This window comes from Nuphar pumila, chromosome 12 (genome assembly GCF_984573655.1).
Source record: "Nuphar pumila chromosome 12, dmNupPumi1.hap1.1, whole genome shotgun sequence".
In the NCBI taxonomy this organism is placed as follows: domain Eukaryota; kingdom Viridiplantae; phylum Streptophyta; class Magnoliopsida; order Nymphaeales; family Nymphaeaceae; genus Nuphar; species Nuphar pumila.
Window position 1 is genome coordinate 15,649,642 of NC_143260.1, and position 144,179 is coordinate 15,793,820.

General features: G+C 37.3%; 4 protein-coding genes and 2 pseudogenes across 10 annotated transcripts; 5 read left to right on the top strand and 1 right to left on the bottom strand.

Moving 5' to 3' along the window:
• The first annotated feature begins 1,004 nt into the window (after nucleotides 1-1,004).
• LOC149820110 (protein KINESIN LIGHT CHAIN-RELATED 1-like) lies at nucleotides 1,005-11,736 on the top strand. Of its 6 annotated transcripts, XR_016426414.1 has the most exons (4): nucleotides 1,022-2,758; nucleotides 5,250-5,295; nucleotides 10,591-10,648; nucleotides 11,303-11,406. XR_016426414.1 is itself a non-coding variant. In XM_089982179.1 (3 exons), the coding sequence occupies exons 1-2, from the start codon at nucleotides 1,140-1,142 to the stop codon at nucleotides 5,257-5,259; spliced, it is 1,629 nt and encodes a 542-aa protein (XP_089838305.1). In that variant the 5' UTR covers nucleotides 1,022-1,139; the 3' UTR covers nucleotides 5,260-5,295; nucleotides 11,303-11,382. The 6 variants fall into 6 exon arrangements, 4 of the variants coding, with proteins under 4 accessions (XP_089838304.1, XP_089838305.1, XP_089838306.1 ...); XR_016426413.1 differs by lacking the exons at nucleotides 5,250-5,295; nucleotides 10,591-10,648 and adding an exon at nucleotides 2,921-3,024 and having other exon boundaries at nucleotides 11,303-11,388; XM_089982179.1 differs by lacking the exon at nucleotides 10,591-10,648 and having other exon boundaries at nucleotides 11,303-11,382.
• Nucleotides 11,737-19,969: 8,233 nt separating this feature from the next.
• LOC149820111 (importin subunit beta-1-like) lies at nucleotides 19,970-24,683 on the top strand. Its single transcript, XM_089983052.1, has 3 exons — nucleotides 19,970-20,093; nucleotides 21,165-23,630; nucleotides 23,730-24,683. The coding sequence occupies exons 2-3, from the start codon at nucleotides 21,214-21,216 to the stop codon at nucleotides 23,926-23,928; spliced, it is 2,616 nt and encodes an 871-aa protein (XP_089839178.1). The 5' UTR covers nucleotides 19,970-20,093; nucleotides 21,165-21,213; the 3' UTR covers nucleotides 23,929-24,683.
• A 9,379-nt stretch (nucleotides 24,684-34,062) lies between these two features.
• Nucleotides 34,063-57,172, top strand: LOC149820112 (protein NLP3-like; annotated as a pseudogene).
• A 25,926-nt stretch (nucleotides 57,173-83,098) lies between these two features.
• On the top strand, nucleotides 83,099-87,543 carry LOC149820113 (bidirectional sugar transporter SWEET5-like). Its single transcript, XM_089983334.1, has 6 exons — nucleotides 83,099-83,141; nucleotides 83,596-83,632; nucleotides 85,876-86,092; nucleotides 86,385-86,546; nucleotides 86,659-86,778; nucleotides 87,282-87,543. Exons 1-6 carry the CDS (start codon nucleotides 83,099-83,101, stop codon nucleotides 87,480-87,482), a joined length of 780 nt encoding a protein of 259 aa, XP_089839460.1. The 3' UTR covers nucleotides 87,483-87,543.
• Nucleotides 87,544-101,376: 13,833 nt separating this feature from the next.
• On the top strand, nucleotides 101,377-102,530 carry LOC149820114 (calcineurin B-like protein 1; annotated as a pseudogene).
• A 5,186-nt stretch (nucleotides 102,531-107,716) lies between these two features.
• LOC149820115 (serine/threonine-protein kinase 52-like) lies at nucleotides 107,717-129,602 on the bottom strand. Of its 2 annotated transcripts, XM_089982533.1 has the most exons (7): nucleotides 129,107-129,602; nucleotides 127,312-127,433; nucleotides 111,217-111,413; nucleotides 109,435-109,609; nucleotides 108,689-108,823; nucleotides 108,429-108,600; nucleotides 107,717-108,018 (listed from the first exon to the last, which is right to left on the bottom strand). In XM_089982533.1, exons 1-7 carry the CDS (start codon nucleotides 129,543-129,545, stop codon nucleotides 107,936-107,938), a joined length of 1,323 nt encoding a protein of 440 aa, XP_089838659.1. In that variant the 5' UTR covers nucleotides 129,546-129,602; the 3' UTR covers nucleotides 107,717-107,935. The 2 variants fall into 2 exon arrangements, with proteins under 2 accessions (XP_089838659.1, XP_089838660.1); XM_089982534.1 differs by lacking the exon at nucleotides 107,717-108,018 and having other exon boundaries at nucleotides 108,115-108,600.
• Nucleotides 129,603-144,179: the final 14,577 nt, after the last annotated feature.

The window sequence follows — 144,179 nt, forward strand, 5'->3', positions numbered from 1 at the left end:
TTTTGGTATTGGATTGATTCTACGTTATTATTTGTTCGGCAAAAAATAGTTTTTAATTACACCAATTATGGGTTACAGGCAATTTCTCAGTTTTAAGGGCTATATTCCTATTTTGCCTTTTGAAATTGTGAATCATATTCTGTTTTTTCGTGACGGAAGGATTCAGGTGGGCATGTAGTGGTTTTTTATTGAGTGAATTTTCATCAAAGATTTATTCTTCTTATTCTTGTTTTACAAATTTTTGTTGGGTGAGTGCAGCCAGCCTATTCTCAAGAGAAACCATTTCATGTGTTTGAACATAGAATATGATTTTGAATATATAATTTTTAGACATTTTTAAACATTCTAAATATTTTTTTAGTTTTTAGATCTAATTCAAGATTTTTAGATTTTAAACATTTTTTTTATGTTATGGTATTTAGATCTAATTTGAGATCCATATTTAAGGCAAAAATTCATAATAAACTTGTTAAAACATATAAAATGGTGTGTGGATCAAATCATACGATCCAAAAAAAAGAAATTCGGCCCATTATCCATGACCATCCAAGTCAAACTACGAATGTCAAAATCCGGCCTGCATCGTTTGGCCAACCATTCAGGTGTATACGGATTAAAAAATATTATGTGTCAATAAAAAAAGTCACGTGTTAAAAATCATTAAAATAATATAGAAAATTAATTTTAAGTTATTTTTTATATTTATTAAAAATAACTTGTTCAGGTCCGTATCATATCGATTTTTTAGCGATACGATACTGACAACACTGCTCAGGACAATGGATCACTGTAGTGTACCCCCGCTGCACTTGACTGTCCTCCATGTGCTAGCTAGTGAGCAGTCAAGCGCAGTGGCACACACTGATAGGGTGCAATGTGATCGCACCTGATCCGCCCAAGGTTGCTAAGGTAGTCAATCAAACAAGTGCAATCTAAGATTTGTTGGGAGATGGAACATTGGGTCTCCTTTTGGTATATATAAGGTAAAGACCGGGGCTCAAAGTGAAAACGTCTCCTTTAAACTAAGCGTGTTTGTCCCCACCGGGCAGGTCAGTCCACGAGGCAGACACTCCCCGTAATTGCCCTGACCTTCTCGTCCTCCCGCACTCAAACTGTCAGAAAGGAGCGTCTAAAGAACAATGCCGGCCCTCGTCCTCCCGGAAGACCCACCGGCAGCAGCGCCACCATCACCGGTGCACGGTGACGGAGATCACGAACATGGGGAGGCGGATGGAGGAGGAGGAGGTGGGAAGGAGAAGCAGCAGCAGCAGGTGAGACTCTCGACTCCCAAGAGATCTCCCGTCCCCAGGAAGTCCCATTCCCCCTCGCCCGCCACCCCCCGAAAGAAGTCGTCCCCCAATGACTCCGCCGGTCGGAAGTCCTCCCCTTCGCCGGAGACGAGTTCCGCCATGGCCGACGCCGCCGTCGACAACCCCAATCTGGGCCCCTTCCTCCTCAAGCTCGCCCGCGACCTCGCCGCCGAAAACCCCCGGAAGGCGCTCGACTACGCCCTCCGGGCCGCCAGATCCTTCGAGCTCATCACCTCCGGCTCCCTCATCCCCAGCCTCGACCTCGTCATGTGCCTGCACGTCGTCGCCGCCATCAACTCCGCCCTCGGCCACTTCGACGACGCCGTCGCCGCCCTCGAGCGCTCGATCCAGATCCCGGCGCCCGACCTCGGCCCCGACCACGCCCTCGCCGCCTTCTCCGGCTATATGCAGCTCGGCGACACCCTGGCGATGCTCGGCCGGACCGATCGCTCGCTCAATTCTTACGATCGCGCTCTCAGCATCCAGAAGCAAGCCCTCGGCGAGACCGATCCTAGAGTCGCGGAGACCTGCCGTTACATCGCCGAGGCGTACGTTCAGGCGATGAGGTTCCCGGAGGCCGACGAGCTCTGCCGGCAGGCGCTCGCCGTCCACCGCGAGCGGGACGCCGGGTCGTTGGAGGAGGCGGCCGATCGCCGCCTGATGGCCCTGATCTGCGACGCTCGCGGCGACTACGAGTCCGCGCTCGAGAATCTGGTGCTCTCCGGCATGGCGTTCTCTTCGGAGGGGGGCTGCGAGGGACACATCGCGGCCATCGATCGATCCATCGGTGACACCTACTTCTCGCTCGGCCGCTACGACGAGGCGGTGTTCGCGTACCAGAAGGCTCTCACGGTCTTCAAGTCGACGGTGGGGGACAACCATCCGGAGGTGGCGGCCGTCTACGTCCGCCTCGCCCACCTCTACCACCGCACGGGCAAGCTCAGGGAATCGAAATCTTACTGCGAGAACGCTCTGAGGATCTACATGTCGAAGCAGGTGCAGTTCGAGGACTGCGAGGAGCTCGCGAGCGGCCTCGCGGAGGTCTCGGCGGTTTACGAGGCCATGAACGAGCATGGGGAAGCGTTGACGGTGTTGCAGAAGGCTGCGAAGTTGCTGGACGGAGGACCCGGACAGCGGAGCGTGGTTGCCGGGTTGGAAGCTCAGATGGGAGTGATGAATTACATCCTTGGGAGGTTCGAGGAGGCCTATGAGTGTTTCAAGGGGGCTGTGGAGAGGCTGAGGGAAGGTGGGGGCGAGCAGAGATCTTTGTTGTTCGGGATGGTTCTGAACCAGATGGGGCTGGTGTGCATTCAGCTGTTTGCAATTGAGGAGGCGGCGCATCTGTTCGAAGAAGCTAAGACCATCCTGGAGAAGGAATGCGGGCCTGCTCATCCTGATACGCTCGGGGTGTGTAGTAATCTTGCTGCCGCTTACGATGCAATTGGAAGGTAGGAGCGGCTTACGGTATTTTCTCTCATCTGTTATTTATGATCAATTAGTACCATCATCTTCTGCTCTTCGGAATCGTTATTCATTGTTGATCATCATCTGAGTGCTTGTGCTGTACTTTTTCTTGGTTTATACTGAAATGCCAGTTCACTGTTACCTAGGAATCTGTTTGGTGGAGAACTTTGTGGAGACTTGTGACTCGTTGGGGTGAGTTAAGGGCTTTAGTCGTTCGCAAAATGATGAATCCATAAAAAGCACCCGTTAGGTGAGATTGTGGGTTCTCTTTTTCACAAAATTAAGGGAATGGAAAAATCCCTTCTCCATAATAGATACACAATCAGTTTGTTGTCCCAATTCATTCTCCTCGTAGAATTTAAGTGTCACGAGGGTTTTGCATAAACGCTAAAAACTTCTACTTTATGGTATGTGTAATTTAGTTAAAAGATGCTTAGAATTTTTATGTCGAGATTTTTTAACAGCCTGTAGCCGTTATCTGCTTGAAGCTTGATTAGAGTAGATACTTGTGTCAATGTTTTGTGTTCATGAGTGTTTTCTAACGAAACCCTGCTAGTGTTTTTGTTTTTCATGTTTTATAACCAGCATCAAAATGTACAAAAGATTGGAAAAAAGTGAGTGAAATGCAATAGGTCAAGTAAATAAACATAAATTTTGGGTTGGGAATTTCTCTTTAAGCGTGTATGCTTGGCCCCAAATGATAATTGTTCTCTCACAATGGTGGGAGAATGATTTTCATTAGCCATATTTCTCACGTGCAAGCAAATGTGAGAAAATGGGGCTGTGAGATTTCAAATCAGATTTGGGGCCATTTCTCATTTTATAACAAGCATCAAAATGTACAAAAAATTGGAAAAAAGTGAGTGAAATGCAATAGGTCAAGTAAATAAACATAAATTTTGGGTTGGGAATTTCTCTTTAAGCGTGTATGCTTGGCCCCAAATGATAATCGTTCTCTCACAATGGTGGGAGAATGATTTTCATTCGCCATATTTCTCACGTGCAAGCAAATGTGAGAAAATGGGGCTGTGAGATTTCAAATCAGATTTGGGGCCATTTCTCATGTGATTCTAAATCACATTGTCCGCTGTGTGATTTGGAATCATATAATTTGAATCACATGAGATAGAATCACATGTGATTTCTAATCACATGAGTTGCAAGAAAATGCGGCCTTCATGTGTTTCATTCTTTGACTCAGTTGTTCATTCACTTGCAGAAAAATGTGACCTGTCATCTTCTCTCTCTCTCTCTGTGCATGTGTGCTTGTGTGTCTGCCTGTGTTCACGTCAACATTATTGGCACTACTTTTCTGTAGTACTGCAACTTTTGTTTCATCTTCAAGGATTTAAGAATTTTAGAAATTTCATGTTCTTTTATAACCGCCTTTTGTAAAAGGATTAAAATGATCTAGTCAAATGCTGCCGTGACATTTTTTTTAGCCTAATAAGTTCTAGACAGTCTAATTGGGTTCCTTTTATATTTTATAGCATAAAGGGGGTCGCTGTTCCTGTTTATCTCCTCATGAACACTAGTATGACATCCTCCAACCATCATTCCTTTATTTTCCTTCAAGGGCAGCATCTCTCTTTCTCTCTCTCAATGTATTCCACATTTTTTATAAATGATCTTTCCCTCTCATGTGCTTCACATGGTACTTGCTGAATGTTGAATCTTGATTATAATGTAATTGAGAAATCAATAGTGGTGGAGAGCAAAGCTCTAGAAGACATCAATTTAAATGAACTAAAAAGTGAGTTACAACCTTGCTTGGCCTTGCCTACACCTAGCCTGAGTGATGGATGGTACTTGTCACTTAAATTAGTTTAGAATTAGTGTGAAATATCATCAATTATAATTACTATGGTTTCAATGTCCAGTTCATCCATTAAAGTATGCACCAGAGTCATTAAAAGCATGCTTTGAGACACAAAAAGCATGCCTCGAAGCGAAGTGTTGGGACAAAAGTTTTGTAGCGCTCAGGAAAAGCACAAGTGGGGTAGAGGTGTATGTCTTATTGGCCTTGAGGCATGCTTTTGCCTTGAGGTGCACCTTGGCCATGAGGCGCATGCCTCATAAAGTTGTGGTCAATTGAAGGTCAAAGCCCTCATTTCACCAACTTTGTTAAAAAAATAAAAAAACAAAGGGAGTGGAGGGGGGGGGGGGGGGCGATCAATTAGGTCCCTTTTCCCTTTATCCTCTTCATTCTCCCTTCCATCGACAGCCATCGGCTATGATTCTTCCGACAACCATTGACGGTGGCGACCTTCGGCAACCATTGACAGAAGCGAGATCACCCCTCCCCCACGAGTACTCTCTCTCTACACCTCATCTTCTTTTTCTTCTCTTCCATTTTCTCCTTTCCGCCACATCTTCATCTTCATCTTTTCGTCTTTCCCTTTCTTCTTCTTTCTTTTTTTTTCCTTCTCTGTTATTTTTTTTCGTCTTTCTTCTTACTGTTTTTCTTTTCTGCAGTTGTTATTGACCTCTTGTCATGTGAAGGGGATTCCAACATTCGAAGGTGACACTTGGAACATGTGAATTAGCATATGGGTGTTTTGTTGTGTGTGTTTGGGGGTGAACATGTGATGGTGTGTGTGTATGTGTAAGTTTGCTCTGTGTGTGTGTGCATTGTGTATGTGTTCTATGTGAATGAGTGTGTGTAGTGTATATATGAATGTAGAGCCTGTGTGTGTTGTGTGTATGTGCAAGTGTGTGTAATTTTTGTATCTCTGTTTACTTTTTTTTTTTGTTTCCAATCAGTTTCTCATCTTTGTTTTTTATAGTACGTTGTGCCTATGTGATAGGTTTCCAATTTGTTCATGTATAATACATTAATTTGATGGAGCTTAGTTTATAGGATAGGGTCATAGACCATTCTTCTTTAGTATGGATGTTGAGTCATTGATTCCAGTAACGTAAAGCTTCTGAATTTTGTTGCACTTTCAATTTATAAATGTGCATTAACTGTTATGTTTAATAACTGTGGTTGATATTTTATTAGTTTTTACTTCACAGTTCACACTACTTATTTGTCTATGTTGTATTAGTATTAGTTGTCTCTTGTTCTTTGGTTAAATGATCACATCTTCTTTGTTGGATCAATTAAACTATTGCATTATAGTTGTTGCTTGAAATTCATTTTGTAATTTATCTTAGATTCTCTATTTAATATCCAATTATTCATTATTAGTTTATCAATGATATACTGTTTATTTTTTATTTTTATTTGATAAAGTTTTTAATATTTTTTTTTAAGCCTATGCCTTATGCCTCGAGGCTTGCGCCTTGCTTCCTGAGTGGGTCTTGCGCCTCACTATGCCTCAATGCTATTCACAACATTGGTATGCACCTAGGGTCGGAGCCATGTTATGGGGAGGGTGGGCACGTACCCTAACCCACAAAAATCTTCGTTGGGGGCATGGGTCAAGATTGGCACCCTGACCCGTAGAAGTTGTGGGTTGTGCACACCCTGATCGGGTCAGGGTGGGCACTAGTGCCCGACCCAAAGGGAGTTGACGGGTGAGTTTTTCCTCCGTCATCTTGCCCCTCCAACTCTCTAAGCGCAACTCACCGCTCTTGGAGGGGCCACCCACTGCCAACATGTTCCTTATCTCCCTGGACAATAGGTCTTCTTCTATGGAATGCCTTGAGCGACGAAAGGACCCCATGGCTCATGTCTTGCTCCACCAGCATCACAACCTTGGGCGCTAGCTAATGCACCACCCACAACGTGTTCCGGTTTGACCTCGTCACGTTGTACAATGAGTGCTTAGACCAGTGCACTGTCACGACGTCTGCGTTGCTCACCCAGATGCGGTTGAGGTCCAGGTCCTCGACCTTGTCAGCCGCTTGGATGAACTTGAATGGCTGGCCAAGCGTCTCCGCGAAGTCTGATAGCTGCTTGCATGTCGCCTCTAGGCACTCTGTGGAGGAGCCGACACTCGTCAATCAAACGAAGGGCGGGCCCCAAGGTCGACATGCCATTTAGAACAACCCCGACCACTGCAAACCTTGCATGATGTCTAGGTCGATGATGTGGACCTGGTCCTCCCTCTCGAACACCTCCTGTATCGCCTGGTTGACCATGAAGTGGGAGAACTTGAACAATAGGTTGATGGCGTTGAACACCTGAAGGCCACCATGATCTTCTGGCGTGGGTGCAGGCCCACATCTGGGCGTAGATGCCGACGCAGAGATGGCCGCGGAGAAGTAGATGACCACCAAAATATTTAATTTTGGTATTTTTATGTTTTGCAATTAACATTAAACATGATTCTACATGCTTGAATAGCATAAATGCATAACTGATGATGTAAGAATTATGGTTTCTATTAGCATTTAGGTTTATGGCTTTTGTATTTTTTTCTATTTAGTATTTAGGTTTTTAATGACATGGTTATTAATTAGTTATTTTTGTATTTTTTTAATAAATATTATACATGATCCACATGCTTGATTTTAGTTAAAAATTTTGGAGTTTTGTTATTTTTTGTTTTAATTAGCTTATGTATAAAAACTATGAATAATGTTTGCTAGGATTGAGATTTTCATTTAGTTTTTTTTTTAATAGCATGAATATTTAATTAGGTTTTAGAAAATTTTATATTCTTTTTTAATAGCATTTAGATTTTTATTTTGTTTTAAATAAGATGAATACTTAATTTAGGTATTTTTGTGTTTTTTAATTAACATTAAACATGATTCTACATGCTTGAATAACATAAATGCATAATTGATGATATAAGAATTAGGGTTTCAATTAGCATTTAGGTTTAGAGCCTTTTTGTGCTTTTTTTCTCCAAATAACATTTAGGTCTTTAATGAGATGAATATTAATTAGTTATTTTTGTATTTTTTATTCAACATTATGCATGATGCACATTCTTGATTTTAGTTAGAAATTTGAGGTTTTGTTATTTTTTGTTTCAATTAGCTTATGTATGAAAACTATGAAGGGTGCTTGCTAGGATTAAGGTTTTCATTTAGTTTTTTTTAAGCAGCATGACTATTTAATTAGGTTTTAGAGTTTTTTGTATTTTTTCAACTAGCATTTAAATTTTTATTTTATTTTTAAATAGGATGGATATTTAATTTAAGTATTTTTGTGTTTTTTTAATTAAAATTAAACATGATTCTACATGCTTGAATAACATAAATGCATAATTGATGATATAAGAATTAGGGTTTCAATTTTGTATTTGTTTAAATGACATGATTTTTGGATTATGCTTTTATGGTGTTATGTATTTATTATTTAATACTTGATGAACATAGAATTTTAGTTTTTTTTTTTCAATTAGTATAGATGAGAATTTTAAGTTTTTTTTTTTCAATTAGCATGTGAGGATCTGACTGTGCATTTGTGCCCACCCTAGCTTAAATTCCTGGCTTCACCCCTGTATGCACCAATCTGTATCTATATAGAATAACATAGGAAATTGTTCCTATTATGATTCAACCCAATAGGGCACAAAATTATCAAGAAAAAATAGGTACCGCGCTGATTAGGCTTTAGATCTAGGTGTTCTTTTGGCTCAAATGTGCAAGAGCCTGGTACCTAACCTCCACTAAGCTAGGCTAATTGAAATAATATTGCATTGCCTATCTCACCCTGACCTTTCTAGAGTAGGCAACTAGGCAATAACTTTAATAATGATGATGTAAAAAATATTTTTACAATGTTTTTATATTCTGAGAATTGGTGTAGAAAGAAAAAAGGTTTGTATGTGCGAGTCTATAGTGATGTTAGTGAAATACTAGTGGAGGTTGAGAATGAAAAGTGACCTTAGAGGTCAAAAACCCTGGGCAATTGCTGACATTGATTAGAGACCTTTTTTTTTATTACAAAAACTAAAATATATAAATGCTAAATGATAATAATAAAAAAATGCTAAAAAAGAAAGGTGAACGGGGGGGTGGACAAAGGGGATGAGGGAAGAAGGAGCGAGAGAGAGAGTATTTGGTGAATCCCATCTTCTTTTTCTTCCTCTTAAGGAAGCTGAGAGAGAGAGAGAGTTTGAACCCTTTCCCTCTTCACTACTTTTTCTTAATGGAAAATAAGAAAAACCTCAAGCTTAGTCATTGACTAGGCAAGTTCCTCTACTAAGGATTCATGTTGATTCATGTCAATTCCATTTCTATCCTTTTAGTTAAAGGACTTTTATCTAAAAGATAGCCACATATAAGGCCTTTTGTGTAATTGTGGCATATGTAATAAGGGACTCTAGGGTGTCTCTTATTTCATTGAGGAATGACCGACTGACTTCACCTCCTTCACCTTCACCTTCAACTTCTTCCTCTTCTGCATCTGTTGTGTGCATGGCACAATTCCCAAGGATAGTTTACATGGTATCGGTGCGAGCAGAGAGGAAGACCTCAATCAAATCTGTACTGCTTATGTTTCTGCTCCTTCCTCTTTCTTTCATACTCTTTCTAAGTCATCTCCCTTTCTTTTTAGTTTCCTCCTTATCATTCATGCATGTAGCTTCTTTTCTCTACTTTCTCCTTTCTTTGTTTTATTTCATTATTCTTTCTTAACCCTCTGTCGTGCATTCATTTCTTTATGTCTCATTTATCTTATGTGCCTTGTGAAAAATCAAATAGGCTCCTAATCAAATTGTGTCTTTTCTCTTGAAAAAATTCTGATCTGATTATGAGTATGATTTGATGTCACTGCTGATGTGAGTTCCAGCAATGGTCACAGTTGAGGTTTTGTAATTGTACTGCCAGGTTTTGACTGATCAAGAAAAAGAAGAAAACTCACTTATTCAGAAAAACAGCTTCTACTTTTGCGTAGTGCCTCATTGTAATCGATTTTCTTATCAATATTTTCCATGTTTTGTTTCATGATGGGGGTGCAAATTTTTGTAGGCACTCAGCCTAGTCTCGAGACTGATTTTTCATTGCATCCTAGTTGTAAATACCCCATATTATGGAAAATTGCAAATATATTGTCAGTTTTTCATAAACAATATTAAGGTATATCATTGGCTGAGGATATCATAATTCTTTTTTCTTTTTATTCAAACATGAATAAATTCTTCTTTCTTTTTTGAATAGCTTGATGCTTTCTGATATTTTCACATTATTGAATAAATAATATAAATAAATTCTTTTTATCTTTATTTTTCCGTGTTCAAAATTTCCAAGAGTTTCCCTATTTATTCTTCGGAAAAAAGTATATTCTAATGATGCTGATACCACAATTGTTGATTTGACTTTTGCATATCATATGATAAATATTTTGATGGGCTGAACATTTCCTAGAATACCAGTGGCACTTGAATCAGTTAGCCTGAAGGAAATTGGTTAAAATAATTCTGCATCTATTTTTTATTGGAAAAAAAGTACCTTCCTGATTCATAGGAGAGCTTTCTTGAATGTTTAGAGCTCTATTTAGATTTTACAAATTGCCTCTTGGTAATGCCTACTGTTATGAAGCACCACAGTTATAATTGAGAAGAATTTGATGAGCTTGATCATTCCATTGAAACTTCAAAGGAAAACATGCTGCACACAGAATAATTTTTTATTTAGAAAATATTATTCTTTGAATCTTATGCTTCCCGTTGGACCCTCTCAAAATGTCTTCAAGTATTTAGCATGGAGGGAAGTATTAAAATTTGTGATCCTGAAAGATATAAAAAAATAGTAGCTGCCTGTTTGTTAAAGAACTAGGACGGACACTCCCTCATCTGTGGTTTTGGAGATGGAGCTAGTGAAGCCTGTTTTCTATATAATTGCTAAAGCTTATTGTTAACAGGGTTTTGCATAAAAAAGCTGCCTATTTCTTAGATACTGACTTTTACCACAGATCACCAAAGTGGCTGGTTCGTGGGAGCTATACAGAAGTGAGAACCATAGTGGCCAAGGTATTCTTTGTGGGGATCTAGACCTTTTGCAAAAGCATCTCTTATTGTTAACAGGGTTTTGCATCGAAAGCTTCCTATTTCTTAGATACTGACTTTTACCACAGATCACCAAAGTGGCTGGTTCGTGGGAGCTATACAGAAATGGGAACCATAGTGGCCAAGGCATTCTTTGTGGGGATCTAAACCTTTTGCAAAATATGTGGGGAATTTCCTGGGATGACATTGGTTGGTCATTGTGCATTAGTTATAGATAGTTTGTTGGATATATATGTGGATAGTATCATTTTCCTCAAGTGATATGTATACTCGTAAATTAGTGTGCAGAAGTTCTTTCTTCTAGTATGGATAACATTGAAAGCTGCAATTGGATTTGTCTTGTGAAATAGGAGGTTATCAGTTTCATATACATTCTAGTAGACGGTAGTTACTCCACTTATGTGTTGGGCAATGAAATTGGATGCAATGCACTTCTCTGACACCTCTTGTATTGGTTCTTTTTACTTTTTCTTTGCTTGTATAATTTGTGTAATTTAAAGCAGTGATGAAAAGTAAAATAAAAAATCAGAGGATGAACTCTTGAGTATTTTCTGTTAATGGTTGCAAAACTTGGGATTAATAATGAAAATTTTGCTAAATTTTTTGTATTTATGTCAGGGTTGAAGATGCTATTGAGATTCTAGAGTTTGTTCTTCGGGTGAGGGAAGAGAAATTGGGCACTGCTAACCCTGATGTTGATGATGAGAAAAGAAGATTATCTGAGCTACTGAAAGAAGCAGGAAGGACCAGGAATAGAAAGGCAAAGTCCCTTGAGAATCTCATTGATTCTAAATCACACAGGCCGAAGAAAGAGGGAACCAGGAGATGGTCAAGCTTTGGCTTTAGAAGTTGAAGTCTGCAGTGTTGGTGTTTGTGTAACATAAAATGTGTAAAGATTGAACATGAAATTCAGTTTGATTTATCTTTTCATGAGTTTCTTGTATCCGTTTACCAATTTATTCCTCTTGTATCTCTTGATCTATTGTGTGATCTTTATGTTTATTTCTACTGTCAAAAGTTTTTTTTGTCAATAAAAATGTGTGTTATTTTGCTTACATTTGTCTTATTTCACATCATTTTGCGGATGATTTATGTAAATGGTTCATAATCATGTTCTTGGGAATCAAAATTGGAAGATGTGGCGTGTGAATTGGCTAGTGATTTCTGAGATCAGCTTGTTGATGCTGCTTTGCTGATAAAATGATGTACGTTATGCTATATCTTCCGTGATTTTTTTTTCTTTTGAATAGTTTATTTATTAAAGATGCATTAATGTCTATTCCTATGACGCCTCTCATGTAAGCAGTGCACAATGGTTCATAATCATGTTGTTGAAAAGAAGCTTGGAAGATTCGTTATGTAGATTGTACTAATGTTTTCTGAGATGAGTTATTGATGAGGTTTGGCTCCTGGAACCAATGTAACCTGTTGGTGATTCTCGTCTCCTTTTACATTTTTCTATTTCCATCGTATCTTCAAGTTCGTCGTGTGATCTTAACTCTTTGCTGTCAAAAAGTTCTAGTTTGTTAATAAAGATTTATGTAATCTCTTATCGTTTTGAGGTGCCCTTATTATGTTTATTCTCATGACAGCTCTCATAGAACCACTGCTGCTAAAATTTCTCCAAGTTATAGGGCATTGCTAGTTAAAATAGCTGTAGGATCTTTTTATATCAACATATAATTATTCATCTCACTTTTCGTTATATAGCAATGTAGAAGTTATTAGTGATAAGGTATTCTCTCCAAATACGTGATATTGTGATGTACTTTCTAGTACATAAAAAACAAAATGTCCCCTCTTCTATCTACCTTTATTTTTCTTTGTTAAAAAAACATTTTGCTGCCTGAACTGCGGTGCATGCTAGGGTTGTACATTGCAGCTCTACTTCATGAAAGTTCTGTATCTCGTCACCGTTTTCAGTAACTCAAGGGAGCTTCATGAAACTATGTTGAAAACCCATCGACAGCAGCATTCACATTGGTTGATGAATAAGATCTTACAATGATTATCAATTAGTTAATTTATTGATAAACTGCCAATCTAAAAAACTATCAATATCAACAAGTTATAAGCCCACAAGGGCTCCATACACCAGGCTAGGTGGTTTGGCTTAAGGTATTCAAGTTAGATGATGTTGAGAGTTTATGATGCTAGTCACTTGCTGCATGGCTAAAGCATCAGACTCCTTGGTGGGGTGGCTGAGGGGTTTTATGGATGTGAGCTATTCTATGTATCAATCCATACTTCCCCTACAATTGGTGGAGTGACAGCCAAATTTGGTATGTTGGGAGATATCATTATTATTGTCGAATCCAATGCTTACATTGCATTCACGGGTAAAAGAGTAATTGAACAAACATTGAAGAATAAGACCTTAGATCCAAACATTATATTGCTTTCAAACGATGGAAACGATGGCAATACAACGTGCTCATCTTCCTCATGATTGTAAATGTGGTGCACGTGCTCACAAAAGATTGTCCTAAAGAACGAAATGATGAAACCATTGTTGAAAATTGTAAGAGACGAAAGTGAAAGTTGAATGACTTTATGTGTCACAGACATATACTGAATGCACTCTCCAACACCTTGTTCGACCTTTACTCAGAAGTTATTCTGACAAAAAAGCTGTGAGAAAACTTTGAAAGCAAGTACAAAATGGAGGATGTAGAAAATCGTAAGTTTTTAGTTAATAAGTATATAGATTTCAAATTCTTTGATCATAAGCCACTGCTACTTGAAGTCCATGAGATGCAAATCTTGCCTAATCAGATCAAGTATGAGAGTATGAACCTTGACAAATCATTCCAGGTAGCTGTAATTATTGGTAGATTGCCCCCATCTTGAAAAGATTATCAAAATGAATTAAAGCATAATAACAAAAAGTTTACCTTAGAACAAGTTCTTCAACATCTTATAATTGATAATGAAGCTCGATCTCAAGATAAAAAATATAAAGTAAAAGAAGTTGGTGCTAAGGTAAACATGATTGAATACAAACCAAAGTTCAAATCCGAAGTTGGGAATAAGAATAAAAATCCAAGTTTATTGCTAAAAAAAATTTGTTTCTTGTTTCACTTGTGATAAACTACGTCACTATACGAGAGAATGCCAACACAAGAAAAAAATCTAAGGCAATAAAGTTAGTAAACCTGATGACCTGGTGATTATAGTTAGTGAGATATTCATGATCAATTCATATAAAGGGTGGTACATGAATTCTGGATCAACGATCCATTCATGCAATAATAGAAGTATGTTCAAAACATACAAAACTATGGGGGAAGACCATAAAATCTATATGGGAGACAAACATGAGGCTAAGATTTATGAAAAAGGGAGTGCGAAACTTTATTTTACTTCTAAAAAATGCTTAACCCTCCAAAATATGTATCATGTACCTACCATGACAAATAACCTTGTATTTGCCTATCTGGTTACAACTCATGATTTTAAAGTTGTTTTGGAATTTGATAGTATTGTACTGTCGAAGAACCATAAGTTTGTAGGAAAAGGCTATGCTACCAGTGTATTGTTCAAGCTCAATTTGATGAATAAAGTTGATTGTATTTTTGTTTATATGCTTTACTTGTATGATTTATAGCATGCTAGATTAGGACATGTAAATTATAAATCTTTGAGAAACGTGAGAACTTAGGACTTATTCCTAAATGCAAAACTAAATATGTTAGAAAATGTGATGTTTGTATTCAAATAAAGTTTGCAAAAAAGCTATTTCAAAGTGTTGAAAGAACTTCTAAACTATTAGATTTAATACACAGTGATGTATGTGATTTGAAAAATACTCTAACTCATTGGGGTAACAATTATTTTATAATCTTTATTGATGATTTCTCAAAATATGTTTATCTATATCATGAAAACAAAAGATAAATCATTTGAAAATTTTAAGATTTTTAAAGCTGAGGTTGAAAACTTTCATAATTATAAAATAAATCTGATAGACGTGGTGAATATTTATCAAATGATTTCATTAAATTTTGTGATAATCATGGAATACATAAACAATATATTGGTTCATATACTCCTCAACATAATAGTGTAGTTGAACGTAAGAGTTGAACGTAAGAATAAGACTTTTATAGATATGGTTAATTCAATGCTTATTAGTTATGGTATAGATTATAATCTATAGGGTGATGCATTGCTAAGTTTATATTATATTTTAAATAGAGTTTCATATTCTAAGTCAAACACTACGTCATATGAACTTTAGAAAAGTAGAAAACTAAATTTAAATTATTTAAAATGAAAGATGTACACAAATAAGCAAATCAATGTATTGGTTTGTTGAAAAGACAATTTAGGGATTACACGTCGATGGGCATGGCCACAACAACGCCTATGTGCAATGCTCATTCTGGTGCCTTCAACAAACACCCACTATCGACGTTGGATCAGATGACAGAAAGCCAGTCATTTGCAAAGTCTTCCAACTATGCCCTAGATAGCGAAGGTGGTCGTTCATCAATTGCTCCCTCCTCTTCTTGTGCTCCACTGAAGCAACTGCAGGTGGGAGGATCCAGCCACCCCTCCCAGTCTGGTAGCCAACCACCAAACAGTGTGGGTTGGATAGGTTCCCACATGTTGATCCACCCATGCCCACCAATGCTGATGAGAGAGGGTGTTCTCCTCCCTCTCTCTTCATTTATCAGTGGACATTGGTGGGACCGTCGGCAACACCTCGCCCGGTGATCTATCGTCGGACAGGAGTGTCCACCGTCCGACCAACCCACCAGCAGGGCACGATCCCTCGTTGTTGGCAGCAGGTCATAACCCCTCTTCTCCCTTTTCCTCTGGTGATTCTGGTGGATTACAGCAGACACGCGAATGACACCCGCCCCGATGATCCATCGTTGGGCAGGGGAGCAACAATAGCCTAACCAGCCAGAGCCCGCCACCGGTCGCTGACGGGTATGGGATTTTGCCCAAGCCAACCGATGGGAGAGGACTACTTGTATTTTTCTAACATGGGAAATGGTAGAACTAGGCGAACCAGTTGTTTTAATTGATTTGATCCAATAATCGAGACTCAATGTGGTCTGATCACTTAAAACCTGGTTTATGCAAGTTCGATTCCCGTCCTGAAGCCACTGATCCATCACATGGTGGGCCCAGCCTTTGACCCAAGACCCATCTAATCCTACTACGATCCATTTAAGGTAATTGATTCTAAATGGATCAAAGAGCCTTTTAAGTTGGATCATCTTAATTTTCTCCATGCCCTATATGAAGATCTGTTCATTTATTTGTATCAACCACTTGTTGATTGAATCATTATTTATCACTTGATTGGATATTCTTAGGATCTGATTTCATCAGAGTGTTCATAGATTTGCATATCTCAAAAGTTGCAATAATTTATTATTTTCTTTGTTAAAAAGGAATTAGAAGAAGTGCAAAAGAGATTAAGACTTGAGGGCATCAACTCAGAGAGAACGATGCAGGAGCAAAGTAGAAGATTTGGGTTCATAAGGATTCATTTAGATTTTAGATTTTTTGATATGTTTTTGTATTTTGATATTGGATCATTGTGCTTAATCTATATCTTTAAGATAAGTGTTATCTTTTTAGAAGTTTAACTGATTAGGTAATTTGCTTTAATTAGAATTAGGTAAAATCTCAACTATTTATAGATGGAGGATCTTTGTAGATGGACAGTTGAATGAGAAGAATTAGTTATTTTTATTTTCTTTAATACATTAGTTTATTGTTGAGTTTCCATTATTCTTGTTTTTGTAGTTAGATTCTCGTAAGAGTAGGGTAACATAGCATTCTCGGATTCGAGAGTGCATCACCAATGCATTGGCAAAGCTACCCACTTCAACAACATCAAGTTAATTTGGCTTGCAAACAGTAGGTTTGGAGTTGCTTGTAACCATGCATTTTTTTTTAACAAGTGTGTGATCTTTTTTAGATAGGTTTGGAGCAATGTTGTCAGTATCGGTATTGACCCTGTATTGTTTGGCCAAGGATTTAGGTGAATCGGCCAATACAGATACTCAAGTGAATCATTCTGAATTGGTTAAAAAAATAATTAAAAATTATTATGTGTCAATGTGACACGTGTTAAAGACATTAAAATAATATTAAAAATAATTTTAAGTATTTTTTTTGTTTTTTTTTTAAATAGCCGATTCGGGGGTATATCATATCGATTTTCTTCCAATACCCACAGATACTAACAACATTGGTCTGGAGTTCAAATAATATTACTTTCAGATTTACAATAAAAACAAGCCAAGCTTGAACACCTCAGGTTCGGTTCGTGCAGCTTGTATAGCGTTGAAAACGTACATCTCGTAGTGTAATGCAATGAAAAGTTGACCTAATAAAAGCGTGGTGATGACGGACTCTAACCATTAGTGACACATATTGGGATATTTTTAAAAGAATTTTGTGACATTTAATCAATCATTTAAAGTACTAAGAGATGCTTTCAGTCTTTTTAAATTATCATGATTTGATTGTGATATTTACGTTTTTATCAGCTATATCCTTAGAAAAAAAATTTGTAGAAAAATTAAAAAAATCCAATTTCTCATTAAATTTTAGCTGCTGTCGGTTCATCACTATTCGAATCCCACTTTTTATCGAGTCCGGATCAGGTGCAATCACATGACACAAAATTTGTGCATTAAGCACCTGATCGCCCTCCATCAGGTCTTGGGCCCCACAACTGACATGCCCTATCCCCCAAGATGGAGGGTGATCAAATGTGGTCAAATACCATATTAATCAGATGTTGGCTAAACGGATTTTAATGTAAATTTGGATTTGGATGATGAAAAGCTCACACCCGGACCACTTTTTCACATAACCTATTTGGGTTTATGTCAAATTCAGATATTTATCATATTCAGTAGCAAAAACTGAAAACCATATTTGCATCGGATTATAATCGGATATGGTTTTGGCTTACCAAATGCAACTAAACGGAATCGAATTCGGTCAGATACCGGACAAATCCCATTCATTGACATCCCTAACTAGCAGGATTATACACTTTTTCTGTCGAATAAAAGGTAGCAGACAGTTGGATCCATATGGACTGTGGATCCAAACTCAGGTTGCTATGGCAAACAGTTTTCTTAGGGTGCATTTGAGAGCTCGGATCATATATAGATCCAAGGATCTGAACATGGAATAGGTGTCTTATAATGTGGCGTGGGGCCCATGCTTACATACGAGCTACTCTATATGGGTCCAGTTATGATCCATCCTGTCTCATTTTGTCCCATAGCAAAAATCCCTTGTAGATAAAAATTTAGACCTCTGAACCTGATCCCTAACGCTTTACTGTGTCCATCCGACTTAGCCTTCTGGATCCATCACATCTGAAAATTGGATCCAGATCAGTATTTACTATGACACAGAAGTTTAGTATCCCTCTACCAAGACGGGTTCCAGTCATCCCTATCATTGTACCTCATCCGAGAGAATCTTATTGATGCAAGTTGTTTTGATTAAATCTGAGCCCTTAGATGTGATATATATGATTTTTTAGTGGAAAATCGGCATTTAATTGAATCGTCGGAATCTGACCTGTGCAGGATTTTTCAGTAATTCAAAAGTTAATAGCTGTAAAAAGTTAAACTAAACATGAATAGTGTTTTCGCATCGAAGAAAAAAAAAAAACAGGATCCAAGAGTCAACTTCTATCAAACCAACCATGTTGGATCTATCCACAAGGTCAGATTTGATCAAAACAAATTGCAACAATGAGATCATATGGCATAGATGTAAGTGTTGGAATTGAGGTTGGATACCCGACCGAATCCAAATCTATTTAATCAGATTTAGTTGCCTTTGCCAAAGTCGGATCTGATTAATAATTTGATTTGAATTAGGTATCCACTCTTGTGTCTAAATCTGAGTAAAATCTCAATCCTACTAAAATAGGAATTCAAATACATGTAAACGTTGGATTTTAAGCTAGTCAGATTCGGATTCAATCTTAACTGACCTCATTTTGATTCTGAACCCAGATTTGGATCCTATTATTGTATAATTGATTAAGTCGAATTCAGTAATGCCTAGATCCGAACAGAGTCCAACCCATTTACATCCCTAAGCATGACAATAGGGAGAATATTGGGGTTGATTGGATTCCTTTCTCCTTCTACCTCCTCCAAAGATGACCTCATGTTGTTACTCTTATGTAAATCTTCAAAAAAAAAAAAGTCATAAAAAAAATCTTGCAAGAATTATATTTTAAGTAACAGCGAAAGCTAGCGCGATTAGGTCTTTGATCTTGAGGGTAATTTGTTTGTATAAATATAAAAAAATAATATAGTTTTACATAAAATGCAAATGCATAATATAGTTCAAAAGCTCTGAAATTAATGCTTTTATCAGTTAGTATTGCGATGAAAAAAAGATATTTAAAAAGATATAGTTTATTAAAATAGATTTATAATTACCTACAATAGAGTAGTTGTTTTGACACAATCTAACCTTATAAATGTGTTCAGCATACTTGATTTGGTAGGACTTGAATCTTGGATTATGTTCTTCAAAAAAAAATAAAAAATTTTATGAGTTGAAAAAATCGATACATTCATGGCCATTGATTTTTGGATCGCCAAAAAAACAGATTCCAGGGTTCCAAAAGTCACTAAATAAAACAAGTAAATAACATTTATGGTGTTAGAAGTGAGAAAAAAAAATAAAGGAAGGGATTCTGCCACTTTGCGTGGTCGTACAAATAAATTTTCTTTGTAAATATTACATTTTTTATATGATGTTTTTTAATATATCATCATAAAATTTTGGTATTTTGAATATATTGGATATGACTTCTAATCTATGTTATGGGAGGTGACACGAGGACATTGAGATTGACACGTAAAGTGAATATTTAACTATGTTTCTAATATTTTTAATGATTTTTAGTTTTATTTTAGTAAAAATGCATTTTTAATATTAAAATATTAAAACTTAATTTTTATTGATTAGAAATTTAAAAAATACGTGTCCTCGTGTCTTATTGTTCAAAAAAACTTCAAACTTTCGAGTGGAATCTGCATCACGTGTCTCTGTGATCATGCCGAGTCTGAGAGTGGCTTCAGTGAAAGAGCTATCTTTTCACTTTTACCAACGCCGTAGTTGATAGTTATATGAGCATATGATGATCGAATTATAATAGTAAGAAGAAGAAATTTATAAAACAGAAAAAATAGAAATTAAAGAAATAATCCAGCTTTGTAACTACCGTCTTCTTCCTCAACTTTTCGCCCTCTTCACCTCCTCCATTTTGCAGGCGCTTCTTGTCCTTCCTCTCCCTTCTCAGATCGGGATTGTCGCGTGTCTCGGCTAGACGGATCGCCGGTCGGCCGCCGGGGAGATTGGTTCGGAGGCGCCGGAATCTGTCGCCTCTTTCTATGTGAGTCTCTATTTCCGATGGCTGAGTCGGCCGAGATTAAGAGTTTTTTTTTTAAGTTTTATATTTTATGTGTTGGAGTTTGATCTGTTGTGGATTGCACGTGCTTCAGTGAAATTAGGGTTTCCTGGGGAGAAGTAACAGAATTTTGTGATTGAGGCTTGTTTTTTTCTTTTCTTTTGGTTGGGTATTGGATTGCTCTGACGTGATTTAAGGTTCGCAGCGGAGATATAGGGGAAATGTGTTGAGGATTAGGGTTCCTATGAGTACTAAGCAAGGATGTGGGATCTAGGGTTTGGTGATAACTGGCGTGGCGGGGCTTTTTGTGTGCTCTCTTCTTGGTTCATCATCGTTGTTGATGGATATATTCAGATAGATCGGCCGAAGGCGTATCGGATTATTCGGTTTGCGGGGGTCTGGTTGGATTGGGGTTCGGGGTTTGGGTTTTGTTCCCTTAATTTAGCGATTGCGTATTTGGGTTTTGACGAGGGTTGGGCATGGATTGTGATTAATGCTATTGATAGAGTTTCTTCTGGTGCATTTTTTGGGTCTCCTGTGGTTAATTGTTGATATATGGGGTTTATCTGCTACTTTTGTTACCTAATTGTTCTTTGGAGTGGTTTAAAGTTAGCTGCTTATAGCGATCATGTGTATTTTGTCGCTAATCTTCTCCATCGATGTTCTTCTATTGAGTGTTGTCTGTGTTCCTTTCTGTTTTATTGTATGCATGCATTTGATTTTTTTTTTTTGTGGAAAAAAGAGTTCCGGTGATTGATAGACTTTCATGAGTGCTTTTAAATCCAGCGTTTAATTGCTGATTTGTTGTGTGTCAAATCCTAAATCAAATGCACATTTTCTAGACTTTTTTTCAGCCAGTTGCAGATCCCTGTTTTTGTTTCTTTGTTGCCAAATGACTTGTTTTTCTAATTTATGCTTGTCCTGTTAGAGTCTATGATTCCTGCTGTAACTGTTGAGTTCAGCAAAAAGGGTATAATTAGTGGCCCAGGATGAGTATCTATATTCTTTGCTTTAATCAAGATTTATGTCATTCCTTCGTGTTTGTTTTCCTTTCAGCATATGTGTTTTGAGTGGTGTAAGTGTGCCCTGCCGATAAACAGCCGCAATGGAAGCAACTCAGATCCTTTTGAATGCCCAGTCTGTGGATGGTAATGTGCGCAAACATGCTGAGGAAAGTCTCAAGCGATTTCAAGATCAAAACTTTCCTGGTTTTTTGTTGTCTCTATCTGGGGAATTATCCAATGATGAGAAGCCCATGGATAGCCGTAAGCTTGCTGGTTTGATTCTGAAGAACTCGTTAGATGCTAAAGGACTGCATCGGAAAGCTGAGTTGGTTCAAAGATGGTTGTCTCTGGATGCGTCAGTGAAGGCCCAAATCAAGGATTGCTTGTTAAGGACCCTTAGTTCACCTGCGTTTGATGCCCGATCTACTGCCTCACAGGTCATTGCCAAGATTGCTGGCATCGAATTGAGGAACAACCAGTGGCATGAGCTTGTCAGTACACTTACTTTAAGCATTTCAGGCCTACCGGATCAAGTGCCTTCTCTTGTCAAACAAGCCACCTTGGAGACCCTTGGGTACTTGTGTGAAGAAGTTTCTCCTGAGATACTTGTGCAAGATGAAGTGAATTCTATTCTTACAGCTGTTGTTCAGGGCATGAACTCTACCGAGGGTAATGGGATCAGGCTTGCTGCCACTCGTGCCCTTTATAATGCTTTGAGCTTTGCCAGAACGAATTTTGAGAATGATATGGAAAGAGACTACATTATGAGGGTTGTCTGTGAGGCAACTTTGTCTCCAGAAGTGAAGATTCGCCAGGCTGCATTTGAATGTCTAGTTTCCATCTCTTCCATTTATTACAATAAGCTTGCACCCTACATACAAGATGTGTTCAATATCACTGCAAAAGCTGTGAAGGAAGATGAAGAGCCTGTAGCTCTTCAAGCGATTGAATTTTGGAGTTCTATATGTGATGAGGAGATTGATGTATTGGACGAATATGGTGGTGAATTTAGTGGGGAATCTGATATTCCTTGTTTTTATTTTATTAAGCAGGCACTTCCTGCCCTAGTTCCTATGTTGCTGGAGACACTATTGAAGCAGGAAGAAGACCAAGATCAGGATGAAGGGGCTTGGAATCTCTCAATGGCTGGGGGTACATGCTTGGGCTTGGTCTCACGGACAGTTGGCGATGATGTTGTCTCACTTGTGATGCCTTTTGTCGAAGAGAACATCTCAAAACCAGAATGGAGGCGAAGGGAAGCAGCCACATATGCATTTGGCTCTATTTTGGAGGGTCCATCTCCAGACAAGCTCACTCCTCTTGTCAACCTTGCCCTTGAATTCATGCTTCATGCTATGAAGGATGAGAATAATCACGTGAAAGACACCACTGCCTGGACCCTGTGCAGAACCTTTGAATTCCTTCATGGCCCGACCATGGAGGCCCCAGTGATTACGCAATCCAACTTCCCTCACATCCTCTCACTTCTGATCGAGGGTATGAAAGATGTCCCTAATGTTGCTGAAAAATTATGCGGTGCCCTTTATTTTCTTGCCCAAGGTTATGAAGACATGGGTGCCTCTTCTCTGTTGACACCTTTCTTTCATAACATTGTCGAGGCTCTTCTTAGTACTGCTCACAGAGAAGATGCAGGAGAGTCCCGGTTACGCACGTCTGCTTATGAAACACTAAATGAAATTGTCAGGTGTTCAACAGAGGTGACTGCTCCTATTGTCATTCAACTTATTCCCGTCTTCTTGATGGAACTCAAGCAGACCCTTGAGATGCAAAAACTATCATCTGAGGAGAGAGAGAAACAAAATGAATTGCAGGGTCTTCTTTGTGGGTGCTTACAGGTGATCATCCAGAAGCTGGTTGCTTCAGAATCTACAAAGTATGGTCTATTGCAGTATGCAGATCAGATGATGGCTCTTTTCCTCGGAGTGTTTGCATGTAGAAATGCAACGGTTCATGAGGAGGCGATGCTTGCTATTGGTGCCCTGGCGTACGCAACAGGAACCGACTTTAACAAGTATATGCCAGAGTTCTATCCATATCTGGAAATGGGCCTTCAGAATTTCGAAGAATATCAAGTGTGCGCCATTACTGTTGGTGTGGTTGGTGACATATGTAGGGCTTTGGATGAGAAGGTGTTCCCTTATTGTGATGGAATCATGACTCAGCTTCTAAAGGACTTGTCAAGCAATCAGCTACATCGTTCTGTGAAGCCTCCAATCTTCTCATGTTTTGGTGATATAGCATTGGCCATAGGTGAAAATTTTGACAAGTATTTGGTGTATGCAATGCCGATGCTCCAGGGTGCAGCGGAGCTGTCACTCCAACCTGCAAGTGCTGATGATGAAATGATTGAGTACAACAATCAATTAAGGAATGGGATCTTGGAAGCATACTCGGGGATATTTCAAGGTTTCAAGAACTCTCCGAAAACCCAGCTGCTGATGCCCTACGCACCTCACATCCTTCAATTTTTGGATAACATATATCATGAAAAAGACATGTGAGTGTTGTTCGAGTTTTCCAATGTTGTTTTCTATCTTGTTTTTAAACAAGTGAATTGCTAAATGCATCCTGTAATTTGTTACACTTTGTCTTACAGGGATGATGCGGTGACAAAAGCTGCAGTTGGTGTTCTGGGAGACTTGGCAGACACATTGAGTGCAAATGCTGCTCCTTTGCTCCGGCAGTCACTGTTTTGCAAGGATTTTGTAGATGAATGCTTATCATCAGATGATCACTTGATCAAAGAGACTGCTGAGTGGGTGCATATGACTGTGAGCCGGGTTGTTTCGGGTTGATGGTGATCGCTATGCTTGTAATGCTAACAAGTCCTTGCATTTGTTTGTGTTGTGTGCTGTTGGGGGATTTCATACATGCATGTGTCGGTTGCCTTGCTCTCATCAAGGTTGGCAGCAGCGTCAGAGGTCCTTAGTGAAGGGCTTCTATGTCAGCATCATCAGAGTTTGGGAGTTGCAGGAGAAAGTTGGAGTCAGGTTTTGGTTGCAGGCAATTAGGTTATCATTGAATAACCTGCCACTACTAATTTGGTCATTTCAACATGAGCTTGCAGAATGGGTCAAAGGCTGGTAGACTGGTCTTCTGGGAAGTAACAGAGGTTGGTTGCTCTTTACTTAACAATGAGCACAGATGCAGTTTCTTTTTTCGTGTCCAGCCATCGTGTGGAACACCGAATCGCATCGGCATCAGATGTACTCTCCAACTCTTGGCATACCTCGAGACAGTGCTCCTTGATGTGATAAGAAAGAGGGGCGATTCAAGCGCAGCTGGTCATCATTTGGGTAAATGGGAATCCTTCTTTTACCATGGCTCCTGCACGTCTCTAAAGTTTTGTAACAGTATCACTTGCATTATTTCATGTAGTCCGTTGATGCCAGTCATGTAATTGCATGGATGGCATTCTGTTCTTTCAAGTCATACTCTTGTACATGACTCTCTGGAACCAATTTCCAGATGCATATTTATCATGGTCTTTTTACATGAATCCATGTTTTGTCTCACTTCAGGCACTAATTATTGATCCTTGATCACGTTTTGGACCTTTGGTGTGTGTGTGTGTGTGGTGCATTGTTGTTGATTTGTTTCTTAGTTCTGTCTTTGTTTACTTCATTTGCATCCATCTTTTTTTTTTCTTTTTTGTTTTCTTGAACTCCCTCATGCTATTGAAACGAAGGAAACTGGGCCCCAATTCTGAGGTTATGTTTATTTGTAACTTCAATTCTATCAAATGTCTGTTACATAAATTGAGAACCCTTTTTTCGAGGATAATAAATCGAGAAATGAGAACCTTTAAGCAGGTAGTAGTGTTTTAGTGTTTACTCTTTCGTATGATTTTCCTTTTCCTTTTTCTTTTCTTGTTTTCCTCTTCTTTTTTGAGGGGTGACTGTGAATTGTGTATGGGCCTCAAAACTGCACCAGAGGGACTACAACATGATCAAACAAATTGTTTAGCCGAGAAGATGTTGGGTTACAGGGTACTTGCCCTAACAAGTTGTGTGAACCAAATATGAGTTTATGACACGTGACAAGAAGTAACAATCCCAAAAATTGGCTCTCGGTAGACTTAGATTTTAATCCGGTTGTGAGCATAGCTATGAGCATCGCTGATATTTTGTGTTATTGTGATTTTAACGTGATATTAATGCGTTAAGAAACGATTTTGCAATTTTTGATATCTTTATATTATATCATAATTATATATTTTATTTTTTGTATATATTGATGTTTTCTCAGATTTTCTAGAGAAGAAGCAAATTTTATCGTGAGATTTTCCCTGCAGAAATCGTCACGAGAACGAGATTTTGTGAGTTGTGACCGACGGTGAGACGTTCATTTCACTCTTTCTAAAACCAAGTGGTGTATGGGGTTTCATCCGGTCGGATATGACTGGTCTCGACCTGTACCAGATCCGATAAGCTCTGGTTTTCCTAAATATTATAAAGCAGAAGCAAGGGCATCAAGTGCCAAAATTTGGATTCTTTATAACTTTTTTTAATTGACATGATTTTCCTAAAAGAAAGAAAGAGTGGATAATAATAGCTCACTGATAGTGTGCTCTTGCGCCCTTTATAGACAGAACTGAGGAGTCGTTAGAATGTGTTTATTGGAAATATGTTTATCGAAGTATGAAGAGAGATTTTTGTGGGGGATTTGAATTCTTTTTTAAATCTCATTGTATGAATGTGATCTACATGTTCCGATTCATGGGGACCGGCTCTTAATTTGGCTGATTAAGACACATAAACAAGATATTTTCAAGCTTATAAAAGCCATCGTAAATATTCGAGCATTCAAAATTTGTATTTTTCACAGGAAATACACGATCTGAAAGTTGATTACTAGCAAACAGATCGTGTCGGTTGGATTCACACAAAAAAATTGTTGAAAATACCTAGTTCATAATCTGGTAAACATATTCTAGTAACACCTGAAGAGGGTATTTAACTATATAGACGTGATTACACCCGGCTTTGGCTTCACGGCAAGGGCTGGTTGCGAACTCTTGATTTTACTGTCAACTTGGTGACGTTCACGAATTGTCCTAACAAATGCATATAGCCCCCGTGACCATTAGCTCTTTATGATTATTAAAATGTAAGTTGGTGATTTGGCTATAATTCACAATTTACTCGGTTAAATGGGATTTACCCAAGATTATCTTAATCGAGTTTGACTGACCTGTTTTGTGGCTGATTAAGCACGATTTCCCCAGGATCAGTTACTGCGTTGTAGACAATTATCAGTTTATTATTGTGTTGAAATCGTATATTTTATTTTCCTCTCAAGAAAGTGTTGGATCGTACGATTCCAATGTGGGTGACTCAATGCTCGGATCCACCTGATGTCACTTGCGATTTTCTTTTGTTCCTCTTCTCTGCGTTGTCGTTTGCTCGCAACAAGGTCGGTGCCTGAAGTTGAAGAAGCCAGCCGGAATGGAGGCAAAACGACTCTATCTCTTGCTAAAAACTCAGTCAACTCCCATAAAGAAGAGTTCAATCACTGTTGCTCAATTGTTTATTATGTGCTGATTATGCAAAAAAAGGTTCCCCATCATCATCAAAGTAAATATCTCTTCTCGGTATCAAATATTCCATGGAATCAGCTCAACAGACGAGAGAGCGCCGAAAAAAACATCAACATTACTAAGGTAGGGAATCAATAAAAAGTTGAGCCCACAAAAACAACAACAACAGACCCCAAAAAAAGGGCCGAAAGCACAAAAGCAAAACATAAAAATAGGAGAACATAGAGATCAGTCATGGTCTTGAGGAAGAGAAGGCGGCTGAAGGGGGTGGATAACATGGGAGGAGATGCATAGAATGGTGTACACATCAGCCAAGATGCAATGAGTGAGCTTATTGAAAGCAATCAAAATTTGACGGAAGATCACATTGTTGTGAGTCATCCACACAGCCCACTAAGAAGTAAGAAGCCAAGTTCTCCAGATCAGCCGCCACTGCTTGCAACTGTGAACCCGCGATGGACCCCATAGAAGATCGAACACGAAGGATTCCTGTCTCACGATTACTTTAGGCTGATTTCGCGTACTTTTAAAGTGATTCACAAAGATTTGGCAAGCCCAAAACATATGGTAGGTTGATTCTTTCGCCGCTTGGCAAAGGACACACCTACTCGGATACTGAAAACCCAACTTTTTAAGGAAGCTATCCGTTTGTACCCTATCCTATAAAATTAATCAAGCTAAGAATCGAGAGTGAGGAGTTGGCTCATTCACCGATAAAAGACACTCAGGAAGTCAATCAGTCCCAGGAGGAAGAAGAGACCGATACAAAGTTTAGTGCACAAAACACCACTAAGCGCAATTGTCCATCGCAAAAACTGCATGTCAGGACCGGGATCATCATCTTGCATGAGGATGAAAGACATGGCCTTAAGCCACATACAACACAAGTGCGAGATATGAAGCTTGCAGGGATGATGGATATAATGGACCCACTCAAGGGAACCGTACTTAGCATGAAGTAGAGGAGCACACGGATTGCCTGGACGGTGGGTCATCCAGCATTGCTTCATGACGAGAGCAATACTCTTTAGTCTGGGAGCAAAGATCCCCAGACCACCCATACGCCTTGGTAACACCAACGAGTTCCATCCAACCAGGTGGCGCTTAGTCCGAAGGTGACAACCAGACCAAAGAAAATCCGTCATCAAACTGAAGAACTTCTTCTCCACACCCTTGGGCATCAGAAACATGGACATAAAAATTTTTGGGATAGAGGACAAGACGTGCCTAATAAGGGTAAGCTGGCCGGCGATGAAAAGATAGGAAGCCTGTTAGGAAGAAATTTTGGTCTGAACTTTTTGGATAGTGGCAGTTCAAGCAGTTGAGGGGATCCGCTTTATTTGTAAAGGGAGACCCAGATAGAAAATAGGTAAATTCGAAGTTGCGTAGCTAAAAATTTGTTGTCCGACGGCTAACAAGGAAGAAGGGGCATTGAACATGGACATGCATCATTTACTGTCATTAAGGGATAAACCCGAAAGAAAGAGAAAAAACTGAAGGATGAACTTGAATCTCAACATCTGTTGCACGGAAGCGTGGCCGAAAATGATCATGTCGTCAGCATAAATGAGAATATGATGAGGGAATTCCTGGATGCCAATGTGATCGATTATGCCTTTATCCGCTGCTCTCTTGAACAACACCACGAGACCATCGACGATGGCGTTAAATAACAAAGAGGAGAGAGGGCAGTCTTGCTGAATACCGCGCCCAAGCTTGAACTGCCTACCTCTTGCTCTCTTAAGCTTAATAAAAAAGTGGGCATTTGATACCAGCTCGCACACCCATTGAAAGAAACAACGACCGATACGAAAGTTGGAAAGCATGTGGAATAAGAAAGGCCAATGGACCGAGTCAAAGGCTTTATGGAAGTCAAGCTTGAGAGAAAAGAAAGGTTGTCCGCTGATACCAAAGAGTGAAGAATTTTTTATGCTAGGAAGAATTTCTGATGCTAGGATGAATGAGTGTTGAATCTGCCTGTGGGGGATAAAAGCGTATTGAAAATCTGAGAAGATTAGATCAGCGACGACTCTTAGCCTATTGGACAAAACCTTAACAATAATGCGGTAGAGCGCACTCATAACTGAAATTGGATGAAACCTTGAGATATCAAAGGCTGCCACATCCTTCGGGATGAGAGAGACAATGGCTAAGTGCATGTGAACCGACAACCGACAATTATGATGGAACTCAGCGAAGACATTGATAACGTCATGCTGAATGCAAGACCAAAAGATACAGAAGAAATCTACGGGAAAGCCATCGTAGACAAGAGCTTTTCATCCTAAAAGACCGCTGATAGTCGAAATGATTTCAACGTCAACAAACTTAGATTGCATAGCTCTGGCTTGAGATTGATCAATAGCCCGTACGAGAAGAGTGTCAATAGTGTCGGCGGAGGTCTGACCAGCATAAGGGGTCTTAAAATAGTGAGAAATTGCTGAAAGGATATTATCAACGGAGTAGCTGACTCCCTCAATGGAGATAGAGGGAATAACGTTCCTCCTCTGACGGTGCAAAGCGTAGGAGTGGAAGAAGCTAGTATTGTCATCACCGACCACAAGCCAATGCACACTCGCATGTTGTTTCCATCAAATTTCATCTTTGATCCGCCATGTTTACAGAAGCAAAGAAAGCTCAGTGGATATGACCTTTAAGCTTTGAATAGTCGAATAAAAAAGGGAGTCTGGGAAAGACATAGAATGATGAATGGTCGACATCTCTTGCTCTCAGGCATCCATTTGCTGGAATTTACTGATATTATAATTCAGAAGCCAAGCTTTGATCTCACGATTGAGGCAGAAAAGCTTCTCATGACACCAGACGATGGCTCTGACCGCAATAGAAGGTTTGTTCCACAAACGGTAGACCACAGATTCGAAGTCTGGCTCCTTCAGCCACCACTTTTCAAAGACGAAAGTCTTTGCAGAGGTAAAACCTTCCCCTAAACGAGTAACAACCTTGCTATGGTCCAAGACAGAAGGAGGAAGTAGGTGATGTCGGGGAGGATCTCCAGCAGATCGGGGGAAACGAGCACTCGATCGAGCAACCTGTAGCAAGGGCGAAACCTTCTATTCGATAACGAGAAAGGCTCATCGATAGGAGGAACATGGTATAGCTGCTGATGACTATTTTTAAATTGTTGTAATTTTGAAAAGATTTTTAAATGAAGAACATGTGAAAACCATACATCAAATAATAAAAACCGGTTCTCACTAGTGGATGAGACCAGGTCGAACTCAGGGAACAGAAATATTTCGTATTCAAGCACACAAATCTAAACTATTTCTTTATTGCTGAATTATAAAATGTAAAATGTATGAGAAAAGTAAAAACAACTAACTATTACAATAAATGAATACCCTTCGCAGAGGGCATAAAAGGCAATATTTACAAACCCAATTAAATTCCTAATTCTAAACTGAAAAGAAACTTCTACTCTTGTGCTTTCGTGTCAATCAATCGCTTCTGCTCCACTCCTGTGCGATCCTGCACAAATCAAATGAACACGAGCAGTACCAAAGATAGAAATAACACGTATACTAAAAAAAATACTAATTAAATGCTAGAAATATGAAAGAAATCAGGAAAGAAATCTAAATCACTAATTACAATTGAAAATTAATTCTAATTAAATCTACTAATAACTAACTAATTACAAAGCAATTAACTAACATTTTACTTAACTAACAACTAATACTTACTTAACAAAAACAGGAAAATGAATGTAAAAAAACAAAAACAGGAAAAACTGAAAAACAGAAAATTAAATGTTTAAAAGAAAGGGAAATGAATTGTTTGAAAGACCGAAAAGCAAGAGACAAAATACACTAAAACGAACTGGAAATTAATTGAATGACAAAAAATCAAGGAAGAAAACAATAATTGAAAATGAAAACAATACATAAAATATTGAATGCAAAACAGAAAAAAAATGAACAGGAAACAAGAGAAATTGAAAACAAGGAATAAAATAAAAGAAAGAAACATGAATCAGGAATGAAAAGAATGGAATAAGAATTTTAAAGAAGAAAACAGGAAATGAATTAAAAACTGGAAAATGAAATAAACGAAAGCAGAAAATGAATGTATAAAAAAAAATAGGAAAATTAAATTGAAAAAAAACAGGAAAATGAAAGGAAAAACCAACTGGAAATGACTTATAAAAAAACAGGAAATAATAAAAACAGAGAAACAGGAAAATCAATTGTAAAACAGGAATTCAATGATTCGTAACACAGAAAATTACTGAATAAAGAAAAGCAAAATTAAAAATTTCAGAAAACAAGAATATGCGATGAATAAAAAAAACATGAAAAACTGAATAAAGAACAAGAAATGAATGTAAAAGAAAACTGGAAATGAATGTAAAAACAAGAAATGACTTAATTGAAAAACAGAAAATCAAGGAATCCAAACCAGGAAGATCTCATAGATTGAAAACAGGAAGTCAAAAGAAATAAAAAAAATAGAAATTTAGCATTTGATTGCCGGACTTCAGCTATTCATTCTAGAGATCAGTCAATCGATCACTTGATTTCAGTCGATCAATCTGTTGTATCGTGAATCAGAGAAATGTAGCATATCAAGCTTTGTTGTTCAGCTGAACAACAAATCAATCTCTGTTGGACCATTGCAGAGTATTTCACGGCAAAGCAAGAAATTCCGGCAAATTCATAGTGAATCGTGACAGAAGATCACGATTCTGCAACTTGTACAAATCATTCCGACAGCTAGTCGCCGGATCAAGACTTCATCAGAATTTATCAATGGTGAACTGGAACAGAAATACAGTTCGTCCGGAAAATGATAATGAACCAGAGGCCTCTGATAGCTACCGGAGATTTCAGAAAAAAAACCATTCGTCGGATAATATTTTGATCGATCCAGATGATCGATACTTCTTTAGAAACAAATTTTTTTTTTATCAATTCAGATAATCGATATATAGAAATTAATCCAGCAAATTCAGATCAATATTTTGATCATATTATCAAAAATTATTCATCAAAACAATTTCGACAGAGCTCTGTCGATCGCTGGATTTCCCTTTGCATATGTTTAGTTTTATTTTCTTTCTTTTTATGTTTTCTTTATTTTTTTATTTTTATTAAAATTTTCTATCCTAGCATATAGATGGGTTTTTTAATTGTTTTTAATATGAAATCATGCATATTTTTATCTAAAATATCCCTAAAATATATGCATGATCAGCTGCTGCCGTTGGACAAAATCCTGAAAACTCCGCATAGAGGTAGTCGGAGAAACAAGAGGATTTGAGTCATGAATAGACAACAAGCAGTTAAAGTCCCCCATAAGAAGGTGCAACTTTCCAAAAGAACCGATAATCCTACTCAAATCAGACCATAATGCTGGTCGAAGGGGATGACGGTTGGGGCCATAGACAATAGTGACCACCGCTGTATGGGTTCCCGCTTTCAAGGAAAGGACAATCGAAAGAGAGAACATGCCATCGTCAACTTGGGAGATACCCAGAGAAGGCTTTCCGAGGATAAGAATACCACCAGCGTAGTGGACCGCGGGCTTAAAGAAAAAGTTTGCCCCTCTCTAAATTTCAGAAACGACAGAGAGAGAGAGACATTTTTTATTTTTGTTTCGCATAGGGCAATGCGATCTGGCTTTTCCTAGCGAATCCAGTTTGCCAAGAACAGACATTTTTTGGGATAATTAAGCCTTCTGATATTCCAGCATAGAGCCTTCATAGCTGAAAGTCAGCAAAACTCTGAGGGATGCGGGCTCTGGCTGAACGTCGAAGAGAACCACCAACATGGGAGGCCGAAGGGTGCCGGTTGCAACGATGCCCTCAGCGGGCATAACAAGCTCCAACACCTGATTGATGAAATGAGCTGAGAGTCGGCATATGAAGAATGACCCCATATTGGGTTGCCGCAGAGGAAGGGAGAAGGTTGGAGACCGCAACAACAGATACGTGCATGGCGCCTGAGATATGAAGCAGCTGTTGAGAGGAAAGAGACACATCGAGAAGTCGGGCAACTTCATCAACTTCGATACCCAACGTAGAAAGGAGATGGCTTTGCCCTACTGTAGGATCAACACCCACAGGATATGAGTCTCTAGAGGTAAAAGTAACTGGCTCCCCAGACGAACCTTGGCCGACTGCCAGATGCGAAGGGTGATGAAACACGAAGTCTGCGGGAGGTAGAAGGAAAGGCGCCTGCAAGCAGATCACCATGCAGTTGATAGCTCGATAGGATAGGGCATTGAAACCCATAACGTGAACCGTCAGGCCATCGAAACACCTGCATGAGAAAAGGATGAAGTGCGAGTTCCCCAAAAACTGATGCTTACGAGAGCCGCACATGTCTCTAGAAGCCATCACAAAATTGTGCAAAACGAGAGCACGGGCGGAGGCGCCGACTGATAGTGGCACAACGGCCTTGATAGTAGAGATATTGAAAACGTGAGCATGTGGAAACGGGATGGTGACAGACTGCTGGACATGAGTGTCATCATCATAGGTCAGATTCTCAGAAGCCTTGATAGCGTCAAACAAAGAGGCTCTTGGCAGTTGAAGGAATCGAGAACCGAGAAACCACCTGAGAACATAAAGGATGGTGGATTCCAAAATAACGGGTTTCTGAGAGAAGCATTAACATCAGCATGTGCCGTCAAGATACCTCTGAAAGGAGTGTCAGAATAGCAGTCATCAGAGGTAGGATTTCCACTGTCTTCGAGAGCACTTACCAAAGACGATGATGACGGTAGAGAGGAGCGAGAAATGATTGGAGTATCGGGCAAGCTTGAGTGGCCACCAAAAATAAGAGATGACGAAGATGGTGCTGCCGCTGATTGCACGAAAGCTTTTTCGGTGAACAACATGAGCAATGCATGTGACTGGTTGATCGAAACTCAAAGAGATAATGAGGCGTTGCGTTGAGGCATATGCGAATCTCTTATTATCCTATTGACTTCTGCCACAAATAGCAAGATGTAACACGCTTAGTCTTTCGGGTTGGATGCCGCCTAGGGAGAAAAGAGGTGGACATGCAAACGCCCTTCCGAAAGTGCAGACCACTTCTTCAAATAGAGAGACGAAACTGTGCTGTTGGTGATTTGATTATTTGGAATCTATTGGACTCCCCATCGCCATCAATCAAATCATGCCTGCCTCGTAAACCCAATAAAGCCCAATATGATAACACCCATCTGCAGAAAACAGCACGTCTCTCTCCCCCACATGACCAACAAATTCTAGGGCCGTTCGTCTCCCCGACGGCCAGATCCCTTCTCCCTTTCGAATCCCCGAAACCGGAAAGACCAGCGTCATTAATGAGTTTCCCCACCAGGAATTGATGGATTTCGATCTGGAAACCGTCGATCTCAATTGAGTTAACGACTTCTTCAACGCCGATTTCGGTGGCGATGGCCGCGGCGATCACCGAACCGTTCCCAGCCCTCCTTCCTGGGAGCTTTTTTCCGAGAACCAGCCTTCGGAATCCGGCGAGCAATCACCACCACCACCACAATCCAATTGGCTGATCCCCCGACCCCCCGAATCCATGGAGGACAAGTCGACAGTGTTCAAAGAGAGGCTCTGCGTTACTACTTCAAGCAGTCGGCGGAGCGGCACTCTCTGGTTCAGGTCTGGGCTCCGGTCAAGAGCGGCAGCCGCTGCGTCCTCACCACCTCCGGCCAGCCCTTCGTTCTCGACCCGCAGAGCCCCTGCCTCTTGAATTACCGGACGGTCTCCGTCTCGTACCAGTTTTCTGTCGCTGACGACAGTGCAGATGAGAACGGGATCGGCCTCCCTGGCCGGGTTTTCAGGCAGAAGATGCCGGAGTGGACGCCCAATGTCCAGTACTACAGCAGCGAGGAGTACCCCAGGTTGGGCCACGCCCTGCACTACGACGTCCGCTGATCGCTGGCGCTGCCGGTGTTCAAGCCGTCCGGGCAGTCGTGCGTGGGCGTGATCGAGATCATCATGACCTCCATGAAGATCAATTACACCCCCGAGGTCGACAGAGTCTGCAAAACTCCCGAGGTTCGTTTTTAAGTTTTTCGCGTTGAAAGATTGAAATGGTGCTTGGTGTTTCATTTGTGGTTTTTTGCCAAGTTCATAATTCTCCATGTATAATTGATTGATGGCTATTGCTTGATGTACTTTATCGGTTGATGTGTTGATGAATAGTGTTCTATGTTTGAAACAGTTGTAAGATTGCTAGGTTTTTCATCATGCTAATGCTTTAAACCTGAATTTGGTCATGTTTTTAACCAACATGGGGATTAGATTAGTTGGTCTATGGCATTACCTCTTGGTCGTATGCTAGTTCATAGGCACACAAACGCTCGATCTATTTGCAGGCTTTCATTTTCACCATGAGCCTAGTTCTTTGTGGCAATGGAATCTCATTAGTGTCACGGCTTACTGATTGCCGTTTTTTGTTTTCTTTAGGATAGGCAGGTTGCCAATTTCTTAATGATAAGACACTTGGTTTTTGTACATCTAAAGTCAGCTCTATATGGTTGTCTGTTACAATCTTGGCTAAATGACCGAAAGATCCCTTCTGTAGTTCTCTGTAAAGGCACCATACGAAACATAATCAAGTCCATCGACTTCAACATCAGTAAGGTATATTGTTTTTTTTTGAATGTTTAGGATGTATATTCAGATGTGATTTTCAAATGAGGTTAAGATTAAAGAAGATCAAGAAATTAGAGGAAGTGAGAATAGAAAGAAAATGCAATAAGAAAGGTGGAGTATGAAAGCTGGTTGGATCTTTAAAAGAGGAAGACTGAGAACATAAAATGAGAACAATTGGAAAAGGTAGAAGAAAAATGGTATGATAGATTAAAGTTGAAAAGAGGACAAATATGGGGGCCGCAAAGTACGAGACTTATAGCTGCCTTAATGTTCTCTGCTTTGATACCATGACAAAGTGTTTTTTTCCTTTCTTTTGAGAATGATAAGATTCTTTATTAGAAGTAGGTGAACACTGACAAGTAGTGACCTAGTACAGCAAAGAAGGATCAGTTTAACAGCAATAGAAAGAAATCTTACTAAGTTTATATTTCAGCGTGACAGATCTTTCATGCCACCAATCATTGCTTTTCGTTGGCAAACCTTTCACTTTTTTCAAAATCATCTTAATGTGCTTCTCCTCTTGAACTCAACTTGCACCTGGTTACCTTCTTCCAAACTATGGGCATCAGAATTATCTCTCCTACAGAACTCTTCAACTAAAATAAGGAATGGAAGAGAAAAGGAAATATGAAGGTTAATGTTTTCCTACTTTATGGATCTAAGAATGAATATCCCATCGAGTAGGTGAGGTGTATACACCTCTCCAGTGTATCTGAAACCCTAATAAAGAAATGAGTTCATAGGGGCCAAGTTTGATGAGGATGGAGCAGGGGAGATATTGCATGGTGGTCTACTGGGCATTAGAAAGTGAATGAGTAGGTGGTTCAACAAGAACTGGAAAGTCCGAAGACATTATTGGTTTTCATCTTCCCCAAGCTTTGTGGTGAGGTCCCTGACTATGTGGCTTATCCATTAGAGGCAGTTGTGAAGGCTTAATATCGCTCTTCTTAAGGAGCTTAATAAGAAGATAAATGAAAAAGTTGTACTTTACAACAGAAAGTTTGATGTTTCTTGCTTGCATGTTGATATGGAAAGGAAGAAGAAGGTGAAGAAAATGAATAAGTGAGAAACAAACCTTGTTTTGAGAGGAACCATCCCATATCTCCTCATTTGGGTTGTTTATTATATTTAAACTAGCACCCTCTATTTGACACAATACAATAATCAAGATGCATATAATTATTGTACTCTTTGACATGGATAAATACAAAAACTTAAACATTTGCTGTTGTCTCCATTTCCAGCAGCATGCTGATGTTCAAACCTATAGATCTCCATGATGTTTCACTCAAGAAAATAATAACAGTTGAAGAATAACATTTTATCAAGTCGATCAACTTCTTTAATTGGCAATGTGTTTGCATATCTTGGACTTTTGGAATTTAACAAGATTAACTTATGTTGCATTGACACACACCAAGAACAAATCTGTATATTGTTATTGTGCATGTGGGAAGCATGTCCAACACAAAAGACACAGTTAGTTGTAAGCTAATGAGCTGTCAAGACCAACAACAAAGGCTTCAAATCTTATCCATCTTTACAACAGTAATTTTGATACTTCTCGTTGCCTATGTGGGTGTGAATCACTAAACATACTCCTCTTGTTAACCGAGGTACTTTTTTCATGTTAGAGAGGCAGGTATGTTGAACCATTTAGGATTTTTGTCATGATGTTTCTATGGGATGCCCTAAAATGTTTCATCTCCACAATCTTAATGAATTATCATTAACAATACCTTGCAGGAAGCACTCCCTGTGAATGTGTGTTTGTCGTTCATCTAGTTTTTGTTGTATTTCTCTGGACTTGTGATCAGTGGAAACTTTCTAATTCTTACCATGAATAAATGATTATTAGTATTCAGGTATAACAGTTTTGAGAATTCACAACTTGATCCTTCTCCAAAATAGTTGCTCACTTTGTAAGATAAGAATAATAAGCTCCTTAAGAAAACTACCCCCCATCTCTCTCTCCTGCTATATATGTATGTATGTATGAGTTGGCAGATGTGCACCAGATAATGTGTGCACTCATTGTGCACCAGGGCCGAAAACATCTCTATCACTCAATCCAGCTCCACGGATGTGATCTACTTGGTTTGTTTAATAAAAAACAAGTATTGGCATATGATTGCAATGTGCAAGAAAAATTTTCAAGTGTCAAACAGCTCATGATTTTCAAAATTTCACAACATAAAAAAAGGCTTTTTTTTTTCGTAAAGCACAATCCAAAGTTTGATTCCTACCAAACAAACTATGCTTAACACATCCATGGGGTTGGATTAGGTGAGAGATGTTTTTGACCCTGATGCAGATGCACAATGAGTGCACAAATTATCTGGTGCACACCTGCCAGTCTCTCTCTCTCTCTCTCTCTATATATATATATATATATGTGTGTGTGTGTGTGTGTGTGTGTGTGTGTGTGTGTGTGTGGCATCTACAAAATGAGATATGCAAAATGGGTTTTTCTTTCTTTTTAATACTGACCATAGAGATCTGTACATGGTTGATTTCATAGGAATCAGCCCTTGGATCATCGTGGATAGATTTTCATAGGGTTTGAAAAATCAATGGCCCAAAATCTTCGTAAATTTTCGAGGCTCTTGGATCAATTCCTAGCAAATCGGATATGCCGTACACATCTACGAGGTCAAAATTGCAAAAAGTAAAAAACCCATATCAGCCCATTTTGCATGTTCTTCTCTCTCTTTATATATATATATACATGTATATATACTCAACTGTGTCAACTACAAATATGTGAAATTTTGTATAAACTGAGATTTTCACGGGTTTTTTTGTTTTTTAAATCTAACCATACAGATGTGATCTACATGCTTGGCTTTATAGGGACTGGTTCTTAGATCATTTGATTACGACATGTAAGCAGAAGTTTTTCGGGCTTGAAAATCAATGGCTGAGAATATTTTATAAATATTTAATTATCTAAAAGTTATGTTTTTTCAACATCCAACAGTCAATTCCTCGCAAGTGGACCGTTTCAAACACATCTACTGGGTCAGATTTGCAAAAGAGGTGTTGGAGATGCCCAGTTCAGGTCTATGTCACACAGATACTCCATTTTTGACTGTCGTTCCATATTCCCTTGTATATTAGTTACATTGAAAGCTTCATAAAAAAGGCTGTATCCCCGTATCTTCAGCTGTATCCATGTGATATAGGTTCAGGTGAAGTTCATGTAATTCAGGGTTCACATAGTTCAGTTTCCCTCTCTCTCTCTCTCTATCTATATATATATATATATATATATATATATATATATATATATATATATATATATATATATATAGATAGAGAGAGAGAGAGAGAGAGAGAGAGAGAGAGAGAGAGAGAGAGAGAGAGAGATCCCCGAGGTTTCACCATTCTGTGTAGGTCAGAAAAATGGCTTTCAACATCTGAGACATTTGATGGTGCTAAATAACCCATGACAAATTTATCTACTGTCTGATCTAGCTGAAAATGTCTCAATATACATAATCCACTCATCTGTGCCAAATTTGTGGTATGTATTTGCAGTGATCTATAATGATTTTTTTTGGTTGGGCTATTGGATACCAGCCTATTTTTGTGAGATTGTCAGATTGGATCTTGTTTGTTTCTTGGAAATTCATGTATAAAATTAGTCCATGTGAGGGTTCTTTTTTTTTAATCGAGTTTGATTCATATGCATTCATTGAATTTGTATTATGGTTTGTTACTTCTTTAAACCTACTGCAGGCAGTGAATCTGAAAAGTTCTGAAGTGCTGGATCATCCACAAATGCAGGTGGATTTGGTGTGATTTCAGTTTTTTAGTGCATTGTGTTGTGGATTGGCGTGTGACTGTATTATATGATCTCCACTTCCATTTCAGATATACAATGAAGGTCATCAAGCTGCCCTGGCTGAAATATTGGAGATAATAACAGTAATTTGTGAGACACACAAGTTGCCGCTAGCTCAGACATGGGTTCCCTGCAGGCATCATAGTGTTATAATAGCTCATGGTGGTGGCTCAAAGAAGAGCTGTGCAAACTTTGATGGAAGTTGCATGGGACAGATCTGCATGTCAACAACTGATGTAGCATTCTATGTTGTTGATGCTCATATGTGGGGATTTAGAGATGCTTGTGCAGAACAACATTTAAAAAAGGGACATGGTGTGCCTGGTAGGGCATTTGCGACACATGCACCAAGTTTTTCATGTGATATTACACAATTCAGCAAAACTGAATATCCCCTTGTACATTATGCACGAATGTTTGGGTTGGTTGGTTCTTTCGCCATTTATTTGAAGAGTGAATATACCGGAAATGATGACTATATTTTGGAGTTCTTTTTGCCCCCTAACTGCAAGGATATTGGGGAACAACAGTCTTTATTGGAATCTCTTTTAACTACTATGAAAAAGTGTTGTCATAGCTTGAGGGTTGTTATTGATCATGTAACGCCCCAAAAATCCTGAACTTGAAACTTTTTATGAAAAGGTTGAAAGCTTTGGAATCGATCATTTATCAAAGTTTGAAATAGAGGTTTAACGAAAATTCATTTTTTGAAATAGCAAGTCCTTGGACCTTGGGCGCATTACAGCGCAAACTTTCTCTCATAAACAAATTTGCAAATCAATATATTTATTAAAATAAGAAGAAACAAAGTTTTGATAACACAGTTTTAATAATTCAGAGTTTAATCAAAAGCGAGATTTTTAAAGTAATTTTATATCAAATTTATCAAAATATTCTCATGAGTAAAACGTTAGGGAAAGAGTCTCATCTTGATATCATCATGCCATCGCAAAATCGAAACACCACCTGCCTATAAAATGAGTCAGTTTCCCGAAAACCAGTAGAGGTGCAAAAGACAAGAATGAATAAAGATTGCAATAAGCAAGATAATTCCTAAACTAAATAGAAGAAGCAAAACTAACAGAGCTAATCATACATGCTGTCAAGTATTGCAAGCAAATCTTAAATAAAATAAGTAGCTAAATACGAGAGCAGTAACGAATAAAGTGCTAAATAAGCAAAATAAACAACTATAGCAGTCCAACTGATTCTACAAGTAGAGACTAATTAACTTCACCAAGCAGTCAAACATAGTAAGCGGAGTAACTGAATAAGATAAACATTCATAATGGAGCTCACAATGCATGCAATTATCACTGAATTCTTTAATCCACCGGCAAGTAACTACATTAATCATAAGGTGCAAACCATTGCACAACAAACAGTTTATAAGCTACATGTCATAAGCAATCACACAACAACAGTTACATATTAATCACAAGATATAAGTAACTTATAAGATAAACAACTACATTAGTCCTAGTTGTAAACAGTTCGCAGATTACGAGTTGTAAGCAACCATATTAGTCATAAGATGTAAACAGTTCGTAGATTACGAGCTGTTTACAACTAGAACTAATGTAACTGCTTGTCTTATAAGTTGTTTATATCTTGTGATTAATATATAACTGTTGTCGTGTGATTGTTTATCGCCTGTAGCTTATAAACTGCTTGTTGTGCAATGACTTGCACTTTATGATTAATGTAGTTACTTGTCGGTGGACTGAAGAATTCAGTGGTAATTACATGCATTGTGAGCTCTGTTATGAATGCTTATCTTATTCAGTTACTCTGCTTACTATGCTTGTCTGCTTGATGGAGTTAGTTACTCTCTACCTGTAGAATCAGTTGGACTGCTATAATTGCTTATTTTGCTTGTTTAGCACTTTGTTCGTTACTGCTCTCGTATTTAGCTACTTGCTTTATTTGAGTTTTGCTTGCAATACTTGACAACATGTATGATTAGCTCTGCTAGTTTTGCTTCTCCTGTTTAGTTTAATAATTATCTTGTTTATTGCAGTCTTTGTTTCTTTTTGTCTTTTGCACCCCTACTGGTTTTTGCGAAACTGACCCATTTTATAGGCAGGTGGTGTTTCAGTTTTACGATGGCGCGATGAGATCAATATGAGACTCTTTCTTCAACGCTTCGCTTGTGAGGACATTTTAGTAAATTTGGTATAAAGTTACTTTAAAAATCTTTTTTTTTATTAAACTCTGAATTATTAAAACTGTGTTATCAAAACTCCGTTTCTTCTTATTTCAATAAATATATCGAGTTGCAAATTTGTTTGTAAGAGAAAGTTTGCGCTGTAATGCACCCAAGGTCCAGAGACTTGCTATTTCAAAAAATGATTTTCCGCTGAACTTCTATTTCAAATTCTGATAAATAATTGATTTCAAAGCTTTTAACCTTTTCATAAAAAAGTTTCAAGTCCAGGATTTTTGGAGCGTTACAACTTGGTATCAGAGCGACAGGGAAAACAATAATTCTTGATCATCCGGCATCTGCATCGCACTGTAAGTATTACTATTTAAATTGTTTTATATTTATTTTAATTAAAGAAATATGTTTCTGCTTAGATGTCGTTCGATGAAATTGTGTATGAATTTTGTGCTCCTGAGATTATTATGATTGTGATGCTTATGTTAGCATATAGGTGAATGATATATCATGCCTACGAATGATTAGTTCTGACTTATTAGGTGGATGATATATCACGTTGATAAATGATTAGTTTGGACTATTTAGGTGAATGTCACCTCACGACTACAAACGATTAGTTTTTTGAATGATATATCACGCCTACATAGTTTTATTACAAATGATTGCATTATGATTGTCTAAGTGATTATATCTGTATAGCATGATCGATGTGTATTATGTATATCTAACTAAATGATTTAGGAGGTATGTGCGTGTGTTTCACGCTGGAATGGTCGAATGTGATTTGATTTATTATATGTAAAGATTGTAAATGCACATGAAAACACTGCAATGATCTGAATTGTCTTAAATGTATATATGACTTGAATCCTGTGTGCATAACTCAAGCTACGTAGGAGTTACATATCTTGAGGTTTAGTTGATTCATATTATGATATATGTATGTTCAAGTACGAATAAAACTCGTGTTGACACATGCTTCAAGGTTTAATTTAAGAAATAAAATGTTCTATGTGGCGATATGATGCGTATAATAATATGCTTCTGTATGATATAATGCCACGTGATTTGAAATTATGTATGCATGCGATAAATGTTTATGTTCAATAGTGAACTATGGTTCATAGAACTTTATTGGTTATTTGTGTAATATTATGATTGAAGTACCATATGAAGTGATGCAATGCCTATTGAGGGTGTACATGCTTGTGCCCGTGTTAGTGGCTACCGACCTCGAGAGCGATCAATTGTATTGATGCGTGTATCACTGAATATGATATTTGTTGAGGACTTGATTCTCAAAGGATTCTCTGTGAGGGTATGTATGATCAAGATCAGGTAATCCGACTAGAGCGGTAGATCTCTGTGAGAAAGAACACTGTCCAAGAGCGGGTAGCCGCAAAGACGATAAATTCTTGTGAGGAAGTGTATTGTCCAAGACCAGGTATACTATCTAGGGCGGTAATTCCTTATGAGGTCGTACATTTTCCAGACCAGGCGATCTGGCGTGGAACTTGTGAATTTTGATTACATAGAGAGTTATGGTGAGTTGTGATGATCTTCTGAGATTGTTTGAGATAGTCAGCTTTGAATCTATAGATTCGACTTTTCTGTTGTAGCATGATTAGAAAATTAGATCCTTATTGATTTTTGATCTTGATATGATGTTATGTTTGGGTCTTCTGGGGAAAGAATGATACCTTAAGCGAAGTTATGACGAAAGGTAACTGGCCGCGCAAGGCCTTGAGAAATGAGAATAAGTGGATGTTATTCAGGACAAAGAGACTGTTAGAAATGGTAAGGGCAACAAGCGATGACCTGATAATAATAAAATACATAAGCCGTGGATATTATTCTGTGACCAAACAAGTAAAAGAATAGTGGATATAGATTCTAACTGTCTTAGGTTAAGACTTTCTGTGACTCAGTACAGATTTTGCCAGGTAAAGTTTTCATGTATAAATCGTGTTGAGATCGACCTTTAGCTTAAAAATATTTTCTTTCAGAAATTCATTATGAGTTGTCTTGATTACTTTAAAAGCTTATATACTTGGATACATGCATGTTGTATATCCTTGTCTATAACGATAAACATAAACCATGATCTCTACAGATAACCTTCGTGTGAAATTTCATAGATGAAATTCTCTTAAGGGAGGGAGGATATAAAACCCTTAAAAAAAATCATGTTGGACACGTGCCGAGGTTGGTCTGCTGTATCGGACCCGGACCCACGACCCGGGTTCCCGAACCTTCGAGCTTGTGTCTTTAAAAGACGCAGGTTGAGAGGGGCGAGGGGCAAAACCCCTCGCCACTCTCTCTCCTCTCCGCCTCCCGTTGTCTCCCATTTTCTAAGCAGCCATCGGCGACCGAAGCCGTCGGCCACCCCTCGAGCACTGGCCATCCCGATCTTCCTCCCTCTCTGGCATCCTCAGCCAACGCCAGTGGCCTCAACCAACACCCTGCCTCTTCTCGCTCCCCTCTGGTAAACCCTGACACCCACCTCCTCGGCTCCCATCCCGCCGCCATCTTCCTCTTCTCGACTCTCTCCTCTCTCGCTAGAGATGTCGACAGGAGGTCGCCGACCTCCTGCCTCCCCTTTTCCCTTTCGCCCTCTTTTCCTGCTCGTGTTTCGGCCACTTGACGTCGGCACCCGACTCAGCCGAAACCCCCCGTCCGACCACTGTTTACTCACTCGCCCCCTCGTTGCTCCCTTCACCTGCAGCCTCGTCGGAGGCCGCTTGATGCCAGCGACTTTCGGACAGGTAACCCCCCTCTCCCTTATGGCTGTCCTCTTCTTCTTCTTCATCTTTGTCTTCTTCGTCTCCTTTTCTTTTTTTCGGCAGGTCTGCAGGGGCGACACCCCCTGCCGCCTGTGTTCGATCGATCGGCAGGGGCTTCTGCTCCTGACTTTGTTTTCTGGCAGGCCGACAGGGGTGATGCTCCCTACCGCCTGTGCTTGATCAATTGGCCCTGTCTCCTGTTTTTCGACGGGTCGGCAGGGACATTGGCCCCTGCCGCCTGTGTTTAGACCTCTTGGTCTTTCGACCAACAGGGGCGAAGTCCCATGCCTCCCTTTTGCCTTCGTCAGCTTGCCTCCGTGCCCTCTTAGTAGGCAGGAGCGAGGTCCTGCCTCCCTCTCTACTCTTCCTTTCTTGGTCGACAGACCATGGTGGCTCTGGTTCTGCCAGGAGGGAGGGTGATGAGCACCCCCCCTCTTTCCCTCTTCGGACCTCGTCAGTTCGCCCTTGCCTCCTCTTAGCTCGAGTGCGCCCCTGCCATTTGGACCATCCGATAGGCAGGGCAGTCGCCCTGCCTCTCTATTCATGTCAGGCAGGGGTGTTGCCCTGCCCCTCGGTCTTATGTAGGCAGGGGCGAAGCCCCTGTCGTTTCTGATTTTTGGCAGGCGCTCCTGCCTCTTTGTACTCTATCAGGCAAGGGAGTTTCGCCCCTGCCACCCGCATGATCAGATTGGCAGGGGGAAGGCCCCTGCGTGTTCTGATTCTCGACAACGGGACCCGCGCCGAGGGGGAGTCCCCGGACTTCCCTTTCTGCAAGGGCAAAAACTCTAAATCAAGCTCCACAACTCATCAGCTCGACCCTTCCCTTGCATATATATATATATATATATATATATATATATATATATATATATATATATATATATATATATATATATATATATTTGCCGCACCCACCCATGTGACATAGGGAACACCCCTATTTATATACATCAAAAGAAGCAAAAAGGGGAGCTCCCAAAGGAGTCGTTGGGAGCCCCCAACGACTCTATTGCCCCCCTCCCCCTAGGTGGCGCAAACCAAGGAAAAACAAATAAAAGAAAAAAGAAAAAGAATAAAAATAAAAAGTACAAGCATATTCCAAATGGAATATGCGTAAAATGAGAAATTACAAAAATACCCTTTTTGGGTATTTAGAAAATAAATAAATAAATATATATATATATATATATATATATATATATATATATATATATATATATATATATATATATATATATATATATATATATATATATATATACAACGAGATTTAAGGATTATATTTTAACACCCCCCTCAAACTTACGGTGTGATGGCCGCAAGTTTGCCAAGAAGGAAGTGAAATCTAGGCGAACAAAGTGCCTTAGTGAAGAAGTCGGCCAGTTGGTACTCAGACGTTACATACGGGAGATCAATAACCTTCTTTAAGTATTCTTCTTTGACATAGTGTCAGTCCATCTCGATATGCTTTGTGCGCTCATGAAAAGTGTGATTCTTGGCAATATATATTGCACTTTTATTGTCGCAGCATAACTTTGTTGGCTCTTTAATACAAACACCCATATCTTCTAGAAGACGCCGAATTCATACAATTTCCATGGTTGTGGATGTCATGGCTCTATATTTAGCTTTAGTGGAGGACATAAAAACTTTTTGTTGCTTCTTACACTTTCAAGAGACTAATGATTCTCTTAAAAAGACACAGAAACCGGTGGTGGAGTGACGATTATTAGGGTCACCTCCCCAATTAGAGTCACTATAAGCAATTAAATTTAATTCTGAAGATGAGGACAAAAATACTCCCTTATTTGCAGTTCCCTTTAAGTATCTGATGATGCGAAAAACTGCATTCATGTGAACCGATGTAGGAGCATTTTGGAAGTGACATGCAATGTGAATTGCATGTGATATATCGGGCCTGGTGATGCTAAGATACATTAGTGAGCCTACCAGTTGCCTGTAAGGAGTATGATCAGTTAGAGGAATCCCGTTATCAATCTTCATTTTTGAGCCCACTATTTCAGGAGTTTCATAAATTTTGTCATATGAGATTCCTGATCTGATAATAATCTCATAAGCAAGTTTAGTTTGAGATAGAAAATAACCACGTTGAAAGTAAGCAACCTCAATCCCTAAGAAATATGTCAGAAAACCTAAGTATGACATTTCAAATTTCGAAGTCAAGACAGATTTAATGTTCTTGACTCCTTTGACATCATCACCTGTTATTAACATATCAACATCTAATAATAATATAACAATTCCTGCATCAGATTTTCTAGTAAATAATACAATATCTGTATGACATGAAGAAAAACCATTTTCTAACATTACATTATTAAATCTGTCATACCAGGCTTTGGGAGCCTGTTTCAATCCATAAAGAGCTTTGTAAAGATGGAGAACTTTATCTTTAGGAATTTTCATACCTAGAGTAGCATCCATATAAACTTCTTCATTAAGGTCACCATTCAAAAAAGCATTTTTGACATCTATTTGAAAAATATTTCATTTTTTAATAGACGCAATAATGATAAGACATCTGACTATAACCATCCGTGCTACAGGTGCAAATATCTCTTTATAGTCAATTCCATATTCTTGACCATACCCTTTCGCGACTAAACAAGCTTTATACCTCTCAAGAGATCCATCGCTCTTAGTCTTAACTTTAAACACCCAACGACAATCTATAGTTTTCTTTCCAAATGGGAGAGTTTGAAATTCCCATGTGTTAGCTTTCCTAAGAGCTTTGAGTTCATTTTATATAGCTTCTTGCCATTTCTACGCATTTTTTGGCTTCCTCAAAATTCCTTGGTTCAAAGAAGAATGAATGGCACTAAGACAAGCTCTATACTTAGGTGAAAAAGAGTCAAAAGCGACAAACCTTGTTGGAGGCTTTCTATTTCTTTCAGATCGTTTGTGATCATGTGAGGGAATAAAATCACTATATTGCTCAATTACACTCCTAAAAGTACTTCTATATGTACGTGAATAGGTTATAGGATCATTTGATGTCCTATCCTCTTGAACACTAGGTGAGTTGAAGTTATTAATGTCTACTTTATTATCACTATCATGGTTTGATGATATTTCATCATCACTAGACATATCATCATTACTAGATAGTAGGTCAAATAAGAAAAAATAGTCAACATTTTCGTAATGAGAATCATTCTTTTCAAAACCACTCTCATTTTCCAAAAACGTCACATTTCTTGAAACATATAACTTATCATTTTTAAAATCGTAACAACGAAAGCCTTTTTAGTCTTGAAATATCCAAGAAAACCACAGGGAATAACTTTAGGTGAAAGTTTGTCCTTCTTATCTGTAAGAACAAAACATTTGCAACAAAAAATTCACAATCTGTTATAATCTGGTTTCCTTTTATATAGTGTTTCAAAAGGAGAGATTTTACCCAAATTTCTAGATGGTAAACAATTGATAAGATAGAAAAATGCAAGAGCCGCTTCGGCCCAAAAACTTTTTGAAATATTTTGAGCTATAAGAAGAGTTCAAGTGGTTTCAATGATATGCCTATGTTTTCTTTCGACCAACCCATTTTGTTGAGGAGTTTTAGGATATGACCTTTGATGAACAATACCACTATCTTCAAGATACTTCTTGAATTCATTTGAGAGATACTCTCCTCCGGAATCAGTTCTAAATATCTTTAAGTCGCTATTAAACTGATTTTTGATCATCACATGATATGATTTAAAGCATGCAAAAACTTCATGCTTATGTCTAAGAAAATATATCCAAGAGTACCTAGAAAAATCATCCAAAAAAATCACATAATAGGCAAACCCTCATTTTGAAACTACAGGTGCCGGTCCCCAAACATCCGAATGAACAATTTCGAAAGGTTTAAAAGTAAACATAAATCTTTGTTCAAAGGGGATACTTCTCATTTTTCCAAGAATGCAATCATTATAAGAGAGTGTATCTTTACAAATTTTTTTAGCAAAATTTAATAAGATAACTTAGTGATATTGGGATGACTAAGTCTTTTGTGCCAAACATTTATATTTTTATGTTGGACAACATTAAAAAAAAAATTTTTAGGAACTTGAAGAGAGTCCATATAATATAAGCCCCCCTTCCTAGAGCCTTCCCCAATTAATTTTTCAGACCGACGATCCTGTATTAAACATTTATCAGAGAAAAATTTAATATCACATTCATGGTCCGAGAGTTGAGAAACAGAGAGAAGGTTCAAGTTTAATTTTGGTATAAATCTAATTTTGGGAATGAAAAAGTTTTGAGTTTCAAAATTCTCAACTCCTTTAATTTCAAGAGAAGTCCCATCCGCAGTAGAAACAAAAGATGGAGAACTATTTTTTGAATATTCAGAAAGAGAATACATGTTTGGGGACATATGAAAAGACGCACCTGAATCCAAAAGCCAAGAAGTTTGACCTGGAGGAGAGAAGGAAGATACAACGGCTCCCTTGAGAAGAGGTTGAAGAGCCTCCACAATTTGGTTTAGAGAAAGAGCTCCACTTGAAGAGGTCTCCTCCTTTTGCGGCTGAGAAGTGGTGGCCATGACTAACAACTTCTTCCACTTGGGACAAACGGGTTTGATATGCTCCAGTTCTTTACAAAAATGGCAAATAATTTTTTTCACCTTGTCCACCATTTCCTCCTTGATTTTGATTTTTAAAATGAGGGGGACGATGGGTTCTTAAATTGTTTCTAGGTCTAAACACTGCATTGACCCTATCGTTGTCTTCGAAATTGGATGGAACTGCAAGCACATTAGATCCTTGCTTACTTATACCCATACGGGTTTCTTCTCTATTTAATTTGGTGAGAACATCCTCAAGAGAAGGAGTGAAAGAAGACAAAAGAGAAGACCTTATTTGCTCAAATTCGGGCCTTAGCCTATTAAAAAAATTGAAGAATCGATCTTCTTCTAATTGTTTGTGACGAAGTTCAATCACCTCTCCACTCCATTTTGGTTCGAGCATAGCAAGCTCATCCCAAATGGAAGAAAGTTCGGCGAAATATTCTCTAATGGTCATTTTGCCTTGAAGAAGAGTTAGGACTTCTTTTGAAGATAATATTTATGGGACAAGTCCCTAGAAGTATACATTTTCTCAAGATATTCCCATGCTTGAGAAGCCTTTTTAAATTTGATAATATTTGCGTTGATTTTGGTCTCAACGGAAGAAAAAAACAAAGACAATATTTTGAAATTCGTCATTTCTCATTTATCATGCTTTTTCGAATATTCCTCAAGGGCTTTGGCTCTTTTTTTCCCTTTAAGGATCTTAATTTCACCTTTCTCCATCAAGGTGATTTTTGGTTTCGGTTCCGAGATTGTGCCTTGCACGTACCCCCAAAGACCTTTCCCTTTTATGTGAGCCTCCATATTTCTGGCCCAAACATGATAGTTGGAACCATTGAGTTTAAATCCAAGAGAAAAATGAAACTCTTTTTCACCCATTAGAGAAGAAAGATGAAAGAAGAAATACGTACCGCAATAAGATTGTCATAAGGCCCTTCTAAAATAATGAAGGAAGAGAAGCCCCTACTTCAATCTCCAAGAAGCCAAAGGCACATTTTTTGAGGTACCTAAAAAACGAAGAAACACACGATCTTTAATCTTTAACCAAGCTCTGATACCATGTAAAATTGTCTTCAATGAGACAATACGCATACAAGCACTAAACCCTCACAAGAGATGTGCACAAAGGCACTCAAAGAACACTTGCACTAATATGCACAAAGGCATAAAACAATACGAACATGCACAAAGGCATGAAATGCCACAATATATTAGCAAAAATAATAAAAGCTTGAAGAATTACAAGGTGAAACACCCCTATTTATATACATCAAAAGAAGCCACAAGGGGGGCTCCCAAAGGAGTTGTTTATATACATTTGTGACCGTTGGGGGCCCCAACGTCTCTATTGGGGCCCCTAGGTGGCGCAAACCAAGGAAAAACAAATAAAATAAAAAAGAAAAAGAATAAAAAGAAAAACAAATAGAATATGCGTAAAATGGGAAATTACAGAAATACCCTTTTTTGGTATTTGGAAAATAAATAAATAAATCTATACATATATATATATATATATATCCATAGAGATACATATACATGTATACATATCTCTCTCTCTCTATATATATATATATGTTGAGAGTAGGTGGTTTAAAGTTAAATCTTCTTAGTTTTGGAGGTTATTTGAAAAGTTATTAAATATTGGACTTGGATGTAATTTATTAATTTGGACTCTCTCTATTTAACATAGAGAGAGCCCTAATGTCGATAAAGTGAATTAAGTTTTCTCTTTATGTGCTGCCGTCTCTCTCTCTCTCTCTCTCCCTTCCTCCTCTCTCTCTCTCTCTAACCAGGGTTCGGTACAACATCCTATATCATTCTACATGGTATCAGAGCATCGATCGTGGGATCTTACTCGATCGTGATTAAACTGTTGCCGAGTTTCTCCCTGCACCAACGAAGAATTTTTTTCTTCAGGTTAGCTGCTTGTGATTTCTGTGTAAGATCTGATAACAGATCTGGGATTTGACCAAGGTCATGGCCCAGATCTGTCATCAGATCTAAGGAACAGGATGCGTGCCTCTAGGTTCCTGTTTTTTTTTGTTTATGATTCTCTGTTGCCGTGATCTCCCTGTTGCCATGATTCCCTGGTACCGTGAATCCCTGCCGTGATTCCTTGCCGTGATTTCCTATTGCTGTGATTCCTGTTGCTGTGATTTCCGGCAATCTTCTGGTCGATATTTGTTTATTTCTTGTCGTGACTTCCTGCTATTTGGGAGAAACAACAATTGAACTTGTTGTGCTGTGCTGGTGATTAAGATATGACTGTCGAGCCCTATATGTCTGGGAACAGCCTTTGGTATGATTCAATTTATGCATATACAGAGTTGTGTTGGTCGTGACTTCATGATGTGCTGACGAAAAATTATATTTTGGAACTATTGCTCATGTGTATGGGCTGCTGTTCACTAATGTCGTGGAAACTGTGTTGAGAAAGTAACTTTGTTGTGGGCTGTGGATTCTTATTGTCGTGGTTTTGTGTGTGTGAACAACTGTTGGTTGTCGTGTGAATGTAACACACGCTATCCCCTGTATTGGTTGAAGTCTCTCCAGTTTTTGTTTGCTGAAATATAAGTATATCTTCAGTATGGCTGAAAGTTCGAAATGTGATTCCAAATTGGAACATGTTGGAGAGTATAAGGCATTTGTCAATCCCTTTTCGTATGGATCCTCTGTAAGGTTAAATGAAACTAACTATGCCAGGTGGTCCAGAACGTTCATGATGTCAGTATCTGGACATCGTAGAAAGCATATCTTGCTGGAAGAAGAACCCACTAAAAAATTGGGAAAATATGCTACCTGGGATGAAGATAATGACATAGTTATGTCATGGATCATGAATAGTGTTGAAACCCACATTGCAGATGGTTTAATTTATTATAATACAGCCAAGCAGATGTGGGACAATCTTAGAGATACGTATTCACAAGAGACCAATGTGAGTCGTATCCTGCAAGTCGAACAAGAGATATATAATTTACAGCAGGGAGATCAGACCTTGGCCCAGTATTATGCATCAGTAAAAGCTGCGTTTGAAAGACTCAATGCTCATAGGCCTCTTTGTTGCTCGAAGCAGAAAGATCATCAAGAACAGACTATGGTTGCTCGGTTTCTTACAGGTTTATCTTCAGAATTTTCTGTTGCAAAAGTCCAAATGTTGACTGGATCAGATGTACCTACTCTTGCTGATGCATATAATCGCCTTAGTAGACTTGCGATATCTCTTCCACAATCACAGCCTGTGACCCAGTCATCTGCTCTAGTTGCCTCCTCTGGTTATGGGCGTGGAAATATTCAGAATATCAGAGGACGAGGTCGTGGACGAGGTATAGGAGGCAGAGGAAAGCTTCAATGCACATTCTGTAGAAAATCTGGACATTTAGAAGATCGGTGCTGGGATAAACATGGCAGGCCAACCTCTTCATCATCAAATTCTTATGCTCCTAAAGCAAATGTTACTACTCTTGAGGCAACAAAGGTACAGGAAAATATCTCTGCTGGTGACAGTAGTATCACCCTCAGTCGTGCTGAATATGATGAGCTGATAGCCCTTCGTTCTGTGAGTTCCATCCCTCCTGCAGCTGGTGTTGCCTATTCAACAGGAAATCACCTACATCCAACAAACAGTAAGTGGATTATTGACTCCGGTGCATCCAGACATTTGTGTGGAAATTCTCTTGTTTTTTCAGATCTAAAGGATATTAATGCTCATCGAGGAGTCTCATTAGCCGATGGGAGTTCCTCCCCTGTTGTTGGTCAGGGCAATATTTCTATATCCTCCTCATTACAGTTGCAAAATGTTCTTCATGCTCCAAACTTTCCTCTAAGTTTACTCTCTGTTAGTTGCCTTATAAAAGAACAAAACTGTAGAGTAATATTTGATCCGATGGGGTGTCATTTTCAGGATTTGCTGACGGGGAAGAAGATTGGTGGAGGCTATGAAGCAAATGGAGTTTACTACCTACATCATCCAATGGGTAATGTTCATGCTGTCGTGGAACATTCATCTAGTCCTGTTCAGTGGCATCGTCGTCTGGGCCATCCTTCATTGTCAAAGCTTCGTTCAGTCTTTCCTCAAATTCCTTCCACCACATCATTTCAGTGTGAAGCTTGTCAACTGGGCAAGCATCATCGAAGCTCGTTCTCTTCAAGTCAGAGTCAATCTAGTAATAAAGTTTTTGAACTTCTTCATGCAGATGTATGGGGTCCTAGTAAGATTCCTACTAGGACTCAGTGTCGTTACTATTTGGTTATTGTTGATGATTTTTCTAAGTTGTCATGGGTGTTTTTAATAAAGGAACGATCTGAAGTTCCACGTATTATTCAATCCTTAATTCTTGAAATAAAAACTCAGTTTGAATCTATTGTCAAGATTGTTCGCACTGATAATGCTCTCGAGTTTAAATCAAAAGGTCTGTTACAATTTTACCAAGATAATGACATCCAACCCCAAACTTCCTGTGCCTATTCTTCTCAACAAAATGGTGTGGCTGAGCGAAAACATCGGCACTTGCTTGATGTTGCCAGGACTATTATGATTCAATCCAATGTTCCTGCGTTATACTGGGGTGATGCGATTACCACTGCTTGCTATCTGATCAACCGCATGCCTTCGTCTTCTGTGGGCGATCAAATTCCATTTCATATCCTAAAACCTAATGCCCCACTCTTTTCGTTTTCACCCAAAATATTTGGATGTGTTTGTTTTGTACACAAACTTGGCCCTGACCGTGATAAATTAGCTGCTCAAGCTACAAAATGCATATTCATAGGTTATCCCAAAAATCAAAAAGGATATCGATGTTATGATCCTATTTCTCGCCGAGAGTATGTCAGTGCGGATGTATCTTTCTTGGAATCCACTCCATATTACTCCAGTACCGGTTCTCCACTGCAGGTTGATCCAGCTGAGTCTTTTCCTTTACCTATACCTCCTTTTCCGTTGGAGTCTGTGCCCTCACTACCGAACCAAACTTCATTCGCTTCCAGATTTCATAATCCTCCATTGGTATATGTGTGTAGAGCTCCATCTCCGCAAGAACCTTCATCTTCTTCTTCCCCTGAGGTAAGTTCTACTGACAATAGTGATCTTCATGATGATGATAACATGCCTATTGCTCTACGAAAGGGAACACGACAATGTACCTTATATCCCATATCTCATTTTGTCTCCAATGTCAGAATTGGAAATCAGATGAAGTCTTTTATTTCAGCCTTATCTGCTGAAACTATTCCACTGAACTATCGGCAGGCAGAACTTGATAAGCGATGAAAACTGGCTATGCAAGAAGAAATGGATGCTTTAGTATCTCAGCATACATGGGATCTAGTTGATTCCCCAACAGATGCTGACATTGTTGGATGTAAATGGGTATATACAATAAAGTACAAATCTGATGGTTCTATTGAAAGGTACAAGGCCAGATTAGTAGCAAAAGGGTATACTCAGACATATGGAATTGATTTGTTTGAAACTTTTTCCCCTGTTGCACGGATGGGTACGATTCGTCTTGTTCTCTCAGTAGCTGTTCAACATGGTTGGAGTTTGTACCAATTAGATGTGAAGAATGCGTTTCTATATGGGGATCTATCTGAGACTGTTTACATGCAACAACCTCCAGGATTCGAGGTTGAGGGGGAGTGTCAGAAAGTGTGTAGATTGAGAAAGGCGATTTATGGTTTGAAACAGAGTCCTCGCGCATGGTTTCAAAAGTTGTTTGAAGTGATGTCACGCTTTGGCTTTAATAGGTCAGCAGCCGATCATACACTATTTATCAAGAAAACTAGCTCTGACATAGTTGTTATGGTGGTATATGTGGATGACATTATTCTTACAGGAGATGATGTGAAAGCCATTGAAGCCACAAAGGCTCATCTTCAAAAACATTTTGTTACAAAAGACCTTGGTTCACTGAGGTATTTTCTGGGTATAGAAGTTGCCAGGAGCCGTGAAGGGATGGTTCTGTCTCAACGGAAATATGTTCTTGACTTATTAAAGGAAACAGGAATGTTAGGAGCCAAACCAGCAAATATTCCCATGGACCATAAAGTTCAGTTGTTTGAAGAAGCGTCAAAAACGGTTGATAGCAAAAGCTATCGCTCCCTAGTAGGGAAGCTATTGTATGTGACTGTGACCAGACCGGATATTGCTTTAGCAGTAAGCAAGGTTAGCCATTTTATGGACAAACCAACTGAGGTACACTGGAATGCAGCTATTATGATTCTCAGATATCTAAAATCTTCTCCTGGAAAGGGGTTATTGTTCAGGAAAGGTGGAACTCTGGAGATAGTGGCCTATTCCGATGCTGACTATGCAGGATCTGTAGTGGATAGAAAATCTACCACAGGATTCTGTGTGTTTTTGGGAGACAACTTGATCTCATGGAGAAGTAAGAAACAAAATGTGGTTTCTAGGTCAAGTGCAGAATCAGAATATCGGGCTATGGCCCAAACAGCTGCTGAAATGATGTGGATTCGTACTGTTCTTCATGATCTTCAGGTGAAGGTTTCATCTCCTATGACCATGATGTGTGATAACAAGGCTGCAACATATATAGCAAACAATCCGGTCTTTCATGAGAGAACAAAGCACATTGAGGTTGATTGTCACTATGTAAGAGATATGGTCCAAGCTGGACATATCAATACCAAATATCTTAAGTCAGAAGATCAAGTTGCAGATATGTTTACAAAACCTCTTGCTAGACCAAATTTCTCAAAATGTTGTGACAAGCTGAACATGATTGATATCTATGCTCCAGCTTGAGGGGGAGTGTTGAGAGTAGGTGGTTTAAAGTTAAATCTTCTTAGTTTTGGAGGTTATTTGAAAAGTTATTAAATATTGGACTTGGATGTAATTTATTAATTTGGACTCTCTCTATTTAACATAGAGAGTAACTTATTATGCATTTAATTGTTTACAAGAGCTAGATGTTGTTTTTGTGATCATTTCAACCTGCATTCTGTAGTTTGAGGCAAAAGAATGATAAATTTCATAAATTCCAAGATCAATCTCTCTACTCATAACCAACCCAGGAATAATAATTTCTTATTTAAACTATACGACCATACCATAAAGGACATATCACGATCCAAGTTTTATTTTTATTTAATATTTCTAGCATAATGATGCCTCTAATTACAAAGGATGGACCATCAGTTTCCCAGAATACAAATGTGTCTTGGGCTTCCAATGCTGCCATTATTTCCATTGTCGACCACTTCAGTTGTGGATGAATATTTATCATGTTAATTTTATATATGGAAAACCCAGGTTTTTTTCTAGGAAAGTTGCTTGATACTTTGGAAGTCATACTAGGCTTTTATTGCTTTTAGCTTCTTATAAATGATAGCAAGTTGATTAGTTATTTCTCAGGCCTGCTTTGATAGATCTATCATGTGTAGATAATGGCATTACAGGTTGTGCGTCTTCTAGATGCATTTTGGATATAGTTCCCTTCTTGAATGTTTGGTTCTTGCTATATGCTACCAACTTTACAATGTTTTCCTTGGAAAAACTAATTGTATGCAAGTAACAACATAGATACGTTGGGTCAAAAGTTGTCCCAATAAAATCAAATTCATATTTGTGTTCACTGCAGTTTGTCCTACTACCATGAAGCGTATCTGTAGGCATCATGGCATCAGTCGGTGGCCATCCCGCAAAATCAAGAAGGTGAACAGGTCCATCTCTAAGTTGCAACGTGTGATTGAATCTGTCCAAGTTGCACAAGGTGCTTTCAATCTGACCTCTCTTACATCACCACTTCAAATGTCTGTGGGATCTTGTTCATCATCCCAAAATTTGGAGCATAAACAAAATTTCCCCACTTTTGAGCCCCACAAGTTTAGAAGCACCAACGAAAGAGATACCCTGCCTGAAAGTGATGCAGTGCTTGAAAAAATCATTGCTGAAAGCGAGAATCCAGAAAAACGGACAGCGGAAGATGACTATAGTGGTACCCAGCCAGAACTTGATAAGCACCCTCCTGGATCAAAAAGTAGGAATGGGTCAGGTGAGCATAGCATAGAGACTGCTGCTTCTCATGGGTCAAGTCAAAATAGCCCAACAAATGTTCAAGCACCTGACTTAGCGAATAGGCCTTCGACCTCATGAGGGGGTAAATTTCCATGGTTCCATACCTGGAGAACCATGTTCTACCATGAACAGAATGCCTGATAGTGTTGTAAGAAGTGAAACTTGTCAAGAGATTGTGGCAGTGAAGGCAACATATAAGGAGGATCTCATAAGGTTTCGTCTGCCCTCCTTGTTAAGCTTGATCGAACTGAAGGAAGAGGTGGCAAAACGACTGAAATTTCAAGTGGGCACTTTTGGTGTCAAGTATCTGGATGATGATCAGGAATGGGTATTGCTTGCATGTGAGGATGACTTTTAGGAATGTGTCGACATCTCAAAATCATGTGGCAGGCGTGTGATCAGGCTGCTGGTCAATGGCATGGTTCCCAACTTGGGTAGCTCTTGTGAAAGCTCAGGAGGATTAACTTGATAGAATTTTGAGATTTTCTTGTAGTTTTGCTGTAGTTAGTCAAGGAGAAATAGAAAATGCTGCATGTAGTGTCTTCTGCTTTTAAGCTTCATCTCGTTATCTTATGACTGAGGCATATGAGCAATCATCTTTCTCTTGTACAAAGCCGTCTTAGAATATGTTTTTACTTTTGTATGCATTTCTCTTGTAACATCTCTTCTTGTTTAGACCAATACTATAACTGATTTATTCTGTAAGTCTTCTGTGGATGTTTACTGCACCAACATGGAGGCCTGCCGATATATATATGGTGCTCTGGGTGCATCTACTCCCACTTGGTAGAAGCTTTGGTTTTTCAAAATTCTCGAGTTTTTTTGTTGATTAAACCTTATAATCTACATGCATTTTTAGGTAGAAAAAGGTTTTGGATCATGTTATTGTGATGTTTATGTAACTTTTTTAAGACATTAAAAAATCAACAGCCCACAATGTACCAAAATTTCATGATTAAAAAAGTCTTATTTTATGTCTAAAAAACATGACCCAAGGCATGATTCCTATCAAAGAAACTATGTTGAACACATCTATGAAGCCTGACTGAGAAGATACAACACACACCTATGATTTCTACTAGGTGGGAGTAGGTTCTCTTAGAGCGCTATATATATATATATATAGGTGTAACCGTTGCACTGTCCTATCAAAATAATCTTTAAATGTGTTTTTTGGCAAATCTAACCATGATCTCCATGATAAAAAAAAATATAAGAACCCACTCTTATAACAAATTTATTCGATGTGTATATAGGATTTTATAATGTGTAAAAAGTCAACCGTTTTAACCTTTTGAAGATATATATATTACAAAATTCTATATACACATCAAAAAATGTGTTAAAAGAGTTGGTTCTTACGTTTTTTTATCATAGAATCATAGTGACAAATATCGCAAGATTTACTAAAATCTCGCATCCACTGACCATATCATCCATTGTTACCTTAACTCTTTATTAGGAATAAACAAAACTAATGAACAAATGATTTCAAATAGAAAATCATTAAAGCAAGCATGTCCTCCGCACGGAACGTTAAATTCCAGGAAACCAGTGTCCTACCAATCTTATGGCCATTATATACATGCAAAAATAAAATAAAAAAACCATCAAACAGTGAGTTCAACCAATATATGTAAACAAAATAGTCTCATTCACTTAAACAAATAGCAGCCCTCATTTTAATCATGCACCCAAAAGCCAAAACAAATTTTTTAATTGAAGAAGCACAGTATTGCGACATGCCCAAATGCTCAAATCGACAACCCCAAAATGCCAAACAAGAGAAGAGGTTCCCATCATGCCAATCAAGGAAAACAGAGCTCCCGATCTTGGCATTGAGAGAGAGAGAGAGAGAGAGAGAGAGAGAGAGAGAGAGAGAGAGAGAGAGAGAGAGAGAGAGAGACGAAGGAGCCACGCCGGCCCTCTGCGCTGCTTGGCTCCCACACGACAGCAGCCTCAGTCTGATCTCAATGGTGCACACCATGGACAACATGAGGAGCACACACCCCCATCACCGACCCGAAGCACCCTGTTGCTGATGCATGCCCTGAACGCCTCCTCGGCGTCATTGTTGTTGAGGATGTTGATGGCCAACTTCAACTCCCGCGCCACCAGGCTGGAGAAGAAGAAGAAGGTGAAGGACACCATCTCGAAGACCATCAGCCTCCATGCCAAACACTGTGCCGAGGAAGCGGATCAGGTCATGCTGAACATGAGCGTTTTTGCTCATGCTGACATCATGGCCGTCCGATTTGCATTTTAAAAAGCTCAAAAGTCAACAAAACCACGTGGCATTCATCCAAAATGCAAACAGACGGCCACGATGTCCGCACGAGCAAAAACGCTCATGTTCAGCACGACCTGATCTGCGCCCCTGTGCCGATATATCGCGAGATTTACAAAATCTTGTGATATTCTTGCGAGATATTGTCACAAACGAAAAAATCATGATACTTTTTGTAAATCTCGCTAAAAATTACCATTTTTAACTTCTAAAATATAATATTTTTATGCAAAATTAATTGTGTAATTAGTTTTTTTATATTTATTTTTTTAGATTTTTTGAGCAATTATTTGATTTTTTATATTTTCCCAAGATTTTGCCAAAAAAAAACTCAAAAAATATTCAGAAAGTTGAAAATCTCCCGAGAAATTCACAACCGAGAAATTGCAGTTTTAAACTTTTGTTTCTACGCATAGAATAACACCTGTACAAATAGATTTACTGAAAAACACATTTAAAAATGATTTTTAAAAGTGGTATGACTGTGCAACCGTTGCACCTCCCCCCCCTCTCTCTCTCTCTCTCTATATATATATATATATATATATATATATATATATATATATATATATATATATATATATATATAGATAGATAGATAGATAGATAGATAGAAAAGGGGATGGTCTTATCCCTATTTTCATTAGGTTCCATGATGACCCTTTAGAAATCATACTTTCAAGTATTTTTTTCTCGATCGTTAGATGTATTTATCAATTTTTATTTATTAAGAAATAATCTTTTTTTTCAAATTGATTTGATGTAAAAATGTAAATATTTTAGTATCAACCATTGATTTTTTTTACCTCTTTAAAATGCACATCTGAGCATAACAAATCTTAATCAAATACATGGTCTTCATTGAGTAAACAATGATAAACACATCTAAAGGTACAAATCCAGCAAAAGATACTTGAAAATACAATTTCCATAAGTTTCTAACGGGACTTAACCAGGACCATCCCCCTTCTCAGGTATATATATATATATATATATATATATATATATATATATATATATATATATATATATATATATATATATATATATATATATATATATATATATATATATATATATATATATATATGGTAATTACCATGATACATACATTTGTACACACTTGTTTGTAGGGGTGGCAATCAAGTCGGGTTGGCAGGTCGACCCGGTGGGTTGGCGGGTCAGCATACCTCAACCCGAACCCAACCCATTTAATAAACGGGTCGGCTGTGGCAAACATGAACCCGACCCATTTATTAAACGGGTAACCCGACACGACCCGCCAACCTGTTTAATAAACGGGTTGGGTCGGGTAAACGGGTTGGCGGGCGGGTCGGGTCGGGTAAACGGGTTGGCGGGTCGGGTTCTGGTAAATGGGTCGACCCGCCCGCCTAACCCGTTTATTAAACGGGTCAGCAGGGTTGGCATACCCCTAACACGAACCCGACCCATTTAATAAACGGGTTAGGCGGGTCGACCCGTTTATTAAACGGGTTAGTTTAAGCCAAACCCGAACCTGCCTAAGAGGCGGGTTGTGTCAGGTTTTGCCACCCATACTTGTTTGTATAGATGGAGTGACCAAATGATAAATCTAACCGTACAGATAGGTTTAGCATGACTTATTTTGTATATTTGAGGGTTTTACCATGTTTAATATACCATAATATTGCATTTTTGAGACAACTCACAATTCATGAAAACAAGGGTGATTTAAAAATGATACAAAAAGATCATAATTTGAGTCAACTTTAACACATGAAAAGATAATAAATATAATGTGTCAAACACCACCCAATAGTTAGATTTTGCTTTTGGACCTTAGATCTATGTAAATCAAGTGTATATCACCATAAGCAAGTGGTACACTTCACAATATATATATATATATATATATATATATATATATATATATATATATATATATATATATATATATATATATATATATATATATATATTCCACGTCTGTGCATCACATGCTTTTCATATTGGAAATTTCTAAGAAATTTTTACCAATTCCAAACGTGGCTTTAGCATCTCTGTTATGCCAAACAAAGTCGGGAAACTTATGCCCCATAACTCGGCTCTCCTAAATGCAGTGCAGAAAGTTGTAGGTTATGTTATATCATGCAAGTTGATAATGTGCTTAGCAGAACAGCTTCCCGTGGATGCAGCAGGTCCCCTTCTAGCTGTCTATGATGTTGCTGTGGCTAATGAACAGAACATAGATTTCAGTATGCCGGTGCGTCTGAACCAAATAAATGGTTGGGCTAGGGTCTTAGATTGGGGTTTGCAAGAGCCAAAATTTCTTCAGTTTATAAGAGATTTCAGATGCATATGGATGATGTGTTTTAGGTTACTGCAAATAAGTTCTCAATGCAATGGGAAAGCTACCATTCAAAGTTTTCTCTGGTATGATCATATGCAGGTCACATGCATTTGGGGTGGGAAACAGATTGTGAACCCATTCAAAGTGGGGAGGCTGCATCTTCGAACGTTACATGATGCCAGTCTAGTCGTGTTAGCCAAGTTAGGATTGAAATTGGACAGTAGGAGAACAATTCCATGGTTCTATCTGCACGTGGAATCCTTGTGGTTCCATATAACTAGAGAGATGTTGGTAAACTCAGGCATTCAAGACGTTGCGGAAGTTCCACAAAAGTAAGTTTTTTTTTAAAGGCAAGCTGGGGTTAGGTGCACCCCTACCAGAAAACAACTGCCCCATGTAGCAGAGGGATTCGATCCTGGGCCTTCAGCTTCACACAGGACGCTGCTTACCACATGGGATACCACCTCGGTAAGGATGGGAGTGGACCGAGGGGAAACGGGGCCCTGTCCTGATTCACCCCGTTTGGACTGGGGATGTTGGACATGAAACGGGGATGAAGGCGGGGATAGAGGTTAAAATCAAAACCCGTGCGGGGATGGAGGCGGGGATAGACTTACGCTTTCCCCTGTCCCTCCCTGTCCCCGATCCCCGCCCTGCCCCCTCCCCGATCTTTCTTTAGAGATGGCATTGGACCAAGGGGAAACGGGCCCCCGCCCTGCCTCGCCCCGTTTAAATCGGGGATGGAGGACATGAAACGGGGATGAAGGTTAAAATCAAAACCCGTGCCAAGATGGAGGGTAGGATTTTGAGATGGGGCCCGGTCCACTGCCATCCCTACGCCTCGGTGGTAAAAGTCTAAAAGTTATAGGGATATATTTTCTAACCTTTTCAGCTTCCTTTTATGTATTTAGGAGGGTGTTAGACATTAGGTCTTGAATCTACATTTCTAAGATCACATTATGGCCTTGTTTGCAAATAGTAAATCGGTGGCAGCTTGGGATGCAAACATGGAATCCCCAAAATTTGTGGTTTTAACAAATCCACATGGTTGTTTGGGATAAATGAAATGGTTCAGCTGAGGATTTTGCCACTTCCACTTGTATGGCCGTTTAGAATGCAGTTGAAAAGCTGAAATTGAAACTAGGATGTGTTGGGAAGGTGGTTGGAGCAGTCGGAATGTTCACCGGTGTGGTAGCTGGTGTAGTACTTGGCACTACCACCTCATCTAGGTTGGAAGTGAAACCTAAAACTAGAGTCATCAAATACCACTCCAGTTCCATTATTTCCAATAACTGCATCCATTCCAAACGGCTTTGGCATTGAGTATTTCCCAGTTCCACTCCGGCTGCCTCTGATGGGTAGTTTCCAAACAGGGAACAAGGTCCTTTTGGAGCGTTGAATTGGCAGGGAGGCGCATTTGAACTTCCCGAAGACCTGATGTTTGGGAGCATTGCATTGTGGTTTTTCCAACACCCTCTATTGTTTAGGGACAGTGATGTTGCTAGAACACTACATTAGAAATAGAGTTGGCAATCTTAACACGGTAATTCTATATCATTCACAAGGGATGTTTATGGTAATTCCTTCTCCAACACCACATTTTAGTAACACCATATTCTGACATGCTATATTTTGACCACACATAAAAAGTGTTTACGTGATCAATTCAGGCTCCCAGACAGAGCTAGTGGATACGAGCAAAGAAATTCAGCTCAAAATGTACATAGAGCTTTGACATGAGAATTGGGTGACACCTTTAGTCTGAGCAGGCTAGTTAGGATCAAGGGTATATATATATATATATATATATATATATATATATATATATATATATATATATATATATATATATATATATATATATATATATATGAGTTAATATTTGTTGCCATAGAAGGCATGGTACTATTGAGCTGGAAATCATTGTTACGAGCTTTATTGTGGTCAGCATGGTTTGTTTGCTAAGGATCAAACCTTGCACCACGTTATTTTGATATAAAAATATGAAGTGAAATTTTATTGCATTGGGGGCTGTTGAGTTTTTGAAGCCTTTTAAAAACCTACTTACATATCACAATCACATGAATTAAAACTTATTTTCTACTAAACAAACCATGTAGATCACATCTACCTAGTCCGATTAACAGTAAATATCTAAAAATTATTAAAAAAAATGATTTATGTTAAATAATTTAGTGCCTTCAATGACACCAAATATTAATTCTTCCTTTCTATATATAAAAAAAAATGACTGTACTGTATGACAAATATGACATGTTTTTTCAAATGCCTTAAAATTTTTTGAAATCCGCCCATTGTCGAAAACCACAAATAGAAAACCTTTTAAGACACTTTTACCCTTTGCACAAGAGAACCTCACAAAGCTTATGTGATATATCGTTTCACCCATCAGCTAAGGCAAAACCTCACTTAAATGTATATTTGCACATATTTTTTTGTGGTCATCAAGAGGTATGAAAAAATTATGTTATTTATGCAGTCTTCTTTTTTAATCATAAAATCATAAATACCTTAGTAAAATCGCATATTTTATACCAAAGTCACAAAAAACTGCATGAACCTCTTTTATCCTTTCTTTAATCGTCACTTAAATGTATGTTTGCACTTATTTTTTTGCGGTCTTCACCAAGCACGCAAAAACAACTTTTGCAAACTTTCTTATGATTGTAGCTTCACAAATACCTTAGTAAAATCACATATTAAAATACCAAAGTCATTGAATACTATAAAAACCTCCTTTCTATAACCCTCACTTAAATGTATATTCACACTTTTTTTATAGTCCTTATGAAATACACAATTATAACTTATGTAAACCTCCTTCAATTGTAACTTCATAAATAACGAAATAAAATCATATATTTTATAAAAAGATCATATATTTAATTATGCAGAGAGACACAAATATGTTACTAACTATACAAATACCACAATAAGATCTAAATGTGCAATGTTTTTCATGTTTATGGTTTTTTTACTAGAATAAATGCGACTCTTCGAAGGTATAAAAAATGATTGTCCCTACTCAAGGGTTTTCACATATTTTAGGGTTTATTTTTGCTCCCAAACTTTCAATCTTTTGCAAAAAAAAAAAATGGTGATTTATCGATGGCACTTCATCATTGAGTTTTTAGATTTATCGACAATGAGTTTTTCGATAAGCACATTCTTAACAATAAGTTTTTTTGGTAAGTACAATATTTTTGATAAGTTTTTTTTGGTAAGTATAATATTTTTGATGAGTTTTTCGGTAACCTTTTCCTTGGTGTTTATAAAATACTACGAACACTAAGCCTACATATATCAACCTTTTTTTATATTATTTTATGTTTTCTCTTGTACCTCTCTTTATCTTTTATATAGAAAATATGCTTACAATCAATACATTAAAAAATGTAAAAAACTATAGCAATAATTGTTTACCTTCTTAAACGTTGAGTTTTATTGACACAATTGAATAATAGTTCAACTGTTTGAGGCTCTTGCTTCTATAGTTAGACAACGAGTTAACCACACCTTGGTGATGACTATGAGCACTTTCATCTTCTAATTAATGCCTTGAAGCATTGCAAATTTCCTTTTTCTTATTTGATAAAATTAAACATTATTTGATGCTTTTTAAGCATATTTTTTAGTTAGCTTTTTTGGAATGTTTATTTTTTTAAGTTATTTTGTATGTAGTGGTGTTGTTGTTGGTGTAGTAAATTTATTCTCATTGATGAATAAATTTTGTGCTTCTTAGTATTATATATACTTTAATGTCAAAGGTTCGATTTTCTATTAATACTTTCAGATGACATGATTTTGCTTGTCAATGTAGTAATTTTATATTTGTTGCAAGATATCTTTTTGAAACTTTTTAAGGTCTATGTATTATAAAAAATATTTTATAAGTTACTTGACTTCTGTTATAGGTAGAGTTTGTAAAGTTTGACACAATATGATAATTGAAATGTCTGTTTTTTAGGGGCCCACACCTATATCACATGTTAGTGTTGGAGCACAGCAAGAACCGTTAAAGAAGAAAAATCACATACTAGGTCATTCTATGTACTATGATGTACGTATAAGCTTGACATGTAGATAGAAATGGAGTCTACTCTATGATCAAAATATTGGTTGTTTGACATTTACCATAAAAAATGCAAGCTTAATTATATGTCACCTAAAAAAAAAAAAAGCAAAAAACACCTAAAATGCTGGCTAAATTGTAGTTAACAACTATTTACAAACGCAAAATTGAAGTAAAATATACAAAAAATGATGAAGAGTTTATTGTCTCAATCATGTCTCCCATCCCAGAAGCATCAAAGGAGGGAGAGGTGGAGGTAGATGGAGACTAAGCGAACAAGAAGTTTGACTCATACACTCACTATGAAGTTGTTGCAAACCTCAATGACCAGATAGATGAAGCTGGAGACGCGATCATGGAAAATATGGATGATAAAAGAATGAATAAGGCACCTTAGCAAGAGAAGGATATAAAGAAGAAAGTACAAGCTTTAAAGAAGAGATCGAAGCAGAGAAGAAGGTCTAGTGCTCCTAGACAAATACTTTGGTTTTTTGTTATTTTATATACATGTTTCTAAGATGTTTGCAATTATTTTCTATTTTATAATCAATTATCATATATATACTATAGGAGTCTCAAGGCGAGGTGAATGATCAAATAGGCCATATGCACTGGTTCTACTGGTTTCAAGCACAACAATGGTTCTTATCTCTATCGGAGGATATGAAGGACAAGATTGATCGTATGTATTTCAAAAAATTCTTGGAGATCACAACATAGAACATTAGTCACCCCCTCTTAGAAGCTGTTAAGCAATTCTGAAATATGACAACCAACATTCTAGTTTGAAGATATTGAGATAACTATCACGTTGGAGGACATAACACAAATCACCAGATATAAGTGTTATGGAGAGTCAGTGAGTGAATACCAGTATAAAGATTTCAAGCGCATGTATGATATTTATTTGAGAGTGAAGGATGATCTGTTCTTAGGAGAAATGTTGAAGTTATCATGGCTCAATAATTACTTTAACCCTAGCAGGGCAAGGAGAATAGAGAAGAAACTACAATGTATTGGAGGGAAGGCTATTAATATTTAATATAAGGATCTCAGGGTATTTTTGTTCTACTTCTTGGGCACATGCGTATTCATCAACAATCATCAAAAGTTGATCCATACTTTGTATGTTGAAGTGGTGAGAGACTTGGACTGCATCGACCAATACACATAGGGAGCAACCATACTTACACACCTCTATACAAGTCCGTGTAGCTTGAGGACTCAAAGAATAAACACCACTGGCATATTGGTGTTGTTGAAGATATTTATTTCTTCATTTGTACATAAACTATTGATTTAAACTAAAATATTATTTAATATAAATGATATAATATATTGTGTATTAATGTGTTAATCATTATATAAATCCTTGCAGGTTTGAATATGAGAGCACATATCTATTGAAAGGTCCTTGAGAGATCACATTATCCCTGAATTTTTATGTGTTGCAAAGTAGATTTGAACAACCAATAAAGAAGGAACTTATCAAAGAGCTTCTGGTAATCACATGGACAACACCCATTACTTAAAATTATTGTGAAGGCTAACCAGAGCAAATATAAGATTTTTTTATAATATTTTCTACATGTTTATAAGTAATGTAATATATGACTAACTATGAATGAAACTTCATTATGTAGTTAAAATGGTTCCCTTACGATGACATAATTAGATATGTGATCTTTTTATAAAATATGTGATTTTACGAAGGTATTCATGAAGTTATGATCATAAAAAAGTTAAAATGAGTTATATTTGTGTGCTTTGTGAAGACTGCAAAAAATAAGTACGAACATACATTTAAGTGACGGATAAAGAAAAGCAAAAGGAGGTTCGCACAGTTTCTCGCAACTTAGATATAAAATATAGAATTTTACTAAGGTATTTGCGAAGTTACAATCATAAAGAAGTTCACATAAGTTATATTTGTGGATTTTGTGAATACCAAAAAAAAAGGTGTGAGCATACATTTAAGTGACATTAGAAGAAATAGAAAAAGAGGTTTGCATGGTGTTGCATGACTTTGGTATAAAATATGCAATTTTACTAAGGTATTTGCATTTTTATGATCAACAAAGAAGAGTGCATAAATAACATAATTTTTGCACGCTTCTTGAGGACTGCAAAAAAATATGTACGAATATACATTTAAGTGAGGTTTTGCCTTAACAGATGAAAAAAATGATATATTTCATGAACTTTGTGACGTTCGCTTGTGTGAAGGGTAAAAATATCCTAAAAAGTTGCATATTTGTGGTTTTGGACTGGATGGATTTTGAAAATTTTGGGGCATTTGGAGAAACACATCATATTTGTCATATACACGTAAGAAGGAGGAGGGTCCTACCCCTTTTCTCGTTAGGTCCTCTATAAGTTGTACTTTCAAGTATTTTTTGCTTGATTCAAATAGTTAGATATGTTTATCATTGATTATTTATTAAGAAACAAGATTTCTTTCAAATTGATTTAACGTAAAAATGCAAATATATTATCAAATTTTAATATAATATCTATCATTGATTTTTTTACCTCTTTAAAATACACATCTCAGTATAAAAATCCTTGATTAAATACATGTTCTCTATTGAGTAAACAATGATAAATATTGAACAAAACATATATACTTAAAAGTATGACTTTTAGAAAGTCCAAATGTGACCTAAGGAAAATGGGGTAAGACCATCCATCTCTCTTTCTCTCTCTCTCTCTCTCTCTCTCTCTCTCTCTCTCTCTCTCTATATATATATATATATATATATATGTGTGTGTGTGTGTGTGTGTGTGCGCGCGTGCGCACACACACACTTCTAGAGTGGTACTTAGTACACACTTGATTTACATAGATCTAAGCTTCAAATGCTCAATCTAATGTTTGGATGATGTTTAGTACTTTCATGTGTTAAAGTTGATTTAAATAGGTTGCTTTATACCATTTCTAAACTGCCCCTATTTTCATGAATTGTGAGCGTTGATTTTTTACCAATCTAAAAAATAGATCAAATGGTGTACTAGACATGATAATACCTTATAACATATTAAATAAATCATGTTAAACACATATGTATGAGTAGATTTATTATTTGGTACAAAGGTATGCGCGACTATAAGATATCATGGTAAAGAACCATCATACATTTTTTTTCACATACTACACACATATAGGTGGGGGCAGGTTATTTTGACAAAATATGACCTCATGAACGAACTTAGCATGGTAAAGTAAGATTATATATTTTTCTGAGCTTTGAAAATTTGGTATATTGTAGACCATCCCTCCCTAGCTATCGAACAGTGCCGTTCTGACTGACCGTTTCAATATTTCAGCGACCCTGTATCGTGTCGCTATTGGCCTGGTTGAGGGCGGTCCTTCTTGCGCCACACGACTGCATCCTTCGTTGTCCGGTGCTGCTGGAGAGTTGCCATCTCTTTCATCACCTCCATGCCATGATGAGCCTTTCCAATTTTCCATTTTTTGCCAGCAATCAGTCATGGCCTACTGTTATAACTGGTTTTTGGCTCATCTAGGTCAACCTGGAATCGATATTGGACATCACCTCCATTCAACCCTGTGCTGCCTAGATGGTTCACGATCCTTTGCTTCGCTCTTCACAAAGAATGGTGGGCAGAGATTAGCTTTGCTGCCCATTTTTTTGCAGCCACAGGGTATCGATGGACAAGATTAAATCCTTAATTTCCCAGTAGTCTAATGCCTTTTGTTCAAGCAGCGTGAAAAATGCATTGATAACTCTGCAAAGAAACCTCCAAAAAAATTTGAACCTGCTGCCATTGTCGATTGCATGTGACGTCTTACTAGATGTTCTCTTAAATCTCTGAGATTTTCCATGGTGGTGGACCTTGCATTTTCCTCGCAAATACAGCAGAGATCTCTGAGATTTTCTATCGTCATTCTTCTATGTCGACAGACCATGGATCGAACAACTTGCTCGAGCTACTACAAACACCAGGTCCCATCAAGCACCTTTTAGAAACATGTTCTGTGACCCTGCTGTACTTGGAGAAGACTATATGTCAGGCAAAAAGCAAGGGCATGTGGCACAACATACTCAAGAAGCTGAATATATAGCCTATAGTATGATTGTTACATTTGGTGTTTAAATAAATTGCTTCTTGAATTATTTGAAACTAGATATTCTAAGAGATCTAGTTGAAATTTATTGTAATAACAAAGTTGTCATACATTTAATTTATACAAGAGTTTATAGCTATAAAAGTAAATATATTAAGCTCAAATATTAATATGTACATGATATGGTTGTGAAAAAATAAAATTACAATGGATTATGTCCCATAAAGTGATATGGTATTTGATCCTTTAACAAAGACAATCACTTTGAATGTTTTCTCTAATTATGTGAGCCAAATAGGACTAAATATGTTTGATTTATATATCACATTTAAATATAAGTTTAAAATAAGGATTATATAAAGTTTATAATAATTATATAAATAAAATACATATGAAGAAAGTGTATCAATGCAAAACCCAAAAGTGAGAGCAAGCTTGGTAGCACAAATTGCCCCTTATGACCAAGGAAAATGTTGGGAATATGCAGCCAAAAGGTAACCATCAGGGAGGGCCACCTCCAACGGCTACATGTCTTCAAAGATTTTGAGGCTATGTAACAAGTTTAATAAGTAATATAAAATAAAATTAAACATAAGATAATAATATATGTTAATATATATTACTTACTCTCTTTGAATCCAAAGGCTGCAACACTTGAGTTGAAGGGGCACTTCTCAATTGAACATGTCCCAATCCAGTCCCCTTTCAAGTGTTACAAAAGGGCCTTCAAGGTCATGTAGAATACATGAAAAACTTTCTAAGATCTAAGAATCCCAGCATGCCAAGTGTGAAAAGCAAGAGGTTGAGAACCAAAAATTTGTATGTGGTAATTTATTGTGTAATAGCATACACCATTCGATTTGGGTTCACTAGTTTCCACACCTGTATACTTATTATAATGTGGATGTAGGGTTGTCAATGCATCGAGTATGTATCGGTTACCTGATCCCGAATTCCCAGGTATTGGCATGCAAAATGCCCACCCAAATAATATTCGAGTCAACCTGAACCCGACTTGAGCAATATGCGGGCTAGGTTTGGATTATGGTTTTTGTCGGGTACCCAGCGTGACCTATTTTTTTGCTCGATACCTGACCCAAGATGACTTGAGTATTTTATATGTTTTTTTAATAAACAAAATTTAAAATTATGCGGTTTCGGGTTTGGGATTCCATTTTCGTGACTCGACAAAACTTGAAACCTATCATTAATTATATGGGTGGGTCCTAGTGGACCCTGACCCAACCCGTTGACAGCCCTATGTCAATGAAATAACTTGGATTTACTTTACATGAACTAATGTCATGTCATGGATAATTGAGGTATCCAAACTCAAATTGGATGTTGTAGTGTTATGATAATTCCACCCAAAAGGTAATGGCTTACTCCTACAACACGTCCTTGTACAATGCTCAAGACTAGCTGCTGAGTAGTAGGAGAAATATTTCATTTGCTATGAGCCCAGACGATGGATTTAATGAGAAATTGCCAATAACCACGGCCACTAAATAGAAAGATGAAACAAAAAGCCCAGACAAAAACGAGCACCTAAGAAAAGAATACTATATGTGAATAATGAAGCGCCATAAGACTAGATTACTTGAGAGGCCTCCCTCCCTTACTAATAAGAGAATCCCATAGCCACATCTTTTTCTAAGCTAATGGAACTCTGTGCAAAGTCCCTCCCTTGGTAAGTGGAGTTACCACCCCTTGATCACTTATACTACCACTTTCATCTAACTGCATTTTCTAGCAAAAATGAAATATTACTAAAAGGCATTTTGCATCTAGAATAAACCTAGGAAGACATGATCCCACAATCTTCTGGGTCGGTCAAAAGAGAAACAAAAACCAAGATTTGCTTGAAAAGGTATCAAATGAAAACTGCAGGCAAATAGAAGACCTTGCCATAGTATCAATACAATCACATGATCAAATGAAGGATCCTAGTGCAGTATAATATTACTACTTGCAGACATAAATTGATTGGTTAAAACTGATGCTTAAGTATGCATTAAGCCTCAAATGCTATTAGGTTTGCTATAAAACAATGTCATGGATAGTTTGAGCATGTGCAACTCTAGGAAGATACTGTAGCAGCATATATGGTCTATGAAATGAAATGAAATGAGTTCTAATTTTGTAGCATTCTGTGGCATAAATCCATATATATTCAAGTGCAACAAAGAGATATAGATTATAGTAAGGATAAGGCTGGTAAACGAGAGGAACTAAACAGGGCATGTTTGGGCTTGCCTCATTTATCAGGGGATTGAGTTCATGACTTGGCTTGTGTTCGTGTTTAGCCGAGCTGAACTTGAGCTCAGCTCATACCTAAATGAGATGATCTGAATATGATCTGGCTTATGTAAAAACATTACATGTGGAGGCGGGAACATGTTTTTTTTTTCTTTTTTTGCTAAAAGAGACCCAAACCAACAAACGTTCAAATGTTTGAACACAGCATGATATTGGTTCAACCTGCCCGAAACAGCGGGTTGGTCAAACACATTCAGGTATGAGACCAGAAAAAATTGAGAACTACTGTGTGAACCGTGATTTTTATGGATTTTTTATTCTTTTCTATTGAATCTAACTGTACAGATGTGATCTACATGCTTGGTTTTATAAGGACCAACTTTTGAGTCATCCCATTATGATGCATCAACGAGATTTTTTAGGGCTTTAAAAATGAAGGGCTCGTAATCTTTATAAAAACTTGATCATTCAAAAATCACATTTTTTCATCGAAAATGCATGATACAACACTTGATTTCTAGCAAATTTACTATGGAAAACACATCTACATGGTTGGATTTGCAAAAAGAATGCTGAAAATGCCAATATTTTCAGTTCTCATATTCTAGTGACTATATATATATATATATATATATATATATATATATATATATATATATATATATATATATATAAGCTCTCTAGAGCTGAGTCAAGTGTGTTCGGTGTTTGGGCTTGACTCGTTTAAGCTAAACTAGCTGCTCATGGCTCTGCTTGCCAGTTATACGAATTGACCATGAGTGAGTTAGTGATGAGTTGAGCTACGACTTGCTCAGTTCGTCTACCAGCCCTAAGCATGAATACCAAACTAGAAGATTGTTTTTCTGTTGGCCATGAAAATGTCAATTCTACCCCTAGGGTCTGTTTGGGAACCAGAGGTCAGAGGTCAGATGGAGAATCACCAAAACCCCTGCTGTTTGGGATTTTCTTTTTGGGAGATGGACAGATGTAAGGGTGTCAACCGGCCGAGTTTACCCGGACCAAACCCTATAGGGTCCAGGTATGGTGACAAATAAGAAGACCCGATTGAGACCCTGGTCTGGATCCAAAGGTCTGATTAATACATAGACCCAAGTATAGTCTGTGAAATTTTATACCAGACCGGAGCCCGACCCGAGTTCTGATTAAGAGCCTATGTAAAAATGATAAATAAACATTATTTTACTGGGTATGGTCCGGGTCTGATTCATGTAGTTCTTATCAGGTCTGGGCATGGTTTCTCTTATAGTAGACCTAATTAGACCGGATCCAGACCTGATACCATACCCAAAAATATAGTCCAAGTCTGGTTCCACCTGAGTCGGAACCAAACCTGACCCATTGACACCCCTAGACAGATGGGAGTGGAGATGGCCTCCCATATCCCGTTTTTCAGCTACATCCTAAAAAGTTTGTAGTTGAAATGTCATCTCGTCCCCCATTTCCACCTCCAGCCCCATCTCCATTCCCTTCTCCATCTCATCTCCAGTAGAACTTTAGTGGTTCCTAAATTTCTAGTGCCAATTATAGGCATTTTCCCACGTTCAACAGTGTTCAGCTAAGCCACCAGACATTTCATGGTGCAAGTGGAACCAACATAATGTTCATTATCTGTAAAAAAGTTAAATTATTGAGCCATGGGACCCAGTATTAGTGACATTAGATGTGGCAGCACAATTTTCACAGGCCTAATTCAACATGAAAGACCTTGAGCAAAAAGCAAACTACAGTTCTACTAAACAATAATTTGCTCACAGGGGAAGGGAATGGTGGGAGGATAGATGATATTCTGACACCATGAGTTTCTTTTTATAGATTACTGTGTGAACACCTCAGGTCTCGTTGACCCACCAAGAATATTTCCATCACTTTACACTAGTCATTCAACTTGTAACATTTTATGAAATTTAATTATGGGGGAGGAGGTGAGGCTAGATGTAGGTATTGTGAGATATTTTGATATTGAGGATACCACTCAGTATATGGTTGAGTGTAACATATTATGTTGTATTACCATGAATATCTTTTACCTATCATAAGAGCACAGGCCTAATAAGAAACCCAGGGTACCAATCTCTTGAGCGCGAGGTAGGGCCTGAGCCCCACATGCATTCATCCGGGGTATGACTAAAGCCTGAAAACTGTCCATCTTTGGAGCATAACCACCTACAATGTCCATTATCATTATCGTGGTCGCAAATGATTAGGGATGGCAGTGGACCTGGGGGACAACGGGGCTCCGCCCCGCCTTGCCCCTTTTGGACAGGGAATGAAGGGCATGAAACGGGAATGGAGGCGGGGATGAAGGTTAAAATCTATCCCCGTGCGGGGATGGACTTACACTTTCCCCCGCCCCGCCCCGCCCCATCCCCATCTCAATCCCCACCTTTCCCTGCCCCGTCCCCAATCTTTAAGGAATGACTATAGACCGAGGGGAAATGGGGCCCCGCCCCACCTCACCCCCGTTTGGACCCGGGATGGAGGACATGAAATGAGGATGGAGGCGGGGGTGGAGGTTAAAATCCATCCCCATGCGGTGACGGAGGCGGGGATGAAGGTTCAGATTTTGAAACGGGGCGGGTGGTGGAGACCTTGTCCCCCGCCCCGGCCCCGGTCCACTGCCATCCCTACAAATGATGCAGGCGTCTAGTAGGGGTCATACCTTATACCATTGCGACAAAATGTTAGAAACAGATGCATGAGGCGTCCTCGGCACCCATTCACAAGGCCAACCATGGAATATTTGTAACGGAAGTATTGGGACAATACATCTTCAGTGCTGCAAAGGTTCTACCACCATTTGGACATGAGAGACGTATTCTGCAAACACAATGAACGGACACCCAAACCACGGGGACGTGACCACATACTAATTAACTTAGTGCAAGATTGCAATCATTACCCTTGATACCGAGGGATCTGTCTCTTATCAATTGCTTGCTAGATTTGATGTCCAGATTGTTTTTGACCACAACTTTATGTTTGAAGTGACTTTTGGTGCTAGCATCATCTTGTTTAATTCATCATTTAAAATTCATCTTTTAAACGCAAAATCAAATTCTAGTATTTTAGTGGTAAAAATGTACTCAAAGTGCTTGTTATAGAATATATGATTACATCGACTACCACTATAAAGCTATTATAAAGTTGGTTATATTTTAAACAAATGTATGCATAGTTAGTTGAAATATATATAAAATATTAAATATCTTTTTTTGAGAATCATATGAAATGCAGCATAGGTTTAGATAAAACCATGAAATAAGAAAAAATAAATAATCCAATTACATTAAACTTTGAAATTTTCTAATTTCATCTAATACATCATATTCTCTTATTATATAAAATTTAGTTTTTAAAAATAAGTAATTAAAATTTTGAAGTGAAGCGGGGTGGGACCCCGTTTTCCCCAATCCACTGCCATCCCTAGTTGTGCTGCACACTATTTTCTTTGCATTTGGACTTTTCAAGCTTAATTTACAATTTTGAACGAGCTCTTTACAAGCCGAGCACGAGCACCTCAAAAGCATATACTACAATAAAAGAAATGCACACACACAAACAAAAAGAGGCCTCTCCTGTAATTGTAAAAATTGAGATAAAAGGGGGCGGTTTTAGTCAACCATTTTGATTGCCATATATATGGTTTTTGTCACATGGTCATGGATGCGGATTCGATATAGATCCAAACAGGAAAATTTATAATTTGTTTGAAAATTAAGACACTAGGAAATAAATTTTTTTATCATTTAATTGGAAAAAATATTTTTTTGATATTAAATATACAAAAGTATATATTTAGTACGGATAAAAGTAGTAAGTTTTATTAAAGGTGTCGTGCCGTCTTCACGTGTCTCATAATGTCTCCCGAACATGGGACCACGTGAAACAGGCTTGATACACGCAATATACATGATGCACCACAAATGCACCTGTTAAAGGCGTGTGAGCTCATCTGTCGGGGGTACACGCACATTGCACCCAGACCTCAATGTCCATCACATAGAGACGCGTGTCCTCTTTCTTTTCTGCTCTCTTCGTATGTAACAAGAAACTCTTTTCTGGTTAGGGCTCCCAAACAAGCCCCACCGCTTGTGGCTTTCGCTTGTAAAGAGCACATTCAAACTCGTAAAACAAGTTTCACAAGAAGATGAATGATAGGTCTTAGGCTAAGCTCCTTTAGTATAATAAGTTAGATAAGTAGTAATAAATATAGACTAAAAATATAGACTAATGATACGGTGCCCTGGGAGTACCTATTCTCACATACTAGAAATAGGTTGTATCTTATCAATTAAACCTTATAGATGTACTCAATATAGTTTATTTGATAGGAATCATGCTTTCAATAATGTGTTTTTGACATAAAAGTAGGATTTTTCAAGTCATAAAATTTTGATACACTGTGAGTGACTGATTTTTAAAGGTCTTAAAAAATATACATATATGCTATAATCACATGATTTTCTACTAAATAATGCTTATATATATATATATATTTATGTCTGATCAACTTAAAAAAATTTACAAAAATTGACAATCTAACGCTTTTATTAGGTGGGAGTAGGTACTCCAGGAGCACCCTATCATTACCAATAATTATATTTTAAAATATGTTATATTATGTCATATAATGCAAAATAAATGATTAAGGCATTTACCAATGGGGGCTCCACTTGTCTGCTAGGCGCAGATAGTGCACATCACCTGGGAAGTTGTAAGTTCAAATCTCAATGGTATTGTTGTATAACGGGTAGGATGCCTAACTCAAGCTTGCCTTTCAATAAACATTTTTTTATGTAACTCATAACTGGTGTCAGAACCAACACTGTTCTGTTATGAGCTACTCTCTCTCTCTCTCTCTCTATATATATATATATATAAGAAAAGTGAAATATTTTACCAATATGTTTGTTGGTATGAATCAAGATTTTCATAGGTTCTTTTTTCAAATCTAAGACTGCATATGCATTGGGCCTCATCCATCTAATCAGATCAAGAAATCAAATTTTTTATGCTTGAATATTTATGAAAATTCTAAGCCATTAATTTTCAACCCTTAAAAGATTCATCTTATACATTGGATGATCCAAGACAATTTCTATAAAACCAAATTTAGAAAAAAAGGTAAAAAAACCTATAAAAATATTGGTACATACCTGTAAACCTATATATATATATATATATTACTCGTGCAACTCTTAGGTGTGCAGCTACGGATGGGATACGAGTGGTCATTCATCATAGGCCGTGATGGACAGCTACAATTGAAAAAACGTGAAACACGCAAAAATATGAATTTGTGTATTTTATCCTTTAATGGCAGTTTTTGGCTGTGGCTAAAGGTACGACTTCGATTTATACAATTTTTAATAATGATGCTCACGTCCTTACACGGGCATTTAGAGGTGTCAAAAATCATCACTAAAAGACAAAAATGCACAAATTTGTGTGTGTGTGTGTGGTGGGGGGGGGTGTTCTTTGCGCCCCGTGATGGATGACCAGTGCCATTCCACTGTAGTTGTGCAACTACCACTTTTTTTTCTATATTGAGAGAAAGAGAAAGCTGAACATATTAGGCCCCATTTTTTCATTTTGCTCGGTTTTGTCTTATAGTTTTGAAGTGTTTTATGATAGATCTGAACCGTTAGATGTGTTTAGCATGCTCGATTTAGTGGGAATCTATTCTTGGATCATGTTTTTCTATGAAAAAAACATGAATTTATGAGCTAAAAAAACTGGCACCTTCATCGCCATTGATTTTAGATCACCGGAAAAATCTGTATACAAGATTCCGGTGATCCAAAAATCGGTTCCTACTAAACAAAATCTATAGATCAATCTATGGTGTTAGATGTGAGAACAGAACGAGAAGGTGGTCTGGATTATATATATATATATATATATATATATATATATATATATATATATATATATATATCCCGATATCCCGAACTCAGCTTGTCCAATGAGCTTCTATCAACTAAAATATGTTAGAAGGTATGACCCTCGCTGTCAATATATTGCTTTATGTCATAGTCACAGATCTGGTTATCGAAATTTTTTAGCAATAAAATGGCAGGCAGGATTTTCAAAAAAAAGAAGTGGTCAACAATTGTGATTATGTTGATGATAGCGCGTTTTACTTTCGCCCGTTAAGCGATGGGCAATCCCGTTAGTAGGGGAGCAGTGGGTCGGATCTAAATCATATACCAGACCCGGTTGAAAGTATTTCAGATATATGGATATAATATATAAATTAGGGGTAATGTTTGCTACCCTCGTGGGTAAGGAACTTTTTAATAAAAAAATATAATATTATATTTATTTCAGTTTTTTTCCTCACCTGGCCCCTTCAAATATGATCTACCTATTAAGTTTAGTAGAAACTAACCTTTGGATCATGTTTTCCCGATGTATATGCCAGATTTTACAAAGGTTGAAAATCAATGGCCTGCAATGTACCAAAATTTTAAACCCTAAAAAAAATAATTTTATGTCAAAAAACTATGATCCAAGGGTCGATCCCTATTACTTTGACCAAGCTGAACGCTCTCATGAGGTTAGATTTGATCAAAACAATATTAGTCACTTTTTGAAAATGACCTAGCACCAGTTATGGCTAGGTGTGCCTGGTTCGACTTCTGGATCTGGATCATCTGCCTATCAAATGAAACAATATCGGTCACTATTTATGCCTTTTGGATTCAACTAAAACAAGCCAGATCCATGTTTCTAAATGATGAATCAGATATGGATCTCAAGCTCAAGCCAGCTTCGATTCGGGTTCATACTGGAGCTCTGATGGAGGCAAATAGAACCAGATGGTACTTGGAAAGTCAGTTTCACCCTTAGCAACTAGGGGCAACTTTTGGAACTTGGAAAGTCAGGTTTTTATCGTATGCACAGGAAGATTGTTACTCATTATAATGTAATTTTGATTTTTTTGGATCTTATCTTTCAAGATTCCTAAGAAAGTGGTGGTGCAATTAGAAACTATGTTTAGAAACTTATTATGGCAAGATTCGGATTCTAGTAAGAGGCTTCATCTGGTGGCATGGGACATGCTATGTAAACCTAAAGAGAAGGCAAAGTTAGACCTTATAGGATTGAGGAACTAAAATATCACTTATCTAGCAAAGCATGCAATTGATATATTCTATGGGGATTCTATGTGAGCCGAATTTATGCGATCCAAGTAACTTCGAACTAGAAGATTTTGGAGAGCAAACTCGAATGTCAGTTCTGGATCATAGAAGGGTATTCTATGGGGTTGAAAATAAATTATGCCCCTCATGTCTTGTGTTGTAACAGATGAGACTGTCACTCGGTTTTGGACGGATCCTTGGATGGTTCCCTGTTGATCTCACTTCTTCTTGAGAAGGAAAGACGTAGGTTGGTATTAAGGATGAGGTAACATTATGTGTGGGGGCATACCTAGTCTTGAAAGCTTGTAGCCTAATCTAATTGGCTTTCAAAATACTCCTGGTCTTGACAGATTATGGTTGAAAAGATTTGTTTACAATGAAAGGGTAAGTCGAAATTAAGAAGATCTAGGATGCCATTCTTATCGATGCGTCAACCCATGAGTGGTTTGTGTTTGTTGGGCCAAAAAAGGTTTCACCTAGGGGTGCGTGGGTCGCTTACTTGGCAGACTTCTAACACAAGATAGATTGAAGGGATTTGGAATAGCAATGCCTAATAGATGTCCTTTTTGTTTCAACCACCAAGAATCTCAATCACATCTTCCTTTTTTTGTACCTTATTACTAAAGTTATTTGGAAAAAACATATGTGCAAAATTTATGAGAAAAAAAAGAGTACTACACTCTTTTATTTTTGGGTTGAAGTGGTGGATGATGTCTTTCTTTCATCTTCTGTGGCGTGAAGTGAAGTGTTGGAACATCACCTTTCATATTGTTTGATGAAATATTTGAAAGCTGAGGAATGCTTCCTACTATGTAGGTGTCATGTTTGATTGGTTGAGTGTCCAAAATAAAATTCATATCTTTGTTTATTGAAACATATTTAACAGCAGATAGCTTTTGGATGCTTGTCCCTAGCTCGTTTGTGATCAGATTTGCTTCCAGCACCTACAGAGACTATCACTTTCTTTGTTTTGCAGTTTACACTAAAAACAATTTCATTTGTTTGGGGGAATAAAGCCAACATTAAACTCATCCTTCATTAAAGGAAGATTGTCTGCCTTTGCTACTGTTTCTCCAGCATGGATAAAAGGTGTGTGATCTCAAATAATTTGTATTGGTTGCAGAAGGGCAATGCTAATCAAGGTTGTGCTTTAATTAGTTGTTTTGCCTGTAAGGTCCTCCTCTTAATATGGGCTATATATGTTCTTGTCCTGCTTGGGAATGGTAATAACATAGTCCTAAAAGACAAGCTACCCTCCTTGGGTGACCTGACCATTTGTAAATTCACATTTTTTAAATATATTCTAGCTCTGCTTCAAAAAAACAAAGCAAAACTACCAAGCATGTCTGTCTGTCAACAAGCCCCTCTAGGTTTGGGGTGAAAATGGATTGGGTCTAGTAAGATATCTGATCCAAGTCCAACATTGTATTTTCAGATTCTGATATCCTTAACACAAGATCAGAACACATATTCAGATTGGATTCGCATACGCTCGATCACATTACCTTCTGATTAGGGCTGGCAATATTGGGTCGGCTACCCGACCCATCAGGGTGTACCCAAACCCATCCAAGTAACAAAATGTTGGGTTCGGGTCTGAGTTTTTCCATGTCACGAAAATGAAATCTCAAACCCGTATCTGTATAATTTCATGCAGAAGTTTGCTTTTACTTAAAACACATATAAAACATTTGGGTCGGGTACCCAGCAAAAATCATAACCCAAACCCAGCCTGTCATCGCTCGGGTCGACCCAAATATTATTTTGGTGGACACTTTTTGTACCCATACCCGAGAATTCAGGTCAGCTCGGGTCAGGTACCCAGTACATACACCACCAGTTGACAGCCCTATTTCTGATTCAGATCACATTTTTTGTGCCAGATCTACGTGTGGATTTGAACCAAATCCAATCCGTTTTCCTTTTTTTTTTAACATGTAAAAATCTTGTTTTTTAGCCGTTTTTTACGGATCCAGTATTGCCATTTGTACTTCAGATCCAGATTTAGCCCCACGTCATTAGATATCAATCTGATAGGAACTCATGTCCACATCTACATTTCAGATTCAAATTCGGATCCAGTATCATCCAGCCCATATCCAATCCGTTTGCATTTTGAAGGCCGAGTCAATAGATGGGGAAGTCCATCCATTATGTGCTGTAGAATTTTTACGTGCGTGGTTGTGATTCCCTTTAACCAACTTACACAAATAGTTAAATTGCGTTTAGGTTTGCTGAGATTACAGTTGGGAAATATAATCTTATCTCCTTATCCAGAAGCCCGGGTTTATCTCCGAAAAAAGGGTTTTTTTTTTTTGAAAAAAAGGATTGCTTATAAAAATATATATGATTTTTTTATAATTCAAAATTCATATTAAAAAATAATTGTAATTCAAATTTAGACCCGGTTTTATGTTAATTTTTCAAATTTATAGTCCCTTAACTATTCTCCCTTTAAACATAGTTTTTTTTAACAACCCTTTAATCATAGTTAATAGTTTTACCGCTATTAAATACTAGTAGTCTAGTATGGTATATGTGGCTCTAGATAGATAAAGTTTATACATAATTTTTGTTATAATAAAAGAATGATTAAATGAATAATAAGTATGTATTTAAAATAATTTTGAAAAATTATTAAAAATAATGTATATCTTATATACCACTTGTAACTGAGTAAGGTAAGTTGTGATAATTTAAGGGAGATATGCAATGTTTCCTACCTTGAAAAGTAACTTTAAAACGAAAGGGGGAGGTATATGCAACGTTTCCTATTTTGAAAAGGTAATAATCGTCCACAAAAAAAAAAGGAAAAAATAAAGAAAATGTAATGATTAATGTTGTGTAAAAATTACACGTGCCAATTTATATATATATATATATATATATATATATTTTTAAAAAAATTATAAATGCCCCAAGAAATTTATAATTCCATCCAAGGGCATGATAAGTATGTCACACTTGAGAAAAAGTTTTAAAGGAGAAACATTTTAGCATCCAATAACCATGCTTTTGCCTTTATTAGATTTAAAGACAAAAAAATATGCTTTTTTTACCACTATTTCCTTGTTAATCTCTCTCTCCAATTCTCCATAGAGGTAAAATTGACTTTTTAATATCATGAATTTGATTGAAAATAAGAAAGGCCAACTCAGGATTTCCTTTTGGTTGAACATAAAATTAATAAGGCATGCATTAGAATTAACAAACTTGTTGGATATGAATTTGAACAATAAAAAATTTGTGGTTATGTTTTTGCAAAAAAAAAATACCCCCCCCCCCCCCCCAAAAAAAAGAAAAAGAAAAAAAGATTCAACTTAATCAGAAAGAAAAAATGGAGGTCGTCTGAATGGCCAGTGGGGTTTGGCAGTGAGGGTGCTGAAATGAAGGCACCGGATCAAACTACGCTGGCGCGTGGGTGTGTCCGCAACTTTTATAGGTAAGTTACGTAAAGTAGGGGTGGTTGTGAGGCCCACCCAGGGTTTTCCTTGATTCGGCGAGGGTTCCTAATCATAAAAAAAAAACTTAATCAAACATTTTTCAGCTTATCTATCCAAAAAGATAAGAGAGAGAGAGAGAGAGAGAGAGGCTTTATATGAGATTTCAACTTAACCGAACGTTACCCAAAATTGGTCAAATTAGCTAAAATTATATACCTCACAACCAATCTCTTCATCCTCTCAGCGTGAAAAACTCACTAAATTAAAGGGTATGCTTTTGTATTTAAGAGCATATTTAATTTGTTTTTTTTTTTACAAGATGAAAATATAAATTTTATTAAGGATATTTTTGTCTTTTCTGTATCACGCTTCAGGAGGAGAGAGAGACGGGGGGGTATAACCTTCTTTTTCACATCTTTGGAAAGAACGTTAAAACAGATATCAAACGCGGATAAGACTAACAACCCGGAGGTTACGTGTAAATTAATTAGCCCTTATCCCCTCTTCATTAATCCCCCCTCTCGTTAAACAGCACACAACTCACACTCTCCCGACTCCTACTTTAAGTAAAACTATCTTCCCTTCTTCCTTCCTTTCTCTCTATCCCTCAAACCAGAAACCATTATAAATACCTTTCTCTCTATCCCTCAAACCAGAAACCATTATAAATACCTCTCTCTCTCTCTCTCTCTCTCTCTCTCTCTCTCTCTTCTGTGCTTGAGACGAAGATGGTGACCGTCACAGTCGTCCGATCCGTCGTGGGGATCATTGGTAACAAATTTTCTTCTTTTGATTCTTCTGTTGCAATTGGAAACTTGATTGGTTTTGTTTTCTTTTCTTTCCCTCTTCCATCTTTCGTTTTTTGTTACGAAGGGTTTCAATGCTTAAGCTTTAAGATTTATGGTTTCTTGATTTTGTTAAAACTTGTGCAGAGCAGTGGATTACGTATCGCTCTTTCTAACCCTTTTGTGTTGGGTTTCTTGAACTAAAAGTATTGTGGTTTCTTAGCACGGTGCAGTCATGGGTAGAACAATAAAATTTTATTATTGTTCTCTCGAGGAAAAGGATTCAAGATTTTTGTAGATTTTGATCGAGAGGAATATTTTGGTTTCGTTTGAACGCATATTAGGAACTTGGGGTTTTACTGATCATCATCACAAGAATCGGTTTTACTTACTTTGTTGCCCTCGTATATTTAAAGCATGTTATTGCTTTCTTGTTTCAGGAAACATAATTTCGTTCGGGCTGTTCCTCTCTCCATCGTGAGTACCTCTCTCTCTCTCTCTTGGTAGGGCTGACTTGTGAATGTTATTAAGTTGACTGAACGTCAAAAGTTCGAACCCATGTATGTCGTCGCCTGTCGCAAGGTCTAGTGAAGGATTGGGGACAGAAAGTAAAGTCTATCCCCGGCTCCATTCTCGCACTGGTTTTGATTTTAACCTCTATCCTTGTTTCATGTCCTCCATCCCTGGCCCAAACGGGACGAGGCGGGGAGGGCGGTTGCCATCCCTATTAATACTCTTATATTATCCAAAAAAAAAAGCAGCATTTTTGTTCAATAATTAAGGATGAATGGCGTTTCGCTTTTGGGGAGGAGGGATTGTTATCCCCAAAACACGTATCGGTTAGGGGGTAACATCAGGATGGCTACCCAATATTGGGCGATTAAGATATGACATCAGTTATCGGTCATATTGTATATAATTGATAATCGATTATATTTAAATCTTCACCGCACATCTCACTTGGCCATCACACACACTTTCATCAAATGAGATGCGGGGCGGTGATGGAATATGACAAGTAATATGATTATGTCGTAATCAATGTTGTCAATATCGGTATCGGCCATGAATCGTTTGGCCAACGATTCAGGTAAATCGGCTGATACCGATTCTCAAGTGAATCCTTCTGAATGGGGCTAAAAAATAATTAAAAAATATTTTGTGTCAATCATGACCGTGTTAAAACCATTAAAATAATAGTTAAAAAATAAATTTTAATCATTTTTTACATTTATTAAAAAATAGCCAATTCAGGTTAGTATTGTATCGATTTTCTGCTGATACGTATCGGCCGATTCAGGCCGATACTGATAACATTGGTCATAACCGTTCTTCAATAAGATGATGCCTAAAATGGGTGTTTTAAAACGGGCTTGGATCTGGGGTAAAATATATTTACCCCAATCCTGTCCACACAATATTTACCGGAAGCTTCCAAAAACACTGAAATTCTCAGTTTTCAAATAGCATGAAACCACAAATTTTTTTTTATTTGTACTTTTGTAAAAAAAAAATGTGGGAAAGTACATCTCAAATCCTATCCAATCAGAAACTCCCAAAAGCTCAGATTTCATGAGCTTTCTTTGGAAGCGTGAAACCTGCAAGCTCCTTTCATGCTTCACAAGTGTTTCGTAAGAAAGCGCGTTTTTCTTCAAGGAATCGTTTCTTTCATTAATTATAGATTAAACTTTTTTTATGCTGAAAGTACACTTTTCATGTTACAAAAATCGCATTTTTGATTATAAAATCATGTTTGTTTCTATTATAAAACTGATGAGTACCTTTCATAAAGTTATTTGTTTAGCTTCTTTTTTTTTGTCATGACCTCATACTTCTTTGCTTCCTACTTGCATCCTCTTATGCTTCTTAAGCATTTGATTGTTCACACTAAAAGCCATTTTCTAAACACTCACTTCTCATCTACGTTTGGTTTGTTGCTTCTTGCATCCACTTTTTGCCATGGAAGCTATGGTGCCTCCCAAAAAAGATGTAGGATAAGGCAATTTGCTTCCACTGATGCCCTATGTCATACCCCTCTTAAAAATTTTGATGCAAGTTGTTTTGATCAAATCTGACACTATAGATGGATTCAACATGATGGATGTAGTAAAAATGGATCCTTGGATCATATTCTTCAAATTCATGAAAAATATGATTTTTAAATCGTTATTTTTGTTTTGTTAATCTTGTTTGGCCATTTAAATGTTGATCTTCACTAAATAAATGATATAGATCACAATCTGTGGAGTCTGATTTGATCAAAAAACTTGTATCAATGAAATCCCAAGGAGGAGTATGAAGATGGGGATGAGTGAAACCGATTTGGGGATAAGGTAATATGATAAAACCTTTTTTTTTTTTTTTGGGGGGGGGGGGGGGGGGTTCGAAATCACCACCATCGGTGGTGTTCATCTTTGCGTAAGCGCCTTGTGGTGGGTCTCATTTTGCATAATGAATGGTGGTGCATGTCAACAAGTTGATGGGACATCACGAGTTTGAACCGAAGCAGTTGGTGTCCCTTACCACAAGGTCTGACCTGGGTGAGCTGTGCAACAGGGACCAGGGATTTTGTCTGAACTGGACCTAACTATGCTTTACAAAGGGCCATTCTCTGCCGAGTGAATATTGGGATACTTGTGTTCTTTTTCATGAATTGGGAAATAAAATGAACCTAACTTCTGATCATATGTTTTCTTTTTTCTTTGGATGTGAAAAATTAGGCCAACGTTTTATAAGATATGGAAGAAGGGCTCTGTCGAAAACTTCTCGCCTATACCCTACCTGGCGACGGTGTTGAATTGCATGCTTTGGGTGTTCTACGGGCTCCCAGTTGTGCATCCTCACAGCCTGTTGGTTGTCACCATCAATGGAGTCGGATTGGTTATTGAATTCATTTACCTTTCCATGTATTTCGTCTACTCCACAAAGAAGCAGAAGGTCTCTCTCTCTACATTTTTGGACAACCCATCTTTATTTATTATACATGAAACCAACTTTAACATCATGTTTGTATTCCATGCATGGTCGCCAATTCTTTATTGAATATATTCAATAAAGATGATTGACGTGTGCCAGACTCTATTAATCTGATTTTCCTATTTTGTTTCTTTCGGTGGATGATTTCTCTCATAAGTTTTTTATGTTTTAATCAGATGAATATGGGAGATAAATGTTTTCCGATATCCCAGTTATTACACTATTACTCACAAACAATGGATGTTTCTCTCAGGTAAAACCACTGTTGATACTATCCAATGAACTCATCTTCATGGCCGTTGTTGTTGCCGTCACCCTTGCTGTTTTCCACACTCATGAGAAGAGAACGCTGTTCGTTGGCATTCTATGCATCATATTCGGCACTTGCATGTATGCTTCACCCCTCAGCATCATGGTGAGTGTTTCTTGGAGATAGTTTATGCAGTTTGAAGTCAGAGGTTTGCAAATTATTGAAAAGTGGGGAATGTTTGAAATTGGTCATGACCTTCTCTTTGTGTTGCATGCAGCGATTGGTGATCACGACGAAGAGCGTGGAGTACATGCCCTTTTATCTGTCCCTCGCTGCCTTCCTGAATGGTGTCTGCTGGACCATTTACGCCTTCCTTCCCTTCGATGTCAACCTCATTGTAAGTCCATGCTGTTCTTCTTATACCAATAATATTTTAAAGGTGCGTTAGGGTTTAAGGTCCTGATGTGTGCAGGGATGTCATGTGGTGTGGGCCCATGGTCCTATATATCCCAGCCATGTGAACGACCTACCTGATAAGATCAGGTTGTCATCATATCCAAGATAATAATTGAATGACATACCTAATCAGATCCTTGCTTTTTGAGGATTTGACTTATATATTTGTTTTTTTAGCTCATGGTTGATCAGGTGCAATCACTGCCACACTTTTTTATCTAACACCTCCAAAGTCATCTCTTTTTTTATCATTACTTTGTTAAATGTAGGATAGTGACGAGCTTTGTTCATGTTTGAGTCCATAATGGCAGGTTTTATAAGACTTGGTGATACTTGTTTTAGGGAGCCCTTGACCTTGAGTGCTTTCTTCAACTTTTTTAGCGCATTAAGTGATCAGTGAGTTTTGTTTTAAAGACAATGATGAACCTATTGATTGCTAATTAGATTCCAAACGGGCTTGGAGCACTATTTGGAGCGGCTCAGCTGATACTGTATGCATGTTATTACAAGTCAACCCCGAAGGACAAAGCAGGTGCTGATGGGGCCCCCAATAAAGAAGCCCAATTGCCGACTTCCCGGTCGTCTGTGGGACCCGGCATGATATCGATGCAAGAGACTGTTTCTATCAATGTGGAAGGAAGATAAATCTACATTTCGGTTCTGGATCTTTGAAATCCGATTAAGGTGTGTTTGATGACAACGTGGGTTAAGACTTATCCACAGTGGAGTTCTATGCTATTTTTGGAAAAAAATCAAAAACTTTTTCCTGCTAGTTTTTCTTTGTTTTAATGCTCCTTTCTAGAGGATGAAAGTGATGTAAATGACTTGTTTCCAGTTGGCTTGAATTGTTCGCCTTCCTGATGATGTTTCCACTGAATTGTGGTTGAATGCTGAGCTAATTTGTTTGAATTGTTAGACCTTCCTGCTGTTGTTGCAGAAACTGTGACTGACTTCTGAGCTAATTTGCCAACGATGAGTAATGAGCTAAACTGTCTTAAATGCTAAACGAAAAATATTCTAAATGAAACTTGCTAAATGGGTTGCTTGGACTTTTTGTTTTATTTTTAAGTTTTGACCATACAAAAGCTCTTGAACCGATTGATTCACACAGTTTGAAAAATCAACAGATTAAAATATTTGTAAATTTTTTAGGGTCCAATTTTCTTTTTCATTGAAGAAACATGTTCCAGGTGTAGTAAATCAACTATATGCTGAACACATATGAGGTCAGAATCGTGAAATAAGACACTAGTGAGAAGTAGTTCCTATATAATTTATGCCTTAAAACGCTTTTGAAAAAACATAGTTGGATGCATTTTTTTTTAACCTAATACTAACCTACAGATGTGTTGTTCATCATTGCTTATTCACTAAACCATGTTTTGGCCCGAATAGATTCAATGAGAAACCTTTGTTTTAATGTGGCCAAGTTTTTGTTCAATATCAGTCATTGATTTTTAACGTATTGTAGTAGTAACGTATCACCTTCTGGGTGGAATTGCCACAACATTACAACATCCAATTTGAGTTTGGAGATCTCCCCTATCCACGAGGTACATTAGTTCATGTAAAGTAAATTTAAGTTATTTCATCGACAGGGCTGTCAATGGGTTGGGTCAGGGTTGACCCGGACCCGCCCATATAATTAATGATCGGTTTCGGGTTTTGCTGGGTCACAAAAATGGAATCCCAAACCCGGAACCACATAATTTCAGCATCTTTTTATTAAAAATACATATACAATACTTGGGGTATCCAGCAAAAATACTGGGTGGGGCCGGGTATCCAGCAAAAATCATGATCCAAACATAAGCTGCATATTGCTCAGGTTGGGTTTGGGTTGACCCGAATATTATTTGGGCGGGCATTTTGCATGCCCATACCCAGGAATTTGGGATCGGGTACCTGATACATACCCGTCGCATTGACAGCCCTACAATCACATGGGATGTAACCAACCACCCGATCAAAGAAATGAGATGGTGAGCCTGAAGCCTGTGCACGAGACATGTTTTAGTGGCAGTCACAAAAAGCTGAAAACTTAGTGGTGGTGACTGTTACTAAAGACCTTTATTGGCAGTTAAGAACGACTATTAAAAACAGTTTTTTGGGATTTTTAGGAAATGTGAAGCACAGTTTAGATGCAGTTTGTAGCACTTCAATTTGCACACACACACACACACACACACACACACATATATATATATAGTCATTAGAATATGAGAAGTAATGTGTGAACCGCGGCTTACATGATTTTTTTTTTATTTTCTCTTGAAACTAATCGCCAGATGTGATCTACATGCTTGGTTTTATAAGAACCTGCTCTTGAATCATTCTATTTTGATGCATAAATATGAATTTTTTAAGGCTTTAAAATCAATGGCTCATAATCTTCATAAATATTCAAGCATTCAAAAATCACATTTTTTCATCGAAAATATACAATCCAATGGTTGATTCCTAGCAAATTCACCATGTCAAGCACATCCAAATGGTTGGATTTGCAAAAAAAGTGTTGAAAATGCCCATATTTCTAGTTCTCATATTTCAATTCTCGTATATATATATATATATGAGAGAGAGTAATGAGTAGCTCCAAAACCGTCCTAAACAGCATCAAAGGAGTGAGGTTTCATATGTTTGATTTATCCGAACCTGTACATGTATTTTATATAGCTTAGTAGAAAACAGACACTAGATTAAGCAATTTTTGTGTTTCGATGTGAATTTAAAAAGATTAAAAATCAATGACGCATAGTTTGAATTTGGAGACCTACCCTATATATGAGAGAGTATTGACTCTTACTAGTTTGTTGTTACCTTGTGGGTGGAATTGCCACAACACTACAACATCCAATTTGAGTTTGGAGACCTCCCCTGTATATGAGAGAGAGAGAGAGAGAGAGAGAGAGAGAGAGAGAGAGAGAGTAATAAAAGTCAATGACGCAATACTAATTTGTTGTTACCTTCTGGGTGGAATTGCCACAGCACTGCTGCATCCAATTTGAGTTTGGAGACCTCCTCCATATATGAGAGAGTACGAGAGAGAGAGAGAGAGATATAGTATTAAAAATCAATGACGCATACTAATTTGTTGTTACCTTCTGGCCACATCACTGCAACATCCAATTTGAGTTTGGAGACCTCCCCTATCCAACATTAGTTCATGTAAAGTAAATCCAAGTTATTTCATCGACATAGTAATGCCAATGGGTTGGGTCACGATCGACCCGGGCCCACCCATATAATTAATGATCGGTTTCTTGATTTGCCAGATCATAAAAATGGAATCTTAAACCCGGAATCACATAATTTCAGATTTTTTTTTATTAAAATTACATATAAAATACTCAGGTCAGGTTGGGTCAAGTATCCAGCAAAAAACTGGGTTGGGCAAGGTACCCGGAAAAAATCATGATCCAAGCATAGCCCGCAAATTGCTCGGGTCAAGTTTGGACCCAGATTTTATTCGGGTTGACTCGACTGTTATTTGGGTGAAAATACATAAATTGATTGGTTAAAAGTGATGCTTAAGTATGCATTAGGCCTCAAGTGCTATTAGGTTTATATACTACAATGTCATGAATAGTTTGAGCTTGTGCAAACTCTTAGCAAATTAAATTGATGATTACTTGTGAACACCTTCCATATCTGGGAAGATAATGTAGCAGCATGGTCTATGAAATGAAATGAGTTCTATTTTTTTTGCATTATGTGGCATAAATCCGTACGTATATATTCAAGTGCAACAAAGAGATATACAATGTAGTAATAATAAAGCTGGTAAACTAGCCAAACAAACTAAACAAGGCATGTTTGGGCTCGGCTCATTTACCAGGGGATTGAGTTCGTGACTTGTCTCGTGTACTTGTTTAGCCAAGCCGAGCTTGAGCTCAGCTCATACCTGAGTGAGATGTGCCAAATATGAGCTGGCTTTTGTAAAAACATTTCATGTTATTTATACATGGAATATATATTTTCATATATTACACAAAATATATTTTTTATATATATTACACATAATGGTTCATATTTTATGTATATTTTCTATGCATCGCTCTTTCTATATATATATATATATATATACAGTTCATATAGTCACTAGAATACGAGAACTGAAAATAAGAGAACTACCATGTGAACCATGATTTTCATGGATTTTTTGCTCTTTTCTCTTGAATCTAACTGTACTGATGTGAACTACATGCTTGGTTTTATAAGAAACCATCTCTTGAATCATCTGATTATGATGCATAACGAGAGTTTTTTAGGGCTTTAAAACTCAATAGCTCATAATCTTCATAAATACTCAAGCATTCGAACACCACAAATTTCATCTAACAGTTGATTCCTAGAAAATTTACCATGGCAAACACATCTACATGGTTGGATTTGAAAAAAAAAATGCATCGAAAATGCCCATAATTTTAATTCTCATATTTCAGATCTCTCATTTATATATACACTCTCCAGAGCTGAGTCAAGCCGAACACCGTGTTCGGTGTTTGTGTTTGACTAGTTTAAGCTAAAGGAGCTGCTCATAGCTCGGCTTGCCAGTCATACGAACCGACCATGAGCGAGTTCGTGATGAGATGAGTTACGAGCTGCTCAGTTTTTTTACGAACCCTAAACATGAATACTGAACTATAAGATTGTATTTCTATTGGCCCTTGAATATCAATTCTACCCTTAAGGTCTGTGTTTGGAAACCAGAGGTGGTAAGCGAGATAGAGAATTGCGAAAACCCTGCTGTTTGGGATTCTAATATTGGGAGATGGCCAGATGGGAGTGGAGATGGCCTCTCATCTCCCGTTTTTCAACTACACCCTTAAAATGTCCTCTCGTCCCCCCGTTCCCACCTCCAGTCCCATCTCCATCTTTCAAACATAGCTTTGGTGCTTTCTGAATTTCTAGTGCCAATTAAAGGCTTTTGTCCACGTTCAAGAGTGTTTAGCTAAACCACCAGTCATTTCATGGTCTAAAAGGAATCAACATAATGTTGCATAGTCAGTTAAAAAGTTAATTATTGATCTATGGGACCCCGTATTTGCTTCATTAGTGACATATCAGATGTGGCATCACAATCTTCACAGGCCTAATTCAACATGAAAGACCTTGCTTGTGACCAGCAAAAAGCAAACTACAGTTTATTTTAAAATGGTGCTTGCTTTTCATGAGAAACAACAATTTGCTCACAGTGGAAGGGAATTGTGGGAAAATGTTATAGATAATATTTTGACACCAAGAATATCATTTGCATTATTCCAACCATTTTATCTCTTTCGTGCCATTGCAACTTTGGGGATACACTCAGATTTCCATTAGCAAGTCGCCCTCGCTTCAGTTGGTGGTTTGCGCATCATTAGAGGGACGAGTATTCGCAGACTGAGCTTAGGGAGGCGATAGACACTCTTGATCACTCTAAGGTGAATTCTCCTTTCTTTCTTTTTTTTTTCTCTTTTCTGACTTTTCCATAATTTCCTTTATGACTGATTCCTTGATTCTGACCTTTCCTTTCATGTGTCTTTCTTTAAGGTCATTTGGAGACCGTACACTACGGAGGAGGAGCAACATTTGGATGGAGCCCTCCTACTATACTACGCTCCATGCACACTCTTGTTCTACAGGATCAAAGAGTCATATTATCCAAAAAATGACATGTGTTGCAACCACTCCGGCTCAGGCTGGCGGTTCCTGCGGGCACCTATGGGGGCAGTGACTTTTTACTTGTCCCTAGATAGAGGCGGGTGTAGAGAAGATGGAGGAGGCGGGCACCATTTAGAGGTAGTGGAGCCTACTGGCAGCTCCTTGAGAGCGTTTGGAGGATGACACGAGCTCTATGGTGTACTTGGGTCCCCTCCATTGTAGACTTGCTGATGTCGGAGCGGCGAATTTAGTGGATGAGTAAAGAGCAGAGGTGTCAGAAAGAGAGACAGCGACAACTGATGAGGCTCCTACTGGTGGAGACATGGAGGTAGAAATTGAGGATTTTGTGGATCCGGCTACCTTCATTGTGGTTGAGTTATTGGGCAGATCACCAAGACCTCGGCGTACACATTTTATAGATGTTGAGGAGGAGAATGAGCAACCACCACGACAGTGTCCCCGCACCATGCATGCCCCAGTTCAACAACCTTCACGGGGGCTTGAGGTATACTGCTTGTCCTTTTCACTTTTTTTTTTCCTACTGTGATCTGGATCTTTCTTGCTACTGACTTTTTGTTTTTCTCAGGAGGAGGAGAGGCAAACCTTGGAGGCTTGGATCTGCACTCTTGAGGACATGGTTGAGGCTCAAAATCAGGAACTGATTGAGCTACGGGCCTGACGAGCTTCCAGGTGGGTTCCTCGATTGAGCAGACAGGAGAGGTCGAGGAACTAAAGAGCATGGTGGAGTAACAATGGACTGCTCTGGAGGAGGTGCAGAAGGCCAAAGACTCTGCCTATGAGGAGGGTTAAGCAGCTTCAGAAGCGAAGGTCGTGCGGCTTCGTGCTGAGGTCGTCTGCGGGGTATTATTCTTTTCCTCTCATTCTCTCTTTCTTTTGTATTCTTTTTAATATAGGTCTTTAGCATTTAGGATAATGATATAGAGATCATACCCTATTTATGCTCATAGGCCACTTTATTTCTTTTTTATAAAATTTTGACAAAAAGAATATTTTTTTTAAGACACTAACACTTTCCTTTTAAAATTCTTTTGCAAAAGAAGAAGCATGAGGAGTATCATGACAAGCTCAAGGCCTCCATTAGGATAAGTTGGAGAATTGAGACTCATCGAGGAGTTGTATGCCCAATCGAATGTGTTGTTGGCTTCTATTAGGATAAGTTGGAGTCCCTCGACATTTAGATCAGGACACCGTGGATTAACTCATTCTGAGGGAGGCCTCCACTACCTGCGAAGAGTGACATGGACCAATCAAATATCTCTTTATCAACTAGGGGCACCACAACTGGAGGACCTGCAAGGCGTATCACGAGTTTGGAAGGCTGAGACAATTATGCCTACTAGGAGTCCTGGGAGAGAGCTGGAGTGATCTTGGGGGGTTCATAGAGACAGGAAGCACCCTAGTTGCTATTTATCTCTCTTTTTGTTTAATGTAGAGACCATGACACTATTATAAATTTTTTTATGATGATGATGAAGTGCATCCATGATTTTTGCTATGACATGCTATGCCTTTTGGAATTCTTCCTGCCTTAAGAATGCATAACTGAGAAAACAAATATGTATAAAACTAATTAGCAACACTTTCTTTCTTAGGGAGCGAACTACCTTTTAGTGAACTTTTTTGACTATTTTTTTTTTCATGAACTTGTGATAGGTGTGTTACTTATGCCCCTAATTTCCTTACTCCAATGTACTTCCATTTGAATGGATTCCGAAGTTTGGCAACTTCAGCATTTCTGTCTTTCATTGTTATCCTGAGTTAATAAGAACCGGTTTGGCATCTGTCATCACCTTCCTTATTGACTCTTAATAGAGATAAAAAGACATCTAATCATAGAATCTCAGAATTAAATATCTGTAGTGCCAGACTACTGTTGGTCTCACGGTGACTGAAACTCTATATAGCATCAAACAAGGAAAAGTACTTTAGAGATTTTTCATGCCCCTTTGAAAAGAGAATATTGGAGATAAGTCTAGGTTCACCTTAGAGAAGTTCACCTTTTATGGATTTTCCTAACTAATAACTTCCCCAATTCCTCTGTTTGGATAAACACATTTTTTTTCTCCTTCGCATGTAGCCCTCTTTTTGGCTCTTTCAGACTTTCTTACATGTGTGGCTGCTTTGGATCTTTTTAGCTATCAAAAACTTTTGCCACCTGAACCTATGACTGAGTGAAAATTTTATGAGAAACCACCAAGCCTAGGGGTATGACAATGTTTTTTCTTGCTTTAAATACATAATTTTTCCACACATTTGGCTTATTTTTTTCCTTATTTTTCTCTCATCTAGCTTGGCTACTGGATGAGGTCCTCCTAAGGTTAGTAGCTAGGGATCTCTTGGGTCTGACCAAAGAAAATTGAGAAGCAAGTCCAAATAGGAGATGGCTTGAGCCCAATCTTAGGCTCATAGAGTTGGTCATCTAAGGAAGTCCTATGTGGTCTTATGTCATTGACTCAGGACATCTAGTTATGAAGTTTCATTATTTGCTTATAGAAATCCCTAGTTATGATACAATGATTTGGGCAACCCCTCTTCCATCGCTAATCTCTCTTAGGTTAACCATAACATTAGAATTTGGGTTTTCACGAATTTACTTTTGATTTATCTTCTTAAAAAAGACACATTTTCATAAAATAAGATAGGATATTTTACAAAGTTTTTCAAAGAAGATTCAATCTAATAATAATTTTTTTTCAAATACATGGCTTTGGTTGAATATGAAAATTTAACTCCATTGAAATTCATTAATCAATATGAATTCTCAAGCAAGACTTGTTTAACAATGTATGGTCCTTCCAAATTTTGGTGTCACTTTCTCAAAGGGTAAGGTCCATTATAGTGAATGGATCTCATGACCATATCATTGACTTTAAAGGATTGATCGATCATATGCTTTGCATAGTATCACTCAATCACTCTGATGTATTCCTCATTATGTTCAAATGCTAGAAGCCTTTTCCCATCTAAGAGATCCAACTCAGCCAACATGAGTTCTCGCTGGGCTTCTAAGGGCATTTCTAAGGCAGTGACTAACCTAAGTGAGGGCAACTGCACTTGCAAAAGCAAGATGGCTTGAGTTTTATACACTAGCTCAAATGGGGTTGCATTGGTAGGGGTATGGATGGTGGTGTGGTATGCAAGCAGTGCATCATGCCCTCAATGACACAAATAATGATTTTGTTGGTGTCTTGTAGACCGTTGATTCTGGCTAATGAGACAACTTTCACCCACTTGATGAAATACTCATTGGCATCTAAAATGTAGCGATGATTGTTGGATGCATGCAGATGGATTGGACCTATGACATTAAATGCTTAGATAAAAAACAGATAGAAAAATGCAACGAAAAGTAATGCAGATGATGGTGCATGGATAACATTAACATGTTCTTAACATTCTTTATACTTCTTGACATGATAATAGAAATTGTGGTCCATGGTCAACCAATAGTACCCTGCTCTCAGGATTTTCTTGACCATCATCTGGACAACAATGTTCCCTCTGTAGAAACCACCACGAAATTCCTCTAAGAGTTTCTAGGCCTTCTCCCCATATAGGCATTTGAGGTCACTACTATATTTCTTTTTGTAGAGGACTCCACCTAAGAGGTAATACCTTTGGGCTAGTCTCTTAATGGCTTTCTTATCTCTAGAATGGGCATTTTTCAAAAAGGTCCTATTTTTCAGGAAGTTCTTAATATCATAGAACCAAAGTTTTTTTATCTTTCAGAGCCTAGTAATTGGCCTCTTCTTGACTTGCTTTTTCTCACATCATATGTTGGCTTTTCTAGCTTTTCGATTGAGAATGATTTTTTATCTTGCCTCTGCTTTATTTTGATAATGGAAGCAAGGTTTGTCAAATTATCAGCAAATTAATTATTGTCTCTTTTAACATGAGAGAATTCACAAGAGTAAAAAAAAATTATCAACTCCAAGATCAAGTTTATTTATGAGGCTAATCCTTTTTGCTTAGTTGTCCATGCCCCAGTAACTTGTTTGATTACCAACATTGAATCGCCTTGGGCATGGACTTTTTTGGCTCCTGCTTCTACAAATGGGGTCTTTTCACCTCTGGGGGTGATGATGACAAATGCAATTCCTGATCCATTAATATTTTTAGATCCAACAAAATACAAGTGCCAAATTTTCTCATGATCTTCTTTAATTGTCAAGATATTTTTATCAGAAAAGCCATCATTAACTCCAGTTTTCTCATCTATGGGTAGGTCACCTATAACTTGCCCCTTGATTGATTTTTGGGAAATATATTTCATATCAAATTTCATAACACTTGTCATCTTGCAATTCTTCTGGTTAAAGCTACATTTTCAAAGACATTTAATCATATCAAGTCTAGACTAAAACCTAACTTCACATGCTAGCATATAATGTCTTAATTTCTAGGTCACCCTATAATACTTGGTATTTTTTTAAATTTTTAAATATTTAATTTAATTTAATTTAGGATTTTTTTTATTTGAATTATCTAATAATTGATTTATGAATTTAATTAATTATGGGTTAGTAGCATGTCATGGATCCTATGTTGGATCATGAACCTTTTAGATAAAATCTATAATCCATACAGGAGCCTATTATTCATAGAAATTAATATTTAAATTTTAGAAAAATAAGAAGAAACCCTAATTAGGTTTAAGTTGACTTTTTGTTTTAGTTTTAGTAACTTCTAGAGAAGAGGTTTAGAGACAGTGAGAGCCCAATCAGGAAACCAGGGTGGGATGCCCCCGAACAACGTCATTTTTGTTTCTAAAAAAAAATTGATTGATCGATTTGGACGTTCTTCATCTCGAGGGCATCAAGATCGACTATCTATACACCTGAATTAGTAGTGATTTGAGTGTTGTAGAAATTCATTCTTAATTGCAGGTTGGAAATCAAGGTTTTTTTATGTTGACTATTTTTCTCGATCAATCTGAATGGCATACAATTAAATTAAAGACCATCACAATGATCTACATTTTGAGAGATATCGAATCGGCTATTTAAACGTCAATTGCGGTTGAGTTTTTGTGTTTGTGGGACTTTCGAAAGGTCACTCTGTCACCTAGAGGAATACTCCAGAAGAGGGGTGGTTGGGTTCCAATAGGAAACCCAACCCCCTCTATAAAAGAAGGTGTAACCCCTTTGTCAAACACCAATCCAAGTTTTTGGTGAAGAGAGGGAGAGAGTAGAGAGAAATAGGAGAACACGGTTTGGGGAGAGGAGAGTTAAGAAAAAAGAAAATCGGGCAAAACCCTATGTGAGTTTTTGTTCTTTTTCGGTAACCGGCCATGGGAGCCGACCGCCATGTGTTTTATTTATTGTTTTTGCAAGTAGAATGATACGAGGTCTGTAAATCGACCTTGAACAACATCTATGTGGTGAGAAAGAGAGATCTATGGTATCTTTTAAGAGATCTTTGAAGTTTTGTGTGTTTTTGGTTGTGGTTTGTTGTCGTTCATGCATCTTTGAGGTTTTCAAATTTTTTATACATCAAAGGTACATGATTTCTCATTATTCAGCATGTTTAGGGCTTAGTATAGGTTGATCAAGTATGGAATCATGTTCCTACAATTTGGTTTAATGTATATATTGATTTTTAAACCCTAGTTTCAATTATTTTGTTGGTTTCTAATCGTAGGTTTGATTTAGTTTATTTTTTATGCAAGAACGATATAGTTTGATGTTTAAATTCATGTTCATATTAGATTTGATGTTTACAACATCTCAAGTATGCCCATGCATAGATTTAATATGGTTTAGATGTGTTAAAAATATACTTTGAGGTTTTCATAAACCCGAAAGTTTTTTCGAGATTCGCTTTTGAGAAAAACATGTTTTTCTTGCTTGAAAACATTGGTTTTGAGTTATGTATGTTATTTTTGTAATTATAGCATATTTAGATGTTGATATGCATAGGTATGATGTGCTTATGAATTATTAAAAACCGTTGGATGCATAATTATTTTGTTTTTCTTATGAAAATCATGAAATTAGTTAGGGTTTGATTTAAAAAGCATGCTATTGTGTTTTTACAAGCCTGGACACTTTTCAAGAATTTTATTGTACACCCAAACGGTTTGGCCAAAAATTTCCAAATTTTAGAGTGATGTTTCAAACACATATAGGAAGTCCCAAAAAATATTTGACATTGTTCGAGGTCCGGAGGAGTAAATACGACCTCCGAAAGTTGGAACAAAATTTTTGTTATAAAAGAAATTATGTATTTGACTGTACTGTCTTGTGGATTTTATTTCTCTTAATCTTTTTCATGGTTATGGGTAAAATTTTATATGTGTTAGTTTACATATGAAAAAACTTTCAATAAAAATTTGATGCAAAGATTTATTACGGCCTATGAATTAAAAAATAATGGAAGATGACTTCAAAACGTAAAAAATTCTGGAGCACAATCTATCCATGAACCTGAACAGGCTGCGATCCATGAATTTTAATTCATAGCTGGGATAGAGTTTGAACCTAATTTCTATGGAAGATTCTTTTAGACATGACCATCTACCTACAATAATTTTTATAGGATTTTTCTCCTTCTGTAAAGTTGCTGGATTGATGCTTCTTCGGAAAGACTAAACTTTATAGGTTTGTTCAGGGAACAGAAAACTAATTTTGATAAATTATTTATTGTTTCATGCTCTGAACCTGATTGAGGCAAGGTTTATGGCTATTCTTAGCTAATATATCCGTGCATCTATTATAAAAATTTAAATTTTTACTCACTGTTGTTTGGCCATGACAGAATTTACATTGACTACTAAAATTCAATCCCTTCAGTTTCGAATTAAAACTCTTGTGATTTCAGTGTCATGGTTCTGAAAGTGAACTAGTGAGACATGGTTTGGTTTCAAATTTGAACCATATGATTTATGTACATCATGATATGTGATATTGTATGTATGTTCATGTTAATCATGTGATCTTGGTATGTGGCTTATGAATGTTATTTGTCGTCTAACGAGTAATGCCTATTTGAATGCATGACACAGTTCGAAAGAGTGAACCAAATTATATTGTGGCTTATGAGTAAGCTACATGTGAGTCTATTGATGGTTGTGTGCTAGTGCATATGAATGTCATAATTTTGTACTTGCATTATTTATATTGTGATATAATGCATATGATTGATGGCACTTGATAGCACACAATAATACATTATTTAATGCATGGTAAGATACAAGATCTAGTTTTTGTGAGTCCATGTTAGTTCTTAAGAGAAGAACATGTGTTAATTTATAAAGGTAAAAAAGACTTGAACAATGTATTTGAGTCCTTGGTTGCCTTATGTAGCAGATCCTTGGATTTTCGCAAGTCGCAGTGTACTTGTGAGATACCAAACACCGTGTGCATTATTTTTTCTCAAGAATCCGATATTGAGGTTCGTGTTCAAAGCCATAGTTGTAGGAAACTTTCCACCACTTTATTTAGGGGTGATGATGTTTGGCTTCAGCTGTTAGAATTGGTATACATAGAAAGTTGCATATGGTGATGTGTCCCTTCTGTCCTGACATTTGGGTGATATGTCCCTGTATGTTTTGACCAAGGGTGATGTGTCCCCAAATATTGGTCGAGGAACATGTGTATTGCCCAGTTAATAATAAAATACAATTGTGTATAATTAAGATACATCTGAGTATTATTATGAACCTCGAGAACTGACATGTCTAGTACCTGCGGGTCTTAGTCAAGATGATATCTTAAAATTTGTTTGGCATTAATCATGTACATGCATTTAAAAGAAAGTGTCAATGAAGAAATAAAATTTATTCATGCATCGTATATGACTTGGTATATGCATTATACATGCATCGATTTCTATATTATGTGATTATGTTGAATGTGTTTGTTTTCAAGCATATCGAGTTGATATATCATATCTGAATGATCATGTATCCTTAATTGTTTTTTTTTTTTTAATATATGCTTGGATGAATTATATTTTACTCTTTACTGATGGGTAATGTGAGGTTTCGTACGAAAACTGTGAGTTCTCACCCATTATATTTAACAATTTCAGGTGATTAGGCTTAGGCTTAACTGAGTAGCATGATGGTGAAGCTGGCTTGCTGGGAGTGGCGATATTTATGAATTAGTGGTTGAGTTTGTAAATGTTTGGGATTGATTTGAATTTATACTTGAGAACTCAAATCTAAAGTTAAGTTTGATTATGGTTTGAAATTATTATTTCATTTTAATATGGTTTGATATGAATGATTAGTGTGGAAAAGTTAATCTGTGATGGACCCCAGATCCTTGGGTTGTATTTTGCATTTGAAAAAAAACAAGGCAATTATTTGAATTTTTGACAAAAAGGTCTTGTCTTTGGTAATTCTGTACTGGACCTAGTATTAGGAGGCTAATATATGCTCGCGCTTGTGCTCAGGCAAGCCTTCTAGTACTTAATAGGGTTGGAGCAAGACCATAGATTAGTTTTGGAATCAATTTACTTTCTTTTAAAAAAAATCATGTATTTTTTGGGGGTGAATTTGGAGTGAAGACTTTTTTTCTGGATTCAATCAATTAAGGCCTTATTTTAATGTTCTTTCTCAATGACAGACCAAAAGGAAAAATTTTCTAAGGTGGAGCAGCAATTAAAGAAGGTTGAGACAGCTTAGAGACATCGAATGCAATTAGAAAGAGCAGCCAGGTAATCAAAGGTTTATATCGAGTTCCGTAATGTGAAAATCATGAAGATATATTTGTGTTAAAAAAATTAATATTAATTGCATAGAGTAAAAGTGAAAAGAATTTAAACATAGGAGTTTTCTCTAAACTCCTGATATTGGTGAATGATTTGTGATGTCTGTCTTTCTTTGCATTGTCCAATATTTTGAGATAGTTTGTAATTTTTTGAACATATATTCGACCTATTTGATGTGAAGCACAAGGGGCTCATTGATTTTGGTAACTTTGTTCGATCACTTAGTGTCTTTCACCCAAATGCGCCTGAACATGATAAGATAGATTGTAAGTTGATTGTGATTAATGACTAGATACATGTCATACACTTTATGTTCAAGTTGGTGTGTTTTGTGTGTATGGGTTCAGGTTGTTCTTAGAATACTTGCTCAAATTGCTTTTTGTCATGCTGCAGTTTCATTTAGACTTTACGATTTGGATGGTAATGGCTTCATTTGAGCGGCAAGAGGTAAAACTGAAAGTTTGGAACTTGTATTGGGCTGCATATTTATTTTTGGAATTTGATATGTTAAACTGATGTGCATTGTTTCTAATGCTTGACTATATGATTTGCCCCAATTTATTCAATTAATTGAGTACAAAAGTATGGATTTTTATTTAGGTTTGATCAACATCTATCATTTTAGTTGTTGATTGCAGAAGTTTTGTATTTTCATAATTCATCTGCTTTTGTAGGTTAAGCAAATGTTAACTTCCCTTATGTGAATCAGAAATGAGATTGTCCGATGAGACAATTGAGACTATACTCGACAAGGTAGCTAACAAAAAAATTCATATGAATTAAAAATTTATTATCCACTCAGCAGTTGTGTAATAAGGGTTGTCAATGAATTTCATTATTATCCATATTTGAGGATTTGGAATGGATTATCTGATTCAGAACCAAACCATTTCCCATATGAGGTTCTAAAAACCACAACAGTTCTGGTTCCCTCTGATAACAACCATCAAAATCATGTTAATTTTTCTTGTAGTTCTGGTTGAGCAGGATTCTGATCTAACTAGACATATGTATAGACAACACTATATGCCATAGGCACTTTCAATTAGTCATTCAAGCACAATATGAAGAATTAAGAACTAAGGGTCCACCTTGTTTGAAGTTTTAAATTTGCTTTCTGGGTCCCTTGCAATTATTTGTTTGGTAGTTCAATAATTTAGTGCTGACTCTCAAAATTGACAGACATTTTTGGAAGCTGATCTCAACCGAGATGGGAAGATTGATAAATGTGAATGGCAGAACTTTGTTTCTCGAAATCTATCACTAATGAAAATAATGAACCTTCCTTACCTTAAGTGGCTTTCCCAATGAACCGTGTTGTTCTTGATTAGCGTGCTTGTCTCTTTGCATACCTATGGATGAATTCTAATACTCAACAGTCCATTTCTGCGATTTAGCTGATAATAGAAGGTTTTTGCATGATCATGATATATATATGGAAGTGCATGATATACTATATATACAAAGTTTGAAAGAAGTGACAACCAGTCTCAGAGGTGCCTTGTGTTGAACTATTGGCTTTGATAATTAATCACAGGCTGACCTCGTGAAAAAGATGCACATGTTATGTTTTGGGTCATAGATGAGTCATGAAACATGTGAATTATGTAGAATTTTTCTTCAGTTTTGAAACCCTGGCTGTTCTAAATTTTAGCTATATATGCCAAGCAAGTTCAGTCACCTTCATCACTTTGATTTTCCTGACACTAGTGTCACTGTGAATGTTTCTTGTTCTGGAAGCGGACACCTTTCTTTATGCTTGTAGGGAAATTATCTGTTTTCCCTGTTCTTGGATGACACAATGACATACTCCTGTGCACTTTTCAAGGTTTGGATACTTTCAATATTATTTTTCAGAAACTTCTTTAAATAATGTACAAATATGCTATGTGGATCGTTCACCCAAGTAATTTTTATCTCCTGATATTTTCACTTTAGATTAAAAGCTCTTAAACATGCTATTTCAAATTTTAAATTATATGGCAGGGGGAGAATGAAGAATTGAAGCTTGCACATACAACGACATACTCCTATGCACTCTCAAAAGAGTAAAAAGTAAAATCATGGAATCTGTTTGTTTCTTCTTTATATGCCTCCATTGATTTAGAAGTTGAGTTTGCTTTAGTGTGTGTGCTTTTGATTTACTCTAAAAGGGGGAAAAAGTGGAGATGGAGATTTGCTGATGTTTGACAAAAAATCAGAATATCCTACACCAAATGCAACAGATGGTCTGTGTGTGTCCATTGTTTTAGCTAATACATTTTTCACAATATAGGTGAAAAACTTGAAATAGGAGTAACTGTTGGTTTTTGTTGGGGAGGGGGGGATTAGGGTTTTGGGTGGTGTCTGTCTGCCCTTGATCACCATTCTATTCGTTATGCTTGTTGTGATTATACTTAATGGTGGTATATATCTATTGATTTTTTGTTTCCATTCATATCATTTGTTGTCTGTGTTTTTCCTGCATATCATTTAATAAGTTGATGGATCTTTTATATTTGCATGTTCTTTCTAAATCTGAAACTTCTCTTTAGGTGGGTGCTGGACTATGGATTCTTTCTGTCATTGGCAGTTGCATTTTCTTAACCCTGTTCAACATAGGTCTGTTAATAAGTCAGTTGTTTTAGTGTCTGTTGCATGAAATTTGCTTTTTATTACTCTTTTACTTTTTCGTTTTTCTAATCCCTATTCATGGAATTTATTCAGATCAGCTATCATGAAGGTTTCAAGAAATGGGTTGAGGTCGGTAACTCAGGCATGTTGAGGCCTGAAATGCTACTTCCAATGGGCTTACCAGAGGATGTTCGTGTTATTGCATGGGGCCTGTCCCTTGGAAGGTTTGATCTGTTGTCTTACTACCATTTATTGGTATAATCATGATAATGGCGGTTTCTCTGATGTGTTCTTGTTGGTCAGGCCCACGATGATTCTGTATGGAATAGACAATATCAGAGACCTGTTTGGGCATAAGGTAGGTTAAGTTCTGTTTTGAGTTCAACTTTTATGCATCCGGCGCTTGCAGCAGCAGCAGTATGATGAATAATCAATCCCAAGATGGATGTACTTGGCGGAGCAACAAATCCTTTCATAGTATTATCGTGTCCATCCATATTGAGGATGAATGTTTCACTCAATCCCTGCATTCAGAAAGAACAGACTATTTGTTTAATGTGCCTTGAATGTCTTCTAGCTTCATCTGACTTCATTCTTACACCTGTAGGTGGACCTTGGGCTGATCAAGACAAACCCAATCTGTGTCTTGGAGCGCAATAGGTTGCAGGTGACTTGGATGATACAGGAGTTATTCAGCTGATGTACGTTGGCTGTTCTAAATTGAATGTTGTAGACGGACTCTCAATCAGTGACATTTGATGGATAAATTGCACAGCTAAAATCAGGATAGGTCCTATGTGAAGGCCTTCATTCTTCAAGCATTGGTAGAAAGGGAAGGTGTACTTTCCTTTATGAAGTTCAGTGTCTGTGGTTCAAGATGTTTGTTGTGAAGTCATTGTCATGAATAATATGTTCTTTGGAGTTTGTAAGCATTGGAATAATAATTTTTTTGGGTAGTGTGTGTGCGTGTAACATTGATCAGTTCATTTTCTTTTAAGATGAAAGTCCTCACTCGTGTGTGAGTGGCGATGCATGCTATTTATGTAAATATATTTATCTATTTATGTAAATACAAAATATAAATATATTTAAATAAAATCTAATTTTTGTTTTTAACAAAAAAAGACTATTAGTGATGGCTGAAACCATCACTATTGGTAAAGTGTTGTTTTTCAAAGCAGACTTTTAGTGACAGATAAAGCCGTCACTGTAGGTACCCTCTTGTGAAGAAAGTAACTGTCGCTAGATATTTTATTTAGTGACAGTTTGACCTGTCAATAAAATAATTAATGTGAGGATATTTAGTGATGGCTCTTGAGGCTTTAGTGGCGGAAAAAGTCGGTCACTAAAAGTCTTTTGTTGTATATATATATTCACTAGAATATGAGAACTAATTGTGAACGGTTATTTTCATGGATTTTTTGTCATTTTCTCTTGAATCTAACCCTACGGATGTGATCTACATGCTTGGATTTATAAGAACTCGCTCTTGAATCATCCAATTTTGATGCATAACAGTGATTTGTTTAAGGTTTTAAAATTAATGGCTCATAATCTTCTTAAATTTTCAAGCATTCAAAAATCATCATTTTTTTATAGAAAATACATGATCCAATGGTTGATTCTTAGCAAATTCACCATGCCAAGCATATCTACATGGTTGGATTTGCAAATAAAGGTGTTGAAAATGCCCATATTTCTAGTTCTCATATTTTGGTTCTCATATTTTAGTTCTCATATTCTAATGATTCTATATACATATTGCCTGAACTGGATGCCAACTCCTAATTTCTATGTGATTATATCCGCAACCACTTAATGATGCTCTAAAAACCTAGATGAACATCAAAATCAGGTGATTGAAAATATATTGGTATAAGTGGGCAATGCTAATTGCATGATTTTGGTTTCACCTCCACTTTATTTTCAAGATCAATGACATTTGTCTTACCATAACAAAATGTTCTTGTAGAAAGTGTCTTTGTGGCACTGAATGCTCGAGTATTTCTGGACTATCACACCAAGTACATATTTGAGTGTCTGAACAAGGAGATGCACCATTTTCTTGGATCTAAAATTGCATGGCCTTGATAGACACAAATTTTCTGATCATATTAGGTATGAATTTGATACCAACCTCATTTTTCATGAGTTTCTTGCAACATCTCATGAGGTTGCTATGGGAGAAATGATGCATGCAAATAGCATTTGAAACTTTTTCTTGTTTCAGTGACTGTCTGACAGCATCTAAACCAGTAGGAACTTGGAAAATTGAAGTTTTCAGTTCCAAGTATTAGGAGATATTAAACTCTTCCTACGATGCTACTGCTTATTCTGACATCTAAACATATTTTGTGTGATGTTTTGGTAGGGGTCGCGAGACCAACACAATAGTGAGAAGATCTCTTAATCTCTGTCGACACTTTGTAAAGCAGTAGCCATATCATGAGAAGCCAAAAATATGAACTCTTCATAAGATGCCATTGCTAGCTTTCTTGGATGCTAAAAGGACTGTTCAAAGTTAATGTCTCCTGCTGGGGTAAAACCATCATTGCTTTTTAATCTCTCTTTTCCTTAAAGGATTAGGGCACAAAATTTTCTTCTTGTCACAACATTGTGTTGGTTCTACTTTGGGTTTCTACTACCCTGCATAACTAGTTAGCCTTTTATTTGTAAGAGTTATTCCAATAATGAACCATTTCCCTCCACTCTTTGGAACAAGTTTAAAGTAATGATACGACCTTTTGAGTTCGTCTGTCATATCAATCGCTCAAGATCTTCGATCTCCACCCAAACTCGATGAAAAAATTGGATCACATACCATGTGTTCATGGATAAAGATTCTAATTTAATTTCATGGCCTATTACAAAGTACTCTTTTGTGCTACTCAATAGACAGAACACAAGCAATTCGATAATGATCAAGCAAGATCGTTTCTATGATCAGAAACTACAGAATAAATTAGGTACGATGCAACATGGATCTTGTTCTATCATAGATCAAAAATCACACACACGTGCCGGGTTTTGGGGTACCTGGACTGATCCAAGCTGGGGTCACACTGCTCATTAATGACCCAACCCGAATAAAGTCAGGCTGAGCCTGACCTGACAAATTATCAGGTTGGGCTTGGTCATTAGGATTGTACCCAAATCTATATATAGATTAAAAAACAAAATTTTAAACCACATTTCTCTCAATGGAATGCTATTGGGTCAGATCATATCAGACCCTAAGCCTGACCCATATAGATGGGGGGTTCTCAAAGGAGAGAATTGCGGGAGCTTCATCATCCTTTTATAGCACATTGGAGTGCTTTCACCTTCCTCTATTCTTCGATGTGTTCGTCTTTAATGCATGGGTTGAATGATCAATGTATACATCCTATTTATTAGTAGAGTACCATTAACTCTCTCTCTCTCTCTCTCTCTCTCTCTCTCTCTCTCTCTTAATATTTCCCTTTCTTTTGTGTAAAAGGAGGGACACTTCAGAAACTTGTTAGTCTCATATTGATAGCCAAAAACAAGAGGCTCATCCCACATCTATAAAAGGATGGGCATCTCCTCTATTTCCAAAAACAGAATGGCAATCTTATTTCTGATCTGACTCAAATGAACAGGCCGATCCAAACTCTGATTGGACGGGCATCAAAAAAATCCAATGCCCGAGTCTGATAAGACTCAGGCCGAATCCGAACTCGATAAGTCGGTTCGGGGTTTTGGCGGACTAGATACTAGGTCGGACCTTATGTGCCTTGGGTTGGGCCGACCTGATGGCCACCCCTACGCACACCCACACCCACACCCACACACATACACATGCACAAACACACGATTGACATGACTTGCCCGAGTGACCAAGTCAAGCTTGGCCAATCCGAATGGAAGTTTTGGGTTAACCAACCATGACTATATCTTCACATAAGTTTAACAGTTTATAGAAAAAAGATTCAGTGCCAAAAATATAAAGTTCAAGTTATATATCAAATGACAGTACCACAAACAATAACTAAGAGTTACAAAAAATGTAGAAAACCTGTCTCCTGTTTGTACAGAAAAAGCAGAAAAGAGGTGGTATCCCATGTGGTAAGCAGGGTCCTGTGTCAAGTTGAAGGACGAGGATCGAATCCTTCTGCCACATGGAGCGGCTGTTGTTCTGGTAGGGGTCCGCCTAACCCCAGCTTGCCTTTCAAAAAAAAAAGCAGAAAAGAAATTGAAGTTAATTCACTTTGAGACTTGAGATCATTCGCGCCCTCCATCAGCGCTGTGTTTGATCTATCAATTCATAGAGAGCCACATATAATTATAGTTATATTACTTTGAAATGATTATATTACAATAGAAAGCAAACTCCAATGTTATTAGCAGATTATGGAACCGAGAGCCCTACATTATCATGAGAAAGAGACTTTTTGCAGCTTTTGTCAGCCCAGCACAAGCCAGCAATTGAACTGATGAAATTCAGTCATTCTCTAATATGAAGACCATTTTCCAAGAAACCACTTAGATGTCACACCAAAATCATATCAACGCTATAAATAGAAAATTCAATCCAATAACTTTATGGTCCACGACGCTTGCGGAAACATAAGCAACCTTTTTGCTGATCAGGAGGGATCATGCCTCCCCCTTTAGAGGTATCAATAGCTTCTAACATCGCCACCACTTCATCCATCTCGGGCCGTTTATCAGAATTTGCATCCCAACACCTTCTCATCACGTTTGCCAAAGAGCTTGGGCAGCACCTTGGTATCTCCGGTCTCAAGTTCTGCAATTGAGAATAAAAAAAGATTTTCAATTAATTTTCCTGATGTCACATTCAAGAGGATTGCGAGGACACAAGAATAGATAGGTACCTGGCGCACAACTGCAGATGTCACTTCCGAAAAGCTAAGATCCGGATATGGCATGTCACAGCAATATATTTCCCACAAGCAGATGCCAAAACTGTAGACATCACACTTCCTATTATATGGGTTTCCATTGAGAACCTGCAATTCATATCAAAGACACTACCAAGTCACTGTGATTTGTATAAGAGACTGATTTGGGAACCACATAACATACGTAGAAGCTAAAGACCAATTTTCACAAGATTCCAAAAGTTAAGCACGAGAGAAGTCAATCTCATGTAGTCAAACTCATGTTGAAAGGATATCCTAGCTAATTTATCCCTTCCAAAGGAGGCTCTATATGATAAAGACATTCATGGCATGCACGAGGGTAAGCAAAATATAGGAGCTGATAATAATTCTAGTGTCAATCCATTTGGATAATAAACATATGGAACGGATTGAAAAAGACAACTACACAAACACATGAATACAACAAACATAGATGACAGAATGGAATTATTTCTCGTGATTTTAGAATATCATTTAATTATCCAGGGAAACTCCAAACAATCCATCTCTGTAGTAACCATAGAGTTGTACCAATTCTACATATATATCTAGTACTTTATCAAACTAAAAGCTGATATGCTCACAAAATCTTGTTTGGAAAATAGCATTACCAATCTAATAAAAGTTTAACACAATTTTGCTTTCTGTTAGGTGGACAAACATAAAGTAGATTGACAACTTTCGTTTTAAGCCTATACCTCTGGTGCCATGTAACCAAGTGTTCCAGTTTCACCAGTCATGTCATTTGGATTTTGAGCCTCAACACGTGCAACACCAAAATCAGCAATTTTCACAGTGCGTGTCTTGTCCAAAAGCATATTTTCTGTCTTCACATCTCTGTGAACAACCTTCTTCGAGTGAAGATAACTCAGCCTACACAAGAAAAATGTCTACAAGCTCGTCAGACTGAAGGGAATGCAAAAAACTTTCTTAAATATTTTATCCGGCATTCATAGACAACTATATATATTACAAGCAAACCAAAGCACATAAACACCCTATCACAGAATAAGCAAAATTTTCAAAAACACACTTAAATTATTAGTGATAGTCAAAAGCACACCTAAGTTTTCAAATTTGTTAAAAACACACCTAAACTTATGCTCAGTTAATCAAAACCATGATTCCATCCATTTAAGTTGGGTTATAACTAACCCAAGTTGAGTTTGTTGAATAAATTTATTAATTTACCCTCAAACTTTTTTTTCCTTTTGTTGAGCTTTTCCTCCATCTTCCTTTCCCACAGAAACTAAAGACCATTCTTCTCTCTCTCGCAATTGTGGAGTTTTAGTATATCCCATCAAGAATATTATTTTGCTCATACGTACTGCTGTTTCTCTTGTTGTTTTTGCTTGTGTGCCTTTCTTCTTTTCCCTGCAACTAATATTGCTTGTATGTATTCTAATTATGGTCTTGGATGGTGTCTTTGGCAATGACTGTGCAGAAACATTCATGTTTCTGTTTATGGTGAAAGAAAAGTGGTGAATATGGAGGTAAGCAGTAGGATTGCTTTGATTGTTGAGGGTTTCATATTGTTTAGAGTGTTGAACAAATTAAAGTTGTTCTCTAGATATAGATTATGTGGGGGCATCAGTTTTCCTACCCTTGTTGGGCTGTTGATCAGAGAGATTTGAACCGTTTTCTGATTGTTGGACTCTTGGGTTGAATGATCAAGCAATTTGGACAACAGAGACTTATAGAGTTTGGAATGGAGATTCAGTTTAGATGTAAGGTTTTAGTCGTGATTGGTAGCAGTCACAATCTCAATTAGGAAAAAAATCACCTCCAAGCAGATAAGGAATCATCAGGGTGAACCACAAGGATTTGGCGAGAATCATTGCTGTTTAGTGTTTCTCTAACACACTTTTTGAGGGCAAATTGGTCATTGTAATGCATATTTAACAGAAACTTTGACGGAAGTAAACTGTGGGTCTTTTAAATTAACCAGAAAATAGTTTAGGTGTGCTTTTAACAATCTTTAAAAGTTAGGTGTGTTTCTGATTATTGCTAATAATTTAGGTGCCTTTTTGAAAAATTCCCACAGAAAATAGTTTAGGCGTGCTTTTAACAATCTTTGGACCATTTCTCTTGTTGTTTTTGCTTTTGTGCCCTTCTTCTTTTCCCTGCAACTAATATTGCTTGTATGTATTCTAGTTATGGTCTTGGATGGTGTCTTTGGCAATGGATGTGCCGAATTTAGGTGCCTTTGAGGGCAAATTGGTCATTGTAATGCATATTTTTTGAGGGAAAATTGGTCATTGTAATGCATATTTTTTGAGGGAAAATTGGTCATTGTAATGCATATTTAACAGCAACTTTGACGGAAGTAAATTGTGGGTCTTTTAAATTAACCAGAAAATAGTTTAGAAGTGCTTTTAACAATCTTTAAAAGTTAGGTGTGTTTCTGATTATTGCTAATAATTTAGGTGCTTTTTTGAAAATTTCCCACAGAATAAATAGTAGCAGGTGATAAGCCTCACCCTCTTGCAATATCCAAGGCTATCTGGATAACAACTTTGAAAGCCAATTTCCTTCGATGATTTTTTATAAGAAATGTCTTAAGTGCACCCCCTGGAAGATATTCAACAACAACACAGCAAATATTACTTGGCATTCCCATATGGCCATTTTCTGATTGAATCTTCAGCTCCGATGTGCCCAAGGTAGCTCCAATGAACTGCAAATATCAATATAAAGCATTCTCGAAAAAACTACATGAAAGCAAGATATAGCCTAGCAGTGCATGTTTGATGAAACATTGACCAATTAACTTAATGTGAATATATTTAATAGAACTAGAACTAGCATCAGCACTTTTTGAGCTGACAAGGACCCAGATTATCAAAAAATGAGGAAGATGGAAATTCTTAAGGACATAGCAAACTGGGTAATACACACACATGTATCTATGTATGTACATATTTCTGTATTACAAAATAGTAAAATATCAATTTCAAAGTGACAGCAAAGAAACCACAATTAGTCCTACATACGTATAAGAACATGTCATGACACTGCCATTGACAATAAACATACCACAGCACCATGTATCTATGTATGTACATATTTCTGTATTACAAAATAGTAAAATATCAATTTCAAAGTGACAGCAAAGAAACCACAATTAGTCCTACATACGTATAAGAACATGTCATGACACTGCCATTGACAATAAACATACCACAGCACCTCTTGCATTTGGTCAAGTGCATATCTTTTATGAAATTCAGCCCTGATTTTGTATTTAATTTCTGATTCTTTTTTTGTGCATGGCTTATTTATAATGCAGCAGCTCCAATTCTCAAATCCACAAGTATCTACTCAGTAAAATTTTAACTCATTCTAAACTGTCACCTGGATACGGGTGCCGGTGTGGGTACGGGTACGGGTGCGGGTGCGGGTGCGGGTGCGGGTGCGGGTGCGGAGGGTACGACATGGCAGTTCCAAAAAATGTGGGTACGGGGATATGGCTAAATATATACTAAAATATATATATTATACATCTAAAATATATTTTTTTATATAATATATACTGAAAATATATATTATATATCTAAAATATATATTATATATCTAAAATATATATTATATATTGAAAATATATAATATAATATAATATAGGACATGGCAAATAAGGTGTCTAGGTACCAGTACCTGTGTCGACACGGATACCGCACCCTAAGTGCCGTGTCCCGGTTACATAGCCTACCCCAGAGATATCACTTGAGAAGTATCAAAGATCTTGTTTGGACATGTAAACAGGTCAGGCTCAGATGAGATATAACTGGATGTAGGCTAATCAGATTCACAGTCGGGAGGAGAAAGCCCTTAATCTGGATCTAGTTAACTATTTATCCTAAATTCCTAATCAGATGTGCAATATATGTAACTAAAGTCGGATCATTTAGATTTAGAAACACTTTCAGACTTTGGATGTAAAATACTAAAACAAAATCCAGTTCTGATTATTAATTGGATATGACTCCCATATCAGATCTGACTAGACAGATTCAGGTCTGACCCAATATCCTGTTAAAATATATGTAATTCATATATATGTATATGTTTATATAGATATATATATATGTATTATCTAAAATACCCGATAGGGGTATTTTAGTCATTTCACAAGTACCCGATAGGGGTACTTGTTTCTTTTCTTTATTTTTTGTAAATTCTTTTTTCTGTTTTTACTTTTTATTTTTTATATTTTTGCCCACCTAAAAGGGGCCCCACCATGGAGTCGATGGGGCCCCCAACGGTCACATTTGTGACCGTTGGGGGCTCCCAACGACTCCATGGGAGCCCCTAGGTGGCTCTTCTTTTAAGGCCATAAGGCCACTCCTCCTCTCCTTCTTTTTGTGTATAAATAGGGGTGAACCCCTCTTGTATTTTCCACTCTTGAGAGTTCTCTCTCTTTTCAATAATAGACATTTATATTTTTATGTTGTGTTGTCTCTTGTGGGTTTGGGTGTTAGCCCTTTTGTTTGTTCGTTAGTGGATATTGTAAGTGCTTAATGCACTCTTTGCTTTTCCGCATATTTCATTACATATCCAACCCAAACCCAAACTGTTGACATCCTTAATCTTGGTTTGCATAGAAATGTGCAATTACCAAATTACAGTGAAATAGACACATGTTAATAAAAAAAATTACTATAAATTTTAGATAGAATAAGATTCCTGTAATTTCACTTGAGAAATATAAATGCCTAGAGTAGGGATGGCAGTGAACCGGGGGAAAGCGGGGCCCCGCCTCGTCCCGTTTGGACCGGGGATGAAGGGTATGAAACGGGGATGGAGGCGGGGACGAAGGTTAAAATCCATCCCCGTCCGGGGATGGACGTGCACTTTTCCCCGCCCCGTCCCCGCCTCATCCCCGCCCCAACCCCGCCCCGACCACTTTTCCCTGCAATATCCCCGCCCTGCCCCGCCTCATCCCCGTTTGAACCGGGGATGGAGGACATGAAACGGGGATGAAGGCGGGGTGGAGGATAAAATCCATCCCCGCCGGGGATGGAGGCGGGGGTGGAGGATAAAATCTTGAGGCGGGGCGGGGGTGGAGACCTTGTCCCCCGCCCCGCCCCACTGTCATCCCTAGCCTAGAGAACGGAAGAGAAAAAAAAAGTTGTCAAGTTGCTTAACTGGCCCAATTTGATCAATCAGTGAATTCATCACTGTTGGAAAATATACAATACCAAGAAACTTTTTTTCTTTCTTTTATTCTTTTTAGTTGGAAACGTTGAAAACAAGGGGTCTGAGATAAAGATATTGGCTATGAAACTTAAAGATCTTAGAAGAGAAGAAAGAAGCAGGTTCTAGGTACAAACTAAGAGCTTCCTAGTTATCCTAACAGAAAATATCCCTATTCAAGGGATATGTCTATACCAATGTTGTATGTTGTTAAGACTAGTCGACTATTAGTTAGTTTCAATGTTTTATCTTTAAAGTTATTATTTATTCTTAAAGGATAGTTCTTTGGAATTTTACAAATAATGAGGGACCTCTTTGTAATTTGTTTATTAGGCTAAACCTCTATTTAAACAAGAGGTGTTTAGCCCTAAAAGGTGATTACGATTTTTTCTTTTCAGCTGCTCTCTCTCTCTCTCTTTCTCTCTCTCTCTCAGTTCCTGTGCAGTATTGGGTTCTCCACATGGTATCAGAGCTGAAGGTCGTGGGAGCGTAAACCAAAGTTTGATCTGCGACAGAAGAAAAAAATGTGTGTGCTCTACCTTCTTTAATTTGGGTGGCATAGATCTGATAACAGATCTATTGTCTGACAAGAGTCAAGACATAGATCTGTAATCAGATCCATAGAGCTCGGCAACATCGCTGTCATCTGGACTGTATATCGTTAACCGTGATGCCTTCATGAGCTGTGATTTTATCAAGTGGACCTGGACTCAGTCGTGAATCTGAAGCAAATCTTATAATGTTAATCCTGGATCTGGATGAGAAAAGAAATTTCTGATTATTATGGTGGAACACTTCGATCGATCTGAGGTTGCTGTGAATGGAGTATCGCAACTTTTTTTTCTGTACCGTGAGCAGTCTTCATCGGAACTATGTTGCCGTGAATGGGGTATCGCTTGGTTCAATATTTTATCTGTCGTGAATCCTGTACCATGAGCAGTCTGCATTAGAACTGAGCTTCTAACATAGTTGTGATTAAATACACAATTTTTTTTTTGTCATGATCAGAGATGGCATGGAGTTTTTTTTGGTTGCTCCTGTAGAGGAGGTTGGAATGGTTCAGATCTGATGTAGTGTTTCTTCAAAATATCGTGGGGTGTCGTAGCTTATGCAGTGTGTCGAACTTACTGTGGGTTCGTAACATATTCAGATTCAATCTGATAAGTTTTTTTTTATTTTTTTTGGTCGTACATTGCAGCAGTGTTATCATTTCCTGCATAAGCTTTCTTCATTATGGCTGAAACTCAGAATGTTGATTAACAGACTGAATCTACCGGGGAATATAAGGCTTTTGCGAATCCTTTTTCTTATGGGTCTTCGGTGAAATTAAATGAAACTAACTATGTCAGGTAGTCTCGAACCTTTATGATGTTGGTATCTGGACATCGTAGAAAACATATTTTGCTGGAAATTGAACCGAGTGATAAAGTGGGAAAATATGTTACTTGGGATGAAGATAATGACATTGTTATGTTATGGATCATGAATAGTGTTGAACCTCATATTGCAGACAGTCTAATCTATTATAATACAGCTAAACAGATGTGGGATAATCTTCGAGATACTTACTCTCAGAAAACAAATGTGAGCTATATTCTGCAAGTGAAACAAGAAATATATAATTTGCAGTAGGGAGATCAAACATTGGCCCAGTATTATGCATCTGTTAAAGTTGCCTTTGAAAGGCTTAATGCTCACAGGCCTCTGTGTTGTTCAAAGCATAAGGATCATCAAGAACAAACCATGGTTGCTCGGTTCCTCACAAGGCTATCTTCCGAATTCTCGGTTGCTAAAGTCCAAATGTTAACTGGATCTGATGTACCTACTCTAGCTTATGCATACAATCGCTGGAACAGACTTGTTTTTTCTCTCCCACAATCTCATCCTATATTCCAGACATTTGCCTTAGTTGTTCCTTCTGGTTATGGTCGTGAAAATACTCTGAACATTAGAGGACGTGGTCGTGGAAGAGGTGTGGGAGGTAGAGGTAAACTTCAATGCACTTTTTATGGAAAATCCGAGCACTTAGAAGACCGTTGCTAGGATAAACATGAACGGCCTTCCTTTCCTGCATCGAGGCCTAATCCTCCAAAAGCTAATGTTACAAAACTAGAGGTAGCAAATGCAAATGAAGCCTCGTCTCCCAGTGACTGCATTTCCATGAGTCATGCTGAATATGAAGAACTGGTTGTTCTTCGTCCTTCAAGCTCCTCCTCTCCTGTAGCCGGTGTGGACTATGCAACAGGGAACCATCTTCATCTCAATGATAGTAAGTGGATTATTTACTCAGGTGCATCCAGACATCTATATGAAAATTCTCATTAATTTTCATATCTAAAGGATATTACTACTCATCGGGGAGTCTCATTAGCAGATGGAAGCTCTTCTCCGGTAGTTGGTCAGGGAAATGTTTCTATATCTTCCTCCTTGCATTTGAAAAATGTTCTTCATGCTCCTTCATTTCCTCAAAGTTTACTTTCAGTGAGTTGTCTTACAAAAGAGCTAAACTGTAGAGTGATATTTGATCCTGTTGGTTGTCATTTTCAGGATTTGCTAACGGGGAAGAAGATTGGTGGAGGCTCTGAAGAAAATGGAGTCTACTACTTACATCATCCAGTAGGGCACAGTTTTGCTGCAGTCGACTATTCCTCGAGTCATGTTCAGTGGCATCGTCGTCTTGGTCATCCGTCATTGTCAAAGCTTTGTCATGTCATTCCTCAAATTCCGTCTACTACTTCATTTCAGTGTGAAGCATGTCAATTGGGCAAGCATCATCGGAGTTCGTTCCATTCTAGTCAGAGTCAGTCCAGCCATAAGGTCTTTGAACTTCTTTATGCGGATATATGGGGTCCTAGTAAGATTCCTACTAGGACTCAGTGTCGATATTATCTTGTTATTGTTGATGATTTTTCTAAGTTGTCCTGAGTATTTCTAATAAAAGAAAGATCTGAAGTTCCTAGTATTATTAAGTCACTGATTCTTGAAATAAAAACTCAGTTTGAATGATAATACGCTTGAGTTCAAAACAAAAGCCTTGTTGCAATTTTATCAAGACAATGGCATTCAACCTCAAACCTCATGTGCCTATACTTCCCAACAAAATGGGGTGGCTGAACGAAAACACAGGCATCTTCTTGATGTAGCACGTACCCTTATGATTCAATCCAATGTTCCTGCTTCCTATTGGGGTGATGTTGTTATCACAACCTGTTATCTGATCAACCGTATGCCTTCATCATCCGTGGATTACAAAATTCCTTTGCACATCCTGAATCCCAATGCTCCTCTTTTCTCTTTCTCGCCCAAAGTTTTTGGGTGTATTTGCTTTGTGCATAAACTTGGACCTGACCGTGATAAATTAGCAGCTCAAGCAATTAAATGTATTTTTATAGGTTATCCAAAGAACCAAAAGGGCTATCGATGTTATGACCCTATTTCTCATCGGGAGTATGTCAGTGCGGATGTATCTTTCCTGGAGTTCGTTCCATATTATTCTCATACTAGATCTCAGATGCAAGCTGATCTAAATGACTCATTTCCCCTTCATATTCCTCCTTTTCCTTTGGAATCTGTACCTCCATTACTGGGTCCTACTCTACCTTCCTCACGGTTTCACAATCCCCCATTGGTATATGTACGTAGAGCTCCACCTCATCCTGAGCCTTCTCCTTCTTCTTCTCCCGAGGTAAGTATTCCTGATGACAGTGATCATCTTGTTGATGATAACAGGCCAATAGCTCTACGTAAGGGGACACGACAATGTACCTTATATCCTATATCTCATTTTGTGTCCGATACCAGCTTTTATTTTCGCCTTATCTACTGAAACTATTCCTTTGAACTATCAACAAGCAGAGCTTGATAGTAGATGGAAGCAGGCAATGCAAGAGGAAATGGATGCCTTATTGTCTCAACAGATGTGGGACCTGGTTAATCCCCTAGTGGATGCTGACATTGTTGGATGTAAATGGGTATATACCATTAAGTACCACTCAGATGGTTTTATTGAAAAATACAAGGCCAGATTAGTAGAAAAAGGGTATACTCAGACATATGGTGTTGATTTCTTTGAAACTTTCTCTTTTGTCGCACGAATGGGTACCATCCGTCTAGTTCTCTCTGTAGTTGTTCACCATGGACGGTGTCTGTGTCAACTAGATGTGAAAAATGCATTTTTATATAGGGATCTGTCAGAAATAGTATACATGCAGCAACCTCCTGGGTTTGAGGTTGAGGGGGAGTGTCAGAAGGTGTGCAGGTTGAAGAAGGCGATATATGGTCTGAAACAAAGTCCTCGTGCATGGTTTCAAAAGTTGTTTGACGTGATGTCAAAGTTTGGCTTTAAGCGGTCAGCGTCAGATCACATATTATTTATCATGAAAACTAACTCGGGTCTAGTTATTATGGTGGTATATGTGGATGACATCATCCTTACAGGCGATGATATGAACGATATTGCAGCTACAAAGGCTCATCTTCAAAAGCATTTTGTTACAAAAGATCTTGGTCCTCTTAGATACTTTCTGGGCATAGAAGCTGCCAGAAGCAGTGAAGGCTTGGTTTTGTCTCAACGTAAGTATGTTCTTGATTTATTAAAAGAAATAGGAATGTTGGAAGCCAAACCAGCAAATATTCCCATGGATCGCAAAGTTCAATTGTTAGAAGAAGGGTCGAAACCTGTGGATAGCAAAAGTTATCGCTCAATAGTAGGGAAGCTACTATATGTGACTGTGACTAGACCGGATATTGCTTTAGTAGTAAGCAAGATTAGCCAGTTTATGGAAAATCCGAATGAAGTACACTGAAATGCTGCAATGATGATTCTCAGGTACTTAAAATCTTCCCCTGGAAAAGGGTTATTATTTAAGAAAGGGGGAACCCTGGAGATAGTCGCCTACTCTGATGTTGGTTATGCTGGATCTGTTAAGGATAGAAAATCTATCACTGGATTTTGTGTGTTTATGGGGGGTAATTTAATTTCATGGAGAAGTAAGAAGCAAACCGTGGTAGTTAGGTCGAGTGTCGAATCAGAATATAGGGCTATGGCCCAAACAGCAGCTGAATTGATGTGGGTTCGAAATGTATTAAATGATCTTCAAGTGAAGGTCTCATCTCCTATGGTGATGATGTGTGATAACAAGGCAGCTACATATATAGTAAATAATCCTGTGTTTCATGAGAGGACAAAACATATTGAAGTTGACTGCCACTATGTAAGAGATATGGTTCAAGCTGAACATATCTCTACCAAGCATTTGAACTCGGAGGATCAAGTTGCAGATATATTTACAAAGCCTATTGCTAGGCCCAGTTTCTCAAAATGTTGCAGCAAGCTGAGCATGATCGATATCTATGCTCCAGCTTGAGGGGGAGTGTTAAGACTAGTTGACTATTAGTTAGTTTCAATGTTTTTATCTTTAAAGTTATTATTTATTTTTAAAGAATAGTTCTTTAGAATTTTACAAATAATGAGGGACCTCTTTGTAATTTGTTTATTAGGTTAAACCTCTATTTAAACAAGAGGTGTTTAGCCCTAAAAGGTGATTACGATTTTTCTTCTCAACTGCTCTCTCTCTCTCTCTCTTTCTCTCTTAATTCCTATGCAGTATTGGGTTTCTCCACATATGTATCGTACCGTATCAGACGATACAATATGATATGAATCGTTACTATGAAGAATATCGATATGATACGATATCCACTTGTATCACGATACGAGTGCATATCATATCTGAATCATATATATCGTACGATATAGAGTGTATTGTATGATATAGGATCAGCACACTTAAAAAAAGGTCGAATCATAATTTTTCAGTTTTAGGTTTTTAAGACCTCTTGAGGGCCAACTCCCTCATTTGTGTAGAAGCCATTAGAGAGATATTCATGCACCCTAGGACTTGTGAGAGAGATTTGGGGCCAATATGTGCACAAAGAAGAGGGCTTTTGCGGTTTGTTAAAATAAAAGTTTTTTTCCACCATTTTTTCACTCAAGTGGTTTAAGGTAAAAAAATATTTATTATGAGTAAAATTACAAAGCTACCCTCCAAAAACAATTCACAAAAAATAAATATTTATATCAAGATAGAAATCAGGCTCCACTCTCCTCCAACAAAGATGGCATCAGATGACCTGGCATGGCAATGGGGCACTCAGGTAATGAGTGAAAACCGATTGAAAATAGAGTCTAACTATTGTTATAATACTTTTGTTTATGTAATATGAAAATACGAGTCATGTAGCATGTTCTTACTTGCAACATATTTAATATTTTGCATTATTCTTGTGAGATAGATGATGTTTAATGATATCTTATGCAGCTCATAGAGATATGCATGTTTCATATGTGATTTTATAGTTGTATTTTGTGCAATTCATCATTACTTCATGTGTTATACTTTTTTTAGAATTTTTGCTAGTTTTTTCTGATTTTTTTAGATTTTTTTACATTTTTTATTAAAAATTTGTGATTTTTTATTAAAAAATTATGATTTTTTTATTAAAAATTTATGATTTTTTACGATACAATGTGTATCTTATTTTGGGCCCGACCGATACAAGTAACGATACGATACTTACAACCTTGCTCCCAATGACTCTTTTATCAAGGGCATTTCAAAGATAGTAATGCCCTTGACAAAAAGAAGAAAAGAAAAAAGTAAAACTACCTAAAGTGCCCCTAATGAACACGACTATTTACAAAAAGTAAAAAGACCAAAATACCCTAATGGGTAACCTATTACATTATTATGAGTACATATATATATACTTCGACAGTGTTAAGATGTATATATACATACATATATATACACAATCTATATATGTATGCACATATAGGTATATATATAGTAGAATGTATTTAGGATAAAAGTGTATATTTCTTTCTTTCTTTTTCTTTTTATTTTTGTATTTTTTAATGCCCTCTGAAGGGAATTTTTGTCATTTAGTTGGGCTAGCTAACTAGTCGTTAGAGCTATGTAACAGCTAGTTCTAGCCGTTAGGATGCTCTAACGGCTAGCTCTCCTCTCTCTTTTGTATATAAATGGGACTAAGTCCCTTGTAAATGTATGCATTGTTTGTGCATTTGATTTATTAATAAAATATTATTTTTGAGAGTGTTAGTGTGCTCTTTTTGGCCCTAAGTGGCTCTTGTGCTTGTACCCATAGTTGCTTGTTTTTGTGCCTCTTGTGAGGTGTGTGGGCTCTTTTCTTATTTCATTATATGTCTATCATATGCAATGATATCTTTTACCATACATTATTGCCATTTCAGGTAGCAAACAATCATAGTTATATGGATAAAGCTAGGAATCAAGGCAAGAAAAGCAGAACATTGATCAAAACAACATTAAAATGACTCAGTCATGCTGCCATTAATATTCCTTCAAGAACTATACTAGAGCCCTAACTTAAGGGTTATAACTTTTGCATGTTCCATCTGTCATTCCACCCCACTTACGTTGGCCAACAGCAAAAGGTTAGATATGATTTGTCCGGTGGTCTTTTTGTAGCACAGAATCAAAAAATATTGCAAGACTCAATTTCATATTGTCTAGCGCATGGCTGGAAGATAGTAACGAGGGCATTGTAATGTAGCACCTATAGCAATCCTTTAGAACACTTGGATAAATGGGATAAGGAAAGAAACATGCAACAATGTGGAAATGGTGGCAGAAGCAATATGGTTGGATTGATGGTTAGGGAAGTCATTACTATATCTCCATATTCATTGTATATTAATACAAGAGCATTTAAGTGGCTTAATAATCTTTTGGAACAAAATTAGAACAGGCCCTAGTCGTCTCAAAAACATAACAATTCTTACTCTGGGCCTCTCAGTTCTTACTCAAAGCCACTTCTGCTGGACGCATCTTTCAAAACGGAAAATTTGGGAATCACTAAAAGTAGCCTGTTGACTCTAAATAGAGAGTGTTCACTCTAGATAAAAACTGAGTTTATGGAAATAATTAAAAAAGTAAGAAAATAATTTGAACCTCCTTCCCACTAAAAGTAGCCTGTTGACTCTAAATAGAGAGTGTTCACTCTAGATAAAAACTGAGTTTAGGGAAATAATTTAAAAAGTAAGAAAATAATTTAAACCTCCTTCCCACAACAAATTTGAATTCCTAAGTACTAAAGCAAACTAGATTAATCATATACTTAGAGTGGTCGTACGCTGACTTCGGAAAATGTGTAAAGGTCCAGACAAAACTTGTGGTTCAGCCATGTATGCAGAGCCAGAAGGACAGTCAAAGAATTATCAAAAAGGTTGATATGACTCCCAGAGAAGTACATGACTTTACAGGTGGCATCACAAGATTGCCGCAAACTCTTATAATTTGACATTGTAGTTAGGCAATCAGTTTCCACATATTCATGATTCTGTGATATTACAACCAAAGGGTAGTGCATGAATCATGTCTAGCTTGAAGCTTATATATTTTTCTGAATGACTGGGTTGCACTAATGCTAGACAACAAGGATACTGAAACCTATGCTATAATAATCAAGAATGAAACATTTAACTGAGCTGACAAAAGACAGATTTCAAGACCTAATGAAACCAAATGGCAGATCTGTCCTTTAGTATACCAGTCCCAATCATGTGAACAGTGTAATTGTGTAACAAATGTTAATGAGAACTTATTGAAGGAGAGGAAGAGAACTCAAACAACCCCTAATTTGTTCAGTTCATAAGATGTCATAGTCTTAATAACAAAAATGTTAAGGATATTATTGAAGAATAAAAGATAACAGAAACAATATAAGTATGACATTAAAAATCAAAAGGTAAATAAATTCATGATGCAATAAGCTAAAGCACATTTACGCTATTTAATATAAACCAAGAACTACAACTTTCTGACATTCTAATGATTGTTTGTTTGTTTGTTTGTCATCACATAATTGCTAAAGAAGATGCATATACAAAAACATGTTGGGCATACATCAGGATACTTGATAGTGGTTCCATGTGCATGTTAGACGTCAATTTAATGGTAAATGTTCCATGACAGTTCTCTTAACGAATTTCATGATTCTTCCAGTGCTTCCGAATGAAATTCAGCAGGACATGTAAATTAGCATGCAATATATCTTCCATCTAAAAGTGTTATATTTAAACACAAAAACAACTATGATACTGCTATAAGCTTTCCAATTTAGGTTTCCCATTCTCTGTATTGAAATAATTTCTTGTTTATAATAGGCATTGTTTTGATTAGTTTATAATTAACTATATTAGATTTGGTTCACTCATCAATGGACATTGTTGTTGGGATGGACGATCTCCACTTCTATCTGTAAATACTCCAAGGTGAAATCTAAACTGTCCTAAATTTTTCATCACATTTATTATGGATGAACAACTGCATTTGTATTACTAAATGTTGTGAATGACTGATCATTATAATGTTATTTATTTATTAAATGATAATGATCTTACCTTTTTTGACCTCAGTGCATGAACAGAGAGTTGTTGGCCACAGACTTAACGAACCTATCTCTTCAATGTATTATGAAATGACAAAACTGCTTGTTTTGAGCCATACATTGACCAACTAAGCTCACAAACTTCAGACGGTTTGATCTCCAGGTTGGAAAAAGAACGGAACAAGCTAATTTGATGACAAAAAACCCAAGATATTCATGCACCCTTCTGAGGTTCTCAAGACCAAAAGAAGAAGAGTAGGGGTGTCAATGGGTCAGGTTTGTTTCGGACCCAGGTGGAACCAAACTCAGACCTGATTTGAGATGATGGTACTCGGGTTCAATCAAACCCACATTAAGAGAGACCATACCCGGATCCTATAAGGATTACCCGAACCATACCAGGTAAAATAATATTTTTTATCTTTTTTACATTGAAAATTTGTGGATCTTAGTCGAAAAACGAGTCTGGTATTTCAATCATTTCATACTTGTAATAGGATTGGCCTAGTAGGGGCTGTACTGTAATTTTGTTTTTTAAATTTTAGTTTTTTTTTCTTTTGTTTGAATCTTGGAGCCATTGGGCTAGTCCCAACAGCTATATTTCTAGTCATTGGGGCTAGTCCAATGACTAGTTGGACTAGCCCTTGTAGCTCCCCTTTGTCTATTTAAAGGGGGTTCTTCTCCATTGTATGACAATGCTTTTTTAAGCATTTTAAGTGTGAAATACAAAATTATATTTTTTTATATTTGTTCTCTTGTGAGTTCTTCTTTGTAAGAGTGTATTTGGTCCATAAGGGGCTTATCCGTATTTGTGATCTCTTGTAGCCCTTAGTGGCATTCTCTTGCATTTCTCTTGATTCACTACAATTATACACTACGGAATTTAATTTTTCTATATCTTACAACTAGAAAATGCAGTCCTAATTCGTTCGAGTTACAAAGTTGACCCGCTGACTCACAAGTCAAGGGTCGGGCGATCCGAATCCGAGTCATGAGTTTGCCAACTATGCTCTTATTTATCACCAAACCATGACCCTATAGGGTTTGGTACAGGTCAAGTTCAGGTCAAACCTGACCCATTGACACCCTTAAAGAAGAGTGCTTACTTTTCCAAAGTTGCCCACACACGGGTAAAAAGAAAGCCTATCAGCTACTTATAACATGATTCCTGACTCTACATCAAGAACATGGTTTAAACTCATCAGCTATGATACATTGATTGTTCAATTGCAGATGAGATGGGATAACAATTCCTAGTGCTGTTTAAGCCTAGTATCTGAAGAATTATCCATCAAACTTATTTGTTTAGTTGGTGTGTGCATGTGAGTGCTTGTGTATGGATTTTCTACTTAGTTGCTGCACAAACAAGATAACATGGATCTTTTTACTTTCATACAGGTCAATTTTGACAAATTGTAATTCGTTCACAATCATTCTGACAGGAGCATGATGGATGTGTTATAATCATTGCTAAGACCTGAAAAAACAAGCGTCACTTGGATTTTGTATCATTTCCAAGTCATGTGCAGGAGGAACACTATCTCTATTAGATGCTGCAGGAATGCAATGTTACAGCACTCTACTGTTTATTGAGGAATTCTCCAATTAATAGTTTATTGTACTTACATTACAAGTCCTAGTGGAATAAACTAAAATGAGATGGTGTATTTTGTAGTTTCAATTTTAAGGCAGTGATTACTAGAAATGGTTCCAAATGAACACTGTAGAAAACCTAGTTTCTTTTTAAATCATGATTTCATGAAGAATGAGTATAAGCATGGAAACATATTGAATGAGCCAGGAGTAATACAAAAACTACAACCTACAAGACAAAGGTAAATCTTGATATCCAATAGCCACTGTTGGACATAACGAAACTTGTTTCTCATCACAAATAGGCAGATACAAACTTTTGAAATCCAGCAACCTTATGCACCGTATGTGTTTTACATTTCTTGTCTTACCCACTTTCATCTTTTGAACAATAGAGCTATTAAAGATATAAGGTCCAAAAACACTATATTCATGAAAGAGACATGAACTTTTAATAATTGTGTAGCTTCTTGATGTTAAACTGTTCCATTTTCTGCTTCCATTCCCAAATCAGATTTAGTTTCTCCCAAGTGATTCCAAACATGTACAGGTGGGAAGTAGATCTGCCACATAGTCAACATGCATGCACACACTGAAGTTTTCCACCTCCAAAACATGAGCTGTTTGGTATTCTACATCAAGCATCCAAATGCTTCTAAAGCAGCGTGAAAGATTAAAAGAAATTTGCTGCAAACCCAATTCCTTCCCTATCCATGAACACCCCAAAATCACATGTATGCAGGCACAAACAATCAGAAGGCATGCATATGCATATATCCCATGCAAAAACACACAAAAAAACATACAAATCTAAAAATCAATGTCTGATATGCACCAAAATTTTGCAATTAAAAAAAATATGTTTTCATTGAAATAAATTCATCCAAAGGCATGTTTTCTAGTAAACAATTAAACCAGAATATCAAACCAAGCAACCAATTTCAAGCAATGCAAAATTATTTGTAACAAATAATTCACATTGCACCTAAAAATCTATCCAAAAACATTAACAAAAAAACCAAGAGTCATCGATTAAATGAACTAAATTCAACATTGATACTGGCGGTCAATGGTGGTTGTTGCTGGACGAGGGAAGAGAGAAAAAGGTACATGCAACACTGATGGTGGTTAATTGTAGTCTATGTAACAGGGATTCGGCTAGCAGGGTGCCGCACCCGCGTCGACACGACTCGACGCGGGTGCAGGTGCAGGTGCGGTCAACCCGACCCTGGGTGCGTTGACCGCACCCAGGGTCATTTCGATCCATTTTTTTGGATTTTTTTTTTAAATTGCCCTATGAAATGGGCTGCGGAATTTAAAAAAAATCTTGGGGGGGGGGGGGGGGGAGGGGGCACTGCCCCCCTATAACCCCCCGCCAGGGGCAGCCCCCCCACCCACTGACCGCGCCGGGGGGAACCCCCGGACCCTCCTTTATATATATATATATATATATATATATATATATATATATATATATATATATATATATATACATTTTTGCCCCTGCCGCACCTGGGTTTTTTGGAAGTGCCGAATCCCCGCACCCGCACCCATGTGACATAGATTGTAGTTATTGATAATTGTGAGGAAGATAGAGGAAGGAAAGAACATTAGTCGATTGTGGTTATTATTGATGGCGAGGAAGAGAGTGGAAGGAAGGAACAAGTTGATGGAAATTGTTGCCAGATGAGAGAGAAAGAGAGAGAGGAACGGGGTAATAGCAAAGATGATGGTCAGTGGTGGTCAATGGTGGTTGTTACCAGATGAGAGGTGGTGGTGATGGCTAGTGTAAACTGGACAAGAGATGGTGGTTGCTTGCAAACTAGGGACAGCAATGGTGATAATGGAGAAGCTCAACTTTAGAGCTAGATAAAGTTTTTCTAGAAAAAGTAGTCAGACCTCATGAGTTCCAGCTAGCTTCCCTCGAGAAATCTGTCTAAAAAGACAAATTTCTCTCTGGACAAAAATTTCATGGTTGATGGCATTTGGAAAAAGTAGCAGGCTGAACCTAAATGTGGAGAAACTTCCTCTGCCTTACTACTTTCTCTGGGCAATCCAATGGTCACTTATCACACAAACCATTTTCAGAAACAGACCTGAGCATTTTCATGGTATAGGGAGGTAAACCAACAAAAAGGAACCAGTAAAGTTAAACAATTTTGCTTTCCATAGACCTCAGATATTTCTACTTTTTTACATGCGAAGAGCAGCCTGCATGTTTGTTTCTTCCTTCTCTAAAGGATCACTAAAGGAATAGTATTGCAATTCACAGGAATATGGCATCTTCAGGACATAATCATATGGCAATCTTGCAGTTGTTCCAAAATTAAGACACAGACATCAATTAGAAATGTTACCTTTGTTACATTGGGATGATCAAGCTTGTGCCAGACAGCTACTTCTTGGGTAAATGCTGCTCGGAGAGATGCTATTTCGGCCTCTGTCCTACTCCCTTCTTCTCCCCAGTCAAGCAGCTTAACTAAAAACCAACAAAGTTAAATGTTATTGAAACTTTGCACGATATGGAGATATTAGATTCTGTTTGACAAAAAGTTCAATGTAGTAAATGAGATATTTGGCCTTTAAAAAGATAAGTACATAAAACAAATCCTAAGGTAAAATGCTGGATATGAATGATAACTACATATGACACAGTTCTTAGCAACTCACAAAAAGTAGAACGGGGCATTTGAATAAAAAATAATCAATAATGCAAGAATATAAAGCTAAAAAAAGTCCATAATACGGTTGTTAAAAGGAATAGGCAATGGGGTTCAAATACATCCCACTAAGCCACACAACTGCTCTGAAAGAGAATCAAAACTTCCTATATTGTTGATTCACCACACTGGTATTAGATCATGGATTTTGGCACAAAAAAAGTGGTGCTACATATCTCGTTTTTACTAACTCTATTGTCAAAAGACTCAAAACTAGTATCAAGTGAACCAAAACAATAGCACTAGAAAAATCTGCAATTCATCATTATCTCTAAGTTTTGTCCAATCTACATGAGCTGGCTCTGCAGTCCTAAGATAAAACTGGGTTAGTATATGATATTTCATGTGCCATCTAGATGTGTTTATCATTGCTTATTTACTACATGAGCTGGCTCTGCAGTCCTAAGATAAAACTGGGTTAGTATATGATATTTCATGTGCCATCTAGATGTGTTTATCATTGCTTATTTACTAACAACCATGCTTTGGATAGAATCAATGTAACCAGAAAATCATCTTCAATGCAAATAATATGAGCCATTGATTCTTTATCACTCCAAAAAAAAATATAGACATGAAAAACGTCTAATCCAATACATCTGCTAAGTAAGCTATATAGAATACATCTGTAAGTTCAGATTAAGCAAATACCCAAACTTTGCCCGTTGAAGCTGTTTAGGAGATAAGACTTTTTAGGACCATCCTAAACAGTCCTAACAGCTTCAAAGACCAAAGTTCTAGGTGTTTGCTTAATCTAAACTTACAGATATATTCTCAATAGTTTACTTAGCAGGAAACATGTATTAGATTAGACATTTTTCATGTTTAGATGTGTTTTTAGAGCAATAAAAATATATAACTCATATTGCACTAAAAATCGATTTCTCATTTAATTAATTTGATCAAAAGCATGGTCTTTAGTAAATATGCAATGACAAAACACATCTACAGGTTTGGATTAAGTAAAAAGCACTTCCAACTATGTTTTCTAGAAGTGTTCAAGATCTTAGGACACATAATTGGTTTCGAGCTACTAACTGCCAGTATATATCAGAAAATCATGGAAAACTTTCTTGTTTGCAAGGACCCCGCCACCAAATGCTAAATATAACCGTACAGATGTGTTTAACATGGTCTTTTTACTATGTTGGTAGACTTTAATTACATCTAATATACCACAAGATTCAATTTCTAGATGATAAAAAATCGGCCGCTCACGATTCATAAAGAAAATGATGGCTTAAAAATAGCCCTAAGCATCATGTTGGCATCAACTTTAAAGCATAAAAATACTACATAGAAGATGATAAACATGATCATACAGTGAGGTTTTTCTCTTGGGGATTAGATATATGTAAATCAAGTCTGTGTACCAGCATAAGTTATGGTGGTTCAGTACCACAATAGAGATATATGAGAGAGAGAGAGAGACCTGCAACATCCTGCCCATCATAGATTCCCTTATGAACGGTACCGAAGGTTCCCCTAGCAATGACACTCTTGATGATGAGCTTATCTGGATCGATCTCCCAATCCTCCTTGGGCTTCTCGGCCGCATTCTTCGCTTCCTTGGGCTTCTCGCCCGCACCCTTTTCCATCGTCCATGCCCTGCTCAGATGCCTCTCCAACTGCGCATCCAATTCCTTCAGATCAATCTGATCCGCCCTCACAAACCCATCCCCTTCCTTCATCATTCTTTCCCTCACCTCACCCAAAACGGAATACCCAATAAGCCCAATATACAAAAACCCCAAAAAAGAAAAGATCAGTGAGAAGATGGGATTATCTAAGAACGGCTGTTGGGTACTCTTCTTCTTCTTCTTCTTCCTTTCTACCCTTACCGCTGCAATGCTATTGCACCATCTATCCATGTGGGCACATGGATGGCATGAGCATAACGTGTGCCCTCTGACCCACACATCTCTCTCTCTCTCTCTCTCTCTCTCTCTCTCTCTCTCTCTCTCTCTTTCTTCTTTTGCTTTTGTTCTTAATAACGCGGAGTCTATCTTTCTCGTGTCCCACGGTCAAATGTACTTTTTTTCACACTCTCAGATTTGGCAGTATCTGTTACTATGTTGTAGATTTTAATGGTTGGTTTGGATGTCCCTCCGACGGTGAAGAGGGAGATGTCAAGACGTATAAGGGACACATCTTTTTTTACCCGTCTTTTATATGCATGTATGTGCACCGTTAATGTAAGCATGAGGTCATCGTCATCATCGTCGTTTCTTGTATGACATGCAATTGGTATGGTCATGCCGTCATGGTTTGTGGGTAAAGTAGTCGTCCAACGTGTTGAAGTTGGAGAATCTTGCCCCCGTTTGCATGCATGCATGCATGACATCATCTTGAAGTCAATTGGGTGTGTGTAATCTTTTGACTCATTGAGTCAAGCTAAGATTGATCTAAGGCGTCAAGGTTAGCCCCATGATTTAGAACACATTGAGATTTAGAATCACGTGGGAGTCTCATGTGATTTTGAACCTCAAGCAAATTAGAAATTGACTCTCAAATAAGATTTACTTTCTCACAGCATAACTTTTTATGTTAGGCTGCTTATACAAATCAGATTCACTTTCTCAATCAATTGAGAAAGCAAATCGCCCTTAAAGTTACGGAAAGTCTGTGAAAAATCTTTTTTCAAAAGCACAAAAGGACACGATATGCATATGGAGGAATCCAAAACATTTATCTTTTGGGCATTTGGTTTTGTGAAACAAAATTTTATTAAGAAATGTATGAAAAAGAATTTCAATGGGTGTCTCATTTTTGTTCAAAAAATGATCTTATTGTACGACAAAAAAATATGCACTACCTAACATATCTTATAATTTTTGAAATCCTTTTGATGTCCAAAAAGACATATTCGGATGTAAAAGGATAATTTTAACCTTCACATATGTGAATTTCTTTCAGACATGTGATTTTTCCCCCAAATATATGCATAATTATTGCATCCAAGTTCTACAAGAGACTTTATCATTGATTTTTTACCACATAAAATAAAGAATTTAAAAAAAACGCAAAATAAGAACAAAGAAACTAGACAGAAATATCTTTTAACCACACTTGATTTGTTGGAAGACATTGAACGAACACTGAGATACAACCATGATAGTGTTCTTAAAACAGAAGACAAAAATGTGATTGAGCCTATTCTGATTATTCCATACTATTTTTTAGCTACCTACACTAAAATTTTGAAAAAATAATAAAAAATACAAAGATAGATCGAGGTGTTAGCTTTTCAACGCCACCAAGATCATCTTAATCTAATTAATGGTTGGGAAGAAACGTCCTCTGAAAGATAGACTATTTGGGTGTTTCTATCTACAAAGCATGTTTTTGGTTCTGGTTTTATAACTAAAAAACAAGAACCTTAGAGAGCTTTTTAGTTCTAACTCAAAACAATAAATTTATAAGTCTATATCTCAACTTCCTAAAGACTATAAAAACATTGAATTTGACGTTAAATAAGAGAGAGATAGATCTGAGAACATAAACTAATGTATAGAAAATATGTAAAATATGCAAAAAAATTCATATATATATATATATAAAGTTTCTCTTATATATGCAGATTTCCTTCTAAACATGTAAATTTTCTCATATATATGCATATTTTCTCTTAAACATGTAAATTTTTTCCTAAATATATGTAAAATTCCTCTTATATATGTAATTTTTCTCCTAAATATGTAAAAAGTTCCTCCTATATATGTAAATTTATTTCTAAAATATGCGAATTTCTTCCTAAAATATGTGAATTTTCTTATATATATGGATTTCTTCCTAAACATGTGAATTTTCTCTTATATATGTGGGTTTTCTCCTAAATATATGCGAAGTTCCTCATATATACATGGATTTCTTATTAAACATGTAAATCTCCTCGTATGTGCAATTTTTTTCGTAAATATATGTAAAGTTCCTTTAATATATGTAGATTTCATCTTAAACAAGTGAATCTATTATTAAAATATACAACTATGAAAATTTTCTCATATATATGCGGATTCCTTTCTAAACATACGAATTTTGTCCTAAATACATGAGGATTTCACATGTTTAGAAAAAAATATGTGCATATATAAGAGGAACTTCACATATATTTAGGGAAAAAATGCATAGTTAGATGAAAATTCTCATATATATAAGAAAATTCACATGTTTAGGAGGAAACCCACATATATATATGAAAAAATCGCATATTCGCATATTTTTTGTAAAACAGTCTTGTTCTTAGATTTATATTTCTCTGATCCGACATCAAAAATTTGTGCTTTTATAGTTGTTGAAAAGATGAGACATAGACCTATAACTTTAATGTTTTGAGTCAGAACTGAAAACTCTTTTAGGGTTTCTATTTTTGAGTTCTAAGATCAAAATAAAAATAAACTCCATAGACAGGAACAACCGAACAATTTATTTTTCAAAAGATGTTTCTTCCCAACCGCTCATCAGATCAAGGTGATCTTGGTGGCATTGGAAAGCTAACACCTGATCTGTCTTTGTCATTTTTATTATTTTTTTAAAATTTTAAAGCAGATAGCCAAAAAGGTATAAAATATTCAAGATAGGCACAATCATGTTCATCTCCTATTTTAAGAACATTGTTAAGGTTGTATCTGAGTGTCCGTTCATCATTTTTCAGCGAATTAGGTATTGTTAGAAAGGTATTTCTATCTAGTTTCTTTATTCTTTTATATTTTTCTAAAATTCTTTGTTTTCTACATCAAAAATCAGTGACAAAGTTTGTTACAAATATTAGATGCAATACTTAGGCACGAATTTGGGAGAAAATTCACACATGCGAAGGTTAAAATGATTCTTTTATATCTAAATATTAATGATTTTGGTCATCGAGCAGATTTTGACAAATTATGAGATTTTCTAGAGAAACACATCATTTTTATCATATTGTACGATCATTTTTCAATTTTTGATTCCTTTTTAAAACAAACTTTTAAAAACCAAAATAATGAAACTTGCAAAACTTGGAGACCCAAAGGGGTTGGCATAGTTGAAATGGGTCTCAATTGGCAGTTAGGGTTCGATTCCCATAGGCATTATCCCTCTTGTATAAGTCAAAGTTGGTGGATCCTTGAGGTCAAGGGATGTACCTAGGTTTATATCCCTCTAGATTGGTTTTACCATTTCTCTATGTGAAAAAAAAGGCACTAAAGAACACACTTCATATAGACTTTTGAGGCAATGGTCCTAGCCACAGAGTTAAACTATGATTTACCTGAGACTAGGCTCTTGGTTTATCCATGTAACTAAATGAAAAAAACAAAATTAAAGCACAAAACGATGCACTTTTTCACGTTTTTTAAAATTTGTTGTTTGAAGAGTTGGTTTTCTTCAATATGAAATCAAGTTTTTTAATGTTAAAATTCTACCTTTTAGAAGCATTGTTTTTCTTTTTAAATTTTTATTATAAAACTAAATGTGACAAACTTCTTAGTTATATATATAACATGCTAACGAGTCTGCCACAAGAAACTCATGTGTCTGTCCTATGGTCAAGTTAGACCAGTGATTATAGTTAGATTTGTGGGGGTGTAACTCGATGTTAGTCCAAAATGAAGAGTATACATGTAGACATCCATTTTTGCTAACTCGTTAATTGATTTTAATTTAGTTTGTAGGATTTGTATTTGGTATCAATAGCAAATGAATCTTTCTATTGAAGATGTTGGGCATATGCTTGCAAACATATTAAAGGAACCTAGCTTTTCAATTACTTATAGAAACCAATATTCATATGCATTGATAACTTTTGCATGTAGGAGGTATACCTTTCTAAAGTTACTAATTAAACGTACACATGAGGATCATGCTCAACTAGTAGGGGCACTTCAGAATGGCACGAGTCACAAAGTTCAAAACTTAAGGGCTTATTTGATGGCTTGGATAAAACTTATCCCATCACACAACTTTCCCCCCACTTTTTGGAAATAATCACTTCCCAAAAAGTGGCTAAAGAAGGAGAAATAAATAGTGTGTTTGATGGCATTTTTGGGTTCCACTGAAAACCAAAAGGTTTTCCTCGAGTGAAAAGTTATCCTTAGCCATCAAATGCACCCTATGGGTATGTTTGCATGCCGCGGAAAGCTGAGGTTTTCTGTAAAAATGCACAACCATCTATGTGTTTCCATGAGGGCTACTGTGGCAACACAAAAGTTGGGTTACCTTTTTGCAAGAAAAGGAACCCCAAAATCAATGTTGAACGCCCCCAACCCCTTTTTCAGCAGAAATTAGCATTTTTCATTGGGTGGAGGGAAGGTCTGATTTGATTTCCACAGACAAACTCTCTATGGCAACCATGATGCAGAGAGTGTGTTTGTGGTAGGCGAACATGCCCTAAGGGTAAGCATTATTAGCTGTGAAGCTAAAGCTGAGTATACTTTTTGGTGAACAAAGGAGAATTAGGAGTTTCACACTAATGAACTCATTAGTGAGGTGTTTTTACTCGATTATTCAGAGAAAGTTACTAATCTATGTCAATGATTACTGGACTCGAGGATGCGAGATTCAGATTTGACCCAAGTTCATTTTTTTTTCAAAAATAGGACACGAGGATATATATATTTTTATTTTTAATAAATAAAAAAGTAGTTTTAAATATTTTAACATTAAAACATAATTATTATTATACAATAATAAAATATTATTTTAAATTGTTAAAATAATGTCATACATACTGTCACCTTATACCTACTCTTGTCAACATAGTTACTAATTAAACATGGAGACAAATAAGGGTATACCTACTCTTGTCACATTCATGCACTTGACCACAAGAAGAAGCTTGAAATAATGGCAATATAAGACAAGGATGATAGTAGACCAGGGTAGGTGCGGGGGACAAGGTCTCCATCCCCGCTCTGTCTCAAAATAGTGACCTTCATCTCTGGTCCAACCCCCTGACAAGAGAGGGGAGGAGGGCTTTGGACCTCCACCCCGTCCTCATCTCAAATGTATTATTCATGTCTCCATTTTTATCCCTATCCTCGTCTCTATTTTTTTTTATCCTGCATCTCACCAAATTTATCGTCCTCGTCTTCTTCTGTTGTGTTCATTAGAAGGATGAGAAGGAAAAGCTGAGAGGGTCGAGTTGCCACATGAAGCAGCCCAAGTATTGCAACTAAGATATGCGGCAAATTTTGCCACTAATTTCGACCCAAAAAGTGAAAGATTTTGAAAAAATATAGAAAAGAAAAGAAACTAAATAGAAATACCTTTCCAATGACTCTTGATTCGCTGAAAAATGATGAACGATCATTGAGATATAATTTCGACAATGTTCCTAAAATAGAAGATGAACAAGTGTAATTGCGCCTATCTTGATTATTCTATGCTATTTTTTTGCCACCTGTATTAAAATTTTGGAAAAATAATAAAAATGACAAAGACATGGGGTGTTAGCTTTCCAATGCCACCAAGATTACCTTGATTTGATGAGTAGTTAGAGAGAAACATCCCTCGAAAGATAAACTATTCAGTTGTTCTAGTCTACATAACATGTTTCTGTTACAATTTTGTAATTCAAAAATTAGAATCCTAGAGGGGTTTTCGGTTATGACTCAAAAAAAGAAAGTTATAGGCATGTGACGTAGCTTTTCAACCTTTATAAAAACTTAGGTTTTCGACATTGAATCGAATCGAATCGAAGATATACATATATGAGAACAAAAATTGTTCTACAAAAAATATGCAAATATGTGAATTTCCTCATAAATATGCAATTTTCCTCTCAAATATGTGAATTTTCTCATAAATATGGGGTTTTTTTTGCAAATATATGAATTTTCTCCTAAATATGTGATTTTCCTCTCAAATATGTGAATTTTCTCCAAAATATGTGCCCAAATATTGCATCCAAGATATGTGTCAGACATTGCCATCGATTTTTGACCCAAAAAATAAAGGATTTTAGAATATACAAAAAGAATAAAAAAACTAGACAAAAATACTTTTTTGAAAAATAATAAACGGGCATTGAGATATAGACCCGACAATATTCCTAAAACAAGAGATAAACAGACATGATGGAGCCTATCTTCATTATTTGATACTATTTCCTGGCTACTTGCACTAAAAATCCAAAAAAATAATAAAAATACAGTGACAAATTGTGGCATTAGCTTTCCAACGCCACTAAGATCATGTTGATTTGATGAAAGGTTGAGGAAAAAATGTCTTCTTAAAGATATGATATTCATTTATTCAAGTCTCTAGAGCATGTTTTTATTCTAGTTTTGGAACTCAGAAACAATAACCCTAGAGAGGTTTTTGGTTCTAACTCAAAACAGGAAAATTATAGGAGGAACCAGAATGTAAAAATGGATTTTTCAGTTGTGTATGTAATACCAAAAGTTTGACTCCACGTTTTCATGTCAGTTTGTTTTCATGTCGGTTGAAAACTTTTGCACTCGTAAACTGTACAAATTCTGCTGTAAATATATTTTCTTGTTCAAACTTCAAAACAGGTAGACTGCTGGTAGTAAATCAGGATAGGTCGTGGGTTCCTTTTAATATCAGAACATGTAATCCAATAATATGTCTTTAAGTGGGCAGTACAAGATCTCAGGCAAAACAGGAAAAACAATTATACAAGCTGGATTCAGATCCAAAGTCACATCTCAGTAGCCTCCCTTTTTTCTAAAAAGTACACTTTTCATATGAATTATTTCTCAGAGGGTGAAGAAATTCTAGAAAAATTTTGTGCTCTCTCTCTCTGTGTAGAAGGGGAGGGTTCAGCCGAACCCTGTTCATCTCACCATCACCACCACCATCCACCTCTAATCGTTGGGGGGCACCAGAAGACAATGCTCTAATCGCAATGCCAGTAACGATCGACAGTTGAAACAATCGAAATCCATCACAAAGAGTTCCTCCCTCCACGATAGCCAGAAAGATTGAGATCGATCTCTTCAACATTCTTATCCACAACAAGGTACCAAAGCCACTCTTCAAGCATTTGATTCTTCATATGGTGATCGCCTGGACAGAAGCCTACGCGAAATGCCCACAGCGGTCAATCATGGTGCAACAAAAACCGGGTCACCAGGACGGAGAAATCAAACTTCACAGTGGGTTTCATTCTTCTTTGATGTATTATGCTCATTATCCTGGACCAATAAAAAAATCCTCTGCATTGAGGTTGAGAACGGGTAGGGACAAGGGGATGTGCCTCGATCACCTTCACAGGATGCTGGTCCTAACAATAACTTTGATGGGAAGCCGATTTCAAGTAGCAGCCTCCGTTGGAAGACGAGGAAGGGAAGGAAAGGAGGGGGAATGAGAGGGGTTTCTAGTTTATTTTTCTCATGCACAATCAAATAAAAAAAATTTATTTAAAAAAATTATCATATCAAAACTTCTCATAAGAAATTTTTCAAAAGTTTTCTTGCTTCCAAACGTGCCCCAAGTCTTTATTTCACTAGGGAGTACAAGGTTTCATCTTACAATAGAGGATGCATAACTGTGGATTCAAACTCACGACGTCCCTCCAAGTAAGTTACCCCAAACAAACTCGAGAGCCTATTCCCCCACCCTGCTTAACTAGGTACAAAAACGTTAAAACAGTCACCTTCAAGCTTTGCAGTTTGCATCACAAAGGAGATGAAAGACTAGAAGAACATGCATGCATCACTACATGCCCATATAAAAAAACACAACACCCTGCTGTTCAACATAATAGAGGGTAAAAAGAACCACTGTTTTGTACTGTTCATTTTTTTCCGAGTGCCCCATGAGATGCACGCTCGTCATTGGGTTGGTTAGTCATGGCTCATGAGCATCATCCACTTTTCTACATCAAAATTGAGAGAGAGAGAGAGAGATAGTGACCTATCATATCGTTGAAAAAAGAAAACAAGTGGTTGAGAAATGGTTTCAAACAACCATCAAACAGGTGACTCTTTTAATTTTCTGTCTAGTACAAGATAGCATTTGCTTCATACAAATATTCCAATATCAAAGGCCCAAGGAACATCGAATCGAACACATGCATGACAGCTATCACATTTAATTGCATACGTCAAAGAAAGATTGCATGATGTTTGGTAAAGTTGACAAGTGAACTCAAAAAATATTAAAATTGAAACGGGTTGTTGTAAATAATTTTTTTAATTAATCAGAAAAACTACCTTAGATTGCGAGTTTATTGGGTGCAATCACATTGAACACCAAAAGTGTGAGGTCGCACCTGACTGACCTCCATCTCACTGTTTACCCATAGATAGAGTGTGGTCAGATGCAGCGGCACACTTTTATTGTGCAATGTGATTGCACCTGATCCTCCCTCAGTTTATTGTCCTTGTCGACCAGAGAATGCACACTTCGGCCTCAAATCAAGTGACGCGCACCGGTGGATTTCAAGCTCGTGACGTCCCTTCAGCTTGTTAATGTTTACAACTTTTTTCTTCATATGTGCCGATAGGGATGCACACGAGCCGGGCCCGAGTTGAGCTTAGCATGTACAAGCTCGGCTCGCCCAAATATGCACTTGTAAAGGCTCGTTTTGAGCTCGGCTTGTGCCGAGCTTGACTGAGCTAGTTAAACTCGTTCTGAGCTTATCGAACCGAGCTCACCCGAGCTTGGCCCGTATTACCAAGCATCTCTCTCTCTCTCTCTCTCTCTCTCTCTCTCTGTAAAAGGGGAAGAAGAATCCATCATTCAATTACTTGCTTCACACGCTTTAGTCTCCCTATCCCACAAGTGATTCGATATTCATTTTCATGGGGTCATAGCTATATCTTCTTCTTCTTTCCATCTCCTCTGCTGTAGGTGAGAAGGCTCTGCATCAGAGGGGTGTGGGCTGTCGGCCGGACAGTGCACATTGACAGGGAGGGCGGATCAGAGAGGCGAGGAAAGAGGACCGAGGGTCGATGAAAGGGTAAGGAGCGTTAGAGGGGCGAGGGAGGAAAGGAAGAAAGGAAACCCTAACTTGAGTTTAGGCTAAAGGGGTGGGGTGGGTCCGAGCCTCAGCCCAATGTACAAGCTCGGCTCATTTAAAGCCTGAACCAAGCTTAACCGAGTCGAGACCAAGCCGACTTGGTTGGTTGTGCATCCTTAAGCACTTTGTGGGCTGTAAATATTTACTTATGACTCACTGCCCTTCGGATTTGTAATTCAAGGATTAATATATATAAGATTAATATAGTAAAAACAACAATATAGTATCACTTTAACATCTACATGGACGTATAAATTCTAATAATGGTGTTCAAAGCTACGTTATTAGGGACCATTAGTTAAGTACCTGTAGTAAGGTGACATGACACGACACATGAACAATCCATAAGATAGTTTGACTTTTTTTTTTAAAGCCAAGCTGGGGTTAAGCAGACCCATACCGGAACAACAGCCGACACTTTGCAGAGGGATTCGATCCTGGGCCTTTAGCTTGACACTGGACCCCGCTTACCACATGAGATACCACATTAAACATGGAAAAAAAAACTTATCGGGTCAGTTTACGTGTCCATCTCCTTGTGACATCATCATAAAAATATCCAAGGTCAAGCATCCTGCAATTATGGGGTTGTGAGTTTTTAAGGGAAGGCTTTGCCTGGCCAGCCTCCATGCAAATGACCCACGAGGCAGGTTTTGCCCTGCCTACTTTTAAAAAATCGAAAGGTAAAGCCTTGTGGTTAGGGCGGTAAACGAAAAGAGCAGCTCGTGACTCGGCTCGCTTTGGCTCGTTCGTGATTCGTTCATATAGTTGCCGAGCCGAGCCACAAGCAGCTCATTTATCTTAAATGAGTCGGCCCTGAACACAAGGTGTTCAGCTTTACTGGCTTGATAGTGCTAGTGTATATATATATATATATATATATATATATATATATTGTGTAATATATAAAAGAAAGAATGCATAAAATATATATAAAAAAAGAAGGATGAATGGAAAATATGGACTATTAAGTGTAATTTATAAAAAGTTATATATATTTTCAAGTATAATATATAAAAATGTAAATATTATGTATAAATAACATGAAATGTTTTTACATGAGCCAGCTCGTGTTCGGCTCGTCTCATTCAGGGATGAGTCAAGCTCGGCTAAACATGAACACAAGCCGAGCGATGAGCTCAATCCACTAGTAAATGAGTCGCGCCTGAATTTGGTTCATTTGACTCATTTACCAGCCCTACTTGTGGTAGGTCTTTTCACCTTGGGCGAGATTTTATCAAACCCTTTGGTAGATTTTTTTCACCTTAGGTGTAAGTCTGGGAAACAAGCTGAACTGCTAGTGGCTTGGATCATGTTCGGCTCATAAAAAAAACTCATTCAAACTCATAAAATAGGCTTAGCAAGGTGAATATAAACAATAGGTATGGTTCGGCTTGACTCGTAGAACCTTGTTAGATAGTAAGAAACTTATTTTAGATATATTTTAAAAGTATTTTTTTTAATCCTATTTGTCTCAGCTCCAAAACAATATATTTTTCTATAAACAATCCATTTCGGACTCGGCCCTTTATCTTGGGCTCATTATAAGCTCGAACTCGGCTTGGCTTGCCACAAGAATGAGCCAAGTTTGAACACTTCAAGCTCAACTTGTTGACCTCGTTTACCAGCCTCACTTGAGGGAGATTTTATCAACCGAAGCAAATTTCTCTTTGGTGTTCTCCTGCACAAAAGTCAAACTAGTAAGATAAACGTATAATGATCTTGTAACAAAATATCTTCTAAACTTTCACTAAAAGCAATTAGTAATCCACAAATACAAACATTAATTTGTGAGATTTATCAGTATGATCACCATTTTAGTTTGCAAATACTTACATATTGTCTTTATATATTTGTTCCAAGGCAGCAAATGTAACACCCCGAAACTTTAACCAAAAAAAAAAAATATGTGAACTTTTTTTTTTTGAAACACAACAAAAATAATAAGTTTGATTTGAGTTAAACATCTCATGTGCGTCACAGGAATTCATACCAGGGATATCATTCCACATATTTACTAGCGTCTAATATCAAATAAAATCATATATTTATTACCAAAGAATTTAAATAGAATTAATTAAACTATCCAAAAGTTGTCCCGAGAATAACAAAAAATCATGCATCAAGGCACTCCTACAAGATCCTACAACTGCTTCGCACCTTCTATTCCTCACCTGAAATGTTTAAATAATAGTGTCAGACTACAACCAGCCTAAGTAATAGGAACACCATAGGAAATAGGTGTATACTTAGTAATAAGTATGCATCAATATACAACCATACATCAGTCATATGTGATACATTTCTACATCAAAATATAAATCAATTCAAGAAAAATACAAGATACATTCATTCAGTAACATCCAGATAAAAAGCACTCTACATAAATTTAGTAATTGTTTCTCTTGTTATTTTCTCTGCGAGTACACGCAGAGCCACTGTAACCATAACAGAAGATATTATTCGGGGGTTTATTATTCAAAGTATTTTAATAACCTGAGTAATCTAACTGAAACTAAAATTCAAAGGGTTTGCACAAAGACTGAGAGAAAATCCTAGAGGCCAAACCCAAAACATGATATATTTTAAACTTTTGCAGAAGAACATGAATCTACCACCTAAGACAAAATTGATAGTCTGGTCCTCTAACTCTGAGAACTTGGGACCAATCACGTCATTGCCACTCGGAGCAAAACTAGAATGTCCCTAAATTTTATACCACTTACCCCCCAGGTAAGCCCAAGGTTGAATGGGTTATCTGTTATTATTATGTTATATATATTTTTCTTTTTTTGAAGTTTAATTAAGTTACCTTAAGTTTAATTAAGTTACCTTACATATGCACAATTTAATATTACACCGATGACTTAATAGCCTAGGCACCCACACCGGGTATTTTACCACATTGCCTTATTTGGCATGGTTCTCTAACTAACCCACTAATAGTAGTGGATAAGATATTGTTTACTTATAAAATAAACCCATTCAGTGTGCCTTAGTACCTCTAAACCAATCGGCTTTTCAAATATGATTATGTGTTCATGAATCTTAGTTTCTTAATTTGGGTACTCCTACAACACCCCACGGGTCTATTTCGACCTTGTGCCTGACATGAGCAACCTGGAGTACACATCATTATGCTTTACAATACCAGTATATGTCATGACCCACACATATCTGATCCAAATGTAACATGCTAAATGTCTTAATTTTAAAAAGGAAAACACTTGGGCATAGGTCTTGTAAAAGTCACACACACACACACACACACACACACACACACACACATATATATATATATATATATATATATATATATATATACATGTGCGCAGTCATATTCTCCAGCCTACATGTACGTAGACCTTCTATGATATTGTATGAGCATACACCTTTTTGAACTGCTCATATAATACATACTTAAATCGCTCATTCACAAAACTGCACATGTGTGCAACTATAAAACAACACATTTGTGTGGCTTAAAACAGCTCATATATGTGAGTAAAACAACACAAATATATGGCTAAAAAACAACATAATTATGTGTTTCAAAACAACTTAGATATATGGTTCTAACTCAACATAGTAATGTAATTTCAAAACAGCATAAATATATGTTTCAAAACAATCTAGATATGTAGTTCTAACCTAACATAGTTATATAATTTCAAAACAACATAGATAGGTGTTTCAAAACAGCCTAGATATGTGGTTCTAACTCAACATAGTCATGTAATTTTAAAATAGCATAGATATGTGTTTCAAAACAGAACCCTAATATGCATAAGAACAACACATTTATGTGGTTCAAAATAACACCTAAAAGTGTGTAAAACAACACATTTGTATGGATCAAAGCAACACCTGAATGTGTGTAAAAGCATCAACTTTATATGGCTCCAAACTACATATAAATGTGACTCAAAACAATATATTTATGTGGCTCCAAATCAGCATATATATATATATATATATATATATATATATATATATAAGTGCAGAAAAATAACTTAGTTATGAGACTAATGATGCATGAAATGCTTCAATGTATGTTTGTATAGATTCTGGAATATTCAAATGCAAGAGTCTGGCATGTCACCAACTTAGCAATGCACGTAAACAATAATACTTATACATGTACAGGTTTAGTAAAGTACAGATGTATGGGGACAATAATAACACAATTTTGGTACAACATAGAAGCATGTATCATGCTAAAAGAAAACCATTGTAAACTCATGCTCATGACTTTAGTTTTCGGTAGGGTGTTCATGATTTTCAGAGTTAGGAAAACAACAGATTGTAGGGTATTGGTTAATATTTAAAAAAAGCTTCAGAAATATAACAACTTATGTAGAAAAATAGACATGCTTAAGAGCTTGGATGAATACAACATTAAAATATGTACCATATATATTTCTGCAACATTTTCAGGGATAAGTAAGTCTACAACCCATGCTTGTTATTTCATGAATCTAGACTTTCGATTCACATTGACAACATACTTATAAAACAACATATAAACGTATCATCAATACATCAACATATATAAGTACCTATTGTGTATTCACACTATACGCAACAATAAAACTATATACACATATATATGTATATATATACATATACATATATGTTTGTAAATAGTTTCAACAATTTATCTCAACCATGGTTACCACCCATGGTTGATCATATGTATTGACATACATATGCCTGAAATAGGACTGTATGCAGGTATATCTTGATACCTTGCAGACACTATCACGAACTGGTTCTTACTTCGATTTGACTTGGAGGCAACCACAGGTTCATTGATACCCAAAGACAGGTTTATTTGCTCATGGTTTGGCTGAAATCTGTCAATAATTGTAGCACACTCACAACCCACATCCGTCAATGGAGTCCCTTATAAACGTGTGAGAGGATCTGAATCAAGGAGGAAAGAAAGTGAAGGGGATGTTGGTGAGAGAGAGAGAGAGAGCGAATGAGAAACAAATGGGGGCGTGTGAGGGGTCCTCTTAATAAACTCTCACCCCCAAGCCTATATAGAGTAGGAAATTTTTGAAGAAAATCTAAAAATTTCCTAATTTCCTTGCCAAATTGGCAAACTTTGTATGATCTTTCCAAAATATAAAAGTAAGAGAAAGAGGTAAGATTTTTAACTTGCAATATTACCTTGCTTCTTTTCCTCTAGTCCCTTCCAAAGTGGGCTCTTCAAATCATTTGAGAAGAGCATTTTCAACCTTCCTTCTCAAGATTCTTATCTAATTAGGTTCTCTCCAAACTGTTAAAGGAAAAGGAGGGGGAAATCTCTTATTTGCCTTAAGCATTAAATTTTTTTATTTAGGTAGGTTTCTTATATACCTCAGCCTTAGATTAAATAATTTTTGGCTAATTAAGGTTCCTTAATTAACTTAGCTAGTTAGGTTAACCAAGTAGAGACTTATAGGAAAAGAAGCTAGGGCATCCCACCTGGAATTGGGCATGGGCCCCACTTCCCTTTAATCCTCGTACATCACCTCCTTTTGGATTCAATTTT

Coding starts and splice junctions, on each gene's coding strand:
- LOC149820110 (XM_089982178.1), top strand. CDS start 1,140: ATGCCGGCCCTCGTCCTCCCGGAAGACCCACCGGCAGCAGCGCCACCA. Junction 2,759..11,302: donor GCTTACGATGCAATTGGAAG/GTAGGAGCGGCT, acceptor TATTTATGTCAG/GGTTGAAGATGCTATTGAGA.
- LOC149820111 (XM_089983052.1), top strand. CDS start 21,214: ATGGAAGCAACTCAGATCCTTTTGAATGCCCAGTCTGTGGATGGTAAT. Junction 23,631..23,729: donor ATATATCATGAAAAAGACAT/GTGAGTGTTGTT, acceptor TTTGTCTTACAG/GGATGATGCGGTGACAAAAG.
- LOC149820113 (XM_089983334.1), top strand. CDS start 83,099: ATGGTGACCGTCACAGTCGTCCGATCCGTCGTGGGGATCATTG. Junction 86,547..86,658: donor CTTCACCCCTCAGCATCATG/GTGAGTGTTTCT, acceptor TGTTGCATGCAG/CGATTGGTGATCACGACGAA. Junction 86,779..87,281: donor CCTTCGATGTCAACCTCATT/GTAAGTCCATGC, acceptor ATTGCTAATTAG/ATTCCAAACGGGCTTGGAGC.
- LOC149820115 (XM_089982533.1), bottom strand. CDS start 129,545: ATGGATAGATGGTGCAATAGCATTGCAGCGGTAAGGGTAGAAAGGAAG. Junction 127,434..129,106: donor TGATGGGCAGGATGTTGCAG/GTCTCTCTCTCT, acceptor GTTGGTTTTTAG/TTAAGCTGCTTGACTGGGGA. Junction 109,610..111,216: donor GCCTTGGATATTGCAAGAGG/GTGAGGCTTATC, acceptor TTTCTTGTGTAG/GCTGAGTTATCTTCACTCGA.